This window comes from Parasteatoda tepidariorum, chromosome 4, assembly GCF_043381705.1.
Source record: "Parasteatoda tepidariorum isolate YZ-2023 chromosome 4, CAS_Ptep_4.0, whole genome shotgun sequence".
NCBI classification, from domain to species: domain Eukaryota; kingdom Metazoa; phylum Arthropoda; class Arachnida; order Araneae; family Theridiidae; genus Parasteatoda; species Parasteatoda tepidariorum.
Window position 1 is genome coordinate 79,888,911 of NC_092207.1, and position 121,385 is coordinate 80,010,295.

General features: G+C 28.4%; 2 protein-coding genes across 2 annotated transcripts; both read right to left on the reverse strand.

Moving 5' to 3' along the window:
- Positions 1–31,963: 31,963 nt before the first annotated feature.
- On the reverse strand, positions 31,964–45,504 carry LOC107437877 (uncharacterized). Its single transcript, XM_016050006.3, has 3 exons — positions 45,344–45,504; positions 40,769–41,162; positions 31,964–32,559 (listed from the first exon to the last, which is right to left on the reverse strand). Exons 1-3 carry the CDS (start codon positions 45,350–45,352, stop codon positions 32,213–32,215), a joined length of 750 nt encoding a protein of 249 aa, XP_015905492.1. The 5' UTR covers positions 45,353–45,504; the 3' UTR covers positions 31,964–32,212.
- An 18,470-nt stretch (positions 45,505–63,974) lies between these two features.
- Positions 63,975–80,431, reverse strand: LOC107437878 (uncharacterized). The gene is made up of 2 exons (XM_016050007.3): positions 79,962–80,431; positions 63,975–65,682 (listed from the first exon to the last, which is right to left on the reverse strand). The coding sequence occupies exons 1-2, from the start codon at positions 79,983–79,985 to the stop codon at positions 64,729–64,731; spliced, it is 978 nt and encodes a 325-aa protein (XP_015905493.2). The 5' UTR covers positions 79,986–80,431; the 3' UTR covers positions 63,975–64,728.
- Between the last annotated feature and the right edge of the window lie 40,954 nt (positions 80,432–121,385).

A 121,385-nucleotide genomic window follows, 5' to 3' on the forward strand; every position in this document is an offset into this window, starting at 1 on the left:
TTAATATGGACAGCAGTTTCTGTATTTTTAGAGAATTTTATTTATTTATTTAGTTATTTATTTATTTTGTGCGTCACTCTTGAACTGGTCAACACATACTTCTTGGCTGTTTCACAACTTTCACACATAGTAGGAAATTATTTTCTTTTGCAGAACACTTTCACTCCAAAAACCAATTCGAATTTCCATTCCCCGATTTCTCAATTAAAAAATCTAATAAATAAATAAGTTAGTAATTGAATAAGTGAACTGTTTCTTGAATTAATGGATAAGCATTGAAGCACTACATCATAAAATTAATTACTACTTTTTCAACAACTTAAAGGGATTTTGAGTTGCCTTTTTAAAAAAACAAGCTCTCTTTAGCTCTATCCATTACAGTTTAACGACATTTTTTTCTTAAAGATAAGTATGTCATGAAAAAAATAAATTTAATTTAAATTTATATTTACAAAATACGTGGAACATAAATTGTAGGTAAAAAGTCATAGAACGTGTAATTATTCACATACTTTTTCATTAATATTAAAAAAATTTTAATTTCAAGAAGGTTTTTACTTTATGTAGTATGTTTGGTTGGAGGAATGAGTGATTTTAAGAGTAAAAACATCTGTAGCCGATTTAAAACTCAAACACATTAGATATCATGTATTTCAACTATTGTGTTGCTATATTTATATACCCTTTAATCAATGTGATACAGTTTTCATTCATGTTTAATTAATTTTAATCGAAACATTATATTGAAGAGTAATCTAAAGGCTTATTTTGTAAGAAGCAATGAATAATCTCCGTTTTTCAGTTTTATATTTAACACTAAACTGGAGCACTAATCCAACAATGCCACTGCAATAAGCTTCATTTAATGAATTCTAATTTGTGAAAGAACAAAATTTGATTCGCAATATTTAGCATAGTTTTCATGTTCTTTTTCCCGAATTACCGTTGAAACAGCTATTCTCATTAAAAAAGACTATTCACGGCTGACCCCGTGCAATGCAATTCAGTTACTCACGCTAGTCGTTCAAATAATTTATATAAATGATACTATACTTCTAGCATTGATTACATTTCCCGCTATGCACATTTTTGACTGTTTTCTTCTTTTTATTTTACACATAAATTGTTTACAAAGTTTGTTATACTATTTTGTATGTTACATATGATCTATAATAATTCTTTTGAAGCAGTGGTTCGTTCTTTTGTCTGTTTTTCTAATGCTGTTTAAAAAGGTTCTATACTTTTAAAATAATAATAATAATAACGCACTTTGAAATCGATTAAAATCAAGGAAATGTTCTCCTTCAGTAATATAAAAATTCTAATAATTTTTTATGCGTGTTTGATTTATTACATAAATTTCTGAAAGAAAACTTTCTTCAAATATTAGATTTTCACGTTTCATTGTTTACTTATCATATCAACAAGCATGTTGAATAAATTGACTTCCCGCCGGAACTACGATCTGTTTATCATGATCTTAATTTTTATATTTTCTATCTATTATTTTGATCTCAATGACCCAGTGGTTGGGTAGCATTACTTTCGCTTGTTACACCTGTTCCTCTGATGTAATCAGTTAACAACATCTCTTTATACTTGAATGCATCTTTCTGGAGGCTGAGGCTAAAGCGTCGATATATTTCTTCCGCTATGTCCACTGAGTACAAAAACAACGATTCAAAATGATCGTGACGGTTCTTTGAGCTATCTTAAAGAACTTGGCACACTTTGTAGTACAAAGACTCTCATATAACTAATGATAATTCTAGGTTCTTCCTTTTGACTTAGGTTATTCTAAAGAGCTGGTAGTGCGGTGAACATTATGGTAATTAGAGCAAACGGGGAAAGTGTTAGGTGCATTGTTTTCTGTGCACGTGCGGATTGTAATGAAATTGATCAATGATGAGGAAATGTTAAGGCGTCTTAAATTTAAGTCACCATTTTTTTGTTGGTAAAGTAAGTTAGTGTAAATAAACTAGGTAGAGCGATAACACGTTCAATCTCTACTATACAAGTCTTATTTGCTGTTAAAACATGGTAACGAAGGGAATGATGATGTTTTTTACAATCTCAATATTTCGAATCTTATAACTTGAACGATCAAATCGATTGAAATTACATTACTTCCATTTTTTTGTAAAATACTAGGTTTGAAGAAAATTTGAACTCGTATTTCTAACGGAGTGGTAGAACAAACAATTTAAAAATTGTTTGAAAGAGAAAGATATCGAATCGGTTAAACACACTTTGCAAACTTTCAATCAAACTTCCATTACTTATTTCGCATTAAAATTATGATAATTTTTTCAAGCTATCATGATAATTATGTTAATGTCAATATATCGCAATAAGTGTAATTTTCTTTGGCAAGTCAAAGACCTCGTCAAACTGCACCTAATTTGCTCAAATTATTTATCAACAGAACTCATCTCTGTTATTAAAATATAACTAATAGTTTGAAAATAGTTTTGATAAAAAAATTACATGGTTATTTGAAATATAAAAGCATCAGCAACTTGTTAAAGTGTAAACATTGCTATCATACTCTTAAAACCTAATTATTTAACAAATGATAAGCATTGCTTTTGCGTATAACAGATACCTTAAATAGTTCAGATTCATTTGTAAAACAAGGTAAAAAAGAATAAATTTCAATAATTTTGAGATTTTGTCAGTTATAAATCGACATCTTCATCTTAAGTCCTACAAATGCTTTTTGTATATTTTTTTTTGGGGGGGGGGAGAGAAATTTTTGTTTTTGGCCAATTACAAATTGTTACACGTATCTCGTAACTCTCAAACTGCAATAAATATTTGGACTCAAGGGGAAAATTAAAGCCCTCCATGATCATTTTATTTTGGTTTAGCATTTTCAACGAACTACATTTTTATACCAAACAGTTTTGTTTCAGACAAAATTATTTGTTAAATTTTTTTAATGTATCTTAACATGTAACACTTATATTGTTTAATCTAACATATTTCAACGATATTTTGCATTATTCGAAAAATGAAAAAGTGAATTCCACGCGTCATGTGTCGTTCTAGTTAATTCACTTAAACACTTTTCCCATAATTCCATCATTTTTTGGGGAAAATTTTTTAGTTGCGCATTCTTATATCACAATTGTTTTCAGTAATTAAATAATTTTAATTTTTCCCTTGTTAATATACTTATATGGGTTTAGATACAATGTATTGTAAAAAACAGTTTTCAAGCTTCACGAAATTTTCTTCGTTTTTTACGAAGAATTTTACGAAGAACCCCTTGTATGAACTTTTCATTGACATGCCATTATCCACTGATCCTGTGACTGTTTACTCCGATGGAAGTGTGAGTATTCGAGGCAACAACAACAACTGGCAAAATGTATTATTTGTTGAATTTGAAGAAGTCATCCTGCTAAAGAAAATCTCTACTTGTCGAAGTGGTAAAACATATACAACAAGTAATCCTTGAATGACTCACAGTGGGAAAAAATATTCGCCCTCCGCGAATTTATGTTAGACAATCTCCGTCATTTAAAATACAGACAAATTGACTTTAAAAAATTGTTTGAAAACTTCCTGAAGCAACCAGCCCCAGTTACTGTACCTGAAGACGATGCTTCCATCACCAATACGTTAAACGTCCTTCTACAGACTGAAGTTCACAAGTTACTAGCTTGTCAAAATGATTTGGTGAATAATTTAGAAGCTACCCCTGATAAACTTATGAATAATACACGAGAACATTTCGCTGACGCAGCAAGAAACCTAATAAAATTTTTATGATACAATTAAAGACAAAACGCACCATCCCATTTTACAAGAAAATTTGCTAAAATTTGTAACATTTGATTTCTTAAAATCCATTGATCTTTTAACAATACTTCAGAGTGCTAGAAATGATTTTTGCATCAGTTAGGAGTGAAAATATTTGTTTCTATCATATATTTGTGTTTTTGTTTACTTATCGTTCCCTCTAACCTATAAATAGGAAAATTTTCATAATATTTTTCATCAGTACTTTGGACTTTATCCCGTTTGCACGTCATGGAATCGTTTTATAAAGATCCCAAACAACCAGCTAGTTTCGGTGGTGTCGATGCATTACAACGGACTCTCGAAGGAAAAGAGAATACGAATACTATCAGACAGTGGCTTTCTTTCAAATAGCCTATACGTTACATAAACCTATTCGTCACAAATTTTAACGGAATCGTGTTTGAATGAGTGATATAAACAGACAATTTCAAGCACGACATGCAGTCTCTTTCGAAATTCAATAAAGGGTATAAATACTTACTTACATGTATTGATGTCTTTGCAAAATACGCATGGGCTATTCCTATCAAAGATAAAACCGGAAAAACTGTAAAAATAGCTTTAGAAACTTTTTTTAAGGATCGAACACCTAAATTACTTGAAACGGATGATGGAAAAGAATTTAAAAATAAGGCAGTTCAAGATTACTTGAAACGAATGCACATTAAATTTTTTCCAGCGAATAAACAAACAAAAAATAGTATTGTAGAAAGGTTTAATTGGACATTAAAAACGAAACGTGGAGGTATTTTACAGCGTTCAATACTAAAAATGATATTGAAGTTATAGATCAATTATTATGGAGTTATAATCATAGTTGGCATAGAAGTATTAAAATGGAGCCAGCCTTAGTCAACAAAAACATTACAAGCGAGGTGTTCGAAAATTTATATGGAGATTTAAAAACGTTAAAGCGCAAATCTCCATCTTTTAAAGTAGGGGATACAGTACGAATTAGTAGACGAAAAGGTCATTTTGAGAAAGGGTACGTACACAATTGGAGTCGAGAAAGATTTATAATTCAAGAAATTATTCCTGGAATTCCAGTTGTTTATGGACTAAAGATGATTTCGCACCTTTTGAAAGTGGTAAAGTGTTTATAGTTTTACATTTCTGCATGAAACAAATACTATAAATAGTACGATGTGTTTTTGAAACATTCATTTGATGAGAAGACGTCAAGATGAGTGTATCGTACATTTGTTGTGCTAAAAAATTCGAAGAACTTTATGCGAGTCAAATTGGCTCTGGTTGCCCTATTCTAAAGGTATTAATTTCCAAAAGGGCTACGGACTTGGAGGTATATTTCGTCGATTATTTAGAGCAGCACTACCCTTTTTAGTAAGAGGTGGTAAAACTATTGGAAAAGAAGTTTTAAAAACAGGAAGTCGAGTAGCATCTGATATATTATCTGGAAGAAACTTTGAGGAAACCGTCAAAACAAGAACTAACGGAAGTGGAAAACATCTAGCACAAAAAGCTATTGATAAGTCTATGGTCGGGAAAGGAAACTATAAAAGGAAGCGTAAGAAACAGAAAAGATTCATTTCATCCAAAGAACACCAAGTGAGTGGACGTGATATTTTTGATCCATAAAATGGCATTTTTGTTGAATGATTCTCCTGAATGCGTAAAATCGGAATTGGAACTTTTTACTTTACCTGGAGCTCAAAAAGTTATTCAAGATGGTAAATGGATACAATTTCATCCTCTTTCTAAAGTTTTTGATAATGCTCCAGTAGAGTTTCACGTCTCTGGAAGTGCAGAAGATTACATAGATCTCAGTCAAACACAATTATATGTGAAAGCGAAAATAGTAAAAGCGAACAGCACAGCTATCACTAAAGATGATGTCATAGGACCTGTGAATTTATTTATGCATTCATTATTTTCTTAAGTAGATGTATCTTTAAACGATCGTATAGTTTCCAATTCAAGTAATACCTATCCCTATCGGCCTATATTGAAACTCTCCTAAACCATGGATATGATAACAGAACATCTCAATTAACTGCTGAATTATTTTATAAAGATTCTGAGGATGGTTTAAACAAAAGAACTGCGTTTTTCAAAGAAAACGCAACAGTAGATATGATTGGCTGCATTCATTCAGATTTATTTAATTAAGATCGTCTTTTACTCAATTTAGGGGATTTGAAAATAAAACTGATGCGAGGCAAGTCAGAAGTTTGTCTACAAGGATCTGAAGGATTTAAAGTGGTATTGATCATGTCTTTTTATTCATTCAAAAAGTTCGTGTGAACCCTGGAGTGATTCTTGGTCATACTAAAGCAAAATACCCCATTAATCGAGTCGCATGCAAAGTGTATTCGATTCCTAAAGGGAGCATGTCTTTTATGCAAGATAATATATTTTCTGGTCAAATGCCAGAAAAAGTTATTATTGGTTGTGTAGATAATGAAGCTTTTCAAGGAACATTGACAAAATCTACTTATGAATTTACACATTTTGATTTAAATTTTATTGGTGTGCACGTAGATGGACAATCCGTACCTCCCAATCCAATGGAACTCAACTTTTCCCAAAAATCCCCTATTTGATGGAACGGAACGATTGGGTCAAGATAGAGGAATGTTTATTTCCAGAGAGGACTACAAGAACGGAAATACATAAATGGATTTAATCTCTCCCCAGATCTATGCTCAGGAGAACATTTAAATCTGATTAAGCATAACAATTTGCGATTAGAACTGAAATTTACCAAATCACTAGAAAAAACAGTATGCGTTATCGATTTTGGCGAATTTGAAAATTTGATTGAAATTAACAAGTCAAGAAATATTTTATTCAACTTCGGAAATTGAAGAATGGTTGGATTGCAACAATTCTACATTTAATTGCAAGATAAGATAACATCACCTTACTTTCGAGGCGTATATTCAAGAGATACGCTTCCGGATCTCCAAGAAAACACGTGTGCTATCACGAATTCAGATGACTCATCACAACCTGGGACTCACTGGCTAGCTTTATTTGTGAATGATCAAAGACTGTTAGAGTTTTATGACTCATATGGGAAGCCTCCCAGATTTTACAACATTAATACCTCTTCCTACACGGACGTACTATGGAATTCCAAAGTGTTTCAATCGCCTACATCCGATGTATGTGGACAATATTGTATTTACTTTTTACTCAAACGCTATCAAGGCTATTCTATGTATCATATTTCAAATCAATTATACGTAAATGATTTTCAGATGCATCAATTTGCAAAGAAAAAATATGGTGCAAGATTTGTGTTCAGAAAATAAAATAAAAAAGAATGAAACTAAATCTCGTGTCTAGTGTCTTTCATGTCACTATTATAAAATTTTACTTTTAAATATTGTTATACAGGAAATATTGTAATATTTTTATTTCTTTTTGACAAAATTTTTTCTTTAAGAAAATATTTTTATTTCTGTAAACATGCTTCAAACTTTTTAACGACATTTTCTATTTTTTCAGAAAATATTTTTATTATTGTGGGAAAGTAATAATTTTTCAGAAAAAATTTTTCATTTTTATAAAAAAATTTCGATTTTTTAAGAAAATATTTTTTATTTTTGTCAAAAATCTGTTTGTCTTGTAAAAATATTTCAAACTTTTTAACAAAATTTTCTAGTTTTCAAGAAAATATTTTTATTTTAAAGGGAAACTTTCTAATATTTCGAGAATATTTTTATTTTTGTAAAAATTTTCCAGTTTTGCAAAAAAATTTTTTTTATATTTTTGCGATAATTTTCTTGTTTTTCAGAAAATTCTATATATTTTTCTGAAACTTTTTGTATTAATTATTAAAGGGTGAAATTTTTTTCTTGATAATATAAATTTTTTCATCTGAAAATGATCAATAAAGACAAAATATGTTTTAATGAAATAAATAACATTTTATCCAAAGTTTTAACCATGCATTTCTGCGAGCATACATCAGAGGTTTTTTGACAATTCTATTACCTTCATACAATTTTTTGTGTACATCTGAAGTTTTTGGCAATTAATTCAACATCTTGCAAAGCTTTTAAAAATATATAACTTCCATCTGGGACAGTTTTTCTCTTTCTTAAAAAGTCATTTACTAAACGTACAATATTACTTTTTAAAAGGAACAATTTTATCTTTTTATACAATTTTCCTCTTAGTATTCCAATGAAAAGATAGTTGTTGTTTAAAAAATTGGAAAATGTCTTTCTTTCTCTTGAAATCGAGTGGGGACTATCGTTAGAATTTTTTCTTCCAATTCTTCTGTTTCCTTTTTAATTTTTGTAGAATCAACTTCTGTTGATGACATTTCTGTTATAGGAATGTCTGCTTCGTTTGGCTTAGATTCTTGTTTCTCAATTGAAAAATGTGTGCATTTTTGAAAGACTTGCAAATACAGTGTCAGAGTCGCTTTTTCATCATCTGTTAACTTTTTGTCTTGAAGAATATTTTTCATCAGTTGATCCAATTCGGATAAGTGTTCCGCTACTTGCACTCTATCTTCCGGAACCAACACAAATTTCTTTCTGATCTCCATGAATTAAAGAACTAATGACAGATATAGCTGCAGGTAATAAAAATGATAAAAATCCTTCTCCTTTCTATACGAGAAATATTTTCTTCTTATACAATGGCAATTTCTTCTAAGAAAGTTTTCTTAAACTTTCTTTATGAGGAGCTAACTTATTTTTCTGAGATTTAGTGAATGGTATATTACCACATAATACATTCAATACACACTCACACAAAGTTTTTACCTCACTTTTTGAACACTTTTTTATAAGAGGCTTGCAATGTTTAGTTTTAGAGATCAATTTCAAGAGCTCTAATGTTCGCGCATTACATACGGACATCTTGTCTTCAAATGATTTGAATTCCGAGTGTTTGTCCTATTTATAGGTCTTGTAGAAATCCTCCAAATGCTTTAGCCTTAACGGGAGCACAATGTTTAAAATATGGTGAATGTACAGTGAAAGAAGAAAAAGTTGGTGTCAGTTCATCTACTTTGGAAATTTAACTTTTAACTTTTCGAGGGTACAATTGACGTCCTAAATGAGTAGTTTGCGATTGATCTCTTCGATTCTCAAATAGTACAAGATAACGAGCTTTTAAGGATATTTCCCTCATTTCCTTTCCTTTATGAAAAATGTTTTGAGCCACAAAAATAATACTAAGAGATTTATGGTGGGAAAATTTTGTAAATAATTTCGTCAATTGAGGATCATTTCCCAATTCACTCATGAGATCATGAATCACAATTAATGCATCTGAATATTGATTCAAATCGGATGGAAGTCCTTCTTGAAAAACAACATTAGGCATCTCATCATATAATTTTTGATAAACACCATAACACCATACTACGTGTTTTGGGAAAGACTGTATCATTTGAGTTTCAATCACTTTTTTTAAGAAATAACTTTTACCACTACCTGTTGGACCTGCGAAGACAGCTGTAAAGGGATGTTTGAATTTCAAAAGATCCATGATGAATGAAAAACTTTACTCTCGTCACCTCTATTTATAGTCTATTCTTTTGCGTCAGACATAGTTTATGCTAAAAATTCTTAAGTTGAATGTCTTGTAGAAATAAACTCCTAAAAACTTTCCTATTTATATGTTAGAGGGAACGATAAGTAGACAAAAACACAAATATATGATAGAAACAAACACGTGATCTAGAGCACGTGAAGTTAAAGAACAAATCAGTACTGAGAAACATAACAAAATCATGCCCTAAACTGAAAGGCATATGCCGACGCAATTAAAGAGCCTGATGGAAGAACCAAGGAAGTGATATTTTTGGAGGAATCTATGAATAATATAAAGTGTTATAACATTAAATAACATAGAATAACATAAAATAACATGAAGTGTTTGCATCAATATGAGTATGTTAAATGTAACAGAACTGCTTTTGACTTCACTTTAATCTTTAAGTAATTAAACGACATTACTTTTTAGCATGCTTGCGTGATTTTTATTTTAAATTGAGCAGTGGTAAAAAAAAATAAAGCAAAGAATTATTAGTCCCATGTTTGGTAGTAAAATAGCTCGGATACAACTTTTTAGTTTCGCTCTGAAAATGTCACTTACCTGGTTCTTTTACTAAGTTTTTCAATTAATGTATCTAAAAAAATTTCACTTTTTTGATTTAATATTATTTGTTGCTTTTTTGGTAGCTTTACGTTATTGAAGTAAGCAAAACTCTTTTTTTATGTAGTTCATCCCAATAAAAAAAAAAAAAATGTGTTTAGCATCACTTGGCATGATGGTATTGCTCATGGCCAACTCATAATAGTAAAAATTTACCACTATCAAGTAGTCCGGCAAATATCCCTTTCGAGGGGCCGTAAAGCACTTATTTCCGAAGTGGGGGAAATAAAACTGCTTAGTATTGGTACTTTTTTTTTAATAAAAACCAATTATATCAATATAATATTTTAAGCCTAAATTAGTATATTTGTACTTATTACATAACCTTTCATCATTTAAGTTTCATCAATTGAGTGAATCAACTAAATTTCATCAATTCATCAATTACGGGAAATACATTTGTCAGTGGCAGCCAACTAAGCCGATTTTTTTTTCTTTTAAATAATCGAATTTTTAGTCGAACTTGATAAGGATTTTTGAGCAAGACCATTTGTCTACTCAAAATTTACTTTACTGTTAAAATATTTAAAAGTAGAGATGGAATTTTTTTTCCCATTAAAATATTAGTACACTACCTTTGCTACCATTGTAGTGATTTTTTTCAGAAATTATGGAAAACCGTTGTAGGATTCTTGTCAAAAGAGCACCAATTTCCACAATACCAGTAATGCAGCACTCTGTGACTATCTCAAGGTGAAAACTAAACAATATGGACCTAACTAGGTTAAATAACTAAAATACCAAAAAAAAGGTAATGCAATCAATTACCGCTAACATAAGATTCTAATCGTGTTCTAAGACAGTAAGCCAAATTAGATAAGTTTGTTTCGCATGATACTAATTTTTCAAATTCAATAGTTTACAGGCGATGAACAACACCATGATGGAACCACTAGAAGTTCTTGGTGAACACCAAACCCATTATCTAACCAATGTAACGATGGTTTGACAGATTAACATCCAATTATGACAAATGATTTCCATTTACTGCCATAATCAACTATATAATCAACTATTACTCCCCCTGTAGCAGGTCCCTGTAGCAGGTGCGGTGCAACAATAATTCTGATAAACTGTCGCTACTAGGCCGGGATAGCCTGGTCGGTGGGGTGCCGGGCCCATGTCCAAGAGTTCGTGGGTTCGGTCCCCGCCGTTAGAAGACTCTCCGTGTAGTAAATGGTGACTGATGCACGTTAAATCTGTCGAGTCTCAAAGTCCTCCATGTTCCCATAACAAATCAATACCTCTGGGGGTACTGATCCAGGAGTTTCCTTGTCTTCAGGATTGGTTCAAAATTACAAGGCTACAGCGTTGAACATTAGTAGTTGTAAACCCCAAAACTGGGTTGTCTGTTCAACGGCGGTCATAAAAAAATATTTAAAAAAATACCAGTAATGCATATTACCCTCAGTAGTACATATTAATTGTCGTCTGGGAATGACAATTTTCTATGGTTTTCCTAAACGGATTTCCCATTAAACTTTTCTTCATTAACTTTGCTTTTTAGTACATAAGTTATTTTTTCTTTATTTCAGTTAATACATATTACCAACATGCATAAATACATAAATATTTTTTTCTATTCAATGGGATACCTGAAAGTGACGTAGCGGGGGAACCTGATTGGCTGTTTAAACGTCACATTTGCTTACATTAGCAACTCTTCTTTCCATTCTATTTCAAGTCCGTCAAGTATTAATTCTCTTAAGAGTCACATTCTATATTCTTTCATAAAGATTTCAATTCTTTCACCATAAATTTCGTACTGAACACAAAGACATGCACGAAGCCATAAACAAACTGATTATGCATCGAACTTTCCAGGTACACAAAACAAAAATCATATCACGGTTGTATTGCAATACATAAACAAACAATAAATTTAAGTTAAGTGAAAGACGTAGACAAGAAAGAATTATATTTAAACAAATTAGAAGCGAGATACGGAGCTGTATTTAATTAACTTCACTTTAATTAACATTCTGACTTATGCGGGGAAACTTAGCTCTACTTTAACACACTATTTTGCTTATAAGCTATCTGATATCATGGGTCACATGTGTGACCATCCGTGATCTTCTTCATCTTGAAGTGCAAGAACCCGATTACAGTTGATTTTATAAAATTAATTTTTAGAAACACTTTTTAAAAGAATTAATAAAAAAGCTCAATTTTTAATCAAATAGAGCAATAATCAAGAAAATATTACTGATATTATCTTTATATAATAAATTGAATCGTCTATAGTTAAATTTTAAACAATGACTGACGCTTAACCAATCCAGAAATTCCTTTTCATCTTTCGCTCATCCCGCTTGAACAGTTCGTCGTAGAATGTTCTTATGTCGTCAGCGACCTTCCTCGTGTTTAAAACAATCTTTATAGCAAATTTATTCTATTTCGGTTGGAAGGTTTAGGGAATCTGTAAAGGACACATATACACAAACATTCATATTTATATATATAGATAAGTCTTTGCTGAATAATATAAAAATGTATAGATTTTACGTATTCATTATTTTAATATTAACTTTTTTTGAGCAATTACTCTAAGCTGAGTAAAATAAAAATTTATTTATTTTTCAGAATTGAAAGTAATATTTGTATACGGGTCTAGAATTTGTTTAACAGGAATAACATATAAAACATATAAAAAAATTTAATTTAATTTAAAGATATTAATATTAGCATTTGTTAATGAAATGTGAATAATCAATTGAAGTGGAAACCTCAAAGAACGAGAATTTATTTTATAGGAGATCCCGAACGTAGGCGAAAGCACTACAAATCGGAACAAAAGTCACTTTACGATTTGAAATGGATAAAAAAAAAGATCATTTGAAAAATAAGTGCACTTATTGCTTTTTTGACAAAAAATAGGGTGTGGTAGTAAACACGAGTATTTACTGAGACATACTAATGCACTCATATTGTAGTTTACAATACTTAACATATTTCTACAAAGTCATGACGAAATTTACTTTGCAGACTACTGGAATGTTGATTGTTTATTTTTAACGACTCAGGTGTCAGGGGCACACGTCATTTAGAAGTGGAGTATTAGAGAAATAACTGTCTTGTAAATCCTTTAAAAGTTTCACGGAACTTAAACTAGTAAGAAGAATCGTGTTAATTTGTACACTAAAGTTATTAGGAAAAGCCTTGAGCGTCTTAGCAGGGCCACGAGGGGGCGTTGTTGTCTCATTAAATTTATAGAATGTAGCAATATTCCACAGTTAGTTTTTTTAAGCGTAATTAAAAGCTGTCGTGAGTAGAAGTTGTAGTATACATTTTTCTTAATTTATCGAATTTGTATGGAACAGTGCAGAAATTCTTCAAATGCATTCCGGAAAACATTTCTCGGTGTTCCGTGAAAAGGTAGAGTTATGTAACATTCCAAACTCCGTATTTTTAAATTCTAAGCCAATCCTTTCCTTTAATTCAATTGAAAAAAAATTTCGTTAAATACACATCCACTTATAAACTCTGATTTGTAATAAAACACACAATCAACTTCCTTATTATAAAAAATAAGAAAGTTTTATTCTATTTTGTTCAATTAAACTGGAAGCTATCTTTTCATCAAGTTTACCAAAACGGTAAACTTTATATTGCAATTCTTTGTCGCTAGTCGTTATAAAATGGTGAGTATTAAAGAAAAATCGAAACATATTTTAAAATGTAAAATGGATTTTTTTTCCAGAAGGAAACAGCGAACAAATTTTTAAATATTTTGGTCTTTAAGCTCGCGGTGTGTAAAGAAAAAAAAATAGTATCATTGTTTATCACCATTTAGGTAAAACATTAATCTTATAAATCGGAAGTCAGGTTCTCTTTCGTAGTTGAACGCAACAAAAAAACGATACCAAACATTTCAGTAGTATTTGTGTTAAGCGAATCAAAGTAAAAATTAGTAACAAATGTAATTGAGATAAAATAATAAGACAATATCGAAATAATAAGACAATGTCAAAATAATAAAACGAATATCTGCAATAATTACATTAAATTTATTTTCAATTTTAATGCATATACAAAGTTACATTCATTAATTAGAAATTAGTTCAAAAATAATTTTATCAACTCAAGGTTTTACGATATCCACAGATCTTGTTTCCTCCCCATGCTAATATGTTTCCACTTTTTTCTGAAACAGGTGAAAAAGCAAGATTTTTAATAACAATGGAAAGTGAGGAGAGTTGGAAAATCGTGTAATTTTGTGACGCCTATTCTGTTTACAAGGAGTATGAAACACTGCATACTCCTTGGACTCATAAAAACAATGAAAATTGATTTTAATCAAGGAAAATTGATAGATTTTATTTAGATAAAAAAATCTTGTTTTCAATTTCTGCTTTTGTTTTAAATAAATAGGGGAGAATGGGGTCAATTGTAACAGGGTACGATTGTAACAGAGCAAAAATTTCGAGTGTCGGGCTCTAGATTTGGTGCCTAGGTGGCGCACAAGGTGTATTTAATAAATCTACATGTACACTCCTGATGGCAACCATTTTTATGTACTTTTGAAAGAGTTACATCACAAAAGATATTTTCACGCCACGCAAGTACTTTTTTTGGTATTAGAATATTATATTGTAACAAAGTAATTTCGTTTATACAAATAAAAATTAGTAACCGAATATGTAAGTGGACACCTTAATTAACATTTCAAAAAAAAAAAGATTAGTTTTGCTAATTAACTAGCATTGTTTTTAACAAATGAAGCTGAAATGGCGTCTTGGGGACAATTGTAACAATAAGTAAAGGGACGATTGTAACAGCTGAAAATAAATAATCTTATGTTTACAAACCATTACTTAACTCTTTAAGAACCACCAATAGTTTCCTATATCATTTATATTATGTTGCATGTGCATTATTTTATTTGTCACCTTTCACAGCATAAATTAAAATTTTTAACCCCTTAAAGTTAAAAGTTTAACCCTTTAGGTCTCTGCTCATTATTATTTTTACTCCTAAAATATCACTACTATTTTGATCAATAAAAAAATATATCACAACTATGATAATATGTATAATTAACTATGTTTTAGTTGAATTTATGAACTGTTACAATTGACCCCGTAAGTGGGGACAATTGTAACAAGTGCACGACTGTCAAAAATTGTTAATAACTAATATAATAATATTTAAAATCAGGTATTTATTTTTTTTTCTAGTAGAGGATAGTCTACTTTACTCGTCTGTCAATTAATACTAATAATATATTGGATTTTTTGTTAGTTAAAAATAGTTAAGTAAAAAATGTTACAATTGACCCCACTCTCCCCTACTTTTTTTAATAATTTTTTTAATAATTTTTTTAAGTTATTCCTTAGTTTTAAAGTCTAAAAAATTCTTTTCAATAAAGTTGTTTTTAAAAAATAAAATCCCAACAAACTACGTTATTAAATTCCTACATATGTTAAACTATGTTTACGATCACAAATATTAACAAACACTGTTAAAAATGAATAACATTAATAATATGAATAATATTAAATGAATAATATTTAAATAATGAAAAAAAATTGGTAATAGTTGGTAAAGTTTTGTACTAAATAGATATTAGTTCAATTGGTTTTTTTAATAGGTTCTAAATATACTAACATCTATTCCAGGTACTGTGGAAATATTTCTTATGGCCTACCGAATAGCATAAGTAACGAAAGAAATTGTTGATTAAGGTAAGTTTCTTCTTTCAAACTATAACCAAATGATATTAAATATAGTTAATATTTTGTTTTGGTGGACTGGCTTTACGTAATCTAATTACATAAAAGCATCGGGAAGGGCACCAAAAAATAATAATTTTAAAAAAGATTTTTAATTGCGTCGACATATGTCTTTCAGTTTTGTGTGTGATTTCTTAGTGTTGATCAATGCCGATTTATTGATAACTTTTTTTCAACCCGTATGAAAAACAGGTATTCAGGTAGTTGATTATAAAGTATGAAAAACAATCATAGCCCGTTGTATCGAATTATTATAAGTTTATAAAATTTGCTAACACAGAAACAAATGTTCTATTTGTTAAAGTGAAGCAGTGCTAAAGCAATTCTATTTCAGTTCCATTTTTTATTATTTTATGTTTGCTTTCCAAAAGTAGTTTGAACTTCACCCTGATAAATAATAGCTATTGTTAAAATATTGTTTGCCATTTTTATCAAATAAAGCAATTAAAATACGCACAAAAAGCTTTTGTTGTTTTTTTAAAAAGAGTTCTGGCATATTTTTAATTACTCTCTTTACCAAAGACACACCTTTTATGTGAATAGGGATGAAATTATAATAAGAAAAAAAGAAAGTTGTGTTTGAGGCAATATCCTTTTTAATTTCTCTTCCAAGGTAGATTGTTGACTTGAATGTATTCATATTTGTAGTACTTAATAGGAGGTATTTGAATTTAGATAGTAGTCGTTATCAAATCACTAAAATGAGCGTGATTACTTTTAATTTTTCTTTCTTATTTCTGTCAGATTTCACGAAGTCTTAATTTTGCCGGTTGATAAAAATCACAGTTCACCTTGGCCGCGTCTATATCAATTATTAAAAATGACCGTTTGACCTAATCTATTTCTTTTACCGTAGACGGTATCCAATCCTATCGGAATACATGATTTGCAAGGCGTAGTCTTGCGTACTTCCAAAATGGACTCTCATTAGGTGATAATTCTTGAAGTTGCTTTTTGTGGCAGTGTCAAATTAATGAGCTAGTTATAACAGTTGAACATTCAAAGTACTAATAAGGCCATTAGTTGCGTTTTGTTAATTCCTTTTCGCTAACTAATGGGCAATTTGAACAGTTGTTACATTTATTGCAATTTGTATTTGAAAATTATTGAGTTATTATTTTTTTTAATTAGCTAATAAACAGGAAATATTTGTTGATTGGAAATGTTTAATAATTATAACAAGCTAAATCATTATGGGATTTTGCTAATAGCCGATTAATTCCCGAGTCGAAATTTTTTATTAATGTTTGTGTGTATTAATTATTTGAGTTAGAATCTACTTTATTATAATGTATCACCCCGAATAACAAAATTTTAAAAGTTCACACGATAAATGATGAATACGATAGATATTGATAAGGCGTTAATGTTTGAAAACGGTAATATCTAGATTTATCAAACATGATAATATCACGATTAATTCAAACAATAATAGTTCTGCGATTGTCAATGGCAACGTGATCAGTTTTGAGAGTGATATTATCGCGATCACTATCAACAAAAAAGAATGTTGAATACAATAATATTGCGAGTACTGGTAAGTAATGATAATATTGCGAGTACTGACAATAATATTGCGAGTACTGATGATACGTACGGAATATAATATTATTATGATTATAATCGCATAATTAGTTTATACAGCCGCACTTCAAAATTGGTTGTAAAATACGTGAAATCTCATAGGATTCTATAGAAATTAGACACTTACACATTACGTCAAATTTATATTGCGACTTACATGCATGACATCTTTTTTTTATGTCAAACTTAAATTACGACATACATATTTGACATATGCATACATATTTGACATATTATTACATTATTATTTACGTACCACCCATTAGTGACCTCTGTAAAATTTTTATATCAGGAATATCATATTAAATTTGACATTACTTATTTTATATATTCCTCTTTTTCGAATTTTATCAATTCATTAATGACGTCACAACCTATCAACATTTAAAAATGATAAAATACTTGATTCATAAAATTTTGTTAAAACGAAACATAAATGCTTTTTGTATGAACAGAGAAAAAACATTTGTCATGTGTTTCTTAAACGATAATTGCTTCCGTGTTTTTTTCATTAACTGCGTAGTAACGAAGGACATTGAGTAATTTGTATAAATACGTTACATATGAGGAATGGTCTTTTTAAACAAGTCTTTAAATTAAATAAGAAGTTAGTTTCGAAATATGTTTAGTCATGATATATTTACTTAACTAAATGAGAAGGGTTTTTAATGAATTAATAATAGATTTAAACGAGTAAATGACTCTATGGAGCTTTGTTGTTACGCAGCTGTGAATATATCCATACTGAGTTTTCTACGTTAATGTAGATTAATTACAAACATATCAATTACTAAGATATTACTAAATGTGTAAAATATTTATTCATTACTATTCATTTACTTGTAATTTTAAGTTTCTATTTATGAAATTCTATCAATTGTTGGGTAAGGAAAAATTTTGGGAAAACTAATGCTTAATTATATTTCAAGATTTCTTTTGTTAAAAATGTTGATTATCTTAGAATTTTTACTGTTTAAGACTAATTGTAATATATGTGTCCTTCCAACATATGATTGATAATTTATTGGTTCAAATAAGTATTCTCTCGGTTGATGTTTGATGCTGATTAGACAAATTGCATAGTAATTCTGAAAGAAAAATTAATTTTTTTTCTTCTAAGTGAATTTTAAAAATGTTTCCAGTGGAATTGATTTTAAAACAGTTACAATATTGTTTGCGTCTGATTTATAAATTAATAGTAATTTGGTTTTAAACTATTTAAAATAAATTTCGTTTTGGATATTTCTTCTAGAATATATTTTTTTAAGAAAAAAATAGGTTCCATTTTTAATATTATTGCTTTCATTAAAGTAACAATAGGCTAAATAATTAATTCTATGGCATGTTTACAATAGTCACGTGTCATGTCGTTATTTGCCATAAAATTTTTTAAGCGAAATAAATTTTGAAAATATTGTCTTTGCAACAGATTTTAACCCTTAGAATGTGTTTTTGGGGTAAAAATTAGTTTCATTTACATTTTAATTGCTTTTTTTTACAGGAAAATACATACGTCGAGCAATAAATTTTATGACATGTTCCTTTTAGCCACTTGTCTTTGCTGGGGACAAAATAAGGAATGAAAACGGACAAAAGATTATCAAAAAAAGTATTCACTCAAATAAGCTTATACACAGTTCAAAAAGAAAATAAACATGAATTTTTAAAAAATCTATATTTTAAATAATGTGCAGTACACATTTTTTTTGAAAATTTGTTAAAAATGTCCACAATAGCTCCTTGCTTTTTCCTAAATGTTTATGTTACTTGTAATTTTTCTAAGTCTCCCGAAAATAATATTCCGGAAGGCTTTTCTGCTACAGTTTTTACTCCAAATCATAACTCCCGGAGCTACTTTAACAGAAACAGTAGGAGCTCGAGAAGGAAAAAAAAAAAACTAAGTATATTCTGATCATTAAGTTTTGCCTTAATGCATCTTGACAAAGAGTTGTTTCAAGATGGAAGTCATTTATTTTTTAATGTGCCTTTTGGTTTCTCTTTCAGATTTGAAACAATCTTTAAAAGAAGCTTAAATTAAACTGAAATAGCCCATTTCCCAAAAAGAATCTCCCTATTTCCGGGTTACCTACATTCTGAGTAACATTTAAACTCTGAGAAGATTATAATTTTTCTATTTTTATGAAATACTTTGCTTTTTTAATCGTGTTACTTATATAATGCATTGTGAACGATTGAGGCTTTTATAAAGGTTTACTGCAAAAAATACAATTGTGAGAATTTTTGGTCATGAGCACTTTTGAAATGCCTAACATAGCCTATGACTATGATTATAAAACTAATACAATGATTTATTAAATTAATAAAGTTATGATTAACTAATGTGTGGTTCAAAGCTCATTTCAATGCAAAAATTAATTAAACAGCAAAAAAAATAAAGAAAAATGCGAATAAAATATCAAAAGTTTATAGTAATAATAATATGCTTTTAATAATCATTATATTTATGAAATAATTATTTTTTTGTTATGCTTAAAACAAATGCATACAATTTTAGTCATATCGAACTCAGTTTGTAAGCTTTCACGTGTAATGAGCAGAAAAAATGAGCCAAAACTTAAACAATAATAGACACTCCAAAATTTTTTTTGTTATTTCAAAACCTATGAAATTTTTAAAAAAAATTATCCTAACATCAATTTGTTTCATGTATTTTTACTCGTATTAAGCATATAACTATTACGTATTTGTTATAAATTAATAAAGATAACTGATTATAAAAATACAAAATTTTGAAACTCTGTTTTTTTTAAAAACAAAGCTATTTTTGATCTGTTTTTAAAAGATATATTTTTAACTACACTTGTAATAATTAAAACATATCATTGGGTACTTGCAACTCGAGAAGAATATGATCACAGATACAGAGGCACGTGACCTATGACTTCAGCCCCAGCTGATTTTTTATGAACAAGATGGAGTGTTAAAGTCCAGCTAAGTTTCTCCACATAAATTAGAATGTTAATTAACCGTGAAGTTAATTAAATACAACGCTGTATCACCCATCGATTTTTTAAAAATATAATCCGTCTTTTATGTAACTTAGATTTATTATTTGCTTGTGTATTTTACTGTAACGGTGATATATTTTTCCCCCTTACCTGGCAACTTCAATGCATAAGTAGTTTGTTTATAATCTACATGGTTTTTTGCCTGTCGTTGTTAAGTAAGAAATATATAGTAAAAGAATTGAAATTTTTGTGAAAGAATATATAATGTGTCACTCAGGGGAATTGATAATTGACAGATTTGGCTTATTTGAACTGGAATGGAAAGAACAGTTGTTACAACCAATTGCTACAACGTTTCAACAACCAATCAGGATCAAGATATCCATACTACGTCATTTGCAGGCCCTTCATTTGCAGGCGTCATTTACGTCATTACCTATTAAATATCAATCTTTTGATCAAACAAGCTGAAATTACAGATTTCCAGACTCAGAGGGACTGGTGTAGTAAAAAAATTCAGGAGTCACTACTCAACTCGAATGAATTCTCTCAAAATGTTTTTGATCATGTGATTCTTTTGATGATGACTCTATTGATTAAGTTTGAAAGTAGTTTTTAAAAATTTCGTTATAATTCTGTTTGCATATATTTTTCCTAGAATAAACATTATCAATTTATTATACATTTTTGAGCAATTCAGATTGAGCGAATCAGATTCGTGTCTGATTGCAAAAACACAAATTGTATGAACTGTCCAATCTATAAAAATAAAATGAAGAGTTTATATGTGTTTTTGTTTCCCTCTTATAGCTCCTGAACTGTTTGTGCTAACTCTCTGAAATTAGGATGACGGATAAAAAAGGCAACTTTCGCCCCCGATCCTAAAAATTGCTCGAAAATTTTAATTTAATCTTTGAGGAGAGATATTTTAAAAAAGGAATTTTCAAATGGAATTTTCTTATAAGTTTAGATAGGTAGGCAGGTACTTTCTTGACGTCGCACTAGAGCTGCACTTGATGGTAATCCGAAGAACATGCCATGACAATTTTGATCCCCTGCGGAGGGGATATTAGTAGTTTAGAGCTAAAACCATTGATATAAATGAAACTGCAGGCAATTTTAAAGATAGCAGCAGTGATGTAGGCTTTGCTTATAGCTCCCATTAATCAAAAAAAGAGTTTATTGCTCATTTTTAGATATTTAAATATTTTTATTTGCCATAAAAGCTAAACTCAATGATCAAAATGAACGTGGTAGCATAGATGGACTACATCACCGAAATAGTATTTATTAAGTAATATTTAATTTCCTTTACATAATTGGGTATAATATGAAAAAAACACAACTACTTCCACTTACTAGGTATAACATTTACCTTTTAGTTTAATTAATAAGCTGAGTTTTAAATATGTTTACTAAATTCATAAACTTAGATAAAACAACAAAATAAATTATTTCAAAAGGAACTAGACTAATACAATTCCAACCTGCCGAGTAGCGACTTATAACAACACACTTCATTTAATGTTTACTTGTTGCTAGAAATCAGGTTCGCAGAAAATGCTGTTTACTAGTTAAATTTAGTAGGAATTATATGAGCCTTAGTAGGAATAACACGACCTGTGACGTAGGCTATAGTATACCCAATTATACTTTTAAAACGTATTTCTGAAAAACTAAATTCAAAGCCGAATGGTATTTGAAATTGAAAGAAAAATAAGCTACCTACTGAAAAGCAAATTATTGGAAGAATAGTTAAAAAGAAATCGTTAAAGAGAAAGGATACTAGTTATAATCGTTAGGGAATCGTTAAAGGTTATCACCATACTATTATTTACGTGAGTGATGCTTCATCAATTTCGGTAAAAGGTACTCATGGGAATAAAATACAAGCCACGAACTAAAGAGAAAAAATAATGGAGAAATGATACCAATTTATTTAGAAGTGTAGTACATCGCCTTAGAGTTTCTGATGTCCATGATGCTTCTTAATTAATTTTGGTTACAGGTACAATAACTGAAGTAAATAACAACCGTCCTCAAACTCAATTTTAATAGCTCGTGGGGTTGATCTCAAATATGCTAATTTATTAGTGCAGACAATAGTTTAAGTTAACGAAACCAGACACAAAAATGTAATTTTTCTGAATAAACAAGTGCTTTCAGCAAATTCAGATTTCTGACCTTAAAAAAAATGAGGTAGCCGCAATCTGGAAAATATGTGGTCCCATAGTGTGATCCCATAGTTTTACTTTTAGCGAATTTCACTATATTTCGAGAACTTTTTAAACGAATTGAAAATTTTTTACACACAATTATAAATTTCTTTTGACCAAAGATAAGTCCATGCAAAAAAAACATTTTAATAAATATTTATTATTTTTTATTATTATTTTATTTATTAATAGTCGGGAAAAATTTGAATTGCAAGGTAGGGGAGAGGGGGGCACACGTGAACATGGTATGTTTTAGCAATATGGTTTGAAATAAAAAATCTCGAAAAATTTTCAATTGATGGCAGGACTAGTCCTAACTCTCTGAAAAAATTTCAGAACAATGAGACATTTTGTTGTTCTATTCTGACAATTTCTTTGTATCAGCTGGTGTTGTATATATTATAATCACTCGCTTCTTCAAGTGAAAGCATAGTATAAATCAACTAATAAACTAAAATTAACTATTGCAGACCATTATATGAACATTCAGGTAAGTTTATGACAATTATTCTTTTTTTTTTTACTCAATTAAAAATTCTTTATTTTTCAAGTTAGGTTTAAGAAGAATGATGGGGCACTTGTGAACAAAACATCTGGTGCAGATGTGAGCAGTTCACAAGCGCTCCTACATGGTATTAAGATTATTATCCTCATGATATTATAAGTTAAAAAAATATGTATGCATTTAAAATTATTATTATTTAATTTTCCATAATTAATTTATTAATTTTTTCTTAAAAATTTTTTTTTTAATTAAATGGTTGACCGCAAATCACGCATATTAACTGATACACCTGAGAAAATAGAATTGCTAAAGCTACAAATGAAAACATAGAAAAAGCATGAAAGAGTATTAGAGAAGAAAGAAAAACGCCCATTACAAATCCCGTGGAACATGAAGTTGCGAAAAACCCAACAACGGAAAAATTATTGAACAACTGAAAAATTATTTTCTTATTGACAGTACTGTTGTACAATTTAAATTCACATAGTAAGCTACAACCCCTTCAGTATAATGCGTATCTGTTATATTAAAGATTTTTTTTCTTGGAAATATGATGATTGCTTTGTGTTTTTAATCTCGTTCACATGTGCCCCCAACAGGGGTACATGTGAACAATTGAAGTCATTTTTCTAAAATATCATAAAGTAAAGAAATATTTTATTGAAAAATCTCAAAAAATTCCATAAGGCAAAGAAAGGACTATTTAACCATATGGACTTCTTTACTAGGAAAAATTGATGATATTTTTTGAAAAATGAAGAAATAAAAAAATTTGTTCACATGTGCCCCCTCTCCCCTATACAACTTTTTGCATCAGTTTAAAGAATGTAATTTTACATGATAAAATACAAAATCTTTTGAATCGTTGCTGAGAAATTGAACTTTAAAGAAGTCAGATATTTAAAATTCGATTTCTCAGGAACAATTCGACCTCAAGTTTTGTTTTTTGCCATTTAATATCTTGACCAAACTATTGGGACAATATTTCCCAGATTGTGGCTACCCCCAATATTTTGACGCTCAGAAATCCGAATTTGTCTAAAAAAGGATATGTTCATTCAAAGAAAGTACGTTTTTGTGTCTGATTTCGTAACTTAATACATCTTTTGCACACATTAATTAGCATATTTGAGGTACCCCTCGAGTCATTAAGATTGAGTCCCAGAACGTGAAGATTCAATCATTAGATCAAAAGTTATTAAAGGTGATCTGTTTCTTTTTGCGCACTGTACTAAATGCCAAAATTAATAGAAAAATGGCATTATTTCTATTAGAAGAAAAGTAAAAATAAAATCTCTATACCAATTATTCAGGTCAATAGCCCTTTATTAGTTTTGTAATCAATACTAATTAAAATATAACTATAAGCTATATACTAAAATTAATTGGGGAATCATTTTAATTAATTAAGGTAAAACAGGGAAAACTTCCATGCTATTATTGACGCCAATGCTTAATCAATTTTGGTTATAGATATTAATTGAAATCGAAAAAAAAACTATGTACTGAAAAACAAAATTGATAGAAAACGGTACTAATTCGTTCAGGAGGAACCTAAAAAATCAACATACTATAATTGTCGTCAATGAAGCTTGATTAATTTTTTTTTCTATTTTTTTTCAAATGCCAGGCACTGAACATTATTCTTCGCCTTAAAAGATGCTGGAATTGTTACTCATTTCACGTTACCCAGTGGGCACCTGTGAACCAAAGTCAGGGAGGCGAGCAACATTACCCACGCCACACTGCCACAAACCCGTTTATTGGGTGGGCCACATTCGCACATCACACACTACAGAGGACAACACACGAGAGAGAAACATCCATGCTCAGAGCGGGATTCGAATCCGCAGCCATTGGCTTCGCAGTCAGGCACCTGGCAGGCAGCTTGATTAATTTTGCAATAGGCACTTTTGGTACTACGGTAATTGGCGAAATTTTCATGAATACCAAATATACTAATTATAACAAATACACCTAGTATATTTGGAACCTATTAAAACTGCATTAAGACTGTGTTCTTGTAATTTTAATATAGATAATGTAGATTAGTTTTATGGGTTTTTGAAAGTGATAAGTATCAGAGAAAATTACTTTATTTTGGCAAATTTTGACCGTCGTGAGTTGATCTCAAGCAATAACTTTATTAAAATACATTAAATATATTTAATTGTTACTCATTTCACGTTATTTTTGTTACTCATATCACGCTTCGATTGGATGAACTATTATTGAATCTGAAGCAATAAATTTGGACAGTGACTCCTTAGAACTTCGAATTTATTTCAGAATGTAAACAAACTCAGATTTATCCTCGATTGATAATTAGGATTCTTAGGTCACATAATTGAACCTTGATTAGGATATCGGACTCTTAGATCAGATAATTGAACTTCGATAACAAATTGTAATTACAGTTCACGTGTAGCGACGGAAAAATGAGGTTTGAGTTTGTTAAGAACATTAATAAGCAAATCATTCAGTCACAGCAGAGACTTGAACTTGGGTCACATGTGTCTCCAATCAGTTGTCTATCTTCTGAGTCTGAGTCACTCTCGTTTAACCGCTAAAAAAAAGCTGAAACGAAAAATAAAACCTTCTCGAGTTTTTAAAAAGTTTCCACAGATAATTAACAAAGGGTAATAAGAATGAATAACTAGGTAATTACAGAATCTAGCACAAATCTTTCCAAAAAACTGTTATTAAAGAAAGCAAAATATTTATTCGTAGTATATCAAGCTTCGCATTTTCCTCTTCAAATTTGTTTTATCTAAATTGACAGGTAAAGTTCTTCCTCAAGGTTGAGAGTTCGTGAACTACTACTTTAATACTTTTTCTCAGAGAAAAAATAATGCGAAGAGATAATAAAAGAAAACGCATTTGAATAAAAATAATATTTACGCGAAAGTCACGGGGTTTTGAGAATAAATGATTATAAGGAATGTTTCCTCGTATTACAACACAGAGCCTTTCAACTTTGATGAACGAAGTTTTTGGTAATTTAATGAATGCTTCTTTATGCAACTTTAGATTAGGAAATTGCGCAAGATTTTAAACTTTGCTATTGCATTGTAAACTTTACAGTAAAGTCGTAATGTTTAAATAAAACAAGTTAAGCGCAATAACTAAGTCGTATTTTTTTACAGGTTCAATTATATATTGTTGCAACATATAAAAATAAATAGTTAAAAATCACACATCTTGGAGAAGTAGCATGTGACAGCTAGGAATTAAAGTTGAAACAGTAGGTGCCAAATTTTTTTAAAATGGTGCTTCCTTAACTACGAGGAATATTTTTTTAAAACTATGAACCCCTAGTAGTTTAAATTTATTTAAAATATTACAATAACTTTGAAAATTAATTCGTTACCTTAATTTAATAATTTATCTTTATATTTCAATTATTATTTATTTTAAATATTAGTACTTCAATACATATTTAACTTTTTGTTCTTTTATTTATAGCATAGCGATTGAGGTACCTAATAATTAATCTAATAAAACCGTTGTTCCTCTTTGTTTTGGCAAATTACATAATTTGAATTTTCTATACTGTTGAGATTCAAAAAATTTTAAAATTTTATTATCTTTCATTCTAAAATTTAAAAAAATTATTATGATGATTTCGGAATTTTTAACAGTTTTCAAATTAAAAATAAGATTTTTACATATCGAATTAATTTTTACATATCGAAATAAATATCGAATTTCAAAATTTGTAATACTACATTGAGAAAAAAAAAGTATGGTCAAAACTACCAGAATATGCTAAAATTTACCATGTTTCTGGTTCTATGAGAACACTAAAAATTTCGGTAACTTTCACTGAAGTCTACTGTAATGAATTTAATTAAATTAACTATGAAATATTGTTTTGAAATATGTGACGAAATTTGGTAATTTTGTTGTAATACCTTAGAGCATGGGATAAAAATTAACCATTCGCTTAAATGTACTTTTCGGCATTGTATTTTTTACTCATTGTGTTGTAGTAAGAATTATAATTTTTAAAACCAGACTTTCCAATTAACCGTTACCATGTGAATAAAGAAATTATCAGACGAATGATTTAATTGTTGTATATTTTGCCTTTATTAACAAATCAATTTGGAAGGAATCCTAAGGAAGTCATTTTGACTGCTTTTAATTTCAATTAGAAAAACAATGATGCATACAATGACGCAATTTCTTAGAGTTTTGTGACTTTTTGAACAACATATAATTCTTTTTATTGTTAATATTTACTAATAACTTGTTACAGAACTATAAATAATATAAAAAATGTTTAAAATTAATTTTAAGCAAATTTATTGACGCATTCACGATCTAGTCATTTTGACTGCTTTTCGGCAATATAGGTATATACTAATTTTCCGTCTTTCTAGTGTTAACTAGGATTGTAGTTTTTATTATTAGAAATGTCATTACTATACAGTGTGGTAATTTTTCCAGAATTTTTGTTTCTTAGTATTTGACCTAAATACTATTTATTGCTAAAATAAATTTAATTTTTTTCATCAATTATGAAAACGAACTTAATATAATTCAAGTAAATGTTAACTTAACTAAAATAAAAATAAATAGTTCTAAATTGTTCGTTTTTTTAAAATTTATTATTATTGGTTTGTTATTACTCTAAATTCTTTGTAACACGTGAAAGAAAAATTTGGGGAGCACAAAAATCTTTCCCATTCCTCACAAACTGATAATATTAATTCAGAAGAAGGGTGCTATAAATGGATACCTTAGTTCTGGAGTCAAAATAACTATAAAAGTATTAAATGTTCAATAATCTAAGTATGAAATATTCAATAAATATTTGAAAAATAAAATAATTCTCCTTGGCGTAGGGAAAAAAGCTGGTCATCTTCATTGAGCAAGCATCTTTTTTAATTTAAAAATGATATTTGCCTTAATACATTATGTCAGTAGAATGTTTAAAATCAAAATAAAAAATAATATTTTTAAAAACCACGTTTTTGTAGTGAAGAATAATAATTCAAAAAATAAAAATTTGAGAAACGAAAAACGTGAGGCGCATGAAATACATAACAGTAATGCTATATTAGTGTGTGTATGTGTGCTCACGAGAATATGTGTATGTTTATCTGTAATTATAATTGTATCTGAATGAGGATGTGGAACATGCTTGTGTTTATGCATGTGGCTGTGCATGTGTATGAGTAAGAAAATGTGTATATGTACTGTTATGTATTTCATGCGCCCCACGTTTTTCGTTTTTCAAATTTTTATTAATTATTATTCTCTACTACAAAAACGATGTTTTTTAGAAATATTATTTTTTATTTTAATTTTTTTTGTACTCACTTCCAAAATCTCAATTTTTTCACTCACTGTACAAGAAACTTTTCAACTGACATGTGACACTAATTTGAAATAATCGAATCGACAACAAAAGACAATCGCGAAAATACTAAATTTTCCTTATTTTAATTTTATTTTACTTTGTAAGTCTTCTATCTCTTCATTTTCTCATGCATTGTCATCCAATTCTGAACTATGTGTCAAATTTGAAGTCTGTAGCTAGCCGGGAAGTTAGTTTAAAATCGATTGCGAAATTCCATCCGAACAGACATACATGGAGGCAAGTTCATATAAACTTGTTAAAATAAATATGAGTTAGATTCATAAATTAAAAAATGCTCAATAGATACCAACACAGATCACAAAAAACGCTTTAAAATTTTTTTTGAGCAAAAATAAATAAATAAAATATAATAAATTGAATTCGCGATATCTTAAGAACTTTTAAAGTGAATCAAAGAACTTCTCTAAACATTTATAAAATTTGTTTATCCAAACGTAGTTCCTTGCAAAAAATTGTTTTTAATAATTATTTATAATTTTTAATTAATTTTATTTAATAATCGTTGAAATATTAGATACATATAATACGTTATTTATAATTTTCTATTAATTTTATATGATGACAGTCAAAATATTGAAGGCATTAAAACTGTAGGGCATATAAATTTTTACATCATTTTAAAGAATGTAATTTTCTGTAGAAAAAAAAATTTGCATGAAATACAGCGAATTTTTCCTTTGACATCAAATTATAATTCTGAGAATTTTTTGAAAATTCATTAATACGGAGCTTTTCAACCGATTTAATTTTTCATGCACTATTCGACCACTTTCGTTCTAATTTCGTATTTTGCTTTATAAAATTACGAAATTTAAAGTGATGTAAGAATTTATGGACTTCTCAATTTATTTCAAATTTTTCGACAATTATTGAATAAATCATAAAGTATAATAAATATTATTTTTTGCAGTAGATAATCATTGGAGAAATGAAATTTATAATTGTGCTAAAAAATAACCTAACTATGGGAACTATATTTCCCAGATGGTGACTACACCCTATATTTTTCTTATTAATCCAAATCCGTCGAAAAAGAGTAGGTTTATTCAGAGAAAGTACGTTTTGTGTCTGAATTCTTAACTTTAAATTACGTTTGATTTAATCAATTAGCATATTTAGGAACATTAAGAATAAGTCTTAGAATGTGAAATTCTGTTCCTTAGTTAAAAAGTAATTCAAGTTGCTTCATTTTTTTGAGCACTGTAAATATTGATAGAATAAATGAATTATTTATCTTATTTTAGATGTAAGTACCTCTGATATTTTTTTAATAAATCATGTACACTAATATTTTATTACACGCAGCAGCCAAGAAAAATCAAACTGTTAATTTCGATACGATTTCCATAATTGGACCAACAAATTATTCATAGCAGTTCAGTATAGCCGATTAAAGCAACAAGTCATTGGTCTATATATAAATCTTAAAAATTTTCGATGCTTATAAGATAATTACAAGAAGATTAAATACGTACCTCATCATTTTTTTAAATAATATAAGAGACAGTACACTTATAGTACATGTGTAAACAAGAAAGGAGCTGACTGTTTAATCTAAGGATTAACTCTATATATGTATCTATATATAATACATATATAGAGCTCTATATATAACTATTTTGAAGAAGTTTCTTATAATTACTCAATTACTGCTATGAGCTTTTTCTCAAAAATAGAGATCTGACAATTTCCTTATTAATTTTCTTTGTTAATCTCTAATCTCTCTCTTTCATTCTTTCTTCTGATTTTATTGTGTTATTCTATATACATGAGTATGAATTCTTTCTAGGACATTAAGATTTAAATTTCTCTTTCAAAGTTCATTAAATAATAACTATAGATATTAATTAGCAATAATCGACACTAAAAATGAAAAAAAAATTCCATCAAAATTGAAATTAGTCTTTGATTGTTTCAATTTGTAAAAGATTTAAAATCCTGTTGACCAATAAATTTTTTATAATATCAAATTTATATATATTTTGCCTATGGCACTTATGAAAACCGCTTTTTTTCACATATTTAAGAAATATTCCTACAGAAGCTGAGTTTAAGGCTTCATAAGCGTTCACTTTTGCAAGAAATTCGTTTTTTTCTTTACATTTTTAAGTTGTACAAGGGATTATGTCTTACTTAGTCTTTTATCGTCCTAATGGAAATAAATATCAATTAAAGATTTAGGTTTTTTTGAAAAAACTGTTGGATATATTAGTTCTTCCGTTTTACTTTTTGGCCATTTTGTTTTGACTTTTCCTTTTATTTTTTTTTGACACGCAAAACCTTGAAATCAAATTTTTTGAAAATTTTCTTTATTATTTTATTTATCCTGAAATCAGCTTTTTATGATGGTGGTGGTAATACTCGATCATATCCCTAATTGCGATACCCGGTCTTATACCATGAGAACAGAGATTATCAAAACGAAACAGAACCATGCTACTACTGGACTAAATCCTTATTGTCTGTCCGAGTATGAAGCCTTAGTGAACGTATAATAATCTGGGGTTAAAAAGTTTCTTATAACAATAATGACCGATAAATAAGGCTACTTTAAAAACGAAAGAACATTAGTTAATTGACACAGTAGAACAAACTTATCTACACAGACTTCATGAATTCTACACTAATATGGCAGCTTTTTCTTCTTAGTTAGTAAAATGTAACTCAGAGCTAATGGTTAAAATGCAAAATCAATTTCGCCAGAATCGAGGTACCTAGTTTTACCCCACTACTCGGAGTTACCCCACTCTCCCTTGCATAGTGTTGTATAATGTTTTGAAAACTAACATAAATGTAGATAAAATGCTACTACAATTCTTCTATTAATTAAAAGAGATCAATAGGCATAAATTTTTTCCATGGTTCAATTTAAAATTTATAGTAACAGTTATGTTTGATTCTTCATATATCAAATTGAAAGCACTTCTTCAAAACATTTATCGTTCAAAACAAAAACTAAAATAGTGTTTGTTTTGAATGATAAATGTTTTAAGGAAATGCTTAGCAAGAAGTTTAGAAAAATTTCAGCTAAATATATTTTTCTTTTTTTGATAAGTTGTAATAAATATAATTAATAAATTGCAAATATAAACGAGCAGCCATAATTAATTAATCAAATGTAAGAAAAATAATTCCAAAATGATACTATATTACGTATGTCGTAATAAAATCGTAGACATCCCTCAAGAATTTAACCAGCAATTACGACTGCATCTTCTTCAGTATTTGTGCATGTAAAAATGTGTTATGACAAAAGTCTAACATTTGGTAAATGCCAACTTTCTCCAGTGATTGTGGACATTCACTTAGTGGCATCGAAATTCAGCTATTATTATTATTATTTCGTTCCCCACATCAGAAATGTCAACATTCAGCATTGAGAAAAAAAAGTTAGGATATATATATATATATATATTTATATATATAATTCAACATTCACCGTCAGTGCTCGTTGAATGACAACGTTTGTATGAGAGAAAAATAATGAAATGTAATGAATGTTTTTGTATATTAATCAAAGCAATTAAGTGAACATTGACATTCACTGAGAGATGGCAACATTCATGAATTTTGGTGTTTCTCAGCTGAGTTAAAAGAATCACACAAACAACAAGTTTCCTTTTTCATCCTGCAATTCATCTTTTAGATACATATCAATGATATTAAATAATCCAAACAATATTAAAATAACAATAACAGATAAAACAAACATTGTTCCTGGCAGTCACTCTAGAAGGCATAAATAAAAAGTATATATAACAACTGAATTTGCACCGCTTCAATGCAGAAAAAAAATAAAAATAATGGGTTCAATAAATAAGTTGGAATGTTCGAGGTACTTTAAATAAAGTTAATGGGTCGGTTTAGAAATAGGGCAATCCCATGTTCTTGACGAAATCGTGGAATCCTCCGTCATTTCCATAAGATGATCCGGTTCCCATGTTTCCCATGAGCTTCTTCATGGCTGCTTCAGCTTCAGCTCCGTGCATTTCTCGGTTGCTCACAACATGGGTTTCGGTGACGTGTGTGGTTCCTTTGTTGTGGGGATCGTTAATGGTATATTTCATTTCTCGCCCATGAGACTGGGATTGGCTAGATTGTTGGAACGATGAGTGTTGCTGTTGTGGAGATTGTTGGTAGTTGCTGGTGGCTCGCACTGGTCGTTGAGGTTGGTAGACGTTGTGACTGGGTGCAGCGTAGTGAGATGGACCTATAATAAATAAATAAAATAAGTACACATTTTGTTAGGACTTGAATATAGTTTAGCAAGATTGGGAAAATCAAGAAATTTATGAAGAAAGCAGGATCGCCTGCATCGCTAATATCAAAAATGTAGGGTGAGAATTTAAAATTTTTAGATCACTTCCTCCTGGAATGCCCCTCATTCCAAAATGCTGGTAAAGAACTTTATCAGTCCTTATCGCTTTAGAATCCAGCATATACAGATATCGCGAACTTATTTTTCAATCCTCGAACTAAACTCTGATCAATATAAAAATTCCTCCAAGCCACAAACAGCTTTTGACTTTTAAATGTAACCTTCTGCTATCTATCAAGCCTCAATCCTAAGCTAGAAATACAGAGCTATAAGACAATGCAAAGAGCTTTTCTCACTCTTCTTCTACCTACAATTTTTAGAAGAGAAAGAGATTAGCTTTTGTTTGAAGAGATTAAAATTTGCTTAGGACGTATTTTAAATGTGGATTGATTTATTAAGCCACATACGGCTTATGGGGCTTAATTTATTAAGCCACATTTGTTATTTTTTAAATATGCCTTTATGATTTACAATTGCACTAAATGATACTTTTAATTAAATCATTGGTAATTCTTGCTAGTTTGGAAACAGACCACTTGGTTGTTGCCTAACACTTTCAGTCTCTAAAATACTAAAAAAAATTAGCTTTCCTTGATAAAGGTATTTTGTATATACAATACTGAACAGAGATGAATTCTACCGAAACAGAAATGAATTCTACCGACAGAGGTTCTCACCTCAGGTCATTCAGAAATGTAATGCATAGGTTCATACCATATTTTTCAAATATTTGCAAATAATTCGTTTTTTTAAGTTTCAACATTCGCAATCAGTTTGATTGTTTAAGTATATTTGTATATTTATTTATATAGTTTTTATTTAACCTCTGTCAGCTTACACCTCTGTTTTAACACCCCTGCCATTTATTCTTCTGATGATTGTGAACCAATCAGACAGCGAAATGCGTATAGGTCTGAATTAAAATTTTACTATTAGTTCTTTTTTTTAAACGCCAATGAAATTAATTATACTAAAGTTACATAATTGAGATGCTTAAAGCTAACGGGGATCAAATCTATAAATAATGTTCTGAGATAATCAAGATTAAAGTTTAGTAGTACAGGTAAAGTATTAAAGTAATCAGGTGTCTAAGAAATGTTCGACAAATTGAAAAAACATTTGAAAAGAGGACAGATAAATGAACGATTTGATGTAATCTGTTTAGGACAGAGATCACCAAAGTGGTCTATATGGACCCCCAGGGGTCTATTTAACATAAGCGGGGGTCGATCTGAGCCAGGGGGTTGAATGGGGGTCGATCCGAACCGGAAGGGTTGATTGGTCGAAGGATTATCAGTATTTTTCAGATATGTGACAATTAGAAATAAAAGAAGAAGACTTGGAAATATATACAGGTAATCTTCAAAAATTGAGCGACGATTTTAAACTGCGTTTTGTTGATTTGGAAAACATTGACATCCCTGATTGGATTATTGTGCCATTTTCTGCTCAAATTGAAAACGTGGACATCAACCTGCAAGATGAGCTTGCTGAATTATTATGGGGATTTGAAGCAAAGACGCTTTTTAAAAATTTAACAATAAGCAAATTTTGGACAAATATAAATATAATGCAAAAATATGTAAAACTTTAGGAAATAGATCAGCCATTTATGATAGCATTTCCAAGTTCCTATATGGTTGAAGCCGGTTTCAGTCAAGCAAATTCAATCTTAACTAAGAACAGAAATAAATTAAATGTGGAGTTTCGAGAGGATTTAAGATTAAAATTGACCAATTTTGAATCCAATATAACGAACCTTGCAAAAAAAAAAAACACCAGGTACACCCATGTTATAGATTAAGAAGCAANGTAAATTCAATCTTAACTAAGAACAGAAATAAATTAAATGTGGAGTTTCGAGGGGATTTAAGATTAAAATTGACCAATTTTGAATCCAATATAACGAACCTTGCAAAAAAAAACACACCAGGTACACCCATGTTATTGATTAAGAAGCAATAAATTCGTAGTTACTTTACTTATTATTTCTACTTACCTATAATTACTTATTATTTCATAAATATTAAAGTATTTATACTTCAACATTAATATATTTTTCATAAAACTATTGTTACACTATGTACTATTACTTTAATAAATGTTCAAAATCATAAAATAAATGTACAAACACAGTATCTAATCGAATTTTATTTTAATTAACAGAAAATTACTTTTATGGGGGTCGATGTAGAATTCGAAAAATTATGTAGGGGTCGATGATCAAAAAAGTTTGGCAACCCCTGGTTTAGGGAATCACGATATTTTGTTACGCCAAGTATTAAAAGTAAGGAAAGAGTTTGCCGACAGATGGCGAAGCCGATTAGCAAAAAAAAACAAAACAAAAAAACACAGCAATGTTTTTATAATAAAAAACCATTTGTAGAAATAACGCGTTTCAGACAAAGTGCACATTTTAATATTAAAAATCATTATTTTAATATTAAAATTATTATTTTATTATTCATTATTTTTTGTTGCTAACTATATTATTATTATTTATTTTTATTGCTAACTATATTATTATTATTTATTTTTGTTATTACCTATATTATTATTTATTTTTATTTCATAATTGAGTTGAAAATGCTTACTTGAAAACTATGAAATAAGCTTTCATGAAATTAAATTATTAATTACTCTAAATAATTTTTAATGAAACATTTTTAATAAAACTAATTTAGAGTAAGCTACTTATGTTTATTTCTTACTTACAATTTATCTTTATGGAAAGTTTCATGAAGATTAATACTCATTTCATAATTTATAATACTCATTTAAATTAAGTCTATTTTATTTTTTGTACACTATATGAAATTTGTTAGTAAGCAGATAATTTACATAACAAAGGTTGAGTGGACCACTCATGTAAGTTGTCCTTTATAATCAAGAACCGATTTTGTCATATAAAATAAAATGTTGTAAAACCTATTTATCTTTTACGAAAACTGTGAGGAAAGAATGGTTTATATTCATAAAAGCTGCTTCACAAAAAAAGCATTTTGTGCGAAGAAAGAAAGGGGTTTTCCACAATGGTCTATTTCTCTGTGTAATAACTCTTGGGGAGAAACGATTTTTCCCGCTAATGTTTTGTAAAAACTTAATAATCCTCAAGATGCATCAGATGGTGATCTAATCATTATTTTTGTGAAAAATGCACATAAACCGTACATAACAAATCTAAAGTTCTGAAATTTTTTCAACAAAATTTTTTGTAACAAGACTTTAACATTTGATAAAATGCTAAAGTCTTGTTCAAAGAATTAGTTACATAATTACATTTATCGCTATTTTGACTGTTAACATATAAGAAATAAATGAATAATAGAATAATGCTTATATATATATATATNATATATATATATGCATATAGATAGATAGATGAATATAGATAGATAGATGAATATATATAAAAGAAACGATATAAAACATAATGATTCATACCTCTTTAAAAGCAAAGTGATCAAAAGTAACAGCAAAGTGGTCAATTTACATAGGTTTCAAATGTATATATTTTTTCACAAGTTTGAAAATATTTTAGTTCTGACAGTAATCTGATTTAAAAAATGAAAAGGTGAGAAAAAAATAAGGGATTGTCTCAAATTATAGTAATAAATACCTCTGGATAAAGTTTTACGAAATCCATTGTAGCCCACGTAATTTGAATATGTGATGCAAGGTTATAAATCTTTTCAAGTTACCACTGTAGTCTTATGTTTTCCTAAAGTGCGAAATATATCTTAACCTCGAAGATTCTTTCTGATTGGGCAAGAGCAGAATTTTAAAAAAAGGAGAAAAGCGCGTGGAGAAACAAACAAAAAATGGCCATATCCATTGGTACTTTTCTTTTTTCTTAAAATGTCAGGAAAATCTCGGATGCCCTTGAGAAAAACTGTCAAAATTTTAAAGTGTAATAAAATAAAAGGACTACAATGCTTGTTCAAGGAAGTATTGGTTTAAAAATTGCAAAAGTTCAGGATAAAGTTCTGCCAATTATATTACTATATTCCAAACAACCTGACTAGCGTTTCAAGGGCAAAAACAGCACTTCAGTTACCATATTTGGTAATTCATATGTTTACTAAGAGTTTCTAACATACTTTTAACTAAAGTTTAATATTTTTTTAATCGTAAAATAGTAGAATTTTTGTGCATTGCATCTAACTTTTCCTTATTTTTTGCATGTAAATTACAAACTATGACATTCCTTTTAGTTCAATTTTGATATCCTTTTTAGTTTTTTGTAATTGAAGATACTGTCTTCTTGTAAATGTAAAAAATAGCATAATTAAAAGGTTGCAAGTGTTATAATTAATGTTATATTTAATAACAATGAATTAAAACGGAATTACTTACAAATTTAAAATAAAAATCTAAATGAAAATCAAATCTAAAAATGAAAATTTTGAATATCATTTTTTTTAATAATGGCAATTTTAATTTTCAAAAATAGTAACTGTTTATAAAAATACTGTCTTCTATAATTTGAAATTATGTATTAATATAAAAAAAGTGTTGTCATTAAATTTTTGATTTTATTTTACATCACATTTTTCCTACATGCTGTGGCAGCTTTTATAAAAATATGCTGAATAATTTCTCAATTAGAAGATTATTTCTAATGATTTTTATATTAATAGTTTAGGTAGTACAACACACTTAAAACTCACAAAACTACAACAACAACAAAATAGTGATAAAAGCAACAACAATAATAAAGAAATGTAATAAAAACGAGTGTCTTGACTTAAATATGTACATATAAGACGAAATAAAAATATGTTCAGAATAATAATGTAAATAAGCTATATATTATTTACTGTATATGTTATGTACTCCGAATATGCACTCCGATTTTTTATTTACCATATTTTTAGTATCACACCAATCGAAAGATAATCTTTCTGCATGGTTATTCTGTGTGCATTCGCTGTATTTAAAAAATAATGGCGAATTGTAATACTGTGCACAAAATAAAGAACTTAATAACTTTTATTCTAATTATTAGATTTTCATTTTCATGTACTATAATGTAATTAATAATTTGAGTTTTTTTTTGTTTTTTTTTTTGAGAATTTAAATTTATGACCCTCAAAATGGAGAGGGTAGCTGCAGTCTAAAAATTAGGGTCCTAATAGTTTAAACAAGAGGTAATCGAAGTTTAAAGACCCTTAATGTTAATTGCATTTTTTTCTTGTTGAATAGTAACAGAAATGCCGTGTTTTAACATTTCCAGAACTATTTGACCAATTCCGTTCAAAATTTCTCTAATGTCTTTTAAAATTGCGTAGCTACCTTATTATATGAAATTATATATAAAAAATACATTTTTACATGGAATTATCTTTAAATGAACGAGTTTTATGGAGCTCAAACGTTTGATTGCTCTCCGGCCTAAGCCTATCGGAACTCTATTTTCCAGATATTTGCAAGCCCTTCTATTTTTTTTTATTTTTAACGAAATATTGTAGATCTCTTAATCGCCAAAATGTGTTATTAGGATGCACTACAAGGAGGTAAATCTACATCATACAACCTTCTATTATAAGGTTCAGAATCCAAATCCATCGATAAAAAGGTACGTTTATTTACCGAATGTACGTTTTTGTGTCTGATTTCCCAATTTAAAATGACATCTGTACAACTAACTTATCATATTGAAGTTTACCATTTTCTCCATTAAGATTCCATTTTATTAAGTGGCAACCCAAGCACAAGATCTGAAATTATTAAGGAGTTCCGTTTTTATTCTACACTTTCTACATTGTGATCAAATGATTTTCAATAAATGATATTACATTTTTTAGTTGGTTGGAATAATAGTGTTATTAATCTTTTTAATTCATACAGGGATACAGTGACACTATAATATACTCTTAAATGGCTGGAAAGTTTAAATTCTGGGAGAATTACACTTTCTCTAACAGTCTTTTAGTGTTTTAAATTCCACTCTAACGTAATGTTCCCAAAAATTTCAAACCACAAAATTCTTAATGTCGAAGTGCCAAGCGCTTCGATGTCACAGTTGGCTAAGGCATCACTCGCACTGCTAGTTGAAGAGCTAAAAGTAATGAGTTCGATCCTGGTTGTCAACAAAATAACCAGCGGCTACTTGCATCAAGGCGCGAGTTAAACCAGATATGGTTGTAAGTCCTCTCATTGGTTGTGGCGTGAATGTTTGGAGAGAGAGGTACCAGCTAAAGGGCTGTCCACGTCCTCTAACTGGGGTCAAAATTATGTGGCATTCCTACAATTGTCGTTAAGAAGATAGAGCTCTAAAAATGGGGCTGGGCTCTTGGCCATGGTTGGGGATGTGTGACCTTAAGACAGAAAATAGTTTATGAAGTTTTGCTTCATTTTTTCTAATTTAAAATTATTGAGTCACATGTGAATATTTTACAGAATTTTCTTTCTTTTTACTCTCTGTAATTTTTTATAAGGGTCTTGATAAATGACAGTAAATTGAAAAATATTTTTGCAGAATAATTTTTTGCAATGTACAGACAATCAATGAAAAACACTATTAAAAGAAAAATACAATTTACAACATTATCGCAAAGTGCTTATTGAAGTAATGCCTAAATGCTCAAAACGAATAAGAGTCAGAAAATCTTGCACTATTAAAAGTAAAAATACATTAGAATCAACTATAAATCATTCATTTTGAGTCTCGAGCAACATTACAGAGAATTAAAAATGAAAAGTTTTTGTAGAAAGGTATTCTCAGGAAATTCTGTAATTTTAGAGAATTAAATTAAGTAGATCTCTGTAAATTACTTGCCGCAGCATTGGCGCAAAGCTTTTTCCGACTTTGAAAACACCGGGACATTACATTTGAGTGGAATTTTAAACATAAAATGCACTATTGGAGAGACTACAAACCGAATAGGCACCTAGATCTTAGTACGGGGAATTGAACTTCTGCCGAAACCAAGATAGGCGATGATTTTACCCGAATGCTTGTTTATGAATTAAATTAAAATACATTTATTCTTTATAGATATAAAGCTCCTTTATAGAAATGCGTAAGGAAAACTTGAATTTTTCATGACTCTGTTGACGAGAAATTTGAATTAGAACTTATTCAATTCAGCATAGATTCTTGTTTTTTCTCTGCATTTTTGAAAAGAAAATTTTAAGAGAGTAGCGATTATTTCAGTTTATTCACTTAATAAGTTTAAAATTCAGTTGTTAAACTTCCAACCATACATCCCTATGCAAAAAAGTGTAAGATTTAGTAAGCTGTATGACCTTTAATGTTTGTTCAATGACCATCGAACTATCCATTACAATATATCTGTTACTTATAACTAGGATGTCATTAAAATAAGCATGTTAGGGGTAGGATGAATAAATTGGCTAGTATAAAGTTTAGCAACTTTTCCTAGTACTTTTCAAGTACTTTTTCCCTCAGCAAAATCATAATACCTAGTACAACCTATTAGTTCTAATTTCCGCTGTAATTTTAAAAAAAAATTGTTTTGATTTGGGTTGTACATGTTATAAAAAACTTATTTAAATAACAGAGGTTAAGGTAAATAAAGCATCCGCGCAACAAGCCGCAGTGGGTTTAGGGATCATGGTCGTCAAATCTCCTTGATTTCGTGACCAACGGAATTATTGTGGAAATGTGGTTAGTACTGCGCGCAATGCTTACTTCCCAGACAAGTTGGTGCCTATTGATCTAAAGCTAGATGGATTTCAAGTCACTAATGAAAATTGAAGCCCAATACTTCACAAAAATCGCTAAGATCCTTTAAATACTAAGCCCCCACATCACGACTAAAAAATTTAAACAATATACATTGCGAATAATTGTAAATTTTAAGTATATTAAGTAATTTCTTCCCTTCTTTTGAGCAGAAAAAATACATGTTAAACTTTAATAAATCCAATAATCTTTACCAACAAACCAAGAAAATTTAAGAATCATAACAATATGGTTTGAAAACTGTTGCAATAATCTGAAATTACAACTCAAATCATCTAAAATACACTGAAATATAACTTATAAATGCTCAATAGTACGAACTTTCAAGCGTGAAATAGTAAATAATTACGAATTTTAAAACAAAAAAGATACAATAATTTTAAATTATACCTCGAGGAAGATTGCTTCCGTATGAGTTATGTGGAGCTCCGTATGCAGCAGGTGCGGGTGCAGAGTAATGAGATGGTGCACCGTAAGGTCTTCCTGCTCCGTAAGTTGCTGGTGCTCTGAAAGCAGGAGCTGCAGGCTGTCTTGGGTGTGATGGACCACTTGGACGAGATGGACCACTTGGGTGGGATGGACCACTTGGGTGAGCAGGCCTCAATGGGGCAGCAGGGGATCCGGGGTGGGAAGGTCTTACTGGAGCTGAAGGACCTCTGGGTGACTGGTAGCTCCTACCTCCGTGGTTGTAAGTGTTACCAGAATAAGGTCGAGAATATCGGTTATCTTGTAGGGCAGAAAAGGTCAAAGATGACACGCTAAAGAGCGTGAAGCACAAGAGAAGCTGAAATTGAAACAATGTGTAAGTCAGTTAAAAAAAAACTTAGCAAGTTTAATAGTAGTGCCATACACTATCTCGCCAAAATTGACCGGACACCCACCAAAGTATTAAAGTGTGGGGGTAATTTAAATGGTTTGAACTACGTTCATTAGTTCTTGGGGTTGGAAACATGAACACTGAGATATATGGGTAACTGGGCAATGATGCTCTCCATACTTAACGGTAAGATTTAGGGGTTAATTTCTCCTTCAGCAGAATAGCTGCCTCATTCCTGCATTGAGACTTCACTTGGCTATGGTTTTCCGAAATGGGTGCTCATAAACTTCTCATAGCCCCAATCTCAATTCCATAAAACAAGTTTAGGATGAATTGGTGGAATTAGAAACCAGATTAGATTACGTAGTTAGTTAAAACAACCATTCAGACTGCTAGCATTCACTTCAGTAGAGGTGCATGTTAGGAAGTCAATCATATAGTGACCAATTAAAAAATTAGAGGAGAGTCTTCCCAGACGTATACCGTCTACATTATGTAAATACTATATGCCTCGATTGTGATGATCCGAATTCATTACACAGGGTGTCTGGATATGCTTGGCCACATAGTGTATTTCAATATTTCGATTATTCGACATAGTTGGTCCATTACAAGAGTAATTTAACTTTTAACAGAGATGGTATACTGTTGCAAATTTTGTAGGAAGTTGAATTATATTATCAGGGGTCTGTCCAGACATTTTGTGAAAGGTCCGTTTTTGTAAAATTGTGAAAAAATTACTCGTAATTTGTGAATAAAAAAAAACGTTAAGTCACATTCTTTCAACCAGGGCTGCTTTTTAAATTTGTGCGAATAGGGTCCTGTTATCGCAAAAAACTTTTTCAAGGAGTTTTTAAATTGTAAATAAATACAAGATTATGCTCAACACTGTAAAACTATAATTAAAGAAAATTACATTTTCAAAAATAAACAGCAATTGCTTCTTCTAAATTAGAGATAATATTTGGTATTTAGCCTATACTGCTGAACGCAGAATATTCATTTCGGACTAATCTAGGAAGACGCGTCTGGCGAAGACAAAACATAGATCGTTTACATCTGTCTTAATTTTTTTTCCCTTGGGAAGGATTTATTCGATTAACAAAACAATAACGATGATAAAAAAATTTGTGAAGGGTTCGATTAAAAGAAAAATCATTTTGCGAAGGGTTCGTTTTTTAGTTAAAATATTTTGTGAAGGGTTCGTTTTTATGAAAAGATATTTTGTGAAGGGTCCGTTTTTATGAAATGATATTTTGTGAAGGGTCCGTTAACGGACCCAAATATTTTCTAAACAGACCCCTGATTATGGTTCAGAATCATTATAATCATAATATGGAGCCAAGTTGAACCAGATTATCTTCCAGAATTGAACCAGATTATCGTCCAACTTAAACTTAATTATATAATAAAATGGTTCTACTCGTACGAAAATATGTTCAATTCGGGACTTTACTGCAGTAAATTACAGTAACTGCAGTAAATTTACAGCATATTATGGTTTTGGATACCGATAGAAAGGTTCGATCGGTAGCCTAACATTTTCTGAAAGCGAAGGAACCCCATTTAATTTCGATTCTGGTTAACTAATGTGGTATACCGAAGAGCAGGGGCTCCCTTTCAAAACTTTTGTGCCACTTAGTGAATCAATTAAAAATCATGTTTGGGAAAACGTTTTAAAATCGTAAGTCGAATTTTTGTATACAGATAGATGTAATGCAAACCGATCAATGTACCCTAACTTACGAAGCTATTATCAAGTGTTAGAATGTCACCAATTAAGTATAGTACTTAATTGGTGACATTAATTAATCAATTAACGTTAATTAATTAATTAATTATTCCATAATTAATAAAATTACTTATTCAAGATTCGTAATAAAGAAATACATAACTATGCAATATAAGATGTAGGAGATATTTGCTCCTAATTTTTTAAACTTCTATGTATATATTCTTTGTTTAAGAAAATGCCAAACAGGAAACCGGTTCGTTAACGACCGCTGAACTGGAGAGGAAGAGAGTTTCGCAGGTTCTCTCTGCGTTTTATTGAAATAAAAGCATTAACAATGTTGTATTGCATACAATATTTTAGTAAATCTGGAATAGAAATATTTTATTGTCCATTTATTAAATTTACATTAATGGGAGAAAAGTGTTCAGAGTTAAGTTTTTCAAACTTTTTTAGAATCTCTGCAAATTTTATGCTCACGAACTATTTTACTTTCAGAAAATTTTAAAAAGTAGTTTCTGAAATAGAAAATCTGTAAATCTAGCTACTGAAGATGTAGTTTAAAGCAACATGGTGTAACCTTTTGTTTTAGATAAATTTGGCACGCTTAAAATATGTAATACCGTATTCAATAGATTTTCCTCATCGTCTTTCATTTTTTTTATTACCAATAAAATGAAATAGCGGAAAATATGAAAATATGGAGATAAATGCTTATACTGATCTTTACTATGAATTACATTTTACTACAAAAGCTCGAAAACCTCTAAATTGAATGCAAAAATTTTGAATATTAGAAGATAAATTTGAAATTAGAATTATTCATTGTTTTTAAAATTAGATTTTAGAAAATTAAAAAATTATCTCCTTAAAGTATAATTTTTGTTAAGTAAATTTCTTTGTTAAAAAATATAAATTATTTCCAATAAAACGAATAAGTCATACGTTTTTAAATTAATTATGATTAAACTTAAACCTAAATTACAGAACAATTCAAATTGTAATTTCACATTATTCAAAAACCGCATTAGGAAATCTGTTACTAAAATTTACTCAACATTTTTACAAATTAGAAATAAAGTACATTCCTTTCAAGATATCAATCTGATACAATGGTTATATTTCATAAATTAATAATGCTCTTTATTAAAAACAAAAAATCTTAATGTAAAATATTTTAATTAACTAAGACTTAAAAGAATTAGTCGCATTAAAATATATAGTTGGAATTTCAATACAACTAATGTTAGTAAAATTATTAAAAATATTACTTTATACATCCCATTGAAAATTTTTATTTGATACAGAAAAATATAATTTTTCAAGAACACTATTTTTTAATAAGGCAGTTTATATTAAGAAAAGAAAAAGCAGCTAAAAATAAAAAAAATTATTTTATGTAAATTGAAACCCATGATACTTCTTACTACTCTTTTGAATTCGATTTGAAGTATTTTTTGTGCAGCCACAAATTTGCAATCTTACTTAATTTTATTAAAATAGCTATATTAAATTTTATTTTTACTTAATTAATATAAAGAATAGATAAAAAGTGATAATTAAAAAATATTTGATTTGAAAAAATAAAAAAAATTTATTAAGTGATTATTTTTTCCTCTCCTAAAAAGATATTGGATAAAATCTTTACTTATGAGAATTTCATTAGCTAAGAAAAGCGCAAGAAGTTTTAGATTTTATAAAAACATATATAATAGTTTCGAGCAATAAATATCTATTTTATCAACTTAATAGCACTAACAGTTGAAGAGAACTTCGTGATTAAAAATATTCTTTTAAGAATTTTTTCTATCAATATTGAAACAATATTTTAAAATTCTAACAAATGATAACCATGAATTCAAATTATATTTTTAAATCTTCTACATGTATAAATTAATTATGAAACCTTTAAATTAGTGTAAATTATTAAATGGTAGTCCTCGTATAATGACTGGTTAAAAATGCGCAACCAACAATCATATACATATGTACATATATGTGGGTATATATAAACTGTCACTCAAAATATAAATATGAATAGATAAATGATACATGTTATATTCCTTAAATAAACTAACTGTGTGGAGACTTTTTACTTTATTGTAAAAAACTTATGCTTTTTAAAGATCATTTTTAAAAACAGTGAAGAAATATTTTTGTCAATATTTTAATGAAAAATAAACTATAGAATTAGTTTATAATATTCGAATTAATTTATAGTATTAATTTATAGAATTTATGCAAGTAACTTAAAACAAAGACACATAATTTAAATATAAACCTTTATGTATCAAATTTCATTTCTCAATTAATTAAAGATCACTAAAGTTCAAGATTGCTTAGAATCTTTAATTGTGAATGTGACAAAAAGTCGGGACAGAAATTATCCTGGGAAAAATATGAACTGTTTACTTACATTCTTCATGTCGGATGTCAGTTGCAAATGCACAAATGTATATCTGAAGACAATTTTGGTCTCGGTTTAGCAGATATAGGGAATTAGAATACCGCCGCCCAGATTGTACCGCCCTCTATAGATGCCTATCTAATCACATGCATAAAAACGGTTTCTTTTTTCGCTTGCAGGTGAAAATGATTTGACCCCATTGGCGGCATCGCAAGTTGACTTGGCGCATTCATATAGCCTTCTTTAATTTCAAATGCACAATTAGAAATGGGTAAAGGGGTTACTGTATTCATTAAGATTTGGCTATGTATGCTCTTTCTTGGCGAAGGAAGTCTGAAGCAACTAAGTAGTTGCTTCAGCAGTTGTCAATTGCATGGACGAAGGAAGTATTTTAACAATAAATGTATTTGTGTGCCAAGGTAGGACTTTTACTTTCAGTGTCTCCTGTTCAAGGATTCAACGGTCAGTCCTACCTCAGGTTATCAGGGTCATCGTCATTCAAAAAACACGAAGAAGCCATGATGGGCGCTTTCAAAATGTGGGGCAATCAGGCTGGGATCATTCTAGATAATTAATGAACGATTTTGAACATCGTGCAATATTTGATTGATTTACACGTGAGAACGATTTTACCTTTCTCTTCCTGAGTTTTGATGGTGATCTAACTCACGAGTTTCTTCCAGAAGAATCACGAGATATACAGGTTGTGGATGTTCTATGGGCTTATGAATAATACATGGATACTTTAAATGTTTTTTGTTTTCAAATTTGTAAGGTGTTTAACTCATACTGATTTATTCAAGCTAAATTTAAGCAAATATATCATGAATAAATTTAACCTAAATAGTTGGGAAACAAAACTGTTGAAAACAATACCGGAACACAAAACATTTCTAGAGAGAAAAATAATACGATTTTGTTTCGAAAATGAAGTAAAGGGAAAACATTATTCTAAATTTATAGACATGATACAATTTTAAATAATTTTCGAACTTATTTTAAAATTATTTTTATTTATTTGCTTTCTTCTATTTTAGCTTTCGTCAAGGTATATTAAAAAATGAGAATACACAATAATTTTTAATATTAAATAAATATTTTAGCTGTAAATTATAATTTTTCCACATAACTGTATATCTTATGTGAAGTTATAGTAGTTTCTTTAATACATATTTAAAAATTAAACTAATTTATTAAGAAAAATATTAAGTCAAAAAAAATTAAGGAACTAGTTATACGCAGTATTTGGGAACATTCACAAATATAGTTCAAAAACGCAAAATATTGCAAAGAAAAATATGCACACATTTCCAGATCTAAGACATGACATTTAAGACTATGAAAACAAACAAAACAAGGATGAGTTTAAAAATTTTAAATAATCTAATATTTTGCTAAACTTACTTTAGTTAAAAATTACTTTTATGGTATCATTCAATTCTTTTTAAACTGTCAAAATGCGGTATTCGTATAATTGAATGGCAATACTGAAAACTCTATAATGTGGATAATATGTTTAATCAAACATGACTTTAGCTATAAGGCTGAAAAATAAAAAAAAGGAAGTTAAAAAAATTAATAATTTACAAACAAATTAATATTTAAAAAAATTATATAGTAAATTAAAAAAATTAGTATAATTTTATAGAGTTTATTTTGTTTAACTTAAAACAGTAATTTGTCTGAATAGGTATTAACTGGTTTTTTTTCTTCATATTTTTATACATTTCTTTCTTAAGACAATTACCTTTGTAGCAATAATATTTATTACATTTTTAAAACTTTCTAATTATAAATAATGATTTTATAATGTTTCATGCATTTGGTAATGTTTTAATAATATGCTTAATGTTTGTATATTTATTTACTTAAATAAAAGTTACAATTACGTTTGAATTCTAAAAATTTTTTTTTACACATAAGTAACATAAAGTTTCAAAGTATTTCAAAAACGTATTTAATAGTCTGTTTTGTATTTAAAGCACTTAAATTCAAAATAAAATAGTTTGTCTAAGGATAAAAACATGATTTTTATCCAACCATACAAATCTTCTTAATTATTTCAATAAAAAATAAATATCCACGTAAATTCGCACGTAAATAAAATTCGTAAAACAAAATCTATGAATATTATATATANTTAATAGTTCTGTTAAATAAATTATTCAATTTATTATTTAATTTCAACTTAAAAAATTTAAAAAGTCTGCAAAACTGTTCCTTTTTTCTATAACTTTTATTTCATTATATTAATGAATTAGAAATTTTTATAATATTGTTAGAAATATTTCGGTTAGATTAAGTATGATTCATTCGATTATCATAAATTAATTTCAAGGTGAGAAAAAAAAAACGAAGAAATTTGGTGTTAAAATAGTTACAATACTATAATATTAACTTTATTTATGAATTATAGATATTCACCCTATAAGTAGATTATGATTCAGTTATGTTTAGTATTATTATAGAATTACTTTTCAGTCTTAGCAAATTACAGTTAAATAGTTTTTTTTAAGGGATTTTAAAATCATTAGTTTTATTTTCATTTTATAAACGTTAAATTAATTTTTTTAATTTTAAATATTTATCCTATTGTTTAAAGCACCTTTATTAAAAATAGTGTCTTCATTTGATACCTTATATATATATATATATAATACTCATAGTAATAATTGCTGTTAAAAAGCCAGTAAAAAATTTCGAAAAATTTAAAAACGAAAATTATTATATTTTTTTAAGCAGCGTATTCGAGGAAAATCATTAAAAAATTATCTTTTAAAATAAATGATTTTAAATGCTCATAAATTAAAGACATTCAAAAATTTTAAGCATAAATTATTAAAAAATATAGGCAGCAATAAATTACTTTTTAGATTAATATCACAAGGAGCACAAAATTGTAGCAAACTCGCGTTAAATAAAATAAGATATTTTAATTAAAACACTGGTTGTCTTTCTTATTTTCTGGCGATGAAATTTAATGAACAAAATGAATAAAATTGCTTTTCATTCCAAGATTTGACTCATGAAACAAAAAGAAATTTGTATTTGATGATTATCAACCACCTTTAATTTACATATTGGAATATACGACATGTGAGAGGCGTATTTTAAAGTGAAAGGGAGAGACGGTTATTAACATTGTCTGGTCGAGCTTGTGCTCTGTGGGTCGCGACCCACTTCTATGGGGCCGAAAGGGCAGGGTCATTTTAAACACACCCACAGAATATCAATAAAAAGATTTTCATTAAAAGTTCATCATTTATGTAATAATATTTTGCAGTAAATTGATTTATAGATTGACATATTTTTATTAGTTTCGGATTACATAATGTACACTTTAGTAATTAATGGAATTCTTAAAAGTTGGATATGTAAACCTAATTTGAAGTAAATGTATAACAATTCTAATGATGAATCATTTTGGAATTTGTTTTAAATTTTAGCTTATATATATGTTTTCAATATTTTAAATATTTAAGCTTATTTTCTTACAAATATGGTTATTAGTGAAAGAAATTTAAAAGATTGGTTTGATAAAATTGTTTATAAACAGAGGCCACAGGGGTCAACAAAAATAAAATTTTTATTTTGTTTGCCTTGGTTTACCAAAATACCTTTGGTTTTCTACAAAAAACAATTTCTAAAATTATCGTACTTAAATTACAGACAATATATTTTCTAGTATAAAAAAAATATTTTAACATAATTCTGGTTTATAAAACAAAAATATAAGATATTTAAACCATTCATTCGATATTTTTTTTTTGATGTAGTAACCGATTACCGGAAAATCTGATTTTCCAAATTATAAATCTTATTTCCACACGTTTAGCTGAAAATACATATCTGGAAAGTACATTTAATCGAATAAAGAGTTTTTATGACATGATCTAAGGTATCATGATCAAATTAAATTTTGTCATATGTTATAAAACCATATTTTATTGTAAATATTACCAAAATCATAACCAAAGCGCTTCAGTAAAAATTACCGAGATTTTTGTTATTCCCATAGAGTCAGAAATACGATAAATTTTATCAGATTCTGTTAGTTTTGACCACCTTTTTTCCTCTGTGTATGCATGATACTCCAAAATAATGTGAGCAGTTTGACACTTTAGATATTGCATCAGATTGTATCTATTATCAAAAGAATTAATTTTAAATAATGTGAAGGAAATTTCTGATATTTTTTTGTGAAAAAATAGTCGCTAGTTCCATTTTTCGGAGAAAAAAAATTACATTGCAACACCTCTCAATTATTTTTTTACTTTAATATTTGATATTTAATTTTTAGCTGTTGAAAACCGTTCAGAAATTTTCTAATAGCAATTCATTAATGCATGTTTTGTTGGAGTTACGAGCATATGGAAGATAATTTTGTATTTTCAGCTATAAACTTTTTTATAAATTTATTCAAGAGTTCGCTAAAATTTTAATAATATTTGCATTAAGCATGTTTAGAATATTACTTCTTTATTACGTTATATCTTCGGTATAATTTTATAATTCCATTGCACACATATGCTATATGATATTATAAAATACCTTTAATTTATAGTACTGGTATCTTGAGTGCAACATTCGTGAAATCCATTCTACCATAAAATTCATATGCCGTAATTTTTACAGTAATATTTACTTAATTGTAGTTATTCCGCTATTTTGGAGTAAATGTTACTTAAAACATTACGATTTATCAGATTCTTGTCCTATAAAATTTCACTTTAAATATGTATTTTCAGATAAAAAAAGTACTGACACCTTTAGTCCCGGTGCTTTTTACCGTAAATTTTTCGGAATTTTTTAGGGTCTAAATATTTCAGGACTAGATTGTCATGAAAAAAAAATCTAATTTTTATGGGTGTGAAATTGCTTGAAAACCTTTAAGAGATTTTAACCACTGGCAGTGAAAAATTTAATGTGAACATTTATAAGTTTCTTTTTTAAATTTTTCATTTTTCATTTTTCGTCTTATTATAGTCTTATCTAAGTCCTCATCAGAAAAAAAGGTATTTAATATCATCCATGGAAACTCTCGGAGAAATATATTCCAGAATTTTCTTATTTAATCATTAACTAATTTGCAATTTTTCACTTTTTTTAATAGTTTTTAAAATACTTACAACATTATAATGTAAAATTTCGTTTCTAAGTAGAATGAATAAAGTAAGTTCAATGAATTAAATGAAGCACAAAATAATCGAAAATATTAATTATTTACTGAATAAATGAAGAAATTTCTGACGCATAATTTTCCGCGGCATAGCATGTACTATAAAAACCTACGGATGAAATTGAGGTAAAAAGTACCGGGACTCAGATTACAAGTACTTTTTAGTTGCTATTTACCTCACCGTCTTGAGGAACAAAAATTCAGATATATACCGTAACTTTTACACAGTAATATTTACTGTAAAATCTCTTAATCATCGTAATTAAATAAAGATTACTTAAAAAATTACGGTAAAATTGTCACGATAAAAATGGTTTTAAGGGATTTTGTCCTCAAGGTGCCAGCACATTTTACCGTAATTTGATCCGGAATTTCGTACAGTGTGGCGGAATTAAAATTAATTTTCTATCTGAAGGGGACATTTATGTATGTCACATGAAGAAATATAATGTAAAAATGATTTTATCAGTATGAATAAATAATGATTATAAGACACTTAATCTTTATTTAATTACAATTTTGTTGTCCGACGTGCTATCGCGTCATATTTATCATTGTTCTGAAAACTATTGACACTATTCTTAACAATTAGTTGACTAGACTTTTTCCTATTTGATGAGAAAAAACAAAAAGCCAGAATAGCTAATTGTTATAGTAGGTAATTTTTTCAGTAGACTTACTACCAGAACAATAAAATGCTAAAGTTTGAAAGGATAATGAGTGATTATTCCAATTCACATGAAATTAATAGAAAAAAAACACCAAACGTTATTGATAAAATTGATGTCATTAAAATACATTCGTTTTACTTTTTGACGAAGTGCAAATGCCAAAAATAAAACAAAATGGTGTCGCGAATTATTTGTTATTCATACAGATTTTATCTATTATTCTTTACATCTTAGTACTTATTAGTTCTTAAGTATATTAAACAAACTTATTACGATTACGAATCTATTTTAAAAAGACACAAAATAAACTTCAATTGATGATGATTATATGAGCAGTTCTCAAAATGTGTGATCATAATAAGAATCTAAACATTAAGTTCTAACTACAACTATGTTTAGAAGCTAATTGACAGTATAAAAAAATTGAGTAAATTCAAAATTGAATAAATTCTGTCTCGTAATAGATTTAAAATGAACCATTGTTAAAAGCGTTCTGTAAATAGCAATGTGTTCTAAAATCTGTGCAATGTGTGTATGTGTGTAATTTTGGACATTAGTGATACTAATTATATATAATATATCTAGATGTTTCTAGGTGTTTACTTGTATAAATGCAATTTATTATTTTGATTCTTGTCTAAAAATAGAAATGCGCGAAACCACGCTATTATTTTAGCAGAAAATAAATTAAAGTAAATACTTTAAATGTATTCATCCATACTTAAATAATTTTTCGGATATTTAATTTCAACAGTTAAGAAATTTATTCAATTTTAAATTTTAATAATAAATGAAGCTTTAAGTGTATAATGTTTTTTTTTACAACAAAAACCATTAATTTGGCATGCATGCTCACAAATATAACAGAAAATTGGTGTTGTAAAATCACCAAGAAGTTATAAGACAAGAGTTAATTGTTCTGAAATTCTAGAATTCTTATATCAGCAATTATCAAATAACACAACACTGCTGTTAATGCGATATTTAAGAGAAAATCTGAGTATTATTATTTTGATAATTAAAAATTTTAAAATATTTTATAAATTAAAAACAGTATTAAAACTATTTTTTCATAACACTAATTAACAATACAAATTTACAATAACAATACTAATTACTTATATCCCATAAAGTTAGTAAGCTTACTAATTAACAATATTTGTTTTGTAAAATTCTACAAAAATGTGCAAAATAAACCATTAGCTTGGAACTAATACAAGGCTCTTGCAGACAATAAAAATATCATATTTTAGTTCGTAAAGACTTGTAAAATATTATTTCATCATATTAGATAAAACTGGCAGCAAGAATGAACAATTTTTTTTATCGAAGTTTCCCTATATGTTGTGTGTGTTGAAAATTATTAATTTAGCATCAAAGTTCATGTACATAAATATAAATATATAAAAAGTTCTAAGGATAATTTTCTTTACTTCATTTTTGTCATTTCTAGAAATACATAGAAGGAATTAAAAAAAGGTTACGGTATTTAGTTATCAGTATCATGCTACTTGAATGATTTTCGTTTCTAGTTTTCTGGTAAAAAGCAATTTAATGCATAAGTATTTCTAAACATATCTCAAAAATTAAATGCATTAGTAGATTGTTAAAGGTATAATAATTCTGGGGTGAAATCAATTAAGAATTTTGTTGTATATACATCATATATAGTAAATGAATTATCTTATTAAAGGAAAAAATAATTATTAAAATGTTCCTTCATTTCCCAGTGTATCATTTGTTTAAAGGTTCCAATATATAAATTACTATTAAGAATAATAAGGAATTTTTCATTTAGCTACTTGTGGTAACACAAAAATACAGAAATAAATAAATTAATAGATGAAAATGAGTAAAATAAAAATTTTCTAGAGCTCAAAACAAATTCCTTACATGATTAAACAATAAGTAATTCGCTTCTAAAGGAAACTCTAATTCAAATTTATTGTAATTTTTGAACAGAAAAATAAGCACTTCATTTCAAGCAAATTTCTTTAATTTAATTTTTAAAATGTGTCCACTTAAATATTCAATATAACATGTCAAAGCAGTTTCATTAATGTTAAAAAATAAAATTAAGCTAATACAAACTGGTTTTAGCGGCACTTAATTACTTTTTGTAGCTTATTATTTTTGATTAATTATAAAGAAAAATATTATTTTAGACTGATAAGTGTTTGAAGAAAGATTCATATCAAAAATATTGAGCCGAAAATTAAGCTATATTCCAAAAATCATATTCGTTATTTTTTATTATTTAGTTTTATAATTAAAATAAAAATTAATTTTTTTTTCGTCTTTATCAATTTTTAAGTGTTTTATCTTTCAAATCCGTGAAGGAAAAAGTAGAGTCAAATAAATATTTGAGCGAAAATCTAAAAAATAATTTAAATGAAAGATGGCCGTTCGCAATGGATTTTTAAACAACTATTAGACACGTTGATGGTAAAATTAGTTTTTCGAACTAGACACCAAGGTCTAATTAAAATTAAAATAGATACTTAAATTTCATAATCCCTTCGATTTCAAAACTACAAAATCGGCTTCTGTCTTATTTATCGTATTCACAAAGAGTAATTTAAGCATCATTGAGGAAATAAAGTATTCAGAACTTTTAATGGGTACTTAGAACTTTATATTAATCTAATAAGTTTCTTTGCGTCCTTCACCTAATTTTATGGGTATCTGTAAAAAGCGAAACCCTGACTTTCGCCGGAGTCTTGAACCTACCCGACCTTTAGAATCATTCAATTCATTTGAAACTTACTATTCAAATTAATTCACAAACAATCATCGACCATGAATGGATGATTTGTTTTTCATTTCGACTTTCACTTTTTACTTATAATCAGCCCCTCCTATTAAAGGACATTAGTTACGATGGAGAAATGAAATAAATTAATATTTTTGTTAAATTATGAAGGTTTTTTCGACGGTTAGATGATTTTTAATAATGTCACCTCAGAAAAGGTTTAAATTCTCAATGTCTTTTCAAGTTATAACATGAAATATTTTGTCGACAATAGAAAAAATGCAAGAAAGGTTTTTTTTTGTAACCGTCGTTGAATAGCTGACCCAAATTTGAGTTTACGACTACCAATGCTCATCTCCGTAGCCTTGTGATTTTGAAACCAATCCGGAAGACAAGGGAACTTCTGGATCAGTACCCCCAGAGATATTGATTTGTTATGGGAATTTGAAGGACTTAGTGACCCCGACAGATTTAACGTGTACCAGTCACCATTTAATACACTGGGTTATTCGGCCGACTGGATTCGAACTTCCGTTCTCACGAGTTCAACACCTTACCAACCAGGTTATTCTGGCCCCTAAGAAAGGGTTTCTTGAAACTGAGCAAAAATGTGCTAAATTAGCTCTGTAACAAATAATAATTAATTTTAAAAAAAACCATGTATTCAAAATTGAAACAGCACGTACTTATTTTGAGCAATGCTTGGTAATGTAGAGGAGGAGAGAGTGGAGAAATCGTGTAACCTTAGAATGCTCATTTTATTCTCAAAGAATATAAAATTATTCAACTTTGTGCCATTCTAAGGTTGCAAGAAATTTGACCGACAGTGTGGTGAAAAATGTTTCACTAAATTAAACAGTAAGTTGAGTCAGAAATTTAAAGAGATTTTAATTAAAAATTAGAACAAAATGGTTTTAGAGATAAAAATTAACAAATTTAGAAAGCCATTTATTATTTTTTCCTACTCAATCTGCAAACTTCGCCCTACATCATATTTGTTTAAAGTAAAAAACACTAAAACAACAATAAAGTCCGTGTAAAAAGACTGACATTTATGCTGCTAAAAGTTATACTGATAGTTCTAAGATACAGCAAAAAGAAGAAAAAGAAAGGAGGGAGAGAAAAAAAATGTGAAATTGCAATCGCATTTCTCATTTCTAATTATCATAAGATAACATTGTCAGAACCTCTTTATTTGCATTCTCATTTGTATTCACGCATTTCTAAGCTATGTATTCTGTAAATAATGATGGGCGTTAAGCGATATGTCATAATATTTCGTGACTCAGTTTTAACTATTTTCAAGTTAAATAACTTGTAGACAAAAGCGGTCATGAGTATATCCTGTTAAAAAAATACAGAGTTTACTTTCGATTCTGAGATTTATTTAAATAGTTGATTAAATCTTAATTAATGTTCGCTTTTACTAACTTATTGCTTATTCTCACGCTTAAAAAATTACTCTTAAAGTGAGGAATGAAAAATCTTATAAAATAGGGTCAAAAAAATAATTTTAAAACATGAAAAATGAAACTATGAATCTGGTTTAAACATTTAATAAGACTGAACCATTTAACTATCCGTTGGAATTCAAATTGTGTTCGTAACAAGCTTCTTTTAATTTAGATACATAGAAATGTAATTGTAACGCATTAGCATGAATACATTTTGCATCTATTAAATGGAAATTATTCTTAATTTTTTTTTTATTTAATAAAGTACAACAAATTATTATTTCTTAAAGACTTGATATCATTAATATTTTTTTCGTAAATTTTATGCTTTCATACAACACAAAGTCCAATGTGCAAAAAAGTAAAAGAGAACTTTTAATAACTTTTGATTTAATGTTCAAATTTTAATGTATATAAATAACATCTTGATAATATTAGGGCCTAATTTTAAATATGATAGTTAATTAGTGCATACGATAGTTAAAGTTATGAAACTGGACGAAAAAATGAACTTTTTCTGAATAAACATGTCTTTCTTTTACTTTGTCGTCGTTAAACAGCCGACCAGATTTTGAGTTTACGACTACCAATGTTCAACTCCGTATACTTGTAATTTTGAGCCTACTCCAAATGACAAAGGAACTATAAGTAGAAATTTGCTTTCGTGGAGGCAAATTTCCGAATTTTTCCGAGTCATTAATCCGAATATTTGCTTTCCACTGGTAGGAAAACCGCGAAAACCTCTCATGGTCAGCCTGAGGACAAAGGGACTCTAACCCATATTCTGCCTACCACTGAGGATAATTTTCGAAAGAGCTGTAGTCGGTGCGAGTCGGGTGCGGAATTCGTATCGACCAGTCTTAAGATATAAGTAATAGCCTCAAATTTTAAACTATGATCCCAATAATTTCAACGGGATAGCGACTGAAAGAAATTTCTTCTCATATCAAGCAGCATATAGATATTCTAGGTACTTGTTTGCTATCGGTCTCACTGCTGTATTTNACTTCAGCAGTGCAGTAAGAACGACACTTTAAAACCCTCTTGTTACACTCAATTTGCGCTTTTGTTTTCATCTTTTGTTTTCATATTTTGTAATCTGGCAATCTTTCTGCGAAAACATTTTTAAATCATTCTTGAAAAATATCCGTCCATGTAAGTTGTTCTGATTTTGCTACTCGCTTTATAGTCCCCCCTTTTAAATGTTTTTTCTTTTTTTTTATTTTATTATCTGTTTTTACATGTTAATTTTTACTTATTTTTAATTTTTGTGATCTATTTTATTTGTTGTTATTTTTCTAAAAAATTTTTTTGAGTGCTCCTCACACTATTGTATTAATATATTTTGCTTTGGTTTTGACTTTATTGATACAATATCAGAAATGACTCTGTTTTGCGGATATGTNTTTTTTTTTTTTTTTTTTTTTTTTTTTTTTTTTTTTTTTTTTTTTTTTTTTTTTTTTTTTTTTTTTTTTTTTTTTTTTTTTTTTTTTTTTTTTTTAATAATCTGCTGTTTGTTATTTTTTACTTATTATTTCTCACCCCCTTTTTTCATATGTCTATAATTTTTCTTTGTTTTATTCTTCATTTTGAATTATTTCTTGGTTATTTTTTTGATTTAATTTTTTTTTTACTAACATAAATTTTTATGAAAAATAGTAAACAAATAAAAATGCTTTTGATTTTTAAAATACAAAAACAATTTTTTTTAGTATTTTTTTTAACAAACTTATTTTCCAAAATAAAACATTAAGCAAACCAAACACATTTTAGGATTTTTAAAAATTTCGAAAAAATGGTTTTGGAATGTTATGCGAAATTCTTCATTAAAAATAAGAATTTCTAGAGGAACCAAGAGTAACATTATCTCAATCAGTTTAATAATTGCTACTGAATTCTGTAAAATTCATATTTCATTAAAGAAATCGATTAGAGTTTCCTTTTTCCCCCTGCTTAAACGCTTATGCGTCTAGTCTAACAGCTTCAAATGTATCTCGCATTTTGAAAATTTGAGGGGCCGTTTCATTTTTTCATAACTTGTGTGATTTTGCAACAGTTATCCATGACTTTTTGGTTAAGACTTCTATGATATAATTTTTTATGGCCTGAAACTTTTATGATTCAATTTTTTTAATATTTGAGAAGTGACTCTGTCCCTGTGTTATCCAGATTTCATTTGAATAATGACTGTCAGGTAAAGTTAAAACTATCTTATACCAGAACACTCTATGCCTATCATAAAAATCAAAAAAAGCCACAGTTTTGTGAAAATGAGAAGTGCTTGTAATTTAATTTTTAATATTTAAAAATTGACTTCGAGGCTGTGTTTTCTAAGTCCATGAAAATTTGTGAATTTTTTACGGATTTTTGACAATTTTTACTTAGGTTAAAAAAATTTGCTAAATTGACGACTTTGATTAAAAAAGTTTCAAAGTTTCAGAATCTTAACCTCTTAATGATAGGTTAATTTCCAAAAAAACGGTCATAAAAGTGCCTATTTTGCCACATACACGTATTTGATTAGTGCTGACATCTAGTTTAAAATAAACTAACTATCTACAATTACCTTAAGAATATCCTGGTACTGCCATCTTTTGTGTAAAATGAGAAATAAAATATTTTACGGGCAAAAGAAATGAATTAGTTTTATTTTTATTGGCACGTTGCTATTGAACACTCCAGCCCGGAAATTTCACGGGAGCGAGAAATGGAGGGCGAAACCTCCCCCCGTCATTTTCACGGGAGCGAGAAGGAAAAGTTATAAAGATATTTCTAGTTCATATAATTCTTTACAAAAAGATAGTACATATTGTACAAAATTATAGGTTTGCCTCAAGTGTAGGGCACTTAAAATATGACATTTTCAGCTTCGACAAACAATTTATGTTTTTACTTAAAGGAAAAAAAAATAAAAATTAGCAAAATAAAAATTTTATTTTCTGAAATTTTTCAGTGGATTTACAGTTACAAAAGAGTGAAATTTTAATGACTGCGTGACAAATTTAAAAAAAAAAAAAAGCTTATTACCCTAAAAAATTTAATTTTTGTTAGAAAATAATTAGTGAGCAAATGATCTAACTTCAATACATTTGAAACGCCTTGTTTAGAAAAATATCTTTAGACTATATACTACAATTTACTTGCATATGTACTCAAATAACGAAGTGCTAGGGATTTGATACTGATAAGTCAATTTTTAAAAAAATTGTGCAACAGAGCGTTTTTGGAGAAAAACACCATGATATCAAATTAGGCAATATGAAACAATTTTGTATTAAGATTTCATCTGTTTAGAATTCTTATCTAGTAACAATATTTAGGAACAGTTTGATATAAAAATTTAATTTTTGAAAAAAATGTAGCATTGTACTATCATTGCCTTAAGTTCTCGAAACTATAAATATTAATAAATATTTTTGGAAAAATTTCTCTATCAATACTTACACCAAAATAATTGCCAAATTTTAATGACAAAAAAATCACTTAAAGGGATTAACTTGAAGGGTAGCTACTTCCAAGAAAACCTCCAAAAAGCTTTTATTTCAATTTGTTTCAAATTTAATTAAAAAAATGGTTTTGGGGTGATAATTGGCTCTAACAGGTACCAATACTGAAAGATTAGGGATAGTTTTATATAAAAATTTAATTTTAGAAAAAAATGTAGCATTACACTATCATTACCTTTAGCTCACGAAATTATAAATATTAATAAATAATTTTGGAAAAATTTTCGTATCAATATTTACACCAAAATAATCGCCAAATTTTAATGACGAAAAAAATCACTTAAAGGGATTAACTTGAAGGATAGCTACTTCCAAGAAAACCTCCAAAAAGCTTTTATTTCAATTTGTTTCACATTTAATTTTAAGAAATGGTTTGGGGTGATAATTGGCTCTAACAGGTACCAATACTGAAAGATCCTCATAGTTTGCAGTTAAATAATAGCTCAGAATTATTAAACTGAATACAGCTGTGAAATGAAAATGTTGTTTAAGTGAGGAAAACTTTTATCACTGAATATCTTGAATCCTTTTTCGTAAAACTATAATATTTCATGGGTTTTCAAATTTTAGTTAATAGCTATTTTACTTGTAGAACATAAAATAAATATAGATAAAAAAATATTTTAGGTCTACCCGTTGTCTTTTCAACCAGAAAAAAAAAACATATTACTCTTTGAGTTTAAAATAAACTTGAACCAAGAAAGATGAGCAGAATTTTTTTAAAACTTGCTCTTGGCATAATAAAACTGCTTCTCAAATAAGAAGTAAATTTTCTGTAATCAAACGTGAATTAGTAAAAGTATTACTTTAATTAATGCTATGTATGATAAATATTATGTAAATTTTGACTAATTTTTTTCCCATGTGTCAAAAATACAGGAATTGTCTTAGTAGTAGCATTAATAAATTGGTAGTTGACTTGAGATATTTTTATTTTCCTGATAAAATTTTTTTTATCGTTATTTGTCTGGGTTTTTATGTATATGTAGAACATTCTATTTTCTATAACAGCATGTACGGATTTCAAAATAATTGATTTGTAGAATGGAAAGATAAGGAATTTTGAACCAACATCTTTTTTAATTTACAAAGCTAGTGAAAATCGCAAAGCTCGATAGTTCAAACTTAATGAAACAAAAACTGACAATTTTACTTAAGAAAATTTTTATGGTGATGAATTTAGCGGGCATTACCTTTTTAATCACTTTCAGCAATTTCAGTGGCAAATCTTGTTAGGTGGAGTTCGTACTTACACAATTATTAATTTCTTTATTTCATCTCGTTTTAAAAGGGATCGATTTAAATTAACAATGCAATAATACAACAGTACATATCACAGAATATTAAAGGGATAAATCGAGGGCCATCAAATCGGGGGATCATCTACTAAATTACAAAATTATCATGAAAGGGATCCACTGTTTTTTCTCTATGAGATTATTGAAACCATATTTTAAAATTTTTTTGTTTAAAAAATCAAGAACATCATTACAAATTTTATATAATATTAAAATTAGGGAACATTAACTGATTGATATTGGTTATTTTTGTTATGCAGAAGTATTATGAAATGTTTCGTCATATTGAGCTCCAATAATTATGAATTGGTTAGTGCTCCATTCATAAAATTATACTGCAAACTGTTAAAAATTTATGTTCTAAATAAAGTAATTCTGAAATTAAATGTAGTATATTTTATCAGCCTTTGCGAAAAAATGTGACCTTATTATACTTAAGTACAGAAAATTATATATATTGTCGTTTACCCTTTTCAAAAGAATAAAAAGTTATTTAAGACAATTTATAATTCATACTTAAACTAAGTATAACAAGTTTTTCTAAAAACTCTTTAGGCACGAAAAAATATTCTGATATCCTTCAAAACAATATATTTCTCAAGTTAATAACAGCACTAATACCCCGCCCAATACTGACCTTTAGAACAACTGTTTAACTCCTGCTGAAATATCATTCTTCTATTAAATTTCTGATTCAAACATGATTCTTAATTTAAAGCAGAAATAAAAATTTTTTCATCGTTTTATTTACAATACTTTATTATCAGCATAATTTCATAAACATGACTATTTACAATAATTCATGAAAAACATTTGCGAAAACTTACCACTTTCGTTGCAAGAGTGAGATAATATTCTGTTGCGTTTTCCAAGATAACGCAGAAGAAAATAAACGAGACTTTCCTGCTTCGAAACAACTACTCTGTACTTTTTTCCCCTCAAATTCAAATCATTTTCCTTTTACTGTTCTTAAAGTGCCTCGGGCGAAAGAGTGTCTCAATTTTGTCTGATGAACTTGTCAAAAAGATCTTTATTTTTCTTTTATTCTCGAGGAAGTTCTCAGAAAACAAAATTTCTTTGTATAGTCTTATTGATTGCGCCATCTATGGAGAATGATTCATACTAAATTCTCTTTCATAATTTCTGGTTTATTAGTTAATTGATTTATTAAAAATAAGTGCTACATATTTCCTTCATATGAAATTAGTAAGATAAAGTTTGAATAAAGATAACCAAATATATAGGACCCCAACTAAAGTGCTTCATATTTAGAAAACGCAATGTTTGTAACAAATATTCCAATTTAAAACTAACATGTAAAATATTTCTGAAAAAAAAATAATACCCTTTTTGCCTTTATTTTTTAAGAATAATTTCTTGTTTTTCTTCATGTTCAAGTTACAAAAAATTTTTAATGTAAACAAGTCATAAAATTAAGAAATAAAAAATTGACAAAAATATTCCTTAAGAAAACTTTTTTTTAACTTATTAACAAATAGTACTTAGTTATATTTCTGAAAAATTTAAACTATTAAATGCTGCTGTGACTGATCAAATATAAGAAACTTAAATGCATGTGACATAAAAAAATGAAAAACTATTTAATTTTATGGAGCAGTAAATTCCTCCAATAATCATTATTTTTATTTATTTTTAAACTTAAAAAATATTTTTAAAAAATTATACTGCAAGCTGTTACTAATACTTTGATCTCTTTTCAAAGTATTTTTTCCAAATACTTTCCGTGATTCTTGTAAGAGTTAGCTGTATCAGACAAGTAAAGAATTGTTTTGCATTTTCGATTGCTGTACAAAGTAAAATAATAAAACTGAGCATATAAAGTGTTCTGACATTGTACTGAGTTAATTATAATTTAGTGATATATTGTTTAAAATTATTTTAATAGTTCGAAGTGCGGGGCGGTTTAGTTTAAAGTTTTAATATTTGTTCTAAAATTTTTTTTTTAATCTATTGAAAATTTCTTTATAATACAAAATGATAATTTTCATTAATCATCATCATTGAATCATGATGATGAACAGGGACTGCTTATCGCATGAGCAGAAGAGACTCTTATCCAGGACCCCTGAGTTTTAAGAACCCCCCTGCATATTACTATCTGAAAGATATTAGTTTCACTCTTTATTTTAGGCTGGTTCATTAAACTTTTACAATAATATCATTTTTACCTAAAACGAAAAAATCTAAACAATGCATAATTTTGTTACAGTGAAAATAGTAGCAACAACGTATTTCTATTTCATAAAAAATCAAATTCTCATTATGGCCCGTTCTAATGCAAAAATTAGGTTATCAATTGTTGAGGGCTTTTCTGAAGAAAAATTTATAGTCTGATTGGTGCAGCATCGAAACGAATACAGAAATTGAGAGTACAAAACACATTGGAGTAGACTTGTAAAAGTTTTAACGAATAAACGGAATGCAAATTATTATTTAATGAAAATCTAGAGGCACCTCAACTAATATTTGCCCAGTGATACAGCTTCTGTTAATTGGGACCTGATGATGAATCATTTTTTTCAAGTAGTTCATACATATAATTAAAACTATAGACTAAAAAGACATTAAGCCTAATTTTTGCGACTTTCAAAGGTACAGAAATATTAAGAAGCTGCTCTAAATTATTATTTTATTTAATAAGAAACGTCTAGTTGAAATTCTTAATGGAGTAAATACATTGATATTTGGAAAATTGTATATATTTATTCCATTAAGTATTTAACGAAATTTTATATGGATGGTTTTCTGTTGCTTTTACATTTATTCTAATGCAGAGTCCTTACCGTACAGAAATATCATTCAACATAAAAGTTATAATTTACGCTAAAATATTATTTAACACTAGGCTAAACATTTTTACCAAAATGCAACTGTTCCGATCAGCTCTTTAAATAATTAATAAGTGATTTCAATATTCGGTAAGTTAGAGCAGAGAAAAACAAATAATGACATGCGTAGATGCTGCCTCTCAAAAAATAGTATAGCTTTACCTCTTTTGCAAACTAAAATTAAAGAGTAATGTATACGAGTATTGAGTACATTTGTGGTTTTGTGAAAAATATCCTAATGTCAGACGTGGATATTATTGCCGCATATATTCATGAAACAATTGTATTTTATACCAGCTTCAACTCTTTAGACTTAAAATGAAACCGTTCGTTGCCACTACAGAAACGTGAGACGGAACTTCCTAACTTACCAACTTATGCCCAATATTGACATTTATCTGACAAAAATAAGTCGAAATTCAGGAACTTCCATTTGTCATCACATTACAGTATGGTTTAACATTCTCTTGCACGTAGATTTACAATACTCTTTTTTTAAAGATCCGAACTTAAATTAGATAGCGACTCAAAGATTCAGTTCGAAATAAAATGCCTATAGACTTTCAAATAATAATAGTTAGTAAGTTAAAAAATGAATTGAATCTAATTACTCTAAGTTGAAAAAGCTCAAGTAACTGAAGTTTTTGTTTTGATTGCTGGCATGCAAAATTAGCATTAAATTGTTATCAATGGAAACTACACGTTAAATGCAAAACGAGGTTAGCTAATTTTAAATAGATGATTAGAGTTTAATGACTGAGTATTAAATTTTAAAAATCAACTAAAAAGTGACCTTTCCTTCTAGCTTTTTTTTTGTTACAATAAACTAATAAAACATGTTCGTAATTTATTTAAAAGTAAAATTTTTAAAAATCATTGAGAATGTTAAAATTTGCGTAAAATGAAATGGGAATAAAAGACACAACAACACTAATTGAACAATGCTTTTAGAAAGGTAAACAAAAATAGAAATAACAATAATAATGAAACAGTCGAAAAAAATTGAGTATAGAGTTGTATATCATCGCTGCTATACAGAAACATACAGAGGAAACATTTACACCTCACGTGACACATGGCAAACATACAGAAGATACACGCTATTTTCATCAAATTAACAAAAATACTAAGCAAAGCTCATCAAAGGTATGCCGGAGAATGTAAATAAGCAATATTTTAATTTCCTAACTGATACGAAAGTTTAAGTTTTAATTAGCCATAAAAATGATTCAAAATAACCAAATTACATTTTCTAGTCAAGATTTCAGAGTATACGTTTTCAACGTCGTGCATAAGCACTGAATTAAAAGAGCAAAATGATAAATGTTTTTTTAAATATGTTACTGTTGTATAGTAAGTATAAATTGAGTTTACTGAAGGCATTGAAAGTAAGTAGTTCATTTAAAGTTTGATTAAAAACGATACAATTGACATAAGAAAGGCTTGTAAAAGTATTAAAAATTTTCAAGCCAACAGTCACATTTTTTTTGTGCTACCCAGATAGTACATGTGGTGTCATCTTCTGCACTAGTGATAAATACGTGAGAGTTTCTAAGAAACTACTTATTCATTATATAAAAGTTAATAAAAAGAAGAAAAAAGTAACACAAATATTTTCACAACATCACATTTCTATAGGAATTGAATTTGGCATCAAGAATTATTATTTTTTTCATCATCAGGGTTTAATGCGGTCTGTATCCAAAATATGGCTCTTTTCTTCCGTCATATTCAAAAGGTTTTTCATCTCTTTTTGGGCATAAATTATCAGGAAGTTTGCAATGATCTCTACCTAAAGCTCTGATGTATCCATAACCTCTTTCAAAAACTTTACCAGGTTCCTTACTACCATACGTAATACCATGCCCATAAGTCAAGTACCTCCATGGGCCTTTACCATATTTATCCATTGGATCTTGTATGATACGTTTTTCATACATGGTAAAATACAAAGGAAGTTTTGGATCACGCTTTGGAGGGGGATATGGAGATGCTGCTGGAGCTGAGTACTGAGCATGCTTATCATCATCATGATCGTATTTATGCATTGGATATTGAGTATGCTTATCATCATCATGACCGTATTTATGCGCTGGATATTGAATATGCTTATCATCATCATGACTGTGTTTTTGTGCTGGAAGTGGTGCAGAATGCTCCTGGCTTTGACCGTGTTCCTCTGAGCCATGACTATACTCAAGCTCTTCTGGTTCTTCTGAACTTATTTCGTTAAATTTCTTCTCTGGTTTCTTGTAATCCTGATCTTTAACTTCCTCACTGTGGTATTCCCGTGGAACAGGCTGTGGTATTGGGTACTTTGACTCAACTTCTGGTGCTTCTATCTTTGGATAGGAATCATAAGATGCTGCTCGAGGAGAAGTGTAGTAACCATAAGGATTTGGTTGCTGTTGGTAATGAGTGTGTCTATAAACAGGAGCGGTAGGTATTGTGTATTGGTGACTTTTAGGCAATTCGACGGGATGTCGGTAAGAGCTTGGATTAGAATCTGTTATTTGAGGGTACGGAGAGTTATTTTTTGAGGAAGACGGTTCATCGTCGTCATAATGCAACGTCTGAGTGAGGGGATCCGAGCGGTAATGCTTCTTTGCATTTACTAAACAACACAGAAGAGAAAAAACCTATAAATAAACAATAAGAAAAATGAAATGAATAGCTCATAATTCAAAGAAATATAATTTATAAAATAAACTTAATGAATAAAGCTATTAATAAACTGCTTTATAAAGTGTTGTCTTTTATTTACAAAATTTTATAAAGCATACCTTCAAACGACATTTTGTTCAGTTTTCAGTTTACTTTTAAATTTCTTTGGCACTTTTCAAAAAAAATTTACTTTGCATATGAAAATGGGTTTTAAACATTTTTATAGTGATGTAAATGCAGATAGAATTTTATGAAATTAATTGTTAAATTTAAATGATTTATATTTTATACTATATAACATTTGAAATAAATAATTATTTCAAATTAAGTTTTAGCGAAATCTTTGAAATATTTTGATCTATCACAACGTTTCTAAATTATATCATTAAGATTTAGTTTTTTACAAAAATTAAAATTCCTTGCAATTATAAGGGCACAAAACTATTCAGATAGCAAAGCAAAAGTCTTAAATAAAGCTTAAGAGTTTCCATATAATAAAGTTAAATTTTGATGACTGATTAATATAAACAAAATCTCAAAATATGAATTGTTTCATTTTTTGACATTTTGTCATTAGTCTAAGCAGTATTACCTTGTTAAAAACAATTTTTTTAAATTTATGGAGACAAACTTTCAGCTGGTGCGATAGTAAAGCTGTTTATTTCACAGAAAAAACACTGTTTTTTAGAAGCAGACACCTGTTTTTTTAACAGAAAAGTGAAGTTATTTAAACAAATAAATTCTGTTAATTTAATAAACAAAAATCTTTAAATTTAATAATAAAATAACTCTCACAGAAGTGTGGTTGATGCAAGCCGAGAGCCGAATTCATATAACCAATCAATGTTGGGATTTTAATCTGGGTGACCTTTATAGGGAGGCCTGAATCTGTCCCCTAAGCCAAGCCATAGCGGCAACTCTAGTGTTCCGTAATGAAGTGAAGTCTTAAAACTGTTTTTATTTTAAAAATCTTACTTATTGAAATCATATTTAATTGTAAGCATGTTTAAAACTATTGTTTCTCAAAAATGTCTGTCAACTTAACTTACCAAAACATTATATCTAAAGACAGATAATAATAAGGTGGAGTATCATTTTGACAATAAATTCGAATCGCAATTTTCTTAATACGATGTTCAAATAATTACTGAATAAAATAACCACTTTCAAATAAAAACTAAATTATTACTGAAATAAAATAATTAAATAATTACTGAAATAATTACTGAAAAGGGAGAGCAAGCGTGGAAAATAATCGTCAAATGATACGAAAAAGGTAAAGTTATCTTAAGTTAGGTATGCAAAACTGCCTAGAAAAAGCTAGAATTTGAACTGATGGTTTTTACCCGTTTATGATTAGGATGAAAAAGAGAGAAAAACCGTTTTGTGTAAAAAACGGTCTGTAGAAATAGGGAATTTTTTCCAGAGTGGAAGCATAACCCTAATAATTTAAAAACTTTAAGATTTGCTGGAGTGTCTCCCAATGATTTAAAGAAAACAGTGCGCATACTAAATTTAACATTTTAGATATGAACTCAACTTTCAAATTTAAAATTTTATTATTTTATTTTCCCAAAAGAGTTGATGTAATCCAGCCAACTCAAAGAATTAAAATTTTACGAAAAATGGAAGAGTTCATTTAAATGTTTTTTCGATTAACTCTTGAGAATTACAATCTGTGCAAATGTTTTTTTACGTGCTTCAATCTCTCACTCACAATAATTTATAATTATTTCTCACAACTTTCTTCAATTATTATTTTTTTTTAAAAAATGAATAAAAAAATGTAGACATATCACCAATTTCAAAAAGGCGTGACAGCTAAATGTGTGTGTATTACAAAATGAGCCGTTTCTTATATAATCTATCAAAATAAGCTAGGTCAAAAATAAAAAAATGGAAAATATATAACTTTAAAATCTGTCAAAGTAAGTGCTAAGTGTTCACTTTCAAAAATGTGCAATACTATTTTTTCTGAAACATAAGTCTTAAATCACTTAACCTAGACAAATCAATTAGGTTTTGACAACGCCCTGTCCATAACCTTTAATGTTATCTTGGGAATTTTTTTATGCAATTTCGTTAGATTATACTGTTGAGGAAAATGAAATGTAGAATGTTTAGTAATATCTAAGTAAACCATTTTTTAGTCATTTTTTATTTAATCAGTTAACTGTTTACGGGATAATCGAAAAGAAAATGAGTGAATTAAATTCCTAAAAATAAAGATGTAAATGTCATATTTATTCCTCCCGTATAACTTTAGAACTCAAAAATATTTTTTTATATACTATTAATTTACAAGTATGTAAAAAAAAAATTATGCCCTTTTATCTTTAGATTAATTTATAAATGTCTTTATTTTTATTTTTAACACATTATCAGTTTTGAATATTAAGAAACCGATAAATTCCCTCTCACATTGTCTAGGGTGATTATATATTTAGTGGTGCATATATGAGTGATTATAGAGTCAGTAAAAATATTGTATTACAGTGAAGACTTTCTGCTTTCTATTTTGTACATCTTAAGACAAGAATGAGAGAATAAATAAATAAGATAATCAATGAATAAACAAATTAATATATTAGTTAAATGGGTAATCATTGAAGGAATGAGTAAATCTGTAAATAAGAATAGATTAAAGTAATGAGTAAAAAAAATGAGTTAATGATTAGAATAAGAGTTTCAATGGATGAACGAGGTAATTATTAATTGAATAAGTAAATTTATAAGCAAATAAAAGAAAAATTTTATTTCTAAAGTTCAACAATAGTTGCGAACCATACTTTTTCTTAATTTGTTCGTTTTTTATTATTCTTTATCATGAATATATATGAATAAGTGCCTTGAAAAAACTTATAAGCTTGACATTGTTGGTGCCGATATAGTAAACTGACTTCAACTTTTGAGTTTTTGAAAAATTACTAACGTTAAGTAGTTATATTAAAGTAGTTATTTTTGTGAACAAAAATATGAATAATTTCTTTCTTTATTTCCAATGCCCACCTTTTTCCACCCACCTAACATTTTGTCAATTCAGGCACTTACAGGGCATATTTATTGGTCACTCTTTCAGGGGCATCATATTAGGTGTGCCAACGTTGCTTCCACAGTAAGTACAGATAGTATGAAGAAGGAAAGAACATCCATGCCTTGCCCGGGAAGCAAACCCAGAACCTTTCTGATGCAAGGCCTGAACCCTACACGGTGCGGTCGCAAATATTAGTAATTAAGGATATGAATAAATATGAAAAATGCTACCAAACTCACTAACTTTATTTTCAAATTATCATGTTTATGTTTCATATAATAGCTTTACTTCATTAAGTTATCATTTATAGTTTTATCGGAATTAATCATAATTAAAATATGATTATTATGACACGGTGGTTTTCTAAGTTAACTTTATCGATACAATAAACGGTAAAATCATTTGATATTTGAATTATTTTTATTCAATTTCAGTGCTGCCTGTTTGATTTATATTGCCAATATTACTACTAATGCAGACTATTGTTTCTTAACGATAAAAATTATGATTCCTCTAAAGAATATGTCATAACAAACGAATAATAGTAATTTGTAGCCACTTACTTAAATATTCATGAAACCTTTAAAGTAATTAAGAAGAAAATGGCTAATCAGAACATAATTTGCATTCAGGGTATATGATTTGAATATAAATTATACAGAACAGTGTGAATTAAAATAATTACTTCCTGTGAACTGAATTCCAATTGCCTATTAAGTTTAAATTTCTTTCAGTAAATTTAAAACCGAATTCAACTAAGATTGAAACGTCATTAGTTTCGAAATTTTTTGTTCAAGAAGTTTTTAATCTATGCTTTGCAAGAGAAATGCTACGATTAATAAACAGTTATACAGTTGATAATTTTTGTTTATTAATTACTATTATTAAAGTTATTAATTACTATCTGAAAATTATTTGATTTTTTCAGTGTATATTAAAAGCTACCAAACTCATTACCTTTATTTTCAAATTACCATGTTTAAGTATAAAATAATAGTATTACTTAATTCAGTGACAATTTATAATTTTATGCGAATTCCAATAGCTCGATTAAAATTTTGTTAATTCATATTGAATATAAAATAACATAATAAATAATTAAACAACTAACAGTTTTTCGATGCATTTGTTTGGCTTGATGAATACTGTAATGCAGTGGTTCCGAATTTTACTCAACTATGGAATCTTAAATTTTCGACCTTCTTTTAGTGGAAGAAGGTTACAAACTTCACGCGGTTAGAAATGCATGAATTTTAAAAGCTTTGATTATGATATTTTAGGTAGATAGGTATTTTATTTACGTCGCACTAGAGCTGCATTATGGGCTATTGACGACTGTCTGGGAAACATTCCCGAGGATGATCCGAAGGCATGCCATCACAATTTTGATCCTCTGCAGAGGGGATGACTCCTCCGCTTTAGTACCCCGATGACCTGCTCACGAAGTTGAGCACTTTACGGTAAAACAGTGTAACGAAGACCGATACCGCTCACCCTCGGTCCCTACGTGGGATGATCAAAGTGATCACCCACCTACTTACTGACAGCAGCCAGTGATGCTTGACTTCGGTGTTCTGCTGGGAACCGTATCTTTATGCGGGACTGCGGGGCTATGATCTTTTAAAATATGCTAAATACATTTCAATGTTTGGACTATAAATATTTGTTAGATTTAAAGTTTGTTCTCTTTTTTTAAAATAATGTATCTTAATATGTCCTCTAAANAATGGCTAATCAGAACATAATTTGCATTCAGGGTATATGATTTGAATATAAATTATACAGAACAGTGTGAATTAAAATAATTACTTCCTGTGAACTGAATTCCAATTGCCTATTAAGTTTAAATTTCTTTCAGTAAATTTAAAACCGAATTTAACTATGAGTGAAAAGTCATTAGTTTTGAAATTTTTTGTTCAAGGAGTTTTTAATCTATGCTTTTCAAAAGAAATTCTACGATTAATAGACAATTATACAGTTGATAATTTTTGTTTATTAATTACTATTATTAAAGTTATTAATTACTATCTTAAAATTAATTGTTTTTATCAGTGTATATTAAAAGCTACCATACTCATTACCTTTATTTTGAAATTACCATGTTTAAGTATAAAATAATAGTATTACTTAATTTAGTGATCATTTATAATTTTATGCGAATTCCAATAGCTCGATTAAAATTTGGTTAATTTATATTGAATCTAAAATAACGTATTAAATAATTAAACGACTAACAGTTTTTCGATGCATTTGTTTGGCTTGATGAATACTGTATTCCCAATCTTATTCAACAATGGAATCTTAAATTTTTGACCTTCTTTTAGCAGAAGAGGGTTACAAACTTCACATGGTTAGAAATGCATGAATTTTAAAAGCTTTGATTATGATTCTTTAAAATATGCTAAATACATTTCAATGTTTATGTTATTCATTAAATATTCAATGATTCAATGTTAGATTAATTTTATATTGAATCTAAAATAACATAATAAATAACTAAACAAATAACAGTTTTTAGATTCATTTGCTTGGCTTAATAAATACTGTAGTGCATCGATTCCCAATTTTACTCAACAATGGAATCTTAAATTTTTGACCTTCTTTTAGCCTGAAGAGGGTTACGAACTTCACGTGGTTAGAAATACATGAATTTCAAAAGCTTTGATTAGGATCTTTTAGGTAGACAGGTATTTTATTTACGTCGCACTAGAGCTGCTCTATGCGACTGTCTGGGAAACATTTCCGAGGATGAACTGAAGACATGCCGTCACAATTTTGATCCTCTGCAGAGGGGATGACTCCTCCGCTTTTGTAGCCCGACGATAAATACTGTATTGCATCAATTCCCAATTTTACTCAACAATGGAATCTTAAATTTTTGACCTTCTTTTAGAGGAAGAAAGTTACAAACTTCACATGGTTAGAAATGCTTGAATTTTAAAAGGTTTGATTAGGATCTTTTAGGTAGATAGGTATTTTATTTACGTCGCACTAGAGCTGCACTATGGGCTATTGGCGACTGTTTGGGAAGCATTCCCGAGGATGATTCGAAGACATGCCATCACAATTTTGATCCTCTGCAGAGGGGATGACTCCTCCGCTTTAGTAGCCCGATGACCTGCTCACGAAGTTGAGCACTTTACGGTAGAACAGAGTAACGAAAACCGATACCGCTCACCCTCGGTCCCTACATAGGATGATCAAAGTGGCCTACTAACTGACCGCAGGGAGTGATGCTTGACTTCGGTGTTCTGCTGAGAACCGTTTCTTTATGCGGGACTGCGGGGCTATGATCTTTACCACTGCGGGACTATGATCTTTTAAAATATGCTAAATACATTTCAATGTTTAGGTTATAAATATTTGTTAGATTTAAAGTTTGCTTTCTTTTTTTTAAATAATGTATCTTGATATGTCTTCTAAATGTTAATTAGTGCTTTTTTAAATTATATTAAAAATTGGTATTAATATCAAAAGCTTTATAAACCCTCATTTTTTTCAATACCGTTATCAACATCCGAAAATTTTTGGTACAGAAATACCAACTCCTGCGAATTTTTTGAAAGATTTAATTTCTATACTTAACACAACAGTCCCTGGCCAAATTATTAGACACATTATACGATTCTATGTAAAGTCTTAATTATCAGGTGATACTATACCGCATTATTGTTCCTACACGACAGAAACCGGTTTGCACTTGTTTACGTTCTTGTATCAATTTGTTAAATTGGACGATATATTATATAAATTCAACGATTGGATAAATTGTACGATATATCATATAAATATAGAATATTTATTATATCAGGTATTATGTCAGTATATAATTATAATTAGACCCAATTATTAGACACGCTGTAGTTTTTTAACAGTTACATATTTTGGCCTTTTATATTTAAACATACATGTAATGGGTTTTTATTCTTGAGATTTTTCATATACTTCCTATTTGTATTAATTTTTGACGTATTGCATTACAATGTTAACCAATTGAAACACGAACATAAACAAGTGCAAACTGGTTTCAGCGGCGTAGAAACAATAAAGCTGTATAGAGTATCACCAGATAATTAAGTTTTTACATAGAATCTTATAGTGCGTCTAATAATTTGGCAAGGGGCTGTAAGAAAGACGGATTAGGTTAATTTGGCTCCCTCGTTTTTTGTTGCTCTGCAATTCAAAAAATAACTTAGTGAAGGTGCAGAATATTTTTGACTTTTCATAATTTGACGCAATTTAAGAGCTAACTTATAGAAACGTATATATAGAACCGAAAACCTAGAAAGACAAGAGGGACCAAAGTGGCTCCTTTATAATTTTAGTAAGTATCCCATAAATCCTTGTAGGTTTGGGTATAAGGTACCCTTGGTATTTATAAGGAACCAAAGTTTGATTGAAAAACAAGAGTATTTCAACATATCTGCAATTATAAAGAAAAGGAAACTCAATTTTTTAAAAAAAACTAATGTATATATGTATAATTGAAAAGTCAGTGCAAATCTAATATTTTTGTAAACCAAAGCGAATGAAATACTATAGAATTTCAACAATCAAATCTTTCGTAAAATTTTAAAATATTTTAAGATTTCGGATATTTAATTAATATACACTTAAACATTCTGAGAAGTTTCAAACAGGTCCCTTCAATCTTTCAAAAATGTTCACTCTTTTTGGTGTTAAAATGGATGATGAAAAATGTATGGTTTCTTTTCAAGTTCTGAATTGAAAATTGTATTTAAAATGATTAGGACCACCAATACAAATGAACAAGTTGAACATATATGTAAATGCATGATAAACAGACACACGACGGTGTGTTTAGCTTCTGGCAAAATAAAAAAATATTTCTGATTACAATTGCAACTCAACTGTCATCTAAATACCACTTGGGAAAATCATTTTCTAGAGAGCAAAAGTTGGCTCGCATGTATAGGTATGTCGTTAAATTCATACCATAAATTCATGCATTTTAAAGTAGTTAAATTCATAGATCGTGAAAAGCTGTAAGCATAGAAACTTAATTCTTTTACAACTAAATGCCGAGACCAAATAAACCTCTCGAACATTGAAGTCTATCTGCAACGATAACACAAGAAAAGAATATTAAACTTTTTCAGTTGTTTTCATTTTGTATCAATTTAAATCTATTCTTTTTTATTTAAAAAGAAATAGTTTCTGTTTTCTATCCAATCACTAGCAAATTTTTTTCACGCGTCTTTTTGTAATACTTGTTCAATGCAATATTGTTCAAAATTATAACTTAATGCAATATGGGTAATAATAAAAATATTAAGGTGCGAAGGTTTTTCTTTCGCAACATTTTTTAAAATAGCAACGAAATAAAACATTCAATAATTGTGGTGATTTTTGACTTTTAATGTTTAAAATACAGCATAAATAATTATAGGATATACACCTTTGTTGGTTTTAAAAATAGCGAAAATTAGCAAAAGCAAGTATCCAAACAATAGTTTTTAACTTTGAAAAGAAATTTAATTTAGTTTACTATCGTTATTAAAAGGCAGATTCCAAACATTTAGTTGTAAAAAGAATTTGAATAGCAACTATACTTACAACCGTTGAAATAACATGAAAATGTTATGTTAATTTTTCGAAAATAGTAAAGTTTAATTAGTTTTCAACGTTTTAATGACCCATTTAAAAATATTTTTAATTAAAAAACAGCAATTTAAAATTTCAGTATACTTTTTGATAATCAAAAAATAATTGAGAAAAAGGTCAATAAGACAACAATATATAAATCTTCTAAAACAGTAAATATTAAACTAATATTGACGCTTTCGTTTATTTAACTTTTAAAAAAAATGAAATTTTCCAGTGCAAGAGCAAAGAATTACAAAAAAAAAGCATTATAACCGAAATGTTACAATTCGAAATTACATCCGAATTTGCATGACAAACTAATTATCATTAAGTTGGAATAGGTGAGAATTCACAAATATATTTCATTATTCATATACAGCTTTAAGAGATTCCCTACTGGCAGCAAAATCCTTATTAACTTAATGTTAAAAAGTGTAATTTTAAAGAAACAGTCTATAAAAATTGACAATACACACTAAATTGAAATGTTTTCTATCAATAACTATACACTTTTAATAACAGAACAGGAGCTTTTCTAAACAGAATATTTGTTTAAGAATATATAATATTTAAAGAATATATATATTCGTATATCATGATATAGAATATTCGGTAATATATTATATACAAAATATAATATATTTAAGAAAATATATTACTTGAATTTTTTAAGAAGAGACCAGAAAAGGAGAATTGTAATTTTGTCAATTACAGTGTTTCGAACAAACAATTCAATGAAAGCTTGAATTGAATTATTATTTGTATTATAAGGTATATATAAACACACTGATGCACACTAAGGTATATACACTGTTTATTGAAATAGTATTCTTAGAGAGATTGAGAAATATCTATCAAATGTAGCAAATACTAATGTTAGCGAGTGGCACAGAGTATTTTTTTATGTATAATAAAAATGTTTCTAATGCGATTGAAATAAAAATTAATATTATTTTACAATTTCTTAAGTTTAACCTTTATTATGAAATATAAATTAAAATATTCCACTTCAACACTAAAAACGTAATGTGGTTCTATAAATAACTACTATGAAATGCAAGCTGATAAAGTTTCTCTTAAATTAAAACTTTCTATGTTAGGCAGCACTTTTCTATGAAATTTAAATAACCTGGGTAAGTGTCACTTTAGAGATGGGTTAGATTTCGTTTAATTCCCCATGCAACTAACTGACTTATCATTCTCGACCGAAAAATAAAATTATTCTCATAATTTGAAAGTTGCAAGTTACATAAATAATTATTTTTAATGAAATTATTTCTCTGTTTTTTTTTCTTCACAAAATGTTTTCGTAATAACACAAAGGATACTTCTAAACTTACTTTAGAGCTTATTTTATTATTATTACAAGTAACGACTTACATGAAAAGCATTTGACCTTAACAACTTGACCCTTATTGTACCATTAATAATTGATTAATGATTTGAACGAAATGTAATCAATCACATGTTGGTAATCAATGACTTAAAGTGATAAGAAAAAGTTCCCTTTTTTAATGTGTACTGTGTTGAAGGAATAGCGGAAGTTTATATAGAATTATCTTGTAAATCGTTTCCATTAACATAATCTATGTTAATGAAAAAACCTTTTTAGTATTTTTTTTTGAAGTTATCACAGTGTATAAAAAATACAAGTCTATGAATATAAAGTTTGGATTAAGCACTTTATGCGATGATTTTATCCGGGAGTTAAATTTAAGTTACAAGAAAAAGTTCTAATTAAATAATTGAATTTTTTTCTAAAAAAATAATATTAGTGATTAAAAATTCAGTTCGACACAATACTGAGTAAAAAAAATTATAAATAATGTAATATAAAGAGCAAGAAAAGCAATTGTTGTAAAATACTTGTGAGAAATCACAATCATGACAATGACTATGTTGCCATATGATTAGTTGCATCTCGTTTCATAGGAGTATTATTTTGTTTCGCTTTTTTAACAAAGGAGAGTTCGAAGTTATCTTAAAATTATTGATGGTAAAAATAACTGGTTACTCAATCTCTTATTTTGAAATTCGTAATCCAAATTTAAATTTAAATTATCAAATCAATTGAAGTTTAAATGATCAAATGATCAAATTTCCGAAGCAATTTCGTTAAATTGATGATATATAGAATCTAGATAACGATGATCCTGATTTTAGAAAGTAACAAAGAGTTTGACTGCAGTTCCTTCAATTTTTTTTCATTCCTTTTGTACCAGTTAAAAAATTATATAAAAATGAACAAATCCCTCCAACTATTTTTTACCAAAAATTAAGACAATTGTTCTTATCAGAAAGTTATTTTTTCTTTAAAAATAATTTTATAACACCAAATAACCTCTTTATGCTTTGGTGTACTTCGATTTTTTTTCATTTTCTTCCTTTAATTCATTACAATCAATTTTTAAAGGATGATTTAAAAAGGCATCACAAGGTTACAGAATTTTTTTCTTCATAAATTCTTGATTAAATTATTTTGATTTCATTTAAATCTAAGATCTGGCAGAAGATATCAAGTGTTTGTAGAAAACAAAGAAAACAACGCAAAAATCGCAGTTGTAATTAAAATAGATAGCATAACATACAAGTTCCAATAATATTGCATTTGCATTGTACCATTATATTATGCACTTATTAATTTGAATTAATCATACTAAATCCTAATATTTTTTTCGTTTGCCTCGCTCACTAAGGTTCTAGGTATTGATGCATACTCTCTGGCGTATATTGATATGGTGACATCTTTTCCTCTATTATTATCGTCGTGATGTTCAAAAAAACAAGTGTAGTCCACAGTAAGCCATTCGTGTGAAATGTTTTTATTTGAAATTTAATTTTTCTAATTAGAGTTTTCATTTGCTAAGAATATACATATCACAATATACTTTACACTGGAGTATCATCTCCAGAACAGTAATGTAGCAACAAAACTCATATTCTATTTTAGATCATTTAAAACAATGTATCTGAGATCTTTTTGCATAGCACTTTTGTCTTTTAATGATGCGGTTTTTATTCTTTTTAATATATCAAGTGATCGATTGACATCATAAGATAATTCAAGTCCGACAAAAAATAGTTATACCAAGAAGATACATGTTAGTTTTTTTTATTTATTTAATAAATAATTTGTTTGCTTTGAAGAGGATATCTTAGTCAGCACAGTTAATAGACTATTTTGTATAAATAAATTATATAAACTGAAATTTCGATTGCGTGTCTTTTTTCAGAGTGAGGCATTTCTTATTTATTTTCATAGTTTTTTTTTAGGTTTCGTTTTTTCTAACTTAACTCTAATTTTTCTTTCTAAATTATTTTTAATTTAATTTTTTTCAATTCTTTTCGAGTAATTTTAAAGTTTTTTTTATGCCATTTAATGTTTGTAAGCCTCTCTTCTTGATCCAAAGCAAACCTTTAGTGTTAACCACATTTATAAGAACAAAGTCTTTTTTTATGTTTTCTGAAGTAATCAGGAGCTGCCTGAAAATTCTATAGGTGAGTAAATAGCTTACTATTGGCATTTACAAGTTAATGAAGTTGGAGGTAAATTTACTATTGTATAAAGGGTTAAAAAAATTAAAGTTAAAATGTAGGAAGGAATTTAATCAGAACTAAAATCCCTCAAAATTGCATAAAACTTGATGTAACAACTTTTTTTTCAAGGTATCCAACTAGTTTCCACAACTTTTTTTTAAAATATTAACATACAATTTTAAGAAAACTAGTTTATTTGTTTTATTATGTGTTGAAACTTGTAAAACTAGCAGAAAAAGTTTTATTATTTTATGTTTGTTTTTTAAATGGAAATTTTCAGATAAAAATAAGACATTTTTTTTTTGCATATACTCCAAACTTTGTAAAAAAACTTTCCTTCGTCCAAAACAAAAACTCATTTGAGGATTTCATTTAGAAGGTTATTGACTATGTTTTGAATTATTATCTGAAAAGTAAGTGCTTATACTACTGAATTAAAGATCAATAAAGTTAAAAGGGCAAATTTTTAAAAATTTCCATAAATTTTCTCTGTGAAAAAACATGCATAAAAATGAAATTCTACTTTTTTCTCTTACTTTGTAGATCAAAACATGTGTGCTATAATCATAAACACTCATGAAGAATCGTAGAGAATTATTTCAAAAGCAACATAGTGCTTAAGGTAGTGTAAAATGTGAAAAAAATCTGATTTTGAGATAAACGCTTTTAAAGACTTTGAAATTACTATTCTATCCACTGTTATCACCTTTCACAAAAATTGCTTAAACTATGTAAGTAAATAGAATTCAAACAAAAGTAAAGTATTTTCAGATTGCTAAGAGTACAGGGATTTTAAACGTAGAATAAACTCAATTTCAAAAATTTTGTTCAAAATCATGCTTTTGCACTTTACCTCAATAAAGATTATAACATAAAACAAGCAATCAGATAGATATGAAACAGAAATACATGATCAGATCAAATGTAATAAAATCTAATGAGCATAATGTAAGCAAATCTTCAAATTTGATGCAAAATTGTGAATTTGTATGCAAGTATTTGAAGTTATAAAAAAGAAAAACATGTATAAGCGTATATTTAAAATTTAAATTAATTCATGAAATATTATAAAATGTATAAATTTTGAAACATCCCATTTTGTGATTTATAAAATTACTAGTGATTTTTTTAATAATAATTTATTCAATAGCCAACCAAAGTTATTATATTCTGTGTTTATAATCATAATTATGCATTTATTATAAAAAATTCAATTAATCCTATTTTAGAAATGAAATCGATGCGAATTTAATAACAGTGAAACATTTACTAAAATTATTTTTTCAAGCGTATAAATTTTAATCATCCAATAATGTAGGAGACACGTTAGTAATTTTATTTTTATTTTGTTACTTATTTTAATTTTGTTACTTTTTTAATTTAGTTTTTACCATTGATTTTCAGTTTTTAGAAAAATACTTTATGACACAAACAACGGTGGATTGGTACTTTTCAAAAGCTTTTAAGGGTAAAAACTATCCAATGGCTTTTAGTTACATACGATAAATGCAAATAGCCAAATAATTGAGTCATATAGGGAAAAATTTAATTAAAAAAAGAAATTGTGATAGAAATTTTTATTTTAAAGCTCATAAAATCCTAAGTTATAATATATATTTATTAATATTACTAATAATATAAACAAAACTGCCTTTCACTTTTTACAGATTTCAACAAATTTATTATCGTTATGGCGATTGTTTTATTAGAGTCTTTTTAACAATAGTAAAATTTACATAAAGCCTAAAATAAATAAACTAGTTTCTAATATATTTAGTTTACTATAGTAATTAGAACATTCGACTTCCTAAATTAGTATCAAAAATATCACTTTAAATTATGTGAGATAATTCGAGGTGCCCAAATTTTTAGTTTATCACTTAGAAAATAATTAAATAAGTAAAATAATTAATTGTAAACAAAACTAAAAGACATTTTTCAAATTTTTAAAGTTTTAATAATAACTAATGTCTTGAAAATCTTTCCAGAAAAACTATTATATAAAATATCTTTCAAGTGAAAAAAATTAAAAATTTTCAAAATAAAGAAGTAATATTAAGAAAAAAAAACTCTTACCCAAATGTTGTGTACTATTTTCATGTTGAGCGTACCATTAATGGTCGGCCGTCAAAATCGATTACTTCACTGTAGAAAAGAATAGAATAAATCGTGTTTAAAAACAAACAACATTAAGGGTGGACGAAAATGATTTTGTTCGCTATCGTTCAAAAATGAGGTTACCAATTCCCGAGGAAAAAAACATTCTCACAGTCAGGTCGCCAATAATGATTGCCAAATTTTCTCATGAATTTTAGGAGATTACTTTCGTTACCTGTAGAAAGCGAAAGTTGATTATGCAGGAAATAAATTGGAGCAAAAAGCTGTCCTAAAGAAGAAAAATAAAAGTGTCTTATCCTATTTGAATAAAAGAGCCTTTGAACTTTCTGTCACGTATTATTGTCCAAAATAGATAGGATTCGTTAAAGGAATTCTGGTTAAATAGACGATTTCACGCGATCGTTTTTGAAACTGTTAAAATATTACTGGAATAAAAGTGTCTCAAACTTATGGTCAAGTTTGATGTCTAAAATAGATAAGAACGATAAAGGAATATTAGAATGGACAGTTCAACGTGATCGTTTTCAATTTTTTTTTTTTAATTATCTAAAAGTTACTGCTGTTGTCAAAGCTGTTTTATCAAATTTTTTGCCAGCGTGCTTCTCACCACCTTACTTAAATAATAAATGAAACAATATGAAATTTCGCACATTTCTAGCGAAATGTTTAAAATACATTCTGATATAAAAATGTGAAAATTTAAATATAAACTAAACAAATGTTAAAGATACGATATTTATGGGTTAATTTAAGAATATACAATATTTTATGGTTATTTTAACTGTAATTTTCTCTTTGTTGATTTTATATGCAGACGTGTTATTTTCAGTGCTTTTTTTTCCAGAATACTTTTGACTTTAGTTATTTTCGTTTTAAACTACTTGTTTCTCTGGATATTCAAATTTATTTTGAGGTATTGTATTACATTCTCATTTTGTTTACCATTATGGGGCCTCGAGGCACAGTAAATTTTTGGTTTAACCACTGACTACAGAAAGATCTTCAGTATCTTAGCATAGCAGTTTGTTCCCTGATGAAGTACTGTTTGTGCTGACATGCGCATCTTTAACATTTTCTTGGTTAATTTAACATTTGCTTAATTCAATTTTCATACTTATATCACATAAAAAATGCTAAGTTACGTAATATTATGTCATGTTACTTACCCACTCCTAAATGAGTAATTTTATGTCATAGTTGAGGGCCGGGATAGCCTGGTAGGTAGGGCGGTGGGTCCATGTCCGAGAGTTTGTGGGTTCGAACCCCGCCGGCCGAAGACTCTTCGTTTAGTAAATGGTGTCTGATGCACGTTAAATCTGTCGAGTCGCAAAGTCCTCCATGTTCCCATAACAAATCAATACCTCTGGGGGTACTGGATTGGAGATCGATCGTTATCTGATTCAGGTCAAAAATTTCGATCTGTGGATAAATTAATGGATGCATGAATGGGTCCGCCCTATAAGTGGGTGCGACGTGTGTGTAGCTGAAGACGAATTCTTGGCCATCGATGGCTCCACTGAAATAAAAAACAAGTAACACACCCTCTGCCTTAAATTTGCTTGGCTTCACCAAGCAGGCTTGCTAGTGTGGCAAATGGCATTAGAAACAACAACAACATGTCAAAGGTGAAGATTTTTTTTATTGAATATCGCAATTTAACTTGACTAAAACTATTAACAAAGGAATGTAGGATTTTTTTCAGCTACATACTCTTATGTCTGTAAAACTTTGTCTAAATTTCTAATTACAAATTTCTAATAACATTTTTCTTATTATATCTCTTTCTAATTATATTTCTATTATAAATTTCTAATTTTTAATTGTTTTAATTTCTGATTATAAATTTCTAATTTTTAATTGTTTTAATTTCTAATTATAAATTTCTAATTATATTGCGATCGAATAATTAAACGATATGCAATTATTCGGCTATATGTGATAGGAAATGACGAATTTCGAATTTTTCAACATAAAGGGAAATCTAACTGTAGTAAAAGTATAATGCTTTGCGAAAAGTATAGTGCCTACGAACTGTAATCGGAGTTCCAAAAAAAAACTGACTGAACCTGTTATTTCAATTATGTTTTTGCAAAGTCTATCAATATAAAGGTTTCTGAGATCGCTATTTTAAGAATATATAGTTAGAATTTCAATATTCAAAATGACGGATGCAAAAGAAGGAATTTTTAGAGATAAAAATTGAATGTGCCTAATAAATCATGAACATCCATTCATTTGCAAGGAATTAATTTTAAATTTATTTACTTACGATTCAAATGTTTAAAAATATATAATTGTAATTTAAAATTTTAGCCTCTTTCAAGTCGATTTTGAAAGTTTAGCTAACTCACTACCCGGTAAAAATTAAAAATTTAACTTGTAAAATTTTCCGATTTTGATTTCATTTTATCCATGAACTTTTTTTTTAGGTTAATTTTTGATTCTATTATCTTGTAGGTTGCGTTTAAATAATTTAAACTTATTTAATGCTGGGAAAAAAATCAAAAGAATAAATAAATAAAAAAGAAATAAAGCAACACTTTTTGGAATTGAATTTTGCTTTTTGGTATCTAAACAACACATGCCTGTAGTTATACATTTATTTTGAATATTTTTAGTTATGTAAAATATTTTAAATTGAGGATAGAGAAAATGAGGAAATAAAGCGAGCTGAAATGAACGGAGCAAGCGATTCTGAGGATTGACGAATGATAATGAGCAAGAAGGGGGATATAATATAATTTTACTAAGAAAACATTACTTAATGAGTTACTTTACGCCAAGGTCAAATGCTCCTTTTTTATTGCAGTAAGTAATTTACTTTAGAGTAATCTATTAAAAAGGGATCTTTGATTTTATTTTTAGTTATAGCTCATAATAAACGATATATCGCTCATGGGCTGCAATAGTGGCACAACTCAACAAACACGCGTTTTCTACTAAGAACAGGTGTAAATATAAAAATACACATTCTTTTCAGCAGCAATACTAGCACAACTCATAATTCAACTTGAAGATAATCATCGTTTAAGCAAACTAAAGCATTTCCTGTGCATTTTGCTTCGCAATGAAAACTTTAAACCCACTTATTTCAAATCTTCCTTTCTTGAGTTGTGCCAANCGGAACATATCCTAAGATGAAGTACTGTTTGTGCTGACATGCGTATCTTTAACATTTGTTTAGTTTTTACTTAAATTCTCACATTTTTATTTAAATTGTTTACTTAAGACAATTTTGGTTTTAGCTGCTTATAGCGATTTTCTATTTTGACTTATTTTACTTAAATTTTGGTCTTCATTTTTGTTTAATTCAATTTACATACTTACATTAGATAAAAATGCTATGTTACGTAATATTATGTCATATTACTGACCCACCCATTAATGAGTAATTTTTTGCCAAAGTTGAGGGCCGGAATAGCCTGGTCGGTAGGGCTCTGGGCCCATGTCCGAGAGTTCGTGGGTTCGAACCCCGCCGGCCGAAGACTCCTCGTGTCGTAAATGGTGACTGATGCGCGTTAAATCTTTCGAGTCGCAAAGTCCTCCATGTTACCATAACAAATCAATACCTCTGGGGGTACTGGATGGGAGATCGATTGTTCTCTGATCCAGGTCAAAAATTTCGATCTGTGGATGAATGAATGGATGTATGAATGGGTCCGCCCTATAAATGGGTATAACGTGTGTGTGGCTGAAGACGAATTCTTGGCCATAGATGGCGCCACTGAAAAATAACAAGTAACGCACCCTCTGCCTTAAATTTGCTCGATTTCACCAAGCAGCCTTGCTAGTGTGGCTAGTGACATTAGAAAAAACAACAACAACATGTCAAAGTTAAAGCTTTTTTTTATTGAATATCGTAATTTAATTTGACTAAAACTATTAGCAAGGGAATAAGGACTTTTTTTCAGCTACATACTCTTATGTCTGTAAAACTTTGTTTAAATTTCTAATTATATTGCAATCGAATAATTAAACGACATGCATTTATTCGACTATAGGTGATAGGAAATGACGAATTTTGGATTTTTCAATACAAAGGGAAATCTAACTGTAGTAAAAGTATAACGCTTTGCGAAAAGTATAATGCCTACGAACTGTAATCGGAGCTCGAAACAAAAACTGACCAAACCTGTTATTTCAATTATGTTTTTGTAAAAACTATGAATATAAAGGTTTCTGAGATCGCTATTTTAAGAATATATAGTCAAAATTATATCAATATTCAAAATGACTGATACAAAAGAAGGAATTTTAAGAGCTAAAAATTGAATGTGCCTTATACTTCTATTCATTTGCAAGGAATTAATTTTAAATTTATTTATTCACGATCCAAATGTTTAAAAATATACAACTGTTATTTAAAATTTTATCCTCATTTAAGTCGATTTTGAAAGTTTAGCAAACTCACTAGCCGGTAAAAAACAAAAATTTATAAATTTAATTTTTAAAATTTTCCAATTTTGATTTCATTTTATCCTTGAACTTTTATTTTATGTAATTTTTTATTCTATTTTCTTGTAGGTTGTGTTTAAATAATTTAAACTTATTTAATGCTGGGAAAAAATCGAAAAAATGAATAAACAAAAAATAAATAAAACAACACTTTTTTTAATTGAATTTTGATTTTTGGTATCTAAGCACATGCCTGTAGTTATACATTTATTTTGAATGTTTTTAGTTATGTATAATATTTTAAATTGAGGATAGAGAAAATGAGGAAGTAAAGCGAACTGAAATGAACGGCGCAAGCTATTCTGAGGATTGACGAATGATAATGAGCAAGAAGGGGGATCTCTTAATATAATTTTACTAAGAGAACATTACTTAATGAGTTACTTTACGCCAAGGTCAAATGCTCCTTTTTTTATTGCAGTACATAATTTACTTTAGAGTAATATATTAAAAAGGGTTCTTTGATTTTTTTAAAATTATATCTCATAATAAACGATATATCGCTCATGGGCTGCAATAGTGGCACAACTCAACAAACACGCGTTTTCTACTAAGAACAGGTGTAAATATAAAAATACAGCAGCAATACTATAGCACAACTCATAATTCAACTTGAAGGTAATCTTCGTTTAAGAAAACTAAAACATTTCCTGTGCATTTTGCTTAGTAATGAAAACTTTAAACCCACTTATTTCAAATCTTCCTTTTTTGAGTTGTGCCACTATTGCAGCCCATGAGTGATATATTTGATTTTCAAATTACTTGGAGTAATTAAATTGTAAATTATTGCAATTGTGAGCCACCTATCGATCTGTAAATTAAATGCACTGGGAGATTTCATGAAGCAACAATATGACATATATTTTAATACAAAAATTTTAATACATATATTTTAATACATGTATTTTAATACATATATTTTAATGAGTTTTAGAAACGCAATAAAAATATTTTGTTTTGCTCAAACATTTCCAGTGTTGGGGCAAGAGTCCTATCTTTCAATCGCTATTCCAGCTAAACTTTTATAACTTATCATTTTCTTGAATACGGATGCAACCCCCTCCTTATTTTGAGAATAAAAAGAGCGTTTAATAAAAGAACGAACATTTTTGTGTCGGTATTCTCCGAAGTGAAACTCTCACATTTGAGGATTCAGCAATCCTTGAGCTGTATTTCGTTAGTTATGAGAATCATTCCGTCCCGAAATCACGTGATTTGTGACGAAACTCGAACTCTCAAATATAGGACGAAAATGTCTCCTCAAATATGGAATCTCATCATAGTGCAATGTGTGAGATTGTTAACTAGAAATAAGGCTAGACGATCGAAAATAAAGTGACGATAAAGAAAATCAGCTTGTATAGTGGTCAAGGAGTTGGCTTCGTAACAGAGAGATCCCGGGTCCAGATCCCGATTCAGGAAAGGGTATAATAAATCTCTGTGTTCTGTCAGTCGATCTTATGTTGTTTGGGTGTCATTAATCCACAAGTTTAGTGCCCACGACAAAGTGATAAGGAAAGTGAAGTGGAATTAGAAAAATTACATACAATAGGAGTTTATTTTATTGGAGGGGGAGGGAATAGAATTAAGAAATATTTTTTTAATTTCGATGAAATTCAACTCCATGAAGAAACGATGACATTTTTGCTCGGAACATATCCTAAGAAATGATTTCGTCAAAAAAAAAAATTCGCGAAATTTAAGCATCTATTATTGTGAGCGTGATTCCATTATTTAAAATAAAACTGTTACCTTAAAAACATTAAGGATAAGTTCTAGAACTTAAAACAGGAGAATTCAATCACAGCGTAATCTGTTTTCTTTGAGCCCTGTAGATTTTTTCAATACAATAGTACAATATATATTTTCCTTAGAAATTACATTAATTTTTAAGTATTGAAGAAAATTAATTAAGATTAAGTGCGCTTTAAATCTTATCATACATTAATTTTAATAATGAGAATTAATTCAAAAGAATGTAGGATATTTTTTAGTAATTTATTGTATACCTATAAATAATATTTTATCGCAAATATTGTTCGTGTAATATTGCTCCCCAGCATTTAAATCTCATTTTCATATTTTTTGTATTAAAGATACCTAAATTGAAAAAGGCAGAACTTAGTACGGATATAATATCCCGAAGTGACATTCAATTGTGTATTGCAAATTAATAATGAGTCGGATCTACGGCTCCTGAATCTACACAGCTCTTACGGGAGATAATTTTCTATTTTTCAATGTAGAGATATATATTTTTTTTATTTACTTAGAAATTCAATAAATGTTAAAGAAGCTTTATGTCTGAAAATCGTTTTTTTTTTAAATTTAAATTTTAACATAATGACTATGGTCCTAACTTTTAAATAGTGGTTATATTTGAAGGAAGGGTACACAATTTAAACCTTTAGCGCTCTTAGAATAAAAGCTATTGATCACACTAATTTTATTTATTGATAAAATATTATTTGCATCAAAACAAATAGGAAAAGCTACAATCTTACTGAATCATTGAAGGCAAATAAAACTATTATCTGCACATACTACAATTATTTTCCCATTAGTTTAACTAAATCGTTTATTTGCATCTCATTTTTAATCCTTACTGATAAAATTTTTCAGCCAAATCTGGCAACCAGTCAGAGATTTCATCTATGGTACCAATTATTAGTTGATATCAAGACCTACTTTCTCAAAGCAGACCCTTTTCTTATTATATTTCTTATTTTCTTATTGAAACAGAGTAAGTTTCAGCTGTTGGCGATAAATAAATACATTCAATAGCGATTTTCACCTTCTATATTCAGACAAAGGAACTGATAATTTCCGCTCTACCTTTTCATTACTGCTTTTGATTCGAAACGTGATCAGGGTTTTTTTTTCGATTCGAAATTTGCCTTTGGGAGCAAAAAATAAAAGACGGAATTTCATTGTGTAGGCGAAAAAAATAAGCAACATTTTTAATTAAAATTATTGTTTGACTGATATTGCATTCATTAAGTTTATTTTCATTTAACCTTAAGCGTTTCCGTAGTTTTTGTAGGTGCTGTTTTTATATGAGTTTTTTTTATCAAATAGTTTTGCATCTGGTAATAAATTTTTAAACATAAGAGCTGACAAAAATTACGAAGTAAAAGAAACACATACCTAACTTCTTGCAAGCGTATACTTCAAATAAACTATTGCCAATAGCTGCTGGAAATATCATGAAAGAATAAATGATTAAAGGAATCATTTGGGAAGTTTTGATTGTCTCTCTTTATGTAAAGAGAACACCATAAATAATTTATAACCTGATGATTGAATTTTAAACCCTCAGTAATTTGCATTATTTAGAGGGTATTCCAAATCATGTCCTAATCACAAACCAGAGTACGCGAACCACATCGAGTTCTATTTGGGACAATATATAGCAACGTTACTTTTAAAAAGTAACGAGTAAAAATACAAGAATTTTTAAAAAAAGTAACGAGTAAAAAGTTCTTATTTTAAAAAGTAACGAGTAAAAAATACAAGTAAAAGTACAAGTATTAAGCAAAAAAAAAGTAACGATTTAAAAGTACATTTCTAGGAAATCAAAAATTCAAAGTAACCTAAAATTTTATTGAATAATATTCCTACGTTCTTTAATGTTTTTGCAAAATTGTTGTTATTTATTCAATTATTTTTAATTTTGAAAGTTATGGACATTAGTTAATTTTTAAATTTGGAAGAATATTATAATATAATTTTATAATATAATCGTATAACGTAATTTTAAAATCAAATATAATTTTAATATCAAACTTTTTATGGATTTGCACGAAAAAGAAATTTTATCTATTGATTTTAATTTTTAGTTTATTCTTTTAATTATTTAAATTACCATTGATTTAAAATTGTTTTACTCTATAGAAACGCGTTTTAAAAGCACAAACATAAACAAAGCAAAATCCGGGTTTCAGATAGCTAGCTAGTAAAGCTATTTTGAGCTGTTAAAAAATAATTGAATGTGCAGTATAAGTTGAAACAGAACAGTCTACAGTTTTATTTGTAACAACGGCTAATGCTGAAGTGATGCGAGAAAATCATTTTCCGGACATTTCTGCCTAACGGAATAATTAAAATTTGTAAACGAATTTTAGTATCAGCGGCTAAATTAGTACCTTCGAGTTTTTTCAAGAGTTAAAATAGTAATTATAATAGTTTTCAATTGCACAAATAGTTCTGAAGTTCTCAGAGATTTGACTGGGCGTTGTTCGACAAGGTCGGGCATAAACATAATTTTAGTAAAAAATGTACTAGGTAAAAATGTATTTAGTAAAAAATGCATCAAGACAAAAATGTATTATTAGTGTGTTCAAAACGAAAATTGAAAAACGTAATAACAAAATCCAACATTTTTTACTTAAAATGTATTAAATAAATGCATAAAACTCGAAAATGAATGAAAATAACTTGCTAATTAATATTTTTATTCATTTTACAAAATAATTGCATTTCGAAAGTGGTGTCACTGAGTCTGCTGCGAGAATTTCTCAGAACGTGCTTAGCCACGCTGAATAAGCGCTCCACGGGAGCACTAGAAGGTACTGCAGTATTATATTTCACGTATAATTCTTTTACGATTGGATATCGATTCAAAATTGATATGCTTTCCGTTTCGACATTTGAGCTCATGTATGCCATAAATTCTTCTGTCGTTGGTGATTGGCATGATGTTTTCAGCTTTAGAAAATTAAGATTCCCTGGGTTTTTTTTCTGTTACTTTATTAGTTATAGCAGGGTGTTCAGCTTGGACAATTCTTTCCAATTTTTTTTGTAGCCTCCTCCCTAGCTTTTTCTTCAAACCAATTAAATTTGATGCAAGGTACCAGACCTGCAGCAAACAATAAATCGTCCTGCGATTTCACATCGTGAAACCTTTCGCAGTTCAAAAGACCCGTCTTTTCCCTTTCAGGAATGACAATTTCAAAAGGTCAAGGTATTTAAATACGAAGTTAGCTGTGAATGCATATATATTGCACATTAATTTTATAAATTAAAAAAAACATAAGCATTTTTTCTAAATTTAGTTTTTTTTTTCTTTTTTTTTTAGAAAGCTTACCGAGTTTTAGAAAAAAGTAACGATTCCATTCGACATTTCCGTTACAAATACTTGTACCTTTTTCCTAAAAAAGTAACGAAAGTGCAAGTAAAAGTACTAAATTTAAAAAGTATCGAAGTACAAGTAAATGTACGTACTTTTTACTTGTACCGGCGGTACAAGTAACGAAAATAAAATTTCTTCCATAGATGTTTGGGACATACCAAACCTTAATTAAAGAAATAATAAAAATATTAAAATAATAATGCAACCTTCAAGAAATTTAGAAGAATTTCCATTTTTTTGAAAGAAGTAAATAATACTTTCTTAATCAAATCGAAATTATTGATTTATTGCTCCAAACTAAGCAGGAAAATAAACGCATAGAGCTTATTTTACCAGTCATTCAAATATGTAATCTTGAACAGTCATCCAAAATCAAACAGTCACCCAAATTATCTTGAATTTTGGAAATTAATAGAAAGCAAAAATCCATTTTTATGCAGTTAATATTGTTGAAGGATTGAATCAACTTATGTTTGAAAAAAATGGTTTCTATTATAACTTATAGAAATAATTTTTGCATTGAATATGTTTTGTAAATTCTGTGTGCATTTTTATGGATAAAAATATCAAAAAGGACGTTTTTTATTTCAAAATCCTTCACTACTCACCATACTCATCCCCGTGGTGGCTTCTCATTCAAGTTTTTGTTTTTATTTCCAAGAAAAGGATATTTTTCAATAAAAAAATGGATGACATTTTGTTTATATAATATAAAGTTATCTTAATTGTGTAAAACATTTTGTTAATATGTTAATCATATAACCGATTATCAGGATTTGAAAAAAGGAAAAAAACCAATTATACTTGAAAAAGAAATTTAAAGTCAGAACATAAAATGTGTAACACGTAATACATGGGTAAGATAGTATTAAATGATACTGCTGTAAATAACTAGAATATATTTGAAAAATTTATTTGTTTTACCAGATGTTACAAAAAAGAATTCACTTTTCCTTTATTTAAATTATGAAAGCAGTTCACTTTTGATAAACTAATATTTCTGAATTCCTATTAAAATGAAGGCAATATTTTTAGAATACAATATGTATTGCTTCATTAGTTATGCGTTTCAATATAAAGGTTTCTAAAATCAGGATATTTTCTGTTTGTCTGTTATAACTGAATTTTTTTAAAATTATATTTACTTAATGAAATTTCTTTAATTATAATTTTTTCATTCATAATTATTAATGAATTTCTATTAAAAATTCTAAATACATTTGTGTGGTTACTAAACTAATATACTCGAATTGATTGAACAAAGAAATTCCATTATTTTAATAAAATATATATAAAAGTTAAGTACCAGTATAAAAGTTAGTTTGATATAATGAAACCACTAATTAGTATCTGACTAATTACAAATGCGAATACTGCAGTTTTGACATTAATGCTAAATATATAATCATAACTTTGGAAAATATATGAAAAATTTAAAACAATTCAGAACAATTGGAAGCGTAAAAATTTAAACGTAATTCTCACGCTTCTAATAGTTCTGAAGATTTCCATACAATTAGCTTCTAAAAAAATTTTTTGAAACAGTATTAAAATATTACACTATTGCAATTTTGAGTAATTCTTTTTTAATTCCGAAAAATGTAAATTAGGTTTTTTTTATTTCTATTACATTATTTTGGAATTAAAGAACTCATAAGAAACCCAGTTCTTGAATACAGCCTAAAAAATAAAAATTTTAAACAAGTTGTCATTTTTAGGAAGCTTTACTAAATTTTAGATTCACATAAACTTTTTTTGTATTTTTTTATTAAAATAATATTTATTTCTGTAGAAGAAGATTCTACAGAAGATTCTGTATTGTCTAGAATTCGATTTGAAAGGAAAAATAAATTTTATTCCGAAACAAAAATAAATCAATTAAAAAAATAAAAAGCTTATTTTAAAAACGAAATCTAAAACAAATGTTCTTATTTTCAGAATTATGTAAATATTATTTAAAAATCAGTGATAATTCAATTGCTGAAAAGCGTACGGAAAGTAAAATTACACTGAATAAATTCAAAACACCTATGAATAATATGAAAACGTTATCATTTGCCAGTAAAGAAAAATATTCAAGTATAAAAACGTTTTCCTTAAAGGAAATGCGTAATACGGTAATGAAATTTAAAATTAGACTGTCGTAAAAATAAATTTAATAGCGTGATTAGTCAACTCAAACTATAAAAAACTTAACAATACTCAATTCCTAAACGTGATTCAACTAATTTTTGAAGCCAGGCTTCTTAGAGCCTCGCGGTAATTTGTTCCGCTGCATCGACGATAAGGAATGTAAATAAGTGACAAGACGCTTATTTTAAAGCGAAATGGCGAATAATAAAGAAAAATGACTAATTTTATTTTATGAGAGGAAAGTATAAAATTAATTCGCAATAAAAGGACATAAAAATAAATTAAAATTGCACTTTAAACATTAATGATTCATTCAAAAGGTTTTTATGTAAATATTAATTGATATTCTATTTTATTTTGGTGTGTAAGATAAGTTGGTGATTATTTATTATCATAATATTTTTTAACAGCTCTATAAAAATGAAGAGCGTATTTTTGTAATGGAGAAAAAGCTCGTTTTCTTTGTGTACATTTTAAAAAAAAATTCAGAGCAGAACTATTGAAAAATATAGTAAAATTCCATTATAATGACAATTAACAAGAGTGAGCCGCTGTGGTTCAGAGGATAGAGCATTAATTGCCCAATGAGGTCCAAGGTTCGAATCCCAGCTGTGGCTGATTGGTACGGATTCTGTTCCAGGCTAATACCGACTACAGTGCTGACGTAAAATATCCTCAGTGGTCGCGTCACCGTCGGGTTAACCGAGAAAGGTTTTCGTGGCCTTCCTCTCCATGTAACGCAAATGCGGTATAGTTTAATCAAAGGTCCCTCCTGAAGGCTATTTTGTCCCTGTGCTTGATACAAGAGTAACCTTGTCTTCTGAGTTGGGTTCAAAATTACGAGACACTGGAGTTGAACATTAATAGTCGTAAACTCAGAATTGTTGCATTGGCTGTTCAATGCCAGTTATAAATAAAAAATAAATTGATTCACAATAGCAAATGAAGTTAACGTAAAAGTGAGCTGTTGTTATAAACAAAACCAGCATTTAAAAAAAATTGAAACGAAATAAACGCATTTACTCCGTTTCTTTTCCTTTTAAAGAACTATTTTGATTTGAAACTCAGGTGTAGAATAAATTTATTTCGTTTACAGATTGTGGACTCGACTTCCCAGTCTAGTCCACAATCTGTAAACGAAAAAATCTGTAAACGAGGAATAAGTTCGCATAAGTAAAAAAAATAAATACAATGCGTAATGGAAATAAAAAATGTAGTAGTGCACTTTCGTGTTCTGGAAATACACTTTCGTAAACTTGATATAGTAATTAATTAAGTAAATATTTGTTTTAAACTTCGAAATTAGACACACAAGAGTACTTACTTACCTTTGCTTCGGATTTGGAATTTTCATCCTAAAATTGTGAGGAATGGTAGCGAAAAAATATAAATCTAAAAAAAAATGTCTCAATTGTTTAATCAGGTAAGTAGAAGAAATTTTTAGGTTTTTAATGTTATTTTTACGTTCAGCGTTTTCTCCTTTTTTTTTAAACCTATTTCTTTGCAAAAATTTATGACAAATTGCTTTTTCAGACATAGTTTCACGCAAAAAGAGATTTTTCATAATCATTTATAACATTTTCAAAAATGATCGAAACATTTTTCAAATAAAGTGTACAAATTGATAATAATAATCTAATAATCAAATAAACCTCCAATTGAAAATATTCCAAAAAAAGTTCGACATTCATATATATCAAGCCTGAAGTTCATATATATCAAGGCAGATAATAGCAAAAATTGTTAAGAAAATAATTTCATTACAGCTTATTTTAAGGGAAATCGACATATCCTTGACAACCAAGATTTTTAACAGTTATTGCAAATAAACAAGACTTAAACGAAGAAAAGTAAATAATGATAAATAATTTATAATTCAGAATAGCATATTTTAATCCTGACGAAAATAGGCTATAAATGAAAATGATGAAATGGTTTTACTACCAGCTTTTTTTCTTGCATTCAGCTCTGATAGTAGTATAATTTTTTCTTAATAAATCAGGCTAAACGAAAAAGGATGTCATTTTTTTCCCACTTCAACCTCGAGATTTTTTTCTTCCGCTCTGTTTGCACCTAATTTACAAAAACATAGTCATTTTATATTATAAACATATCTCAAGTGCAAATTATTACATTACATTTTATTAGAATAATAAGCAATGTCTTCAAAATTAAGGGTACAGTGTTAAAACAAATTTGATGAGTTCACATTCGTAAATTAATATTTTCGATTATCAAACATGTTAATATATTAAATACAATTTTCGGATGTATCAGGTATAAGGTATTTTATTATAGTAATGCAATTCACACAAAAACTAAGAATTGCAAAATGGTTAATAAGTTAAGACACCGACACAAATAATTTAATCCCCTCTTCTTATTGAACGAAATAAGATAATATCGTAAAATTACGTTGGAAGAAAGAGTAAACTCTTTAAGTTTTAAACTATTAATTTGGAAATAAATTAAAATCAGAAACGTAACAATAGCAAAGTAAAATACGGAAAATAAATATTACAGGTTACCTTTACATTTGGGATCCAAAAAAATTACAAGAAAATGATGCTTTTATGACTTTTATTAATTTTATGCTGAGGACAACTAAGGAAATATGGAAATTAATGTGTGAAAACTGAATCCTTCCATGTGATCCAGTTAAAACGTACCGACAACAATGACAGTAAAAAAAATTTTTTTAATGAAATTAGCATAAAATTATTGTAACTAAAATTATCACCTTCATTCTTAAATATTAATAAATCAAAATAATTAAATTCTTAGTAGTTGCATTAATTTCTATCAAAAACGTATCTAATTGTCAACTACTAATGTTTAGTTTGATATATTTTTCATTTATTAATATTAAAGAAGGAAGATAAAAATTGATATGGAATCGGGATATTTGTTATTTTAAAAATTATATTTCATTGCAAATAAAAATGTGAGTCATGTATTTCTGAACGCTTTCTCGTTGCATACGCGAAATGCATTTTGGAGGAGTTTTTCTGAAGATTGAATAATAATCTTAAAGACGATAATAGGGCATCGCTAATACGCAAGTCAGTTTATTGAACACACTAAGCCTTACTAAATTTAAATTATTATCAATCCGAAGCAAACATTAGCTTTTAAATCTAGGAAAAATATTTTCAAATTTATCAGCCCCAAAAACTCAATTTTTGATGCTGCCCTCTATCAACGATGCTTGTAACTATAAAATGCAGTGATTAATAAATACTTTTATAAAGATTTAGATGGCAGCACCTTGCAGTAAGATTCATAAACACGTGTGTTAGTGTTTTTGAATGGAAAATATTTATATTTGAATGATTAATATTTTTTAAATACAAACTTTTAAATACGATTTTTAAAAGAAGTTGCAAAACATTTTTATATTTTTAGAAATTTTAATTTATAAGACTTTTATAATTAAAATTATTTTTAAAAACTAACACTGATTACATTTTTTGAAATTTAAATTAATTGCATTATTTGTTTCAGTTTAAATTCTACGCAAATCATTTCAAACTAAAAAATTATTAATTTATTGCATGTAAATTATCTGCATACTTTTAATTAAGCATTTAAAGATTAACTGTCTTAATTTAACATTTATTTTAAAATTTTAATTTTTTTTTTTTTAAATTATGTTAAAATATATCTATCTATCTATCTATCTATCTATATATATATCTATCTATNTTTAAATTTTTTTAATTTAGAGTTCATAAGTTTTTCAGTTCTTATTTAAAGCTTAAATTATTTAATAAGTTGAATTAAAATTCATGTACCAATGAGCCAAAAAATGTACAAAATGTACCATGTACCAAAAAATTTAAATAGTAATCGGTTTAACTGGAATCACTGCGTTTTCCATTTCCAGTACACATTTGCCTAGTATTTTCCATACCCTATTATGCCTACACTGAGTTTTCCAAATTATGTATTATGATATCCAATAATTATAATCTAATAACAACTAATTATATCAATTATTTATTTGATTATTTTGGATATATCCATAACCAAATAAATCGGATAACGCAGAATCGGTTTTTCGTACAAAATTGATATATTGAACGAAGAAATTGTTATATTCCTGTGGACTCCTGGATATATATATATATATATANATAATGGCTTAGGCTCTTATGTGTGGTTTTTCAAGACACATTTAACAGTTGAATGCGGCATTGTTAGTTGATCTAGTAGCGTCATCTGGCGTGAGAGATGGATTAGAGTATGTCCTTCAGTGAATCTTATGGTGTTGCGCAGCTGCAATACTTCTATCTATATATATCTATATACTTCTATCTATATTCTATCTAAATGAGATCATTGAGCGTTTCTGATGTACAGTGAGCCAAAAAAAAGGACCACCTTGAATAACTTTTGATCTAATGATCGGATCTACTCGTTATGGAATTCAATCTTAATGGCTCGAGGGGTTGACCTTAAATATGCTAATTAATAATTACAGACGATATTTTAAGTGACAGAATCAGACACAAAAACGTACTTCATCAGAATATAAACATATCTTTTTTTAGACAGATTCGGATTTATGACTCACAAAATATAAGGGGTAGCAGGCAATCTGATAAACAGTTTGGACCCCTTAATGTTATTTATACTTTTTGCGTATTTCGCTATATCTCGAGAACTTTTTAAGCGAATTGAAAAATTTTTGCACACAATTATAAAGTTCGTTTATCCAGAGATAATTGCGCAGAGTGCAAAAATAAATGTTAATAAATATTTTTTATTATTTTATTTAATATTGGGCTGAAACATTTTGAATTGTAAGGTATAACATTTTTCGCATCCTTTTAAGGAAAATAATTTTACATGGCGAGATACAAAATTTGAGCAAAATCGGTTGAAAAGTTCCTGAGAAATTGAATTACAAAAAAGTTATATATTTAGAATACGATTTCTCAGGAACTGTTCGACTGATTTCACTTCAAATTTTATATTTTGCCATGAAAAATTATATTCTTCAAACTGATGCAAAAATTTGTATGCCTTACAATTCCAAATATTTTCGACCATTATTAAAAATAAAAAAAAAGTAATAAATATTTACTAAGACTTTTTTTTGCGTGACATTATTTTTGGATGAACGAATTTTATTAGTATGTGCAAACATTTTTTAACTCGCTTAAAAATTTTCGAGATGTAGGTACCAGAACAGTAAGTGTGCATTCACAACGTAGAATTTTGCGCGTTTTTCAATTGTGTTGTGTTAAAAAAGCTGCTCCTGCTGTATAGTCATCTGATTAGTCGGCGTTAAAATTACTGCGATAAAATTGCTTGCGATTATATTACTGCGTTATATATGAACTAACTACCATAATATTAATATCCAATTTGGAATGCGTTCAGAAATGTACTAAAATAGCGTCGATGTAATGTACAGAGCAAGACAATCGTCATTGAAATTTCGAATTAAATTTTTACTGTTTAAGAAACATTGTCAATTTTTTTCTCTGTAGCACAGGGCCCCTGAACGTGGCGGGGCCCCTAGGCAGTTGCCTACAGTGCCTAATGGATAAAACGGCCCTGGATGCGAGGCCAGTTCCCTGACCCCTACACAGCCAAGTCGGCCTAAGCCGTTTAGTAAAATAAGTTATTTTTTAAAACGTTTTCTCTACTTTAATCGGTTTTAAGACGTTGATTGTTCATTCTTTAAAAAATAGCAAGAGTTCAATTTGTTTAGTTATCACTTTGACTTGTGCTACTTAAACTTAACAAATTTTATTTTTTTTTTAAAGAAATGAACTGATTATGAAATTTTTTATTTCAATCTCCATGTTTGAATGGAAAATGCAAAATCGAAAAATGTAGTAGACAATTTAACCGCCCCACTTGTTTTTTCCGAGCAGTATAAATATTTTCAAGATAGTTCAAATTTAAATATAGATAATTTCAAAATCATATCTTCCAGTCGAAGTCCTCCATTTCATTATCCATCTTCAAATAAGGATTGTTTTCCATTTTCTGACACAAAGTGTTCAGTTGAAATAAACTTTTATTAAGCCGAGTACATAAAAACATCCATTTATTCATTTATCTGGTGTTTCTAAATCATTATAATAATGTTAATTTACATATGTGATAGTTAATGTATACTTTCATTTATGGGTCAGATATCTGATAAACCCATCAGATATCTAACCCTCACGCTATCATGTTGCTAAATCGGTCGAACCAAATCTGTATCAATCGAGTTAGACATTTTTCAGTTCTCTTGATGGAATAATATTTAATTTTTGAGTGAAAATCTTTTAATCACTAAGAAACAAATATTATTTCCAAGCAATATTTAGGTTGCTGAGCGAAGCGAGCAGGTGATGAAGCTATTTATTATTATAATACAATAATGTAAAACGCATTCGTTTTTTTTCTTCCAGCAACGCAAAAAAACTATACAAGAATACAAATAACTAAACAATTATTACAGTTATACACGGAACCGGGCACATCATTTACGAAATCGCTTCTCACACAAGTTTATTATAATACTTTTCCCACCATTGATATAATTGTGTTCATTTAAATAAATGTAAATGCTACTGAATATTTTTGAGATGGCGTTTTCTTAAGAGTAGGGTGATGAGACGGTCGTTAAGGCAAGTTGTCGTAAGAAGATGCCCAAACGAATAATGCACGCACACACTAAATAATATGATCGAAGGATTAACCTCAATAGCCTTTCAACTTTGTTTGGAAAGCAAAAGTCGTTCCTTTGTCTAGGAGGCATTAATGCACCACAGTATTAAAACGGTTGGCGAAAATCAGTATTTCGTTACCCTACTGTGGATAGACAATGAAGTGTTTCGCCAACTATTGGTTTTGAATTGCTGATTGAGAGAGAGTTAGTATTGAATTTGTTGCAAAATCGAAGAGACATGTGAAGCAATTAAGAAATCATTAACATTTTTCGAGAAAGATAGATCAGGAATGCTAATATGTCTAATTTAACATTATAGTAATTTTACTATCAAAATCAGGGAAGCTTTTTAAGAATTTAGAAATTTCTCACTAGGAGTCAGTAACCCTCATGGAATAAAATAGAAAACTTTCTCACGAATTCGCTTACTTGCAACTAAAAGCCAGTAACTTTGAGTTATCAGCTACCTTCTACACAAGTCATCAACTTTGAATAATGGCTTAGGCTCTTATGTGTGGTTTTTCAAGACACATTTAACAGTTGAATGCGGCATTGTTAGTTGATCTAGTAGCGTCATCTGGCGTGAGAGATGGATTAGAGTATGTCCTTCAGTGAATCTTATGGTGTTGCGCAGCTGCAATACTTCTATCTATATATATCTATATACTTCTATCTATATTCTATCTAAATGAGATCATTGAGCGTTTCTGATGTACAGTGAGCCAAAAAAAAGGACCACCTTGAATAACTTTTGATCTAATGATCGGATCTACTCGTTATGGAATTCAATCTTAATGGCTCGAGGGGTTGACCTTAAATATGCTAATTAATAATTACAGACGATATTTTAAGTGACAGAATCAGACACAAAAACGTACTTCATCAGAATATAAACATATCTTTTTTTAGACAGATTCGGATTTATGACTCACAAAATATAAGGGGTAGCAGGCAATCTGATAAACAGTTTGGACCCCTTAATGTTATTTATACTTTTTGCGTATTTCGCTATATCTCGAGAACTTTTTAAGCGAATTGAAAAATTTTTGCACACAATTATAAAGTTCGTTTATCCAGAGATAATTGCGCAGAGTGCAAAAATAAATGTTAATAAATATTTTTTATTATTTTATTTAATATTGGGCTGAAACATTTTGAATTGTAAGGTATAACATTTTTCGCATCCTTTTAAGGAAAATAATTTTACATGGCGAGATACAAAATTTGAGCAAAATCGGTTGAAAAGTTCCTGAGAAATTGAATTACAAAAAAGTTATATATTTAGAATACGATTTCTCAGGAACTGTTCGACTGATTTCACTTCAAATTTTATATTTTGCCATGAAAAATTATATTCTTCAAACTGATGCAAAAATTTGTATGCCTTACAATTCCAAATATTTTCGACCATTATTAAAAATAAAAAAAAAGTAATAAATATTTACTAAGACTTTTTTTTGCGTGACATTATTTTTGGATGAACGAATTTTATTAGTATGTGCAAACATTTTTTAACTCGCTTAAAAATTTTCGAGATATAGCGAAATATGCAAAAAATAAAATTAACATAAAGGGGTCCAAACTTTGGAGCGCTCTCCTGACCATACTATTGGGACCATATTTCCCATATTGCGCAAACCCCTATATTTTGGGGGTCAGAAATCGAAATCTTCAAAAAAAGGAAAAAAAGGATATGTTTATTCTGAGAAGGTACGTTTTTGTGTCTGATTTCGTTACCTAAAAAAATCGTCTGTGCTTATTAATTAGCATGTTTAAAGTCACCCCCTCGAGCCATTAAGATTAAGTTCTAAAGCATCTAGATATGATCGAAAGTTATTCAGGGTGGTACATTTTTTATTTTGTACTCTATGCAGTTTCAAACACTTGAGAAGTGTATGAAGTATAAAAAGTGCTCATGATTTTAGAATTTTTTCCCACAGAATCAATCCAGCAAAGTTTTGGTCTTCCCCTTTTTCGGCTGACTGTTATTTTACTGTTAACTGGGTCACCATCATCCTTTCTATAGATGTGACCCAACTATAGAATTTAATAACGGTCTATAGAATTTAATAATGGAAATTAAGTTTGATTGCTTAAAATTTCTGTATAACTCATAATTGCAGTGAATCCGTGGAACATCGTTTCCTCAAACAGTTCCGAAAATGTCTCTGAGTATTTTTCTTCCAAAATACTTAGTTTATTTTTCATCAGTTTTATTTTTAAAAGCAAGTATTCGCTGCCATAAAGAAATATAGGTTTAATTGGAAGTTTACATTAATTAATTTTAGTTTTAATGTAAAAAAAGCTTTGATTTCAGTTGGTCAATTAGTCCAAAATAACACCATAAACCAGCATTATCCTGCTATTAGGTTTTGTATATTAATATTTGATTTCGGTTATCCTGCTATTTAATTTTTTTTATTAATTTCTGTTGCAATTATATGACAATAAATTCTATTCGTAATGGTTAGAAGACAATTGAAACGTGAAATGTCTTTAAATACAGAGCCCCAGTAAGGATTTGAGAAGTCTAATTAGTCAAAAAGTGATCAGAATTCCCATTGATGATAAATTCAGCTTCTTTTTCAATTGCTAGGCAAAAAGTTACAAAGCTCTAAAAGCAGATACAAACAGTAGAACTAGGAAAAATAAAATCGAAGTCGTTGCCTAATGAGTGATCTTGTCTCCCAGCACCTCTGAAGAACTACGAAGTGCCCTACAACTCTGCAGATGGTCCCTGTCCGTAACTTCTCCAGAGTCACAAAGGGAGCAAGTGGGATTGGTTGACAATTATTTATATGCAGTGCAAATGAGTAGGAAAGCAATCACGTTCTATAGACAGACAAGAAGCTGCAATAATTTTTCTAGAAACAGTTTAACCCTCCAAGTGTTAAACCCATGGGTAAAAGAGTAAGGAAATTTTCTCGCTGCGTACTTTTTTTCCATTCAATAATATGGAGAAACTGGTTTTCTACTGCAAGACTGTATTTGAAAGTTAGGAAAAAGTCGGGACTAACGCTAAGAGAGTTAATTCACCAATAACAGAAGGCTGTATTAAAATATTGCAGTAATCCGCCTAGAAATACTTTTGTTCACTACCTCGAAAATCACAGAGGTTAGGTACACCAAGGAAGAATAATTTGTTTCCCTGTTAGAACGAGAGTTCTTGATATTGCAAGATTTTAGGTGTTTATGGGTATTCAACACAAGCTAATTGAGAATCAGAAAGGACTACTGCCTTTTCAAATTTGTAAATGTATGACTAATAAGTGTTGGAGCTATACATAAGGCAATTACTTCACCTTTAAACAATGTACCGATGTAACTTACAGAGGCGTCAGAAGGAAAAAAATGAGCAAAAACACGCCGGCCCCTACATCAAAATGGCAGTGTAAAGAGTAGCGACAAGTGAAATAATATAAATTATCTGCTCTTTCCCACAGAGACAAGTCTTCGTAAATTTCATTATTTAACATCACTTTCAGGTATCTTTTTTTTCTCGATTTACTGTGAAAGTTGAAAGAAAATGGAAAACAGAAATGTAATTCTTATGAAATTGTTTCAGAGTATATTGAAGAGTTAAAGATATTGAATTCGATTTGAGAACAAGAAAATTGATTAAATAATGTAAAGTAATTTTTACTTCGTGGTGAAAAATTTCAGTTAAAATTAAACAATAGGGGAAAATTTCGTGTTTTGGACTTTTGGAGCAACGTCATTATTTGCACTAACCACGAAGTGCAACTTGGCTTTCTACTTGGCTTTCAGTATATATAGTTTCTAACTTGGCTTTCAGTATATATAGTTGATAATCTGTATCAACTGGTTCAATCTACTGTGCTAATGGCGATTTCGGGTTTTTCTAGGAATGCTTTTGATAACTTTTCTGATTTTTTAGTTCCTGAGTAACTTTTTCAATCGATTTATTTAGAAAATAAAACCTTACAGTACTTACATTCAGAAACAAAGATAAGATAAATAAGTACCAAAATATTTTTCTCTTTCAGATAAAATACCAATTTCTTAAGGAACATGATGTACTTCTATTAAGTTTAACAAAACTAAAAATTAAGTGTATATTTGTAGTACCTAAGAGAAGTCTCTGTAAACTTCTACTGATCCAAGGAATGTGAGACAGGACGAGTTAGTACAAATACATTTCTCCCTGTACTATGCCACTCAGAACATTTAAAAGTTTTTATGTTCTTAGAAAAGCTATAAATATATTCAATGTTCTAATAAATTTTACAGTGACGTTGCACTTATGTTTAACTTGCTATATTATAGCTTATGCAGGTTACATGAAATTGCATGAATATCCAAATTCAAATAACCGTTGAGTTTAAAAGCAAAGTTCTCAAAATGAGTGTTTTTCAAGAAGTTACAGTTAAAGAGTGTCCCAAGATAGTTCTGCTATTGAAACATTCTTAATAAACAGAAGAATCATCCTAAATTTTAACTAAGCATTTATATAAACAAAAACGCGAGAAATGCTTTTCATTACGCAACAATGAACAATTGGCGGAAAAAGCATAACTACAATCGACTCATCTCACAAAATTGTGAAATCTTTGGATCGTCTTAGGAGACCCAAAACCATGGCCAAGGAAGAAAAAAAGAAATAAAAGCGGATCTATTGTCCACGAGAAAGCTAAGGACCCCGCGACCCCGGTAAAAAAGAATAAACGACTTCTTTTGTTTTGCCTATGATGTCGCCAACAAGAAAGAAAATGGCTATAAAGAGTAGTTACTTACTGAACATGCTTTGTTTTATTATTGTTATCATTTGAAATCTCGTTGAAAGTAACAGTTCTGTGTTATTCGAAAATGCTACGTTTTTGTATCTTGAAGACATAACGATGGTTTAATGAGTAGTTTGTCTTCATGAAACTGTTTTTCATTTTAACAGCGTTCCTTTCAATTGATTTAGCCTTTTGTCGTGGCCATTAAAAAGTGCTACATCGATTCCCAAGGCTTCAATGGAATATCAATGAAAATATTTGGAGTGTTCCGGGATTCATATGTGTGTTGTCTATTGTTTAAATCAAAGTGAAATTAATGGGTTTTGCGTTTTAATCACACTTTTGAGGAAGCATCATTCAATGGGAGTTTAATAAATAATGCATGAATAAAATACTTTACACTAAAAGAAAGAAAATATTTTATACTTTACTATGCAAAGTTTTTAATTTCATTACATTCACATTTTTCATTTTAAATTTGTAGAAATTTATAGTGTTTTATATACAATCATGTAGAAAATGATTGTTAACCAATTACACATCAATGCCAATATATAAGCGGCATAGCACTTTGACATATTGGGACCAATACCGTGCATAAGATGAATAAAATCATTTTATTATTTTTATCACTCTTATTTTAGTTATATTTGAAATTAATCTAATATTAATTAATTCGAAAATTATAATTAACTATTACGATTATAGCAGGTGGGAAGCAAAATTGAAATACTTCCGGATATTATGAAAACCATATTAGGAAAATAGTTTGGTCACTGTGGAAACCTAAATCGATTTTTTAATTTAATTTAAATAGCAATGCCAAGGTTTCAAGTGTTCGTCGAAATTAATAATTTGCAATTTTAAAACTCATAAAAAGTAAAAGTTAAGTTTAGTCTCACTGAAAATACATCTCTTTTATTTCCTTATGACATAGAATGCAAAAGAGAACAAACCTTAGAAATTCTAAATTTTAAAAAAAAATTAACCTTGAAAACATTTTTTTTGGAGTTATTGTGCACGTGAGCTCAATATCTCGCTTTGGTCTTATAATCATACCTATATATTTACATTTTAGTTTCGTAACAATATTTAAAATAAGTGCAAAAGCGGCAATTTTTCATAAAGGTAGTTATAGATCAAATTTTTAGTCTCAAAATCACTAAAAAAACTTATGAGACGAAACTTGTATTATGTAAAATTAGTTATCTATGAAATTTTTAACTTCAAAATCACTTAGAAAACAGTTAAAATTAAACTTATTTGTGGAACGTACGAGTAGAACCTAACAATTTTTAAGTTTTAAAATAAGTAAGTTTCTAAGTATAAGCTCTTAAATTAGTTATCTATCAAATTTTTATTTTCAAAATCAACAAAAGAAGATTTCTTATCTTACTACGTATGCATAAAAATCTAATGATTGTGCCGCAGAATTACATTGTTGTCCGTGCATTTTTATTGGCCGAAAAATCACGTGGTAGGATTCAGATTTTCCTACTTTATTTTCATATTGTTGAGGTTGTCATCAGCAGTTTTTCTATAAATAATTTTGTATACCTGATTTGAAGTTATTTTCCTGTACTGCTATTATTACGCTTTTACTTAAAGAGTTTAAAACTAAAAAGATGGTTGTATACTTATTATTATTAGAATGCATATCTGCGCAACATTTTAAGATAAAGTTATTTAGAAAGGTGACCTAATCTTATTAACCATTTTATAATTATTATTTTTGCGCAAATAACATTAATATACAGTCATAAATTACAGTTAAAGAGATCTGTTAAATGATTTAGAACTTAATGATCAGCTTCATGCACAATGAGATGCAGGTAAAAATAGTACTTAATTTATCTGCCCGTTTGGTAAGCGAAAATATTAATCACGGTTGCGATTTCATCAAATTTGTTAGAACAATATAATGTTGGTTGGTTGGTTCTAATTCCACTTGCCACACGGACAGGCCTGCTTGGTGAAACCGAGCAAATTTAAAGCAGAGTGTGCGACTTTTGTTCTTCAGTGGCGCCATCTATTGCCAAGAATTAGACTTCGCCACACCATACGTCACACCTGTTTATAAGGCGGACCCATTCATACATCCATTCATTCATCCACAGATCGTAATTTTGACCTGAATCAGAGAACGATCGATCTCCAATCCAGTACCCCCAGAGGTATTGATTTGTTATGGGAACATGGAGGACTTTTNAGAAGAAATGCATTTTACCTTAATACACACATCTGTAACAGTATCCGAAATCGGAAGTCATCAGTTGCAAGTTTGTTGATAATAGAAATTAAAAATTATTGAGGAATTTTTCTTCAAATGTTTGGCGTGTTCTGTTCCTGAAAGATTTACTAATATTCTGGAGATTTTTTTCAAGTTCTTCGGCCTTTTCCTTAGGGAAATTTTGTTTCTTATTTGCTGCTAAGAAATGGCGTCTGATTCAGTCAATGATTTTGATGGGACTAAATGAAAACGTGATAAATTAATGTCTGATATTTACAGGCTCCCGCTAGATGGCGTACTCGAGCGTTGCGATCGCGAATTGTTTTTCGATAAATAATTTTGTATCCCTGATTTAAAGTTATTTTCCTGTACTGCTATTATTACGCCTTTACTTAAGGAGTTTAAAACTAAAAAGATGGTTGTATATTTATTATTATTAGAATGTATATCTGCGCTGCATTTTAAGATAAAATTATATGGAAAGGTGACCTAATCTTATTATTTACAATTATTATTTTTGTGCAAATAACATTAATATACATTTATAAATTACAGTTAAAGAGATCTGTTAAATGATTTAGAACTTAACGATCAGCTTCATGCACAATTAGATGCAAGCAAAAATAGTATTTAATTTATCCGCCAGTTTGGCAAGCGAAAATATTAATCACGGTTGCGATTTCATCAAATTTGTTGGAACATTATAATGTTGGTTGGTTGGTTCTAATACCACTTGCCGCACTGGCAAGCCTGCTTGGTGAAACCGAGCAAATTTAAGGCAGAGTGTGCGATTCTTGTTTTTCAGTGGCGCCATCTATGGCCAAAATTTCGACTTCGCCACACCATACGTCACACCTGTTTATAAGGCGGACCCCTTCATTCATTCACAGATCGTAATTTTGACCTGAATCAGAGAACGATCGATCTCCAATCCAGTACCCCCAGAGGTTTTGATTTGTTATTGGAACATGGAGGACCTTGCGACTCGACAGAATTTTAACGTGCATCAGTCACCAACAACAGTCGGCCGGCGGGGTTCGAGCCCACGAACTCTCGGACATGGGCCCAGCGCTCTACCGACCAGGCTATCCCGGCATACAGTATAATGTTAAATAATGTTATAGTAATATAAATGTTATTTTATCAAATGATTACTTAGGAAAATTACTTCTGTTCACCAATAGATCTAAATATTTATAATACTAATTAATAATAATATTTGGACGTGGGAAGTGGAAACACAAGCGTAAGCAAACAGAATTCCTTTTAGTGCATATTAAGTGAAAGATTTAACTTTAGTAGAAAAAACTTTTTTCTGCCAAGAAACAACATTTATTGCGAAGTAATCATCGGAGTTGGCGAGTGGCAGCGAACAGAAGCTAAGGAGTAGACCTAGTAAATTATTAACCTATAACCTAGTAAGTTTTAACCTTATAAAATAAAACATATTTGTGTATTATGCATAAAATTTTTGGTCTCAAAATCAACATCACAATTTTAAAATTAACATCATAATTTTAAAATCTAATGCACCTCTATTTAGATTCAGACTTCTAATTCAGGGTCTCTATTAAAATCAACGTAATTGTATGACGTACGAAAAGCGCCTATCAACATTTTAGTTTCCAAATAATATTTACATTTAAACATAATTGTATGATGAAAAAATAGTTATCTATCATTTCGAAATCACTAAAATAACCTTTAAATTGAAATGCATTTGTGTTATATAAAAATATTATTAATCAACGTTTACTTCAAAATCATCAAAATCGCATTTAAAATAAAATTTAATTATGTGAATAGTTATATATCAATGCTCTAGTTCCAAAATAATTTGTAGAATAAAGCATAATTGTAAGAAGAATAAAATTAACACTTAAAATAGAACGTCATCATATATATAATAAATTAACTATTTCTATAATTAACTTTAAATTAAAAATTAATTAATAATTATGAATCACCAAATTAAAAAAAAACCTAAATGAAACTTAGAAGTGGGATCTATAAATATAGATCAATTCTTTTTTAAAATAATGAATTGTCTTTTTTTTTGGTTAATTTCATAGAATTTACATATGAATAAAAAAACTACGGTAGATAATGCATCATCAGAATTATTTAATTGAAAATATTTAAGTAGTACTGATAGATATAGACGGCACGCGTCAAAGCCTTTTGGCATCGTAACCCCATATCAAACGGAGAAAAAAAGATAATAAAAGCATTTACAATGTATTTTTATGACCACTTTTCAAACACCTCGAACTTAATGTTGCATTGTTATTTGATTTAAAGGTATCACGTTTTGTTATTGAGAAATTGTGACACGTTTTGGAATCCGTTATAAATTTAATTAAAACATTAGCCTTCTTAAAATTTTATAGTTCGTGATCAAACAGAAATAAAAATAATTAATTTTCCTAACATAAAATAAGCAATTAAGTAAATAGTTATTTAATCTTCACAGTGCTTGTTTTTCTTCCTTCAAAACATTCATTTTACAGTAAAAACAAATAGATAAATAATTAAACTTACAACTGATATACCTAATTTTAAGTTTTTAACCTACTTATAAAGATATGAAAATTTCTTGCACGTGGAAAAATTGCCACACTGTATAGTTATAAAATTTTTGGTCGAAAAAAACCAAAATTCGGTTAATGAAAGTCAAATTATATGGTGTTTAAAGCAATCATTTGAAAATTTTTCGCTCATAAGGTAACGGTTTACAAAAAATTCTAATTTTCAAAATTGCAGTTCTTATTACCATGCATTTAATAAGAAATACAAAACTGAAAAATTAATTTAACGGAATAAATGGTTTTAATTTCGTTAAAGTTACTTTTCAGTTGGTATCATGATAAAATTACCAAATTTTGTCCCGTATTATAAAACCATATTTTACTGATAATTTGACCAAAATCATCATCAAAACACTTCGGTAAAATTTTACCGAGTTTTTTGGTATTCCCCTAGAGCCAGAAACAAGAAAATTTTACCATATTCAGGTAGATTTGGCCATATTTTTTTCTGTGTGTGAGTGCATGCTTATATTTATCTAGAACATAACTCAGTTTCGCTAAATATTATAGCTCTAATTTTAAAAAATAATCTAGAAAGTTTTTCTGTTTTTACTGAACTGCGATTTTTATCCATATTGACGATTTGCACTATTTTTGAATTGGTATGGAGGAGGATAAATAGAGATCGGCTAAACTTGAATTAATAGTCATGAATTAGAAGTTTTATCCCATTTAGACCTGAGAAATAACAAGCTCTTCTCTATTATCCTAATTTCTTAACGTTTAAGTCCAACTTTAAAACAATATATCTTTTAAACCTATCATAGATAATTTTCGAAATTTGAAAAATATATTTTAGTTATTAAAACTTTAATTTGTTTTTGCTTTTAGATTTAATTTAAGAACTCTTAAAATGAAAATAAAAATAAGATTAGAACGTTAGAAATTTTTTAAATTTCTAAGACTCAAATAGAAAAATGCTGAAGGCAAACTGTAGTATGAACTTTTTTTCACTTAATCCTTCCAACCTAATCCCTCCAATCCAAAAAAAGTTTAAATTGCTTTTTATTAATGCATAATTTTTTGTGATTGAAAAGAAAAGTTTTTTCAATAAATTAATCTTAAATTTAAATTTTTTTTAAATTGACTTTTTAAATTTTATGAGCTTTTTTTTTAAATTTCTGCATGACTGTATAAAAGTGTCAAAAAAAAACATTTGTTTTCTACGCATGTTTAGAAATACGTTTCAGATCCTATGAAACAAAATCCAGTACTTTTAATTGTGTATAAAATTTTTTTTACATTCTTCATTACATACTTGAATTAAAAAAAGTAAAATTATTATAAAGTAATTTTTTTTTAATTTTTCAACTCAGAGTTTAAAAATTATTTTGCAAAAATAACTTTCAGTTAGGCAAGGGTAAAAATATAAACATATTACTTTTTTTATTTAGTCTTATAATTTATATAAATATCACAAAACTAAATTTTAAATTTTATACTGCATTGCTGTTAAATAGTTCGTAGAATAATCTCAAAAAGGCCCTTACATGACAGTTTCAATTTCCAAAGTATCGATCGAGTTCAAGATATCAAGTTTTTATTTATTGCTTAAAAAATGGATAACCTTTTAGAATTTCAAAACCACTTAAGTTTTCCTTCATTTCGGTGACAATAAGTCAACCTATAGCCAGCTGAAAGATTGACAGTTTTAATTTGAGTTTCTTAAAAATAGACTGTCTGTTTTAAAAATCCATTAATGAAATTTGAAAGGAGATAGATATCTACGAGTTTGTTAAATTTTCTTCAAAATTTGTTAATGAATTCCATAACAGATGAATCTAACAACTAGAAAATTTTAAAAAATGACTTCTGCTGCATGGCAGCCCATTGCAATTGAAATATTTGCACTTGTGAAAAAAAAATTTTTTCTCCAGTTGCTATTTTGTTGCAAGTTTTGGCTATAATGAAAACAATATTTTTTATAGTTACTTCATGTATCAGTTGCGCCATCTGTAGAGGAACTCTGCAAGCAATTTTTAAACGGGGAGAGAATAAGTAAATTTTTTTCCTAAGCAACACACATCAAACCATGCATTTTTATTTCCGCGTACTTTTTTTTTCACTATTTTTTTAAATTGTCTGTCATTTTTATGATTCTTGGTATAAAATTTCAATCCTCTGTATAATTGAACTTTAATTATTCATTTAAATTTGAAATTTATAAAAAAAATTTTTAAAAACTAAAGCAAAAAGTATTTTGGAATTTTTTAATAGTGTTATACATTATTATTATATACGATATTAAAATTAATGCATTTTGAATTACAATTTTCTTTATTAAGATATGGATATTTTGAACCTACGTATAATTTTTAACCGTGGAATTTTCACGTATAATTTTCTTAGATAACGGATATTGTTTCTGAAAGTTTGAAAAATTTAATTAAACTTTTAGTTCAGAACTCATAGGAATGTGAGGAATTTATGTATTTAAAGTGATATATTTTATGGAATTTCACCGTGTTGATGGTGTTACCGTGTAAACCGTATCCACCATCGAAAAGAATAAAGAATTTCCCTTGGTCTAAATTAAAATGGTATAATAAATAAAATAACTTATAAATAAAGTGATAAATCTTACTCATTTACATTATTTTATATGCAATTTGTCATAAAGGAAAAATTCCCTCAAATCTATGCAGGTTCTAAAAAATACTATGAAGAATAATTATAAAGAATTTAGATTTATGGAGTTCCAAAAAATTATGAATAATTTTTATTTTGTAGTATTAGTTTCAGTTGTTGATCAGAATTAAAAGTATTGAGAGAACCATTTTTTATATTGCTAGAAATTTACAATGTTAGAAAGTGTTGAATTGCAATATTTTTTTTAATATGTAGCAACCTTAGTATGAATTTAAGTTGAACCGTGTATCGTACGCTTGAATGTACAAAACTTACAGTGTTTTTCTACAGTGTTTACCACAAATATCATTACCATAAGAGTGCGCCATAAAAATACTTTAAAAGTGCCAAAGTTTTTTCCTAATAAGAAGTCGTCAATTTCTAGGAATTAAAAAAAATGAATGAAATTATTGAAATGAATGAATAAAAAAAGTTACATCTATAATAATGAAAAGAAGCTTGTGCACGTCTGTTTCTGTCTCCAAAAGTGTTTGTACTTGAAACTGTTTGTACTTGGAAAGCGATTGTTAGATTTGGTTTTAGCAGAAATAATTAAAGTATATAAATTAATGAAATAAAAAAATAATAAAAGTAAAAAATAATCACACTTATCTAAACGCTGAAAATGGTTTTCAGAGAGACCAATTTAGTCGTTATTAAATTTGTATTTATATATCAAATATCAAATATCAAATAATAGTGCAACAACTTTTTGCAAAATTACTTCTTTTTTCTAATTTATTCAATATATTATGCATCAGAATCTTTTTCTTTGGTTTGTTATTTCTCCTTTCAATGGCAATTTGATTAAATAAATTCATAAAAATATTCATTAAGTAAATAATAGAAGAACAATTGAACATTAATATAATTATTAAACACCCATTACCGATTTAAGAAAAGACTCTTCAACGACTCTTCGTTGCCTCAGAGCATGGCATAAAAACAATTTATTAGACTAAATTTTCTTTTCAGTTTTGTATTTTGTTTTTATTAAATGTGTGGTAACACGAAATATAATTTTGAAAATTAGAATATATGTTAAACATTACTATATGAACAGAAAAATTACTAAATGAATGGATTAAATTACATATAATTTGGTTTTTATTACCAGGATCATGGTTTTTCTTTTTTTTAACAGAAATGCCATTACCATAGAGTAGGGTAATTTTACCAGAATGTTTTTCTCCGTGCGAGAATGATCAGAAATAATAATAAAAAGAAATTAATATTATTTTAATTGATTTAATGGTTGTTGGTATATGGCATCGTGTTGATTGATATCTAATGTTGATTTATTAATTCCTTCTCTTGACTTTATTTTCCCTCCGTGAAAAGAGCGAGCATTCTACAAGTTACAAAAACTTGGATAATTCTTAATCTTTTAAAGCATATTAATCACTATGAAGGGTTATCAAATGAGTTGAAAGAAATTTTTAAAAAAGCCATGAAAAAAAATTTTGGTAGAAAATGCTAATGCAATTTTTTTTTCAAGAGACAACACCCTTAAAAAGTTTAGGATCAATAAACTCCAGCTTATATATTTCTAATCTTAATGCTTTTGTTTCTTAACGTAATCTTAACTTACATTTACTCTCAATTTTCCTTTTATCAAACTATTTAATTATATAAACTAGTAAGAGAGGAATAATAAATCAATACACTTCCGCTTTCAATATCCTCCTGAGAGAACTATCTCACATAATTTCACATTGTGTTAGAATTTTGCGCATAACCTATTATTTTTTTTTCTCTACTTCTAATCCTTTTATGATATTCAGAAAATGTGATAAAAGAGATAACGGCAACAATTGAATTGAGAGGACATGGAACGGTTTTGTTGGGAGAATGTATAAGGAGCGCAACTGTGATATATGATGTTAAAGCTATTCTTTCTGGTTAATTGGGATTGAATAAATAAATATATTTTTTTCTAACCTCTTTCTGAAGGTTCTTAGAAAACTGTAATAACAGATGATTTTATCGTTTAAGCGTTACTCGAAGTTATAATTAAGTCATCAAACGCTTTGTCAGTTAACTGTCAGATTTTGGATATTATATCCGTAATAAATATAAAGTTTGAAACAAAAAGTATAAGATGAAAAGTGATAAAATAATATAATAAGATTTAAAAAAATGTTAGTTTATTTTTCTATATTTATGAGATACACTGAAGGAGATAGCTCGGAAAATATGGTTAAATAACAATCGATTTAAATGTTATTTAACCATATTAAAATAAAACGGTCAAATAATCATAAATAAGATGGTATTCAAACTTTTATAAGTGAGGAAAACCATTTATTAACGGATTTCACGTAATATAGTTGAAGAACCAGAATTAGACCCATCGAATGAAGTCCTTCAGTTCCTTGCGGCTGAGTACATATTAAAGCCGAGAGGGCTAATCTGTTAATCTAATGATCGACGGAATGGGATTTCGAGTCCCAGCTTTGACACAATATTTCCTCCCTTCCCTTCAATACATGAAAGTTTTCCAGTGTCCGGCACTCCCCGATTTGTGACCCTGGACTAGTAGAATACATAACTCCAATTCATGCATAGGTGCAGTATTACAAAGCTGATTAACACAAAAAAGTCTAGTATTTCTGATTTCTTACGATAGGTGAAGCAAACAGATAAACTAACCAAACCGCATTTTACGATTCATATGGAAAAAAACACAGCTCAACCACAACCTAACACTAATGGCCATTCTCTAGCAAAAAGCCTTTGTATTCATGTTTTTATTACCATACTATTTGTAAACGGTCTCAAAATCGTAAAAGTGAAAAATATGCTTTACCGTAAACCTTTAATTTTTCAGCATTTATGAGATGGAAAAACTGCTTGTTGGTTACTTCACCATAATTTTAGAATGAAAATTCAAACAGTGCGAAAAAGATATTGATGGATATTTACGTCGCCATTCACCAAATAGAATAAGGTCTTTTTATAGAATAACGTATGTTGGGCGATTCCACGAAAAGTGGTCCTGAGTGACTAAATTTTCAAAATTATCGTAAAAACAAAAATGACACAATTTTGGAATCTAGAAGATGTACATTTTTTAATAGTTAAGATGGTTTTTTGAATTATAAAAAATATTTATGTAAATTCTAACAAAAGGTGGAGCACTCTGAATTTTAACAGGAGTTCTCTGCTTTGTTAGGTTATATTCTAATGGAGTTCTTAAAATATCAAAGAGCAATAAAATAGTTTTTAGTAATAAATATAACTATTTTAATCTTTTATCATTGTTTAATGTACTTTTTTAATTTGGCCTAAATTGTTTTGCTTGATTAAAAGTTGATTAATCAAGATAGTCTAATTTCCCAATAACACACGTAACATAATTTTGCATTTTTTTCTGTAAAAACTTTAGTAAAAAAGAAAATTTGAAAATTTTTTGTTTTATAAATTAAGAAGGCAAGACATGCAACGGAAAAAATTCTCGAATTAAAACTGCCAATAGTTAAAATTTAATAATTAATTTTATTCAGGGTAACACACGTAACGAAAAGTTGCGCGTGTTACTGTTATGTGTGTTAGAGGTACTTATACACTTTAATTATTTATTTCTTTTCAATAAAAAATTTAAATCATGTTCGGACATTTTTTATTACCGCCGTGCAACTTCAATGCCACAAATACGGAATTGTAAGATTGTGGTTTTTTGTAAAATCAGGACGGTATAAGCATTAATAAAAAAACACCATAATAAGACGATAATTTTGAAACTTTTGGAAATTGTTTACCCAAACTTCTATTTGTTATACGTTTATGTTTAAGTAGAATATTTCAACAGCATTTGCTGGATTATTGTAAAATGGATAAGTTTAAAATAGTGTCCTTATCTGGATTTAAAAGAATAAGAAGATGAAGAAAAAAAGAAAAAAGCATAAGGTTCTGCACTTCAAAGGAAAGAAAATAAGGAAACAAAGAAAGTTAGACTTGAACTTTCAAAACAGATTGATAATGATGTAAGAGGCTCACCACTAAGTATTTCAGAGGAACTTAATTATTAATAAATGGCTTTTCTTCAGAAGTTAGATTGTTTATACTATGCTTGTATTGAAACAAGAGCTGGTTCTCTGGATTATTACGGGAAAAAACGGGCAATAAAACGAAAGAGCTATCTAACAATGTTTCTAAGAGAAGCTTATACTGCTTTTTGTCAGTTGCATCCAAAACATTGTTTTATTTTCCGTATTTAGTGCTTTATGACTAAAAATTGTATTGCTACTGCAAAACTTAGAATCAAAACAAATATCATGAAATTTTTATTCCTTCACTGGAAGGCTAAATTTAAGTTTATGACAATACATGGTGATGGTAAAAGTATTTATGTAAATAAGGTGAAAGAAATTTTGGATCTAATTGGTGGAAGGGTGCTTCTGATACTTACAAAAATTTCTCATTGCTTGTTATAGGTTTCTAACCCTCATTTATTGTCGTTTGGTAACCATGAGAAAAAGATGACAATAGCTCACAATAAAAAATATATAATGACAAATGTGCAAGAAGAATGTTTTGAAATAACTCTTGAAAATTGGACTAACTTTCAATAATACATAAGAGTTAAAAGAATCCGAGGTGATACTTTCCAAACAAACATATCTAGCATTAAAATCAGGGAAATTCAACTTGACTTTGTAATGGCACATTCTTTTGAATATCAAAACGAATTTCAATCAGCATTATGCTATCCAGCCTCTGTTCCATTATTCACAGCAGCTGTTTCCTTAGACGATACTCTCCTAAAGAGTTTAAAATAGAGTCCTTTACAATATTCTTCTAAAGGAAAGACAAAGGTGAAACAATGTCTGCACTTTTATTTTAGGACTGTTTCAAAATGATTCTACTTCAGAAGATGAGCTAACAGAAACCTTCTATAGTAATAAGTCAAGTTAAGAATTTAAAAATAAATATATGGTTGAATTATTTCATATTTTATCAATCAAAATATAAAAAAGAAATTAATTTGGAAATATTTTACGATATCACATGCAGAAGTGCCTTCTATGGGATAGGTGTGTAGTACAAAATCTTGAAAGCGACGCAAAAAGCAAAATTATTTAAATAATTGTGTTGCTATACAAAAAAAATTTATTTGCTATTGCAGTGTAAAAACTTTTTGCGTATAACATTGTTAGAATATTTTGCTTTGAAAAGACAATCAGGCACTGTAATAATCTGCTTATAATTAAGAGATAAAAATGATTGGGAAACAATCGTGGGGGCTGATGAATGAAGCAAAAGGCAAGCCCTCCTGCTTACCATACACCATATAGGAAGTGGCAAGCCCTCTTTATAGAAATATAGCCTCTTTATAGTATGGTTTTTGAAGTTACTGATGATATAACAATAATATAGCGAATAAAAGTGGTTTTTAGTTTTAAAATCAGCTGTAAAAGAAGCAAGTAAAAATAGTTATAATCAATTATTATTTTAAACTGCTAAAATTTGCATCATTTACGAAGAATTTTTCAATTATATTCTTAGCCTGAATTTTTTTATAAAAATTATTTCTTAATGCATGTTAACTACAAGAACTTTTTTCGATGTATCTTATTTTATTTGGTCGTAAAGGACTTGAAAAAAAATTCAATGCTGATTTTTGATTGGCACAAATTAAATGTCTTTCCAGATTTCTTTTTTTTTTTTTTTTTTNGAAATTATTGAAATGAATGAATAAAAAAAGTTACATCTATAATAATGAAAAGAAGCTTGTGCACGTCTGTTTCTGTCTCCAAAAGTGTTTGTACTTGAAACTGTTTGTACTTGGAAAGCGATTGTTAGATTTGGTTTTAGCAGAAATAATTAAAGTATATAAATTAATGAAATAAAAAAATAATAAAAGTAAAAAATAATCACACTTATCTAAACGCTGAAAATGGTTTTCAGAGAGACCAATTTAGTCGTTATTAAATTTGTATTTATATATCAAATATCAAATATCAAATAATAGTGCAACAACTTTTTGCAAAATTACTTCTTTTTTCTAATTTATTCAATATATTATGCATCAGAATCTTTTTCTTTGGTTTGTTATTTCTCCTTTCAATGGCAATTTGATTAAATAAATTCATAAAAATATTCATTAAGTAAATAATAGAAGAACAATTGAACATTAATATAATTATTAAACACCCATTACCGATTTAAGAAAAGACTCTTCAACGACTCTTCGTTGCCTCAGAGCATGGCATAAAAACAATTTATTAGACTAAATTTTCTTTTCAGTTTTGTATTTTGTTTTTATTAAATGTGTGGTAACACGAAATATAATTTTGAAAATTAGAATATATGTTAAACATTACTATATGAACAGAAAAATTACTAAATGAATGGATTAAATTACATATAATTTGGTTTTTATTACCAGGATCATGGTTTTTCTTTTTTTTAACAGAAATGCCATTACCATAGAGTAGGGTAATTTTACCAGAATGTTTTTCTCCGTGCGAGAATGATCAGAAATAATAATAAAAAGAAATTAATATTATTTTAATTGATTTAATGGTTGTTGGTATATGGCATCGTGTTGATTGATATCTAATGTTGATTTATTAATTCCTTCTCTTGACTTTATTTTCCCTCCGTGAAAAGAGCGAGCATTCTACAAGTTACAAAAACTTGGATAATTCTTAATCTTTTAAAGCATATTAATCACTATGAAGGGTTATCAAATGAGTTGAAAGAAATTTTTAAAAAAGCCATGAAAAAAATTTTTTTTGGTAGAAAATGTGAATGCAATTTTTTTTCAACTCTAAGAGACAACACCCTTAAAAAGTTTAGGATCAATAAACTCCAGCTTATATATTTCTAATCTTAATTCTTTTGTTTCTTAACGTAATCTTAACTTACATTTACTCTCAATTTTCCTTTTATCAAACTATTTAATTATATAAACTAGTAAGAGAAAAATAATAAATCAATACACTTCCGCTTTCAATATCCTCCTGAGAGAACTATCTCACATAATTTCACATTGTGTTAGAATTTTGTGCATAACCTATTATTTTTTTTTCTCTACTTCTAATCCTTTTATGATATCCAGAAAATGTGATAAAAGCGATAACGGCAACAATTGAATTGAGCGGACATGAAACGGTTTTGTTGGGAGAATGTATAAGGAGCGCAACTGTGATATATGATGTTAAAGCTATTCTTTCTGGTTAATTGGGATTGAATAAATAAATATATTTTTTTTCCAACCTCTTTCTGAAGGTTCTTAGAAAACTGTAATTGCAGATGATTTTATCGTTTAAGCGTTACTCGAAGTTATAATTAAGTCATCATACGCTTTGTCAGTTAACTGTCAGATTTTGGATATTATATTAGTAATAAATATAAAGTTTGGAACAAAAAGTATAAGATGAAAAGCGATAAAATAATATAATAAGATTCAAAAAAATGTTAGTATATTTTTGTATATTTATGCGATACACTGAAGGAGATAGCTCGGAAAAATGGTTAAATAACAATTGTTTTGAATGTTATTTAACCATATTAAAATAAAACGGCCAAATAATCATATATAAGATGGTATTCAAACTTTTATAAGTGAGGAAAACCGTTTATTAACTGATTTCACCTAATACAGTGGAAGAACCAGGATTTGACCCATCGAATGAAGTCCTTCAGTTTCTTGCAGCTGAGTACATATTAAAACCGAGAGGGATAATCTGTCAATTTAATTATCGACAGAATGGGATTTCGAGTGCCAGCGTTGACACAATATTTCCTCCGTACCCTTCAATACATTAAAGTTTTCCAGTGTCCTGCACTCTCCGATTTTTGACCCTGGACTAATAGTATACATTACTCCAATCCATGCTTAGGTGGCAGTACCATAAAGCTGATTAACACAAAAAAGTCTAGTATTTCTCATTTCTTACGATAGGTGAAGCAAACAGATAAACTAACCAAACCGCATTCTACGATTCATTTGAAAAAACACAACTCAACCACAACCTAACACTAATGGCTATTCTCTAACAAAAAGCTTTAGTATTAATGTTTTTATCACCATACTATTTGTAAACGGTTTCAAAATCGTAAAGGTAAAATATATCTTTTACCGTAAACCTTTGATTTTTTAGCGTTTATTAGATGGAGAAACTGCTGCCTGTTACTTTACAGTAATTTTAGAATGAAAATTTTAACAGTGTGAAAAAGATATTGATGGATATTTACGCCGCCATTCGCCAAATAAAATAAGGTATTTTCAGAGAATAACGTATGTAATTTTATAATCATTTCGTAGCTGTTATTTACAAATGTTAGGTTGATGTTCCTCTCTAGCCAGCACACCCAATTCTGATCATAAAAATAGCTCAAATTTTCTATTTGATGAAAAACTACAGTTATTAAAAAATAAAAAGTGTTTGTACTTTGAATCTAATTTTTTGAAAAATGTTTATTAATTTTTTTAATTTTTGTTCCGTTGCCGTATTTTATTATGCCAATAAAACATGTAAATAAATCAAAATAATACTTCGATTTTCATTATTTTCATTCAGGGGAAAACAATGGGAAAAAAATTCCTTTAAAATTGAGATTTAAAAAAAAACCCTAGTTTGTTACGATTTAAAATCTTTAAAATGTTTGCCAGTTTTCCTTGGTTGTCTTTATATGTTAAAAAGATAGTTATAGTTGTATAAAATTAGGGCTACTATTCTGGTTTAAGGTATTGAGCTGTTTTTTTGTTTTGTTTTTTTAATTATTGCACCATGCCATAGATATGTTATTCAAGTTCCATCATTATTTTTCTAATGGTATAATTTTCATTATTTTGCTTCAACGCCATCCTTATTCTCATTAATTGTATCTGTAAAATAATTTATGTAGTATATAGTTATAATTATTATAATTTTCAGTCACAAAAATATCACTCAAGTCTTTATTTGAAATCACAAAATTAAAGTCATTTTAAACGATATAAATTTCATAAACCTTTGATCAGGTGCGTCTAGTACTCAGTTTTATGATATAATAAGTTAATTACAAAGACAATACAAAAATACCTAATTGTACAAAATCAGATTTTTGAAATTCAATTTTAAATCTAGAAATTTTTAAACAAAAAATTATTACAAAAAATCATTATTAAAACAATTAAAGTTGATAAAATCATTAGTTTGAAAATATAGCTGAAAGCATTTATCTAAGAAAATTTAATATATACAAAAAATCTCAACATAATAATACTTTCTAAAAATAAATAACTAATCACAACAAAATATTCTCAACTTAAAAAGAAAGGTACACAAATCACTGCAGGGGAAAAAATTCTGGTAAAATTATAATATTGTATGGTAATGGAATTTCTGATGAAAATATCATAATTCTGGTAATAAAGCCAAAATATATGGTATTTATACCACTAATTTGGTAACTGTTTACCAGAAATTCTAGTTTTCAAATTGTTCTAGTAATAGCAATAGTTGCCGCTTTGTAAAAAAGTATTTTCCAGTGGTAACGAAATGTAAGTTATTTTCAGTTTAATATTTTTCATTTTAATTAATTTTTTCTCTCCACCATATCAAAATTTCAAAGTATCATATGAGATGCAACTTTATTGAAGTTATCTCTTGGTGATATATTTTAAAGAATAGGAGTAATTATCCTTATTCTTTAAGTTTTACAATTTAATTTTCAACCAATTTATTAAAACTTTTTTCGAAAAAAAAGCAGTTGGCATCGCTGTCGATAACTAAATATCAGTTTTATTCCCTGCAGAATATTCTTTGCTGAAACTGTTATTATATTTTACAATTATATCAGAATATATATCGGAATATATATCGGAACATATATCAGAACATATATAAGAACATATGAAATTTGTGTCCGTTGTATACACACAAAATTTACACCAACTGCAAAATGAAATTTTAATGTTGGTTAAGATGAAATTTACTTGGTAAAAAATTGATTTGCTTTGAAGAATGCATAGATGGCAAGGAAATTTTGCATGTTTAGAAAGCTCATAAAAAAGGCGACTCGACAGACGTGGATGAGAAAAATAAAAGTGATTTTGAAAATGTAAAATTGCCAATGAAAAACTCAAAAAATAAAGGTGAAAATAAAAATAGGAAAACCACAGTGTCCGAGAGATTCAAATCAGGATGCATTTCATCGCGCTATAAAGATCTGATGAAAACTCATGTCGTTAACAAGGGAAACGTAAATGAATCAAGATTCCCGGGTATCTAGATGATCTGATGGGATGATAGTTGAAGGAATTTTGGCATAATGGAAATTGCATTTGCTGACCATCAGTTCATCTTGACAGCTCAGGAATCTTGATTCATTCATATGAATGTTGATTGTTAACGACATGAATTTCGTACCACCTTTCTATTACGAGTCGAAATATATTTTGCCATGATTTGCTCTCCCTCTTTATTTTCAAGTTTTCTTCGGAAACTTTACGTTTTCTGTTTTAAATCACTTTTCTTTCGTCATTCATATTTGACGAGTCTTGAAATTAGGCACCTATTTTTGAGCATTTTGAACATGTTGACTTTCATTAACATCTTCTATAATGACGAAATTTGGTGCGGTTGGAGTTGTGTGGTATACTTGATTTATTGAAGATTGTGATGAAAACAAGATAATGAAAATGACCATGATGAAAACAGGATCATAATTATAATATATCTTTTATTCAGTAGTGTTTGTAGATCTCAAGATACAAAATTAAAAGTATATTTTATCCATAAGACCTTCTAAGTGAAATAATAAATTTTGCATAATAATATCAATAAGGACAAGCCAAGGAAGAT

Coding starts and splice junctions, on each gene's coding strand:
- LOC107437878 (XM_016050007.3), bottom strand. CDS start 79,985: ATGAAAATAGTACACAACATTTGG. Junction 65,683..79,961: donor AAATAGTACACAACATTTGG/GTAAGAGTTTTT, acceptor GTTTATTTATAG/GTTTTTTCTCTTCTGTGTTG.
- LOC107437877 (XM_016050006.3), bottom strand. Junction 32,560..40,768: donor CGGAAGCAATCTTCCTCGAG/GTATAATTTAAA, acceptor TATTTATTATAG/GTCCATCTCACTACGCTGCA.